General features: G+C 39.0%; 3 protein-coding genes and 1 long non-coding RNA gene across 14 annotated transcripts; 3 read left to right on the top strand and 1 right to left on the bottom strand.

Annotated features, from left to right (window-relative positions):
• The first annotated feature begins 32,856 nt into the window (after positions 1-32,856).
• Positions 32,857-41,860, top strand: LOC141372877 (uncharacterized). The gene is made up of 3 exons (XR_012378401.1): positions 32,857-32,926; positions 40,830-40,907; positions 41,738-41,860. It is a non-coding gene; the product is annotated as an uncharacterized lncRNA (long non-coding RNA).
• A 13,011-nt stretch (positions 41,861-54,871) lies between these two features.
• On the top strand, positions 54,872-68,771 carry RMP64 (ribonuclease MRP subunit p64). Of its 7 annotated transcripts, none has more exons than XM_073893421.1 (10): positions 54,872-55,014; positions 55,618-55,766; positions 57,406-57,545; positions 60,569-60,648; positions 61,037-61,168; positions 61,580-61,657; positions 62,552-62,913; positions 63,060-63,121; positions 65,857-66,110; positions 68,131-68,771. In XM_073893421.1, the coding sequence occupies exons 1-10, from the start codon at positions 55,010-55,012 to the stop codon at positions 68,591-68,593; spliced, it is 1,725 nt and encodes a 574-aa protein (XP_073749522.1). In that variant the 5' UTR covers positions 54,872-55,009; the 3' UTR covers positions 68,594-68,771. The 7 variants fall into 7 exon arrangements, with proteins under 7 accessions (XP_073749522.1, XP_025730050.1, XP_073749545.1 ...); XM_025874265.2 differs by having other exon boundaries at positions 57,391-57,545; XM_073893444.1 differs by lacking the exon at positions 54,872-55,014 and having other exon boundaries at positions 55,577-55,766; positions 57,391-57,545.
• Positions 63,116-84,052, bottom strand: GTPBP8 (GTP binding protein 8). 3 transcript variants are annotated; one of them, XM_025874308.2, is made up of 6 exons: positions 83,670-84,052; positions 81,966-82,064; positions 80,093-80,223; positions 78,803-78,902; positions 76,739-76,857; positions 63,116-63,947 (listed from the first exon to the last, which is right to left on the bottom strand). In XM_025874308.2, the coding sequence occupies exons 1-6, from the start codon at positions 84,003-84,005 to the stop codon at positions 63,923-63,925; spliced, it is 810 nt and encodes a 269-aa protein (XP_025730093.1). In that variant the 5' UTR covers positions 84,006-84,052; the 3' UTR covers positions 63,116-63,922. The 3 variants fall into 3 exon arrangements, with proteins under 3 accessions (XP_025730093.1, XP_025730077.1, XP_025730084.1); XM_025874292.2 differs by lacking the exon at positions 63,116-63,947 and adding an exon at positions 66,700-72,025 and having other exon boundaries at positions 83,670-84,050; XM_025874299.2 differs by lacking the exon at positions 63,116-63,947 and adding an exon at positions 72,043-76,553 and having other exon boundaries at positions 83,670-84,051.
• LOC112819350 (cell surface glycoprotein CD200 receptor 1-like) lies at positions 83,840-134,119 on the top strand. 3 transcript variants are annotated; one of them, XM_073893456.1, is made up of 10 exons: positions 83,840-83,976; positions 85,890-86,092; positions 103,656-103,969; positions 119,990-120,073; positions 124,790-124,849; positions 127,341-127,658; positions 127,776-128,024; positions 131,399-131,510; positions 132,028-132,073; positions 132,743-134,117. In XM_073893456.1, exons 3-10 carry the CDS (start codon positions 103,903-103,905, stop codon positions 132,809-132,811), a joined length of 1,005 nt encoding a protein of 334 aa, XP_073749557.1. In that variant the 5' UTR covers positions 83,840-83,976; positions 85,890-86,092; positions 103,656-103,902; the 3' UTR covers positions 132,812-134,117. The 3 variants fall into 3 exon arrangements, with proteins under 3 accessions (XP_073749557.1, XP_073749562.1, XP_073749560.1); XM_073893461.1 differs by lacking the exon at positions 119,990-120,073 and having other exon boundaries at positions 132,743-134,119; XM_073893459.1 differs by lacking the exons at positions 83,840-83,976; positions 85,890-86,092 and having other exon boundaries at positions 103,617-103,969.
• Positions 134,120-144,179: the final 10,060 nt, after the last annotated feature.

Here is a 144,179-nt window from a genome sequence, read left to right as displayed (position 1 = left end):
ATCTGCAGCCCAGCCCGGTGGGAGTCAATTAATTCTGAATAACCTAAACCGACAGAGGTATTTGCATTCACAACCTGACTGATGACCGTATAAAATTGATTTATGAATTAAAGTGCTTCCCCTCCCTTTATCCCAGTTCAGGCTGTAATTGATTATACGTGCTGCAGCGAAATTAAAGAAAAGAAAATTAAAAAGAAAAGAAAAAGGGAAGTGAAAAAAAGAGAGGCCCTTGCTTGGCGGTCCGGCCTTCTCAGGGCTCCTCGGGATTAGCCATTCTATTCATCACATATCAGTTTTTCTTTAAAAAGTTACTTCCCCCTTTGTCTCCACCCCGCCGTGGCTCCCCCCACCTCTGCTATCAGCAGCATTCTCTCCAGGCCTCCTCCTACCGGCTGATCCTCTGGGGGGTGAGGAGCCAGTTACCCTCCTGCTCCCTGGATGGGGAGAAGCAAAGAGGGCTTGTCCCAGGTAGCAATGTGCCCACAGACACTGAGTAGCAAACAAGGGTGTCTTCAAATCTTCTGCCTCCCTCTTCGGTGTGAGTCTCTCACCTTGTCCCTTTTCTAACTGCCCCCCCCACATGCACAAAATCAAAACTTCCTTGTTAGAAATGTCCTCATAAATGTTTTCAGTAAGGCATCCATTAATGATAACCTTTTTCATGGCTCAATCCTCTCAGTTACCAAAGAAAAAAGTGTTAGATAAAGGAATAAACCTCTAATTGAAACATTTCAAGCTCCTTTGCCTGGGGGAGGACCGTTTCTTGGTTCGAGGAGGGTCTGGAGTAGGGGACTAGGGGAGCTAGATTCAAACCTCCTAAACAGCATGAGAACAGGCTTTGGAAGTTGGAGGAAGACTGAAAATTATGAGTCGTGTGTCCTTGTGCAAGTCACTTGACCTTTCTTGCTTTCATTGACTCCGATTTAACTTAGGGATAATGGCCTCAACCAAGGTAATGTATGTAAATCCCCTTGAAGTGGGGCTCAGAAAATATGGCGGGTCCTGCGCAAATATTAGAGCCTACTTCCTTGCTCAGTCCACTTATGAAGCAGGGCTTGCTGACTCAAGAGCTTTCTGGTAGTAGGATAATCAATGGCTTTCTCCCAACTCCAACCCAGGGTTGCTATTTGAATGACAAATGGAGATTTTTTTTCATTGCCAAACCAGTCTTGAGAGCAGACGACTTCTTTATTTCTGTACCCTCAGAGATCCCGGTGCAAAAAACACATCATAATTAGACCCTCCCATTCAATTCACCCTCACTACTTCTTCACCTTTTCTCTCCCCCACCCTTCTCCCTTGGGACTGCCAATGCTGGATCCCCAGTTCCTGCTACTTCTTCTCCTGCCTTAATTGTTATCTCAAAAACCCACTTCCTACTGTCCTCCTTTCTTGTCTTTTTTTTTTTTTTAAGATTTTATTTATTCATTTGACAGAGAGAGAGAGAGAGCGCACACAGCAGGGGAAGTGGCAGGCAGAGGGAGAAGCAGGCTCCCCGCAGAGCAGGGGGCCCGATGTGCGACTCAATCCCAGGACCCCGGGATCATGACCTGAGCCCGAAAGCAGTCGCTTAACCAACTGAGCCACCCAGGCGCCCCCTTTCTTGTCTTTGACAGGTACAGTATTGGTCCCTCTCCTCTGAAGTGCTAATGTGCAGTTTTATGGGCCATCTCATGTGAAGTGCTGTTGGCCACATTTCACACACACTTAAACAAAGTAGAGAGAGGTTGCATGGGCCTGAGCAGAAGAAGCCCACTTTGCTGACAACCAGCATGGTTCTCCAACTAGGAGCTCTTTCAGAAACAGATCTCTGAAGGTGAGTGTGAACCCCCAAAGAGTCACCATAAGAAAACTGACAGTTGGGTCCTCTTTGGGGAATGTTCAAAAGGTGAGCTATGTGATGAGCAAGTTTCCGCTAAATGTCCAGGCAGCTCTAAGGTGCTAACCTGAGAGGGATTTGAAGTGGCCTGGAAGCCCCTTCTCATCTCAGGAGGGCCAAACAGCTGCACCGTGACAGGGGCTCAGGCATCTTGAAACTTCACGTGACTACTCTACTGCTGGCTGATCCGCCAATTCCTTTTTTGAAATGCAATGAGGGGAGGAAGGTGCTTCAGCTATTTTGGGCCCTTTACAGTTTGGTACGAAAAGAAGAGCATGCACCCTGAGGAGACAGACCACCTCTGCAACTTGCTAATGGAAGCTCTGCATCCACAGAAAACCCAAATGCATTTTAATATATGGGGAAGTCAGGAGGCCAGCAAATTAACACAGAGAAGAACCCAATGGAAGAAATCTAAAGTGGAGAGTTCTAAATAATAAGAACTTCCCTCTTCTTAAAAAGATTTATGTATTCATTTTTTAGAGAGAGAGTGTGTGCGAGCGAGGGGGAGGGGCAGAGGGAGAGAGAATCTCAAGCAGACTCTGTGCTGAGCACGGAGCCTGAGACCGGGCTTCAACCCACGACCCTGAGATCACAACCTGAGCAGAAATCAAGAACCAACTGAGCCACCCAGGTGCCCCCAAAACATCCCTTTTTAAGTGAACCAGGGAACTTGACTATTTCTCTGAGGCTGGAGCAGGGTTTAAACTCACACAGGTGGAAAGACAATAAGCGTGGGGTACCCAATAGTATCTAGCTAGCTGAGGACTGACTTCAGAAGATGAAAGCTTTCAGTCTATGGCACGTGCCTGGAAATGGCATCTTCAGGTGACTTCTAGGACAGAAGTCTAAGTTTATGGGTCAGAAGCCCTGGTGGTAATGGGCTCCCCCAGATCAGTGGAGATTGCCTCTTCTCTACAATGGTGGTATCTTAGGGCTCACTCACCCTGGTCTGGGACCAGACATTAGGCAATTTGGATATAACTATGACCTTAACCTCTGCCATGGTAAAGTTGGAGGAGTACCAAGAGCAGTTGTGAGGACTCGTAAGTCATGAGGGACCAGTCAGTCGACAAGCCAGGTAGGGAAAGGGTGGAGATACAGAATTCTGGGAGGCTTGCTCCTGTCACTCATCTTCAAAATCAGGCGAAGCTGCACATGGATGTTCATAGCAGCTTTATTCATAACTACTACAACTTGGAAGCAATCAAGATGTCCTTCAGGAGGTGAATGGAGAAACAAACTGTGGTACTTCCATACAATGGGATATTATTCAGAGATAAAAAGAAATGAGCTATCTAGCTACAAAAAGATACAGAGGCACCTTAAATGCTTATTACTAAGTGGAAGAAGTCGATTTGAATGATTCCAACTATCAGGCAATCTGTATGGTTCCAACTACATGAAATTTTGGAAAAGGCAAAAATACGGAGACACTAAAAATATCAGTGAATGCCAGGGGGCAGAGGGGAGAGAAGAAGGGATGAACAGGTGGAGCACAGGGGTTTTTAGGGCAGTGAAACCACTCTGTTTTCATTCCGTAATTGTGGATATGTTTCATGATAGCTTTTTCAAAACCCATAGAATGTACAACACAAACACTGAACCCTAATGTGAACTTTGGACTTCAGTTAATACCAATGCATCAGTATTGGCCCATAGATTGTAAGAAATGTACCAACACCAATACAGGATTAATTAATAGTTAGGGGCAACCATGGAGGAAGGAGGTAAAGGAATAGAATGGAAGAGACGATACATGGGAACTCTCTATACCTTCGGTTCAATTTCTCCAGAAACTTAAAAATGCTCTAAAAGTAAAGTCTATTATTTAAAAAAGACAGAGGGAGAGCCCTTCTTTTCAGTATTGACTTTTAGCAGTTTGTTGGAAAGAGCCTACGTAAATGCCAATTTATTTGATCATTCTTAATGAAAGGCAGAAATGACTCCTGGAGACATAAAAACAGCTTGCTAATATATAGAAAAAGATTCAGGCTGCAATAGTGACAATGTTAGTGTTGATCAGTAATGCTGAGGAGCCATCCCTGCACTGGTGCCTCGTCCCACGTCCCACACTCAGGACCGTCCACAGGGTGCGACGCGCTCTCACAAGCAGAATCTGATCCTCTTTAAGCACTGACTTCCTCTGACCTTCCAAAGACAAAGAGAATGAAAGGTCCAAATTCCCACTTATGGGAAGAAGGGCAGTCTGCAGAGAACGGATGACCAGCTGTTGAAACCAGAAGAATGAGATCCTGGAATCAGTGTTGCTGTAATGGGCCAGTCCAGGATTCCTGGCAAGTCATGAAGCCACATCGATGTTTTTCTTTGAACATCTTCACCTCTGGTGCCATGGGTTTGCTTGTCATTCTCAGTGCAGACGTTTCTTCTGAACTCTTGCCCACAAATGGTACAGAGAAGGTCCTTCCTTTTGTTTAGAGGAAACCCAATCTTACTTCTGTGACTCCTGAATCTTTGAAGATTCTGGACAGTCTGCCTGGGCTCTTATCCCGACCTAGGTTTACCTTCCTACGTGCCAGACTATGGCCCAGGCCAGACCAACTTTTCTCTTATTCTTGCTGAGATACTTTGTCTACTTGGCCTAGTTTCCCAATCAATTCACTGCTCTTACACTGAGCGATCGGACTTCAGGGATGTATGTCATTTATATATAGCACTCTCTCGAATTCAGCTCAACAAATTTGTCTGACCTACAAAACAAGACTCTGCAGAATCTGCAAAGAAAAAAAATAGCTCTTTTCCTTGGAACCTGGTCCTCTAGCTAAGATGTATGTAAATTAAATGAATAGAGAACAGTTCCAAGCCAAGATAATAAACAAGGGTTTGGTGCAGAGGTAGTGTCTGTATATGTAAGTGCCAAGAGGATTCAAAGAAAGGAATAGATACCTGTGGGAAAGCCTTGTCAGTGAAAACCTTTGGGAAAAACTGATATGTAAGATCTAAAAGGAGACGTGTTTGTTCTAATGTACACATTTTCCTTGGCCCAGCAAAATGATTAAAAACAATTGTAGTTTCGGTGTTCAGGAAAAGATAGGATAAAATAGTATCTGGGAAGAGAGAACACACAAGGAAAAAGTAAAAAATTTCACCAACCGTGTATTTTTTCAGTTGACTTATTCAGTATACTTTTCCCGCTTGAGTTGATTATGAAGCTTTAAACCAACTGATTTCAGAACACCTCCTGTATCATCCTTGTCTTCTCCTTTTGGCTTGCCTTCACTTCTAGTGTTGTTGGAATAGGAAATTAGTAGGATAAAGATGCAGACTTGACTCTACCAAAATTAAAGTTGCCAAATATAACTCAGGGAGTCTCAAATAAGACGCTGTAAATCATGGCGATTTCAGGGTGAACATGGAGGAGGTGGGGGAAGGAAGAAGAAGAGGAAGAGCCATATTGACTGTGTTTTAAAAGATAAGTTACTTTCAACTGCAAACGCACGGGCCATCAGAAAACCTGATGTGTGGCCATCACCTCTAAAGGATGGAAAACAACCATGTACTCAGAAGCCTGTTTATGTCATTAATATTCTCTCTTTGGAAAAGGAGGACAATGGTACTGGAGAGAGTATCGTGATAATTAAAAGAACGGATGCATTGGAAGCATTTAGAACAGTGCCTGGCACAGACGGAGCACTATAGCATTAACTTTTATTATTCATATGTGATAAATAAACACAAAGGGTAAAAAAAAAAAAGCAAACAAAAACCCGGTCACTCTTAACATTTGGTTGGTATATTATTTTTAAGTAACCACATATTTGCTCTTTCCAAAATAAATGATGTCTAGGATGGAAATGAGACAGTTTAAATGAATGCTGGTCTGGGTTTAATAACAAATTCATGTTTTTGTTCGGATGAGGAAATAAACCTTAATAATTACATTAAAATGAACTTTGATTGCCTGATATTAAGATGTCCAAGACAGGCGAATGTTTAGACCGTTTAAAAACACCCTACTTTTTTTTCTGATTAAAGGCTGTTTTAAGAGGATAAACCAGTATCACTAGAAATGGGGGTTTGTTCCATCAGAACCTTCTTTTGACCTTGGGGCCAATGTTCCAAACCTGCTGGAAGAGCAAGTTGTCCAGCTCCTTGAGTTTCCCCGGTGGCCCCTATGAGTCCTTGTGCCACACCAAAGCTCTGCTTGCTCTGCCTTGCCATATAATGGCCCCTGCTGCTTGAGCCACATGCTGGAAGATGCCTGCAGAAGGAAAGGGTCCCTGATGTGCTCCTCCAAAGCTGTGCATTCAGTGGAGGAAAAGAACAACTGGCTAGAGAACTCAGCCATCCTGGCTAGTTGGAGAGGAACATCCCTGAGACTGCCTCATTGAATTCTTCTTATTTCCTTCCGTGAAACTGAAAAGTGGGGATACACAGTATCTTGGCTGCTTGAATGATGTCTCTTCTATTTCTTCCAGCTGTCAACATCTGTGCATCTAATACATTGTTCCGGTCCTCAGTCCCTCACGGTTACTTTGGTGAGGGAGACCCTTCACATCTTTTGTCAACCTCCAGTCTTCTTTTAAAAAGACACATTTCAGCTCCCCCAAATTACTTTTTCCTCAAAGTACAGGGATTTTAGTTATCTGATTTCCTAGAGATATTCCACAGGAATATTCCAGAGGCAAATCTTCCATTAAAAGATGCTGGACAACAAGCAGCAACCTGAGGAGTAAAGAATCAGGACTACCTACCGCATGGGTATAACTCATCTCCGCAGAAGGTCATGAGCAGTTGGAGGAGAGGTGCAATTTTAGGGAAGAGTAGTGTGCTAGGAAAAATGCCCAGAAAACTTATTCTGAATATCAAAAGGCCAAAATTAATTTTAAAAGCTTTTTTTGTGTGTGAAAAGTTGAATGTTTACGCAAATATTATTTTTGAAATGAAGAACAGGGGCAGGAAGGTGAGGCCAGTAATGAAAGAAAAGAAAAGAACTAAAAGTCAAAAGTGTCAGTTTGTAGATGACCTGATAAACCATTCCGGCTTTGAAAACAACTTGGAATTCTTCAAAGTTATTTCAGCGTGTGTAACTTCATGTGATATTCACATCGGTGGTAACTGCTTTTATTTTTGTTGGGTCTCTTTACTATTGAAGACTATGTCCTACAAATGTATGAGTTTTGAAAATATAAAAGTCCTTGGAAGTTAATTCACCATGGGTCTGTGGTAAATCAGTCTTCAAGGCGTGATAATGGTGCATCTTTTCCAATTTTCTGTTTGGGCTAAACAATTTTAGCACGTAAACATCATCAATGATAGAAGGAAAAAAAATTAACATCCCCTCTTACAAAAAAAACCACACGAGACTGCTCAATAAGAAAGATCTGTTGTAAAATTAGAAATTTGGTTTCAACTCCGAGGATGAAGTTGTAAAGAGTTGGCCACTTTTGATTTTGAAGTGGGCCTTTGTAGCTGTCTTCGAACCCCTGGAATAAAGAGAGTTGATTTGCGATGAAATCTCCAGAGCCTGCAGTCGTATATTACAATATGTTGTAAATCCAGAGGGTACAATATAGATTTCACAGGGGGCCCTCGGGTTAATTGAAATTCCATCTGTTTCTTCTCTGTGGCAAACTCAGTCTCCCGGGATATTAGCTCAGGGTAAGATATGACATTTACAACTTTTTAAGTTTTAGGCTAAAGTAGAAGTTTGCCTAAATCGACTCCTCCCTACTTTCTACATCCTACCTTCAATTAAAAAAAAAAAAAAGTTTACAAGACAGCCTTTATTTCCCCCACAGCTGCCCCCGAGTCAGTCCCCCCCTCCTTTCCAGTGCATGCCGGGCAATGCCATGTATTCTTAGACTCCCAATGGCCCCCATTACTGTCAATTAGTTACGGAATGCTACAGGGATTCATGCCTGACAGCTCGGGTAAAGGCAGGAGAAATGGGCCCAGTAGGGAGCGAGGGGCCTGATTCTTTTTTGTGCACAAGAAATACCTTTCTCAGCAAAGCTTTTAATGGCCTTCCCTTCATTCTTTCCCTCTGCTCTAGCGCTGCGCCCCCCATGATCCCAACACATCATATACACATGCGCTCCTATATTCACACACTGACACGTTTGTGTGAATATCGCCCAGGACTGTGAGAACTCTCTGAGCAGGAGGCTCTGAAATGTCCTTATAACCTCTGAAAATCACAGAGCTTTAACATTCCAGTATATATCTTTGCTATAATCTGATTCCTAACTTCCTCTCTTCAGAAGGTTTCTTGTTACCAAGTGCCTCTTTGGCCTCTGGCTTTTTAGCATATTTTCCTTCTGCAGTTCTCCTCCTTCCAAAGAAGAAATGCGTTCTCTCTGGCCACAAACTCTGGGTCAGGAGCCCACTGCACCCGCCATGGGGTCACTGAGTTGGGCAGGCAATGGTGCTTGGCATCTCCTGCCACTCCCAGGTCTTTCTGACTTCTTTCTCTTCCTCTTGCCTTCCTCTCCTCTACTTTCCCACCATTTCTCCCTTTCCTCCTCCTATCTATGCCTAGATCATTCCATTTACTCTGGAGACTTCAGGCCAGACGTGTGGTTTTACTCATTTTTGTTCTCTCTCTCCCCTTCCTTACCCACTCCAAGTATTTACCATTACAGGACAAAAGACTTTGTTTTGTTCACCAACGTATCTGTACTCCAAAGAATAGCACCTGCCGCAAGCAGGAGCTCAGTAATACGTGTTGAGAATGAATGCATGCATAGAAAAGCATTTAATGCCGTTGGTGGTACTCAGGGTTAAGGAGAACCCAGCATCACATCAAAATGGTCTGCCTGTTCCTGGTGTGCTGTCTTTGCTCTTTCGTAGGAGTACCAGCCTTTTCTTAGCCTTTAGAACAAAGATGCACTTAGGAAAAGCCTACTAGGAAGATAACAGGTCCCAAGAGGAAGTAAATACAGTGCTTAAAGTGATTACACTTCTCTGATGGGTTTGAAAAAGATGGCAGAGTAAAGGGAGGAGATGATGACATACTAGAGAAAAACACTCTCTGGGGCAATTCATGCCTGGGTTATACATTGTTCCAGGCCCTTCCTCTCCTGGAGCCCAGCCTCATGCAGGGTGTTGAGGAGTCACCCAAGGGCAGTGGCAGGAAGACACTCTTAGCCCATCTAATCCAGACATCTATAGAAGGGCAGAGGAAAGATCCAGAAGAGGGCAATATAATGGAAACAGCAAGGAGGGATGTCTTGAGCCTAAGAGTAAGGCTGCAGGCATCCCTTCCCGGGCTCTTACGGTCTCAGGCAGTAGTGGGTAGACACTGCCCACGGCATGACTCCGGTCTGCAGAAGGCAGCTATTTTTTATGGTCAACCCATCACCACCCACATATAGCTTTAAGATTCCTACAGATTCATCAAGGTTCATATTTATGCCATCTGAGAGATATTTCCCATGCTGTCTGTTTATCAGATCTGCTTTACTTCAGTGCTTTTCAAATGTGACTGTGAATGTGAGTCACCTGGCAATCCCATGAAAGTGCCGATTCTGTGGTGTGTCCTGGGATTCTGCATTTCTAACAAGCTCCCAGGTGATCCATTATTGCTGGTCCACTGACACAATGAATAGCAAGACTTTACTTCATCATCTTGGCAAGAAGTAGAGAGGGCTTTGTAAAGATGGATTGACTCTAACCTGAATTAAAGAAACCAAAGTCTCATGAATAAAGATTTTGATTCCTCAGATAAGAAAAAAGATGTATGTATGATTCTCATATCTTTCCTTTTTGGTAAGTGAGTATAGGAGGTGCTTGGAAACAGTCAAGGAACTCATGAGGTAGATATGCTAATGCTGTTTGTCCAGTGTAAATTTCAATGCTTTTCTACCCACTTGAACAAGAATTCTATTACAAAGTTTCAATTTTGTGTTTGTTTTAAACAGTGGAGTTACTTCATCATGAAGAAAGAAGTAAGTCACTGTATGATCAATGAATGAGGTTACTTGGAAGAGAGTATGACCAGCTGTCTACCTTGCTTCTTTCCCACCTGCTAAAGAAGAGGCAAAAAGAAAAGAAGAGGTAAGGTACATAATACAGTTCCATTGGTAACCAATAAGTACAATTTTGATTGGAAAGAAGTACAATAGAATATTCACACTTGCATATGGTTAATCCTGCCCACGGTGTCTGCTCTTATAAACACACAAGCTTGGGACTCAATATACAGGGACAACTTGTATTTATAAATCCAAAGAAATTCAGTACACAGCTACTCATATTTACTACATCTGGTGCTAGGTGCCAGTTGGGGGGTCCAGATCCAAAAGGAGTGGACAGTCTAATTAGGAGTATAACACAATGTAAATGAAGCAATAATTTAAAATGTAAACTCTAACTTTTTATTATTCCACAAACTTCCAGGCATTTATGGGAGTTAAAGGGAGTTTATGGGAAGAAGAGATTCATTGAGACTGAGATGGTCAGGGAAGGTTTTCTAAAAGGTGAGATATGAATTGGAATTTTAAGGAAGGTTAGGCCAGGAGAGATGGCAACAGAGTGAAGAGTGTGTCGGGAAGGACGAACAATGGTGTGGGGACAAGAGAACATAAAGTGTGTGGGAGCATATGGGCACAGGCTGCTGGAGGGGCTTATTTAAAGGAAATACGGTAGAGAGAGAAATGTGGGAACAATAAAGTTGGGATCAGATTAAGAAAGGTCTTGAATTTTCGGCTACAAAGGTTGGACTTGATTCTGTTAATAATAAAAATAATAACAATAAGGAACCACTGGATATTTTGAGTAGAAGAATACATTTTAACCAAAGTATTTTATTTCAAAGATTTTATTTACTTATTTGACAGAGAGAGACACAGCGAGAGAAGGAACCCAAGCAGGGGGAGTGGGAGAGGGAGAAGCAGGCTTCCTGCGGAGCAGGGAGCCCGATGCGGGGCTCGATCCCAGGACCCTGGGATCATGACCTGAGCCGAAGGCAGACGCTTAATGACTGAGCCACCCAGGCGCCCCTAACCACAGTATTTTAATAAATTGATTTCAATAGCCCAAGTATAAGGCATAATTAGCAGGGTGGCAAAGGACACTGACTATGTGATATAGAAGGGTTGATCTGAAGGAACCATAGACTTTAATGACTGATTATACTTAACGGATGAGCAGTGACCCTGAGGCTTGAAGTTAGTAGAATAGAAAATAAACAGTGGGGGGGGGGATTCAATTTGAGATATTTTAAGTTTTAAGAACTAGTGAGACAGATAAGTGGACAAATCCAATAGTTAACTAGAAGTGGGACAGTGTGACCTTGCTGAGACATGGTGGGGCCTGACATCTTAGGAGTGAAAGACCTCTCCAAGGAAAAACATGCAGAGACTGAATCTGGGGAAATGCCTGTAAGTATGGCCTACATGGGAGAAGAAGCAGAGGCATACAGAGAATGAAAGAAGAGAGGGGAAGAAGGGGCGTCGGGCCAGAGGCAGGGGCCACAGCGTCGAATACCGCAGAGGAACCCAGCATGACTAGATCAAGGGAAGGTCCTTCAAGGCTACCGGTGCCTTTCCAGTGTGGACAACACAGTGGAAGGATGGAAACCAGATGACAGGAGATTAAGGGGTGAGCAGGTCATAACAAAGTTAGAATTTATGGACTTCCCTTTAGATAAAAGGAAAAATAGAATGGAAACTCAGGGGGAAATTAAGACAAGTGTTTGTGTTGCTTCTTCATTTATTCTCATGGTGACCCAGATTACTTTGTTTATTGATTAAGGGGAAGGAAAAAAAAGGAGAGAAAAAATGGCATCTTAAAAACGGCAGAGGGACGGGAATTTGAAGTGGTAAAATCCTGAAGGAGATAGGCCTCCTGGTAAAAGGCGAGCCCTATAAATGGCAGCAAGGCAAAACAAAACAAAACAAACCTAAACCCAAAAACTCTCCAAACAACCCTGCTTCCATATATTTGAAAGAAAAGGGGTACAGGCTCCTAGGGGTCCCATCCCCTCCATCATGTGAGACTGTTTTCAAGTTCCAGGTATGGAGGTCAAGTGGAAGAATGGAGACTGTTTGGACTGGCCATTGTATTAGGAAATCGGCAAAAGGTGAACACAAAGCATTGCCAAACAACAGTTGAGATGAACGTTACCTGGCAAAATAAGCACAAACACACACCCAAAGACGGTACCCAGTGGGCATGACTCAGGGGTGTGGAACCAACACAACAGACTGGGGACAATGAAGCACCAGAACAAGTGGTTAATAACCTCAACTGGCACGATCCAGAAACTATGGCATATCGACAAGAGGAAGGTGATTAAGAATGCTGAATAAGAGCTACTGTTTAAAAGAGACTATTTAAAAAGCACTCGTTGGGAGTCAAGCAAAGGACAATAACTCACTGAGCACCGTACAGCCCACACTCAGCTTGGACATGTGTGGGATACAGAAGAATCACCAGGCAGTGTTCCTGCCCTCAAGGAGCTTCAGTGTAGTTGGGGAGCGGAGATGAGCACGATCAAACCCTAAGAGCACATCCACATTGTGCAGTGGAGACAGGCTTTTAAGTGCCATGAGGAAGAGTTGGTTGGAGCAGAGCTGGTTAAGTAGCCAGGGTTCCGGAATGGGAGTGGTCCCCCACCCTACGTTCTTCATACCCTCACCAATGGTCACAGCCGAGCCTCACACAGTTGTAGCTGCAAGATCAGAAATGGAGCCGAGGAAAGGGTAACTGTTTTCCTATCATGTGAACCCGAAAGCTATACTCTCCCTGCTCAGTGACAGATCTGAAAGCAATGCTCATCTTCCTTCTGCGCCTGGTGTGGGGTGCTCTGCTCGGAACAGCAAGCTGTGTTACGAGGAAGAAATTAGATTTGGGAGTGGTGAGAAGTCTGGAGCCCTTTTTACAAATCTTTTTATTTATTCTTTCCCCAGTTGTATTGAGATATAATTGACACAAAACATTATACATGCTTAAGTGTACAACACAATGATTTGGTCTATGTATATACTGCAAAATGATTGCCACGACAAGATTAGTTAACATGCATTACCTCACATAGTGATGTCTTTTTCTCCTTGTGATGAGAAATTTCAAGATCTACTCTCAGCACCTTTCAAATATACGGGGCAGTATTGCTAAGTATAGTCGTCGTGAGGTCCTTGATGAGAAGGAAGGTGCCCGAAGCCACTCCACAGCGCACAGCCACTGAGTGCCTGAGCTGCCCTTAGGAGCATTCCCATGGGCTGTGGTGAAGACGCTTCCCCAGTGCTCTCCACTCCAGGACTCTCCCTCCACTTCAGAGCATGTTCAGGTCATTCAAGCCTGGGGGGCAGTTTTGGCTCTGCCACTTACCAGCTGGGTGGCCTTGGGCAAGTTACTTAAGACAACTGAGTTGAATATCCTCCTCCAACTGGGTAACAATTCTTGTAGGAAAAGTGTGTGGCAAGAGGCAATTGCTTGATGTTATTGTCATTTCCAATTACTCTCTCCTTCCCTTATCTTCATCGCTTGGTAAGGAAAATGGTAGTTTCCCCCTTCCTCTTTCTTTCATTCAGCCACACTGCTTGGCAGCAGAGAGTCTTCCCTTGATCCGATGGATCTGGTTCAAGCAACTGACGATTTGCCTGGCGCTGGACTAATGCCCCTTTGATCACACCCACACCCACACACACACGCACACGCGCACATGCACACACTCACACACACACACACACGTGAGGCCTGGAATTCATATTTTTAAAAGTTTCTACTCCTGATTAAGACTGTTATACCCATTCAGACTCAGGCACCCCATGAGAACACATAATGATATTGTATGAAAAACATGAATTATTTTCTATCAAGCCGAGTGAGTTCCGGGGCAGCAGCTGCCTCAATTATAGACTTAGGAATACATTGAAAGGCACTTGTCTAACTGGGGACTTAACATTTCAGAGAAGTGCACCATCAAAACCAACTTTTTTTTATTTGCTGCTTTCTAAAACAGTCTACTGTTCAAGCTTAGGTTTGCTCCAATCTTTTATTTTTGCTTTTCTGGGTTGAAAATTACCATCACTCTATCGTGGATGTTTCCTTTACCTGTGATCATGTGACTCATGTCCTTATAAGGAGTCAAGGACCAAGGCATCCACACAAGGCCGAAGGCAGAGAGGGGGAGTGCACCACAGAGGATGGAGGGAGCAGAGGCTGAGTGTAGGATGGAGGGAGAGGACAGGCAGAGTAGTTGGGGGCACTGGCTGTGAACTGAATGTCCCATATGTACAGTTCTGGCAGGTGGATGTTAAATTCAGCAAATCTGACCCAAGGAAAAAACTTTTCAAATGTTTCTAAAGTCTTGAGCAGTGTCCCACACTTTTAGGTGTGTGTGTGTGTGTGTGTGTGTGTGTGTGTGTGTGTGTGTGATGGGGGTAGGGTGGCTGTATACTCAGAGTTGAAAATAAAAAAGCTCCCTCTATTGACTCCTGAATGGCTGAGATAAAGAGAACCACATGGGACTCATTGTCAGAAATGAGAGCTCAGAAGCTGGCCTCCTTTTTCCCATTATTGTGCTATTCTCCTCCTTCCCCCTATCCCTCCCACCTCAAAATGTTTCCCCAGCCCCCACCCAACCCCCACTACCCCCCTCCCCAATAGCCCAAAGACCCTCTTTTAAAGCTCCCACTGTTGAGGCCCCCTCGATGGAGCCCAAGACCTCCATTCAGAGTCACTGGTTTGGGTAAAATCCCTTATTCACCCCCTATCCACCCCCCTGCCCCATCAGCTGAGCCTCAGTTCAGACCTCACAAAACAAAACAAAACCAGCCCATAGAATTGATGGTTGCTGCTGGAGGACCCCCCTCCGCTCTGTCCCCCAGGGGCTCCTGCGGAGGCAGCTTCTATTCTCCACCTTCCCTCCCTCCCTGCCCCCGATCCTGCTGGATTTTTGTAGTTAACAAGCGCACACTGTTATTATTGTGCCCCCTATCATATTTATTCCCTTTCAGAGCTGATCCGCACTTTTGTCAGAGGCAACCCAGGCATCTTTTGACATTTGAGCCTTTCTGTCTGCTGGGGAGTGATGGCATTGGTGGCAGCGGGGGTGACCCATGCTTCTAAGATGGAGCAAGCAACGCAGAAATGAGGAAGAAGAGAACAAAACCCCAAAACAACAGGGACTGGAGAGGAAAAAGAAACACATTGTAACTTGTGAGTGACCCAATGTGAAAGAGGTAAGGGGAGGAGGGTGCTAATGAGTTTGATGACAGTTGTATTTAAAAGAGTTTTATTTCCCAGCAAGGCTGCAAGTTGGCTAACTTGGTGATAACTCTCAACTAAGCTTTCCTTTACACGTTACCTAAATTTGAGAGAAACGAGAAAGGGAAACAGAGAGAGTGAGAAGCGGTGAAACCCAGAGAGATTCAGAGAGAAATACCAACACCACACACACACACACATACACACACACACATAAAAAAAGAAGAAAAAGAGAGAAAGAGATAAAAATTTCTTTTTGGTGCTCTTAATATAACACACAGTTGCAAGTGGCTAAGAGATTTGGCAAAGGCCCCTTGTGCTTTTTCTAAATAGAAAGCTTAGGAAATGTCACCAGAATCCCAAAACTTTTGCGATTAGTAAACTTCCCAGATTCTTTCATATTCATTTCCATTGAGAATTTTGTGGTCATGGGCTAGAAGTAACCTCTGAAAGTGTTGTTCCAATTAATGTCTGCAGAGTGCTGAAATGTCAATGGAGAGAAACTTCAAGAAAACACAGCTAACTAGTTTTCACTTGACCTCACAGAGAGGGGCATTTTTATTCCAATTGTACATCTGAGGAAAGGAAGTTGAACAGCACTGTGATTTGCAGAGGCCCAAGGTAGAGCGAGGGACAGAGAACATCTGACTGCCGGGCCCCCAGCCAGCTCCTCGAAAAACCACAGCCTTCATTTTTCACGATCATATTTCTAGGAAAGAATGCATCTGTACCGATGAGGAAATCTGAACAACAAAATTCCAACATACTCCTATAGGAGAAGTGTGCGTGTCGAGAGAAGGTTAAGGGAAGAGATTAGCCTGTGGGATTAGTCATCTCCTGACTTGATTTTCTTTCCTTATAAGACAAAAAGAGAGGAATTTCATGAGAAGGCTACACAGAGGGAGACGCTCAGAGTCTTCTCTGATTGTGTTCTTTCACTTTTCTAAATAATCCATTGTATTCTTAAAGACCTTGTCCTTCCAAATTGCTCAAAGCACTCACAAACATTAATCGAACCTCAGGACTGTTGTAGGTGACATATATCATTACTCTCCACTTTCAGATGGAGAAACAGGCTTAGAGAAATGAAGTTTCTAGTGTAAGATTACTCAGAAACTCCACAGTAGAACGAGGTCTAGAATTCCTCATTCCCAGGCTGAAATCCACCCATTTTGCTGTGAGATTAATGACATCCAACAGGTCCTCCAGCAAAGTCTCCAATGGCCAAATCTTATTTTTAGGCCCAAGCTTTCCCCCGTGTCCTCTTTCTGCAAACTTTAAATGGTGCCCATTACACTAACTATAATCTTTCCTGAGATATGAAATCTAAGATTCTCACAGGTTTTGCCTCAGAATAAACCCTTCAACTTTTACTTTATCCTCCCATCATACAATTTCTATTCACCCTAGGCTTGATACCTGCCCCAATTTCCCTTTCTTGGGAGTACAGATATCCCCACTGGTCTTAGTACAAAAATAATTGATCCATGATATTTGGATAGTGCTTCATGGTTCATAAAAAGGCTTCATTTAACCCTTCAGTTGAACTTCACTACAGTCCTAAGACTTTTATAGACAAGGGAAATGAGTCAGGCTCAAAGAGGTTATGAGTCTAAAGTCGCACGGCTAAAAAATTTGTGTGGGGGTTGAAGGGGTGCAGGGAGACAAGAACCAGGTCTTCTAGGACTCAGATACAGAATATTTTATGTTAATGTTGGAGACAGTGCCTGGAGAATGAATTTTCTGTATATACGGAAGAAGTCAACAAGGGCAATTATAGTGTCTGAAAATAATTCAACCTCAAAGACAATCTGTAGGTTTAACCTAGTAGAGTATTCCTTAAGTATTACTAAGGAACCTAGAACCACTACTTGAAAATCAAGAAGACCGCAACAAATGTAAGGTAAACTGTAATCTATTTGGATGCAGGGACCTGAGATTTGGTTGACACGAAACGTTCTGCTACATTGTGGGGAATAATTCATTCATGTAACCAAGACAAGTTTTGGGGTCAGAGTTATCACACATTTTAGAAAAGAATATATGTTCTGTAGATGTATGAAATGTTTTAAAGTATTAATTAGGTCAAAGTGGTCAATAGTGTTGTTCAAGTCATCTATGTCTTTACTAATTTTTTATCTAGTTCTGTCAGTTGCTGAGAAAAGGGTGTTCAAATCTCTGACCATGACTGTGGACTTGTCTATTTCTCCCTTTAATTCTGCTCATTTTCACTTTGTATATTTTGTAGCTCTGTTATAAGGTGCGTACTCACTTATTATTTTATACCTTCCTAATGAATAGACTCCTTATCATTATGTCATGTCCCTCTTTATCTCTGGAAATACTCTGCCATTAAGTCTACTTTATCTGATATTAATAGAGCTTTCTACCCTTATGCTTACTGCTTGCATGGTTTATCTTTTCTGCCCACTTACTTTCAACCTGTATCATCTACTCAAGATCAAATAATTCTAAATTCTTAATTACATAAGAGCTTTTGTGAATTTTATTAGTTTGAGTGAGATACTGAGAGTATGATCATCTCTGGGTGAATCAATAAGAGGGAATATCTGAACTTTCCCCCCTTCTCTGCAGAAGATAAATGCTAGTCCATGACCTTGTCACTTGGTCCATGATCATTAAGGTTTTCTTTTTAAAAATTTTTTTTAATTTAAATTCAATTAGCCAACGTATAGTACATCATCAGTTTCAGATGTAGCATTCAATAATTTATCAGTTGTGTATAACACCCAGTACTCCAACATCCCTGCCTCTCATCTCTTCAACTAAAAGACACAAGCAGGGAGTCTCATTGAATTTCTTTCTTTCCTGAGACTCTCTCCTCAATGCTCCTTTTGTTTCTTTTTTAACCCCTTGGTTTGGTAATAGCTCCCATTTTTGATGCTCCTTTATCCCTTTTCAAATCCCTCCACAAAACTTACTTCTTTTTCTCGGTCTCGGTTTTTTTTCCTCCTTTCCAGCCACATCCACTCAACTAGATGTCTCCCTGTTTGTTCAGTGTTTTGTTTAAGCCTAAATCAGACAGTCAACGCCTTGAGGCTGGGGTTTCATGCTCAGAATTCTGTGCTTTGCAAAATACCATCTGCACTTACCACACTCTACAAATAATAAATAATCAGACCAAAGAATCAGAAAACCGGTGCCAGATCACTGATTAGCATAAGTACTCAGCACATAAAAAGAGCTGTTGCTGCTGCCACAGAAACGTTTTCTCCAAGAAAAGGAGAGCAGGGAACAAGAACCTTGGAAAAGATCCTTGGTCACAATTCAATTTGGATGAGAAAGAGGACAAACTGACTGTGGAGGGGAAGGCCCCTGGGGCTCCTTCTCGCCCTCTGTGTCTTAAGAAACTGTGGCCTGAGAGCTCTCTCTAGGTCTTATTCTTCCTCTGTACCCAGCCCCTGGCACAGCACCTGGCATGAAGGAGCCACAGAATAAACATATTCTTGAACCGCTGACTTGAACCTAAAGTGTTAGGGGGACAGTGAGCTCATTCCAGTGCCTAGCTATGGAATTGTTCTTTCAGACAGAGCCTGACTCCTGACTCATTTATAGACATCCAATTGCTATAGGAACTGGATTACTACCATTTGATTAAACCCCATTTGATATTCATAATTCGATGTTCTGAACATAGAGAACTATGTGAAATAGGCTCTGGTTAAGAAGGCAGATCTCATATATATAACATTTTCATTTGTTATATCCAAATATATATTTATATTTACTTTTATACATAATAAATGAAAAATCTGTGAAAATGATTATATCTATACCTAGAATTTCAAAATAGTTCAGTGAAAATATCTGACCCTAAAGGGATGCATCCTCAGCTACATAGAAAACTCACATTACAGAGGACTTGTAATGAAGGCCCCAGTGGGTGGGGTCTGAAATTTCAGTTACAGTCATTATATATCCTAGCTGGACCAACCATGAGTATACCTTTCTTTGTCTCTGCTTCCTCTCCCCCACATCCCTCTGTTTGCTAGAGGAATGAGCATCAGGTATATGAAAGCATATACCTTTCTAGCTTGCTCTAGAAATACCTGTACTATATCTTCTCCTATGAGGTATGGAGTTGGGGTTCTCCAACCACTAAGTTATAGGATTCAGGTGCTCTGGATACTGGTAACCTCAACACTCACATGCAAAAAGTTTGAGAATGACCATTTATCCATTCATTCAGTACACATTTCCTGAGCTCCTTCAATGAACCAGCTCCTTCATAAGTAAGATGAGGTTCCAGCCCTTTAGGAAGACTACAGCAAAGCCTTCAAATCCTGCAAAAGTTGGAAGTTTCTTATGATGTAGCTTTATTTTGGGATGGGAAGTAAAGACAAGGCTGATAAAGACATGACATTGATGGTCTAGGTATCTTGCGTGCGTCTTCTCAACTCTGAATATAGAAGACTCCTCTTTCATCTGGGACAAACCTGCTACTGACTAGGCTAACAGACAAAACCTTAAGGGCAAAGAAAAGGCAGAAGCAAAAGAGAAGACTGAGAAAACAGAGAGATGCGGGGAGGAGGAAGCAGAGACAAAGAAAAGTATGCTCATGGTTGGCCCAATATGAATCTTGTGGACATTAGGTTCATGCTATGGGGTCTAGGGTTGTATAAATCTGTGCTCCCTTTCTTGGCCTGAGTGGGCTTTGCAGCACCAGGCAATGATTAACTAGAATAGAATGACTTAGATGGAAATATTCGGCTAATTAGGACAGTTTCAAGCCTCTGGAGAGCTGGGGTATATGCCTCTTGTAGGAAGGGAAGTCTAGGAAGATGATTTATAATATACATTTTTTGGCTGTGTACAGAAGATCTCCTCAAGAGGACTCAGCTGGATCTTCATTTAAGGGGCTCTGGATCTCAAGACTGGCTTAAGTTTAGAAATTGGTTGAGGGGCCTCAAGTCTCTATTGTGGTGATTCAACTCAGAGTTCTCTTGGGCAAACCTAGCTTTTCTGCTTTTACAAATCTAGTGTAAAACTTTAGTAGACTGTCCATCTATTCAGCTCTAGAAATAGCAAAATTAATTAGCCAATGCCAGTGACTTCTGAGGTTCAGACCATTCTGTTTATTATTTTGGCCCTGCTACCCATTCTATTAATCATACCCACCTTGCCTTTGTGACTGTCTGCCATTTAGCCCCTGCCATCCCTGAATCCACAGAAACCAGTTAGATGGCAACACAGAGCAGATCGGTGCTCTGGGTTCTGCAGCTCCCTTCGTGAACATATTTATTTCTTACAGACTTGATAAATGGAGAGTCTTCTGGACTCTCTTGTGGGACATAGTTGGAGGGGGCATGTCTTACAAGATCAATCCACTCTAGCATTCAGATGTCCTGAAGCCTTTGGATACCTTCCTTTGTGACAACCGATCTCAAACTTTTTGGTTTCAGACTACTTGGCATTTCTTAGAAATTATTGAGAACTCTAAAGAATTTTTGTTTATTTGGGTTATATCTATTGTTTTTTACTGTATTAGAAATTAAAACCGAGAAGTTTAAAATATATTCTTTTGATACTATACCAGAACTTGATAAGTGGTAGTTTCTTGAAGGTTAATTACCATATAAAATTTAAATGACATCAATATATTTTTTTAATTCTGTAAAAACCACTGGTCTATCTTGAACGTTGGATGATATGGAACGATATTGAACTTAGAATATATTACAGTGTTATGCATTGGTCATTTGCAAAATATTGGTCCACTGACTTACACAGATCATCCAAATGTTGACACATTTTATTCTACAATATTGAGAATCACATTTGTTAATATTAGAAATTAAAAGCTGTCAAGCATATAGTGGCAGGTGCACATTTTCAATATCTCTAATTTTCACTAGAAAGTTTGAATTTTTATCATCAACAAATGCTGCCAGTTGTTTTCACTGAAGTAACATGAAAATGTCAAGAAAAACCTATAGTTTGTCAGTCTTTTTTTTCAAGTAAAAGATGGTATTCCATGAAAAAAAAATTGCTAGTTCAGCTCCCAACTAAAACAGTCACACAAGTGCTTTTTCTCAAGACAACCATCATATCTCAGCATGCAGCAGAAGTGCTTTATAAATACTTCCCATCTGGGGGCACATGGGTGGCTCAGTTGGTTAAGCAGCCAACTCTTGATTTCGGCTCAGGTCATGATCTCAGGGTCACACGGTCGAGCCCCACGTTGGGCTCCCCACTCAGCACAAAGTCTGCTCCAGGACTCTCTCTCTTCCTCTCCCTCTGCCCTCCTCCCCTCCCCATCCCCCACCACTCACGCTCATGTGCACGCTCTCTCTCTCTCAAATAAATAAATAAATCTTTAAAAAAATACTTCCCATTTCATTACACAGAATATTAAAAAGATGTGCACTCAAGGATTAAAACCTAATACAATTAATATTATTACTGCTTCATCAAGGATAGCCTTAAGTGCAATTAACACTTTCTTTTTATCATCAGTGTGTGGCCATAAAGACTACAAGGGAGACTAGTATAGTTTGGAGATCCTGCTGGATTCTTGCTGACACACTCTACCCATAATTGCTTTTGCACCATCAGTGCAACATAGTGAAAAATGGAAATAACATCTTAGTATTATTATGAAAACAGTTTTGATCTTATGGACTCTGTGAAAGGGTACTGGGAGACCCCCAGGGCTCGGTGGACTACACTGTTAAGAATTGCTGCTCTACAGTGTATCAAAGAAGTTCTGGCATTTTATTTAGGATAGGCCACCTTTGCATCCAGAATTCAATCAACCAACCCATGGTAGAGCCACTTCCAGCTGCTCTTGGCTGCTTGAGCTAGTACTTAGAACACAGAATCCAGATTCTCTGTTTAGTGCAGCCATATCAATGAATTAGGCCTTGTCCAACATTATACTCCTTCCACCCTGACCTCTCACCTTTAGGATCTATGTAGGATTCCCATACATTTTCCCCATTTTCTGTGAAAATGGGCAAAATTGTGCAATTTTTTTTGTGTGCATTGCACCTTCTTGTGGATCATCAATTCCGTACATTACCCTTTGGGCCTGCCAGGAGTTGAGTCTGGTCGTAGGTCTAGAAGCAATGAGAATGCATGAGGGAAGGTCTAGAAAAGGATCAGCAGTCTCCTGCAAGGTCACCACCTCAGGATTGGCCATTTCAGGTTCCTTAGGTGAGGAGAGACTAACCTCCATAGATAGGAAGGAAGGAATGCTTCTTTCAGCAATGAAGACTCAGCAGAATTTAGGGGTTTAAGGTCAGGATGTGCCCATATGTCCTCATTACAATGTGAGCTGGGAATCTGAAGGCCTAAACTCACCATTTTCTTTCTTTCAAGTTCTCCAGCTTATTAAGAAGCATCTAACTATCTCCTTTATACTTCTTATCTTTACGTTCTATGACAACATCTGCTTTTTCACAAAAAGCTTTGACTTCTGTTGGCAGTTGATTACGTGTGCTTGCAGGTAATAGGTGATAATATAAGTTCTGTATTGGCATGACACAGATGACCAGTGTCCCCCTTTACCACTGGCAGTAGGGTAATTAATACATTTAAATCTAATCAGATCCAAGTAACAATTCCAGAAAACCCAAAGCTAATTCAGAGAACCCATCCTTAAGGCTCTGCTGCTCTAAAATCACTTCCAGTACTAATTTCTGTATCATAAGAGTTTGGAGAGAAGCAAACCCATGAGTGACATAGACTAAGGGACTTTTAATTTGGATTAGGCCTTGCACAATAATGGTTAAGGAGTCTACTTAAGGCCCTGCTTCCGTATCTCATGTGGGGCCCCAAGTCACCAGGGCTAATAGTCAGGAAAGAAAATTAGACATAAACTGGGGAGAGCAGATATGCATTAAGTGCTTACTATTATGTGCCCTCTGCTCTTCTGGGATCCATAGTAGTGTCCTTTGTTCACCTCATCCCTACTGACCTTGCTGGTATTCATGGCTAAAGCCAGTGGCTGGTGTAATGCTCACTTAGGTCCCTTTTGGCTCAGTTAGGGATAGTAATCAGGGCTGGCAGTCCTGCCTCATCTGCAGACCCCTCTGGAATTGAGCTAAGACCTATATTTGGCCTTGGTCCAGGTGGTCTTCTCTGCTGAGTATAATCCCATGTCAGATTGGCAGGCCCTCTGTGGCAAGTTCTCTAGATAGATCCTCAGCCTAATTTGAGTTCTGCATGTCCTGGGTAACTGAAAGTGGTTTGGACAAGCTAAATTTGTATGTCTTCTGCTGTCCACTACACCGTACCCCTGGGTTTGCATTAAAGTAACACATCCCATGTTGATCAAGGGCAGCACAGGAGGTAGTCTTCCAGAGCCCCAGATGAGGAATCAGAATAAAGATTCCTCCCCTCAGAATTCACTTGACTTCATTGGGTGCTTCTAAAGCATACCTGCCATTTCATGATCTGTGTACATATGTACATGATGGGTGGGGGGGGCAGGAGAGAGAGGGAGAGAGAGAGAATGAGTTCTATGGATCCAATAGTGTGCTGGTCCTCTGGATCTGTGAAGGAGAAAAGCCCTGGTGTGCAGTGTTTGCTAATTTCTGTGATGAAATTGCTGATTTCTAGCTACCATTGATTTAATGACCTGCTCAGAAAATTTTTGGAATTTTTACAAAGTAACCTTGCTAGCCAGTATAAGCTGACTTCAGTATTCAGGTGCCTGGAACCTTCCTTTATCTGTCTTTTTTCCTTTTTATTTATCTATTGTCTCTTCTTATAACTCCACAGCCAGAAAGAGTGGGCTTTGTTTTCTTTTTTCTTTAAAAATTTTTTTAAAGATCTTATTTATTTATTTGAGAAAGAGACAGAGAGAGAGAGAGAGAGAGCATGTGTGAGAGCACATGAGCAAGAGGGAGGGGGAAGAGGGGAGGGGAAGAAGACTCCTCGCTGAGTAGGGAGCCTGATGCGGGACTTGATCCCAGGACCCTGGGATCATGATGTGAGTCCAAGGCAGATGCTTAACGGACTGAGCCACCCAGGCACCCTGGGCTTTGTTTTCTTTCCATTATATCACATCTTTCTATTTTGGAGTGGTAAGCCTCTTGGCTAGAGAAGTCATATAATTTATTATCTGAATCAGGACTTTTTTGAGAGTGAAAGGGAGCACTCTTAATTATTCATCAGGATAATAGGAATAAACCAAGACTGTCCCAGAAAACTGGAATATATGGTCACCCTACTCATGACCTAGTCTTCATAATCAGTAATTGTAGCTTCCATAAAATATAGGAATACTCTATGATCTGAGTTCTCCATGCTTCCTTCCCAAAGAAATTTAAGAAACCTTTCACATCCAAAGCCTAGTTTTTTAGCCTGTTGTCTTGTTAAATAGGCCTCTAATGTGGAGGGCTACAAGAAAACATCCACTATTTTAATATTTTTATCCCTTTCTGTCAATAAATACAAATCTCCTTACAGACCATTGAAAGGGAAGCCCTGTCTTTGAAGTCAGATTGGAATACAAATTCAGGTTGTGCCATCATATAGTTTGTGATCTTGAGCAAGGCTTTCAATTTCTTAGAGCATTAGTTTTGTAGTCAGTGAGCTGGGTGATGGTGGAATTGGAGTTTAATTTTGTTACCAGCTCTTCCTGATTCACCTGAGACTACCCTGATTTTAAAACTAAAATTCTGTATCTCAGGAACCCTCCCAGTCCTAGGCAGACTGGGATGGCTGGTCACCATATGACCCAGAACAATTGTTATGAAGCTCACATATCATGTTATAGTGCATCTCATCTAGATGGACCTGCTTTCCAGGGGAGGGTGAGTGAATGGTCAGAGGACAACTACCTAGCAATGGTTTTCAGTTTTGCTTTATTCTGTGTCTCTATCGTTCTACTTTATTGCCAGCTCTGGTGAGAGAGTTACCATCTGTTTGGTGGACATACCTATGGATGATGAGTTTGTCCTTTAAGTCATCTCAATAATGCAATTAATCATGAGGCACAAAGTAAGAATTCTGAAAACGGATCTGATATAATTCTAGGCCCAAAATGATTCTTTAAAGAAAACCTCTGTATTCCTCTTGCCAAAGAAAGTCTACGTTGCCAGTGGTGGACATTATCCTCCTGTTACTTCTGTTGGAATGATCACCGCAATCTAAGAGGCAGAGGATCAATCAAGCGAGACATTCCATCCACCCTTCTGGGGACTAGTATGGCACTGTTTTCTCACAAAGGCTTTATTTAGATTGGCTTAATAAGAGCCTCTCTTTTAAAAATATAATGTGAGTTTAATACTGATGACAGGGGCTGGACAGCCAGTATAGAAGCGAGTCTTCTATTCCCTGAGAAGGTTCAGCTGGTGTAGCTACAATATGAGTTTCTCTCCCCAAGTCTGAGTGGTGCAACCCTGACAGGTAGAAATTAGCTCTCGAGGGGCCTGTTTGGTCTCAGGGACTCATTCCAACTGTGACACCTTAGCCTCAGCTGCCCCATTATGTGGGGCAGAATAAATGACTCTTGCAAAGGCAAGGCTTGGGATGACATCAACCTTTTTCCATCTGGAAAGAATTGAAATCATCAGCTCATTTTTGGTAGTCACCTAGGGAGTAAAAGTTGTGATTTAAGAAATTATGACTTGGAACTCAATTTGGGACAAAAAATATTTTTTTCTACTTCTACCAGATGGTACATACAACAGCACCTTCATTATCATCTCTTCAAGCACACATCCCTTTTCTAAGTTGGCAGACCCTTCATGGTTGGCGTTAATAAACTCAACTCTTCTTGAAACAACACATATTCCATGTGCTGGCTGGGGAAGGATTAACGAGCTTCCATTCTTCCTTTCATTCCAACCTGCCTCCCTCCCCTTCTGGCGAGTAAGTAATACTGGAGGCAGTGGTAGGAAGAGCAAGGATTAGGAACCATCAGAGTGCCTAGCACGTAGTAGGGATAATGAATGTGACCTAGTTGCTGGCGCTGGCCATGGAATTAACTAGTTGTATGACATATGAGTCATTCCACCACTTTGGTTCTATTTCACAACTCTAAGGGAGGGGTTGGGTGGGTACTGTCAAAGCCTATACTGTCAAAGCCTGTCCCATCTGTAAAAGCCAATGAGTTGCATGCTTCAGCAGCTTTTCCACTTTTTCCTTCTTTTTCTAGTTTGTGTTCCTCTCTGTCTCTGCTTAGAAACTGAGTAGGTTGATGAGATGGCCCTTGTCAGGGATGAGGAAGGAATGGTGATTAAGACTGGTTAGGAAAAAAAATGGATGTTTCTTTTATACTCCATAGTCAAGTCGTGCTTTCCGCAGGAGCCTCCCCAAGGCACCAGTTGGCTCTGCCCTCCTCTGCAGACACGGCTTCACAGAAGCCATCTTGTCCTTTCTCGTGTCAATCCTCATATTCCTTCTAGCTCTAAATCGATCATCTCCAACCTTGGGGAGTTTCCCTTTATGGTTACTGGCACTGTGTGCTGGTAAACCTGCCCTCGAAAAATGAAGTCATAATTTGTAGGGTTTGTCCATTTTCATGGTGTAAATATTACTTCTGTGGCTGATTTCAAGCTAACAATGGTTGAACAACCGGCTCGAGAATTTCCTGAATATTTAATGCTGTTCTCATGAGCTGGTGTGAGCCGATTCCAGCACACCACTTGGCCTGGCATAGATTGTAAATAGAAACCAGACCTTCTACTTCTCTCATTGGTCTATGGTATCAACACAATCGTGGTGCACATAGTAGGAAGACAAGTGAAACCGCTGGTTGACAGAGCCTCTTTGTGCCTTGATTAGTACAATCTTCCTTACTTCCTGCTATAGACTGAGGGCTCATATCTTCCCCAAATTCATATGTTGAAACCTAATCCCCAGTGTGATGGTATTAGGAGGTGGGGACTTCGGGAAGTTGTTAGGTCATAAGGGTGAAGTCCTCATGAATGGGATTAGTGCACTTTCAAAAGAGACCCCAGAGAGCTGTCTCCCCCCTGTCCACCACATGAAGACACAGTAAGAAGATGGCAGTCTGTGAACCAGGAAGGACACCCTCACCAGACACCAAGTTGGCTGGTGCCTTGATCTTGGACTTCCCAGCCTCCAAAATTGTAAGAAATGAATTCCTGTTGTTTATAAGCCACCCTGTCTTGTGTTCTGTTACAGCAGCCTGAACAGACTAAGGTATTTTCCTAATCTTTCTTAGGGTAAGTAACTGTATTAATTTCCCAGCTGGTCTTGGCCCCAACCCCTAATTCATTCTATTTATTGTGGTTTTCTTTTCAGCTTACAAATTAGTCTGGTTTGCTTTTTTTTTCTGTTCCTTTCCTCTTCTGGTACTTTGATATTTAATGCACACATACACACCCATGAAAACAAAATCACCTTTAAGCTTCCCTGTTCGTATCTTGGAAAAAAGAAGGTACTCCTAGAGCTCAACTTCATGCCATGTGAACTCCACCTCACACTGGAGTTTTCTCGTGGTCCATGTCAGTCTGTAAGGTACTCAAGGATTCCTTCTTGAAATGACATCCATGGTGATCGCTGGGAATTGCACACCAGGTCAGAGGACTATTTTAGAGACCAACCTATTATTAGCAAACCAGATACTGACTACACAAAAGCTTTCATAAATAAAAGAACTGCCTCTATTGGGCTCTTTCTCCTCTCAGTTCTTCCCTTGTTTAACTTTTGCCCTAACTTTGTTGTGCAAGCTTAGTTTGTAGGGCTGTGCCAGTTGTGGCTCTGGGACAAAATGTTCCTTTTTCAGGCAGAGATGTTTCATCTGGAGCCAGCCTTGACTTTTCTTTCAGCCATAATGTAAGCATGAAAATATGAAAATGAACAGCACAAATAAGGTTTTATGGCTTTCCCCGGCAACATCAGAAGCCGGGAAAGGCAATAACAGAATTCAATCCTTCATCTTCCTTTCCTATTAACTTGATTTCAATTTCTCTTCCAGAATAAATATTCGACAAATTTCCTCATTAGTGTGGAGCTGGAGGAAGTGTGGTCATTTTGGCTCGGGCGCGTCAATACTGTTCTTCCCTGGCAGTTCTGCCTTGTGGAGTTTAGTGTTGGGTGTGCAATTTCTACCAGGCTGTATGGCAAAGACTAAATAAAGAAGGTGATGAGGTTGCCAAGTAGGGGTCCAAGAACAGATATCATAGGTCAAGGCTGAGGTGTGCTGGCAGAGATGTACTCAAGACCAAACTGTGCATGCTCTGGCTATACTCATGCTCAGGAGCGCAATCCATTCTCCAAAGTGGAAAAACAGGAGACAGCTACCAGAAATAGAGTGAAGCCTTCAACAAATTAAAAGCAGTCATTTTCTTCCCAGACTTTAGGAGTTAAAGCATTAGGAGGTCAATTGCAAATTAGATCAGGGAGGAGTGAAACATATATACATTCCAGAAGGGGTACATGAGATAATTTTGAGATGGGATGGTGAGGGCCAGCCTGTAGCAAAATTATATGATTTCTTTTGCCATCCTCAACTTCTGCTGTCCTACCATCTTATCTTGCTTCAAAGTCTTCTGACTCCCCACCCTTTCCAGGGCCTTCCAACTCCACCCATTCAGTGAGACGGTGGATTCTTGCTAAAACAGATGCTTCCAGGAGAATGCCATATGGGGAATCTGCTAATCTGGAACTCAGGTTTACATGTAAATATCTGCCTTCCTTTAGCTCTCTATTCCGATGATGTGCAAACGTGCATGCATACTTAGAATAATTTGGGAAGCCTTTCAAAATACCAATCTATTCCCTTCCCTTCTCACCTTCATCCAAGGAAGCAGGGCAGTAAGGGGGCGGTGGTAATAGGAGGATGTGGTGGTGGGAGGCAGCCTGATGGCTGAGGAATAAAGTGTAAAGATGGAGAGGTGGCAGATGGAGCAGACAGCTGGAAGGCTGCGGATTGGTTACCTTTAGCAAATAAGCTAATTGAGCAAATAGGTAAATATATGGAGGATAGTCAATTCATACTTCTCACCATCTGAGACAAGATTTTCAAACGTGGAAATAGGGAAGGCTAGAAAGATGCTGAGGTGTTGGATTGAAGCTGTAAGTATTGGTATGAATTCTTAAATATATATACATAGATATAGAAATAGTTTGAGCATACCACGTTCCCAGATCTTGGTTTTTATATGCTTCCTCCACTCAAAGGAGCCAGGGCTCCTTAGAGGAATGGCTGACTATAAGGCTAGGGCAAGGAAAGAACCAGATGAACCTCAATCATCTTGTTGTGACAGAAAGTAATGCTCAAAGAATGATGGGGACATATCAATAGGACATATAAGTCAGCTTGAAGAGCTCCTACTGGCCAAATCTAGGACAACTAAAGCATCAAGATAAATAATGAGAACACTGGATTGAAATGCAATGAATAAAATAATACTCCATAAGTTCACACTGATATAAATAAATGTGTACATAAGCAAATGAAGGAAAAGAAGTTCTTCCTTACAGTAGAGTTCCAACTATTAAGTGTGCAAAGTTGATGTACAGCATATAGGTGTAATATTGGACTATCTCCCCACAAAACACTAATCAGATACAAAGAAAAGTGGTGACTTTGCTGGGGAGAACTTGGCAGACATAAACTTGGCCAGATTATCGAGGTTAACATCACTAGTAGTGGGACAGGCCATAGTGTAGCCTCGGAATGTGAGGTGCTGAGAAGAGCACAGCATCTTTTCTCCAATGTTTCTGCCAAGAATGCATGGCTTGTGTCTAAGGAAACATCTGACTGATCCAAGTGGAGGGTCATCCTAGTGAATGAAAAGTCTGTCTCTTTAAGACAGTCAAGTACACAGAGCCAGGGAAAGGAAAGACCGTTCCAGACTGAAGAACAATGAGACAATGGGTGTTTCTGGAGAGGAATGAAAAAAGAGACACTCAGACAGTTGGAGAAATCTGAATGGGGTCAGTGGATTGGAAGTTGGTGTTGTGTTGATGCTGATTTTCAGACTGGGGCAGTGGTCTGATGGTTTCATAAAAGAGTATTCTTGTTTTGTGAAAGTAGACATGGAGTATTTAGGAGTCGTGAGTCATGATGTTGGAAAAAAGACAGACTCTCTCTCTGTACACACATACACGCAAACATACATAGACATATATATATGCACACACACACACACATATATATATACCCACACAGATTAGCAAATAAAAATGCTTATATTTCTCTATTAATACATTTATAAATATACTTTACATATATATCTGTATGTGTGTTAGAGTTACTAAAATTAGCATAAATACATAGAGCCCTTGGACAATAATGGAGAAATGAAATGGCAACTTCTAAAATTTTCTCCATCTTTATTTGTCATCATTTGGATCAAATGCATACAAGATATCATGGACCCATTTAACCACCTCAGAGTTCATGAAATACCTACCCCTTTTTGGTCATCACGTTAGAATGAAAATCTGTGACACTACATTAGTCATTCATTTAAAGATTTTTTTCTAATTTGAGAGAGAGTGTGTGTGGGCATGATTGGGGGAGGGGCAGAGGGAGAGAATCTTCAAGCAGACTCCTCGCTGAACGCAGAGCCTGATGCGGGGCTCGATCTCACGATCCTGAGATCATGACCTGAACCAAAACCAAGAGTCGGATGCTTAACTGACCGAGCTACCCAGGTGCCCCTCATTTATACTGATATTTTAGCAATCCTTCAAAGCCACAAGTAGCATTCATTCACATAGTATTTAATGAGCACTTACTATGTGCCAGGTCCTGTATGACATAAGGACAATGGTCATCTGGTGGTACCATTAATGAAGTTGTGACCACACCATAGCAGTGTTAACACATACTGTGTTTATTCTGACTGAAAATGGAAACTGTTCATCCTGTGCCTACTGACAAAACCTTTTCACAACACCAGGAAACTGAGAGAAGCTCTTAGAGAACAGAACCATGTTCCCTTGGTGATCTGCATGGGCCACACCTCTTCGGGCCATGGTCCACAGGTGTGACTTCCAAAGTAGTCCAACACTTCCCAGTACCAGGTCTCCCCTGAGTAGAGCCACATGCTCTCGTGTGTCTGAGGCAAATACATGTTTTCTGGACTGGAAATCAGAGCCCTGTGTCTTCCTTCTTGTAAATTCCAAATACATGGGCATGAAAGAGGTGACTACAAACCCTTATATCGTCTTAAGTGACAGTGGCTCTGACAGGCTCTGACCAGTCTTAATGTGTAACCAACAGAGGAGAAGCAGAATATCTAGGCCTCGGACCCTGGAGGGAGTCTGGCCAGTCCAAAAAGCTCCCTCTTCTCTGGGTCAGCTTTGGTAGGAGCCCTGGCCTTGGCCTTGAGCCCGACTTCCCCCTGGCTGCCCTGGCAATGACCCCAGCCTGACCTGGCTGAGCTTGCCTCCCTCTGCTAAGAAATGCATGTTAGGGAGGCTGGGGCAAGGCAGAGGGGTGGTAGGTGAGAGACTCCCCTAAAAGTTTCTTTTACCGCAGCGTAGACATTGCAGTTTTGTTGGAATCACATTTAGGTTTATGTGCATTTGGTTTTATGGAATACCCAGGGCCATTTGCCCAGGAGTGAAATGAGCTGACCCAGCTCGGCCACAAATGACATTCTGGCTAGAGATAAGCTCCTGTAGGGAAGGGGACTCGAGGGGACAGTGTGGTGAGGGGCAAAGCACACGAAGACCTGGGCTCTGCCGCCGCTCTGCTGCCAGTCAGCTGTGTGACCAAAGGCAGGCCACTTGACCTCTCTGTGCCTGTTTTCTCATCTCTAAAATGCATGGGGGTAGAACCGGTGACCTCTCAAAGCCCCTCCAGCGCAAACACTCTATGATTCTGTGTAGGACTGCCTACATAATTTGCAGGGTCCAGGACAAAATGAAAACGCAGGGCCCCTTGTTAAAGTATTAAGAATTTCACGACAGCAACAGCAGAACATTAAGGAAAGCATAGGGTCGTTCCAGCACAGGACCCATGAAGCCTTGATTCTGTGGGTGTCCCAAACACTACCCTTTGTTGATTACATTTGAAGGAGCATCTGCTCAATAAAGTGGGAAGCATATGGGCCCTGCCGTCAGACAGACTTGGTCTGGGCACCTAGGTGGCTCAGTCGGTTAGGCGTCTGCCTTCAGCTCAGGTCATGATCCCAGGGTGCTGGGACCCAGCCCCGCATCACGTCTCCCTCTCCTCCCCTCTGTGCTCTCTCTTGCTCTCTCTCTCTCTCAAATAAATAAATAAAATCTTGAAAAAAGAAAGGAAGACTTGGTCTTCCCATGTTGGTCCTGTGTACTTGTGTGTGATCTTGGGTTTCTCGTGTAACCGCTGCTTGCCTCAGTCTCCCCGTGTGTGAAACAGGCAGAGCGCTCCCACCCAGCAGGCCGGCTGTTAGGGATAAAGACAGAGGCAGAGAGCGCATGGAGGGGCTTCAGGAAGCAGCAACCCCAGTGTTGCAAGTACCCTGTGTGAACATGAAATGGAGTTCGATCTGAAAGACGGTTTCGTGGAGCTACTGCTTTTCAAAGCAAGGCTATGTGCTGCTAGAAAAACAGATTCAAAACAGACTTTATTTCTGCAAAAAAAAAAAAAAGTCACGAGTGGCTTTTTACAGTAACTGTGTCTGCGGCACTGTGCTTTCTGGACCACACACTCGGATTTAGGAAGGCATTCCGTTCCCAATTGTAAATTATCTCCTGGGCCCGTTACTTTTTGCACTCAGTTCCCCATCCTCCCACTCTTTCCCCTGCTATTCAGGACTGCACATGGCTTCTGAGAAAACCATCTGAGTTTCACATTTACTTCGTGGCTATTATTCTTGTTTGCTTTCCTTCACGTGCTTGCACACATGCAGTCTTGCCCTGTTCCTGCGTAGTCAGAGACGACCAGACCAGCCTCTCCCTGGGTCTCGGCTCTGCTTAATCTACTGAGCACAGGTAGGTTTCTGCAGAGGAGGGAATTCCACTCATTCATTCAGTATGCTCATTCTTCCCACCCATCACTCACTCAACATTTTTCCAGCACTTATATGTGCTGGCCATGTTGCCAAGTGCTGGGAATATAAAGATGAATTATGACTTTTAAGAAGTTCCAGAGGTAATGGGAGAGGCAGATGAGTGAACATAAAACCCAAGATACAAGGTAAATGCCTTTGTAAGGATTTCAGGGGTGGGGTGGGGGAGAGAGGACTCCCATGAGTTCAGTTTCCACCTGGATGAGTCAGAGAAGGGAACATTTTGAGCTGGGTCTTGAAGTAGGAGTAGGAGTTTTCCAGGAAAAGATATGTCCATCTGAAAGGAACCCTGCAACCTCACTGCTGCTTTGCCACCCTTTAAGTCATCCCTTGTCATCTCCCTGAGACATCTGGTGGAGGGTTATCCTTGTGGAACTGCAGGTTCACACACTGGGCGGCCTTGGCGCATGCTCTACCGTCTTGCTCTAGTGGATGAGAATGTCTGGAGGTGAAGTCCCTCCACTCTCCTCTTTACCTTGGTGATGTGGTGCTACACTCCTTTCCCTTTTCTTTCCTTCTCTCTCAGGGGAAGAGATCCTTTATCCTTCCAAAGGCAGCTCTTCCTCAGGGACTCCAAGCGAATTTTGAGAGAGAGAAATGAGAATAGAACTTTCCAGGGGAAGAAAATAATTTCAGCAACTGGGTAAAGATGGGAAAGTACCATGCATGTTTGGAAAATAGTGAGCAATCCAGCTTTGCTGAAGCTATCTAGTCTAAGTTAATCTACTTGATGAGTATGAAAATCTACATATTCCTTTAGGAAATATATAGTAAATGGCATAACTTAGGACTTTGGCTTATGCTTCAACAAAAACATTTATTTGAATGCTTTATGTTTTTGTTAGTGTTAGTTTTGTTACACACATACACACGCACACATACACACATGATCATGCTGTGTAGTGTGGATACACAGACCTTGCTCTTGAGGACCTCACAGTCTCTTAGGGAGGAGGGAATAACAATTTCATATGGTAAATACTATCAGTACTAGCAAAGATATGTGCAGTGCCTCTGGCAGCCAGAGGAGGGAAAGGAAATTAAGTTGGGATGGATTCTAAGGGAAACAATATAGATAGATAGCATTTGATTTAGGCCTTCAACAATAAGTATAAGTTTGTCAATAAAAAAGAGAAAAGTAGGGTGTTTCAGGTAAAGGGAACAGGAAGAAAGGGGTGTGTGTGTGTGTGTGTGTGTGTGTGTGTGTGTGTGTGTGAGTGAGAGAGAGTGTATGTGTAGCAGAGTATGGCGTGTGAAACGTGTGAAAACGTGTTCATAGAAGGGCAAGTTGTCTCATGGGCTACAGTGGTTTTTAGTGGAGGTGAGGTAGTTATTCCTGGTGGTTCTCAATGGGGGTGATTTTATGTCCCAACTGTTTAGTTGGCAATGTCTTTGGACACTTTTGGTTGTCATGACCTTGGGGGTGGGCTGCTTCTAGCATCTAGTGGGTAGAAGCCAGGGTTGATGCTAAATGTTCTATAATGCACAAGACAGCCCTTGACAACTAAGAATTATCCCATTGAAATGTCAATAGTGTTGAGACTCAAACACCCTGGAGTAGAGTATGGCAGTCCTAGAAAGAAGTGGCAAGAGATGAGGTTGGGAAGATAGATTAGTGTTAATTTGTGTAAGGTCTTAAATGCCATATAACATAATGGAAGTTTCTAGAAAAGCAAGAGTTTCATTTTTATTCATTTGATTGGTGGCATTTTACTCAATGATACTCATTTATAATATGGTTCAATTAAAAGTGGTAATGTTTACAAGTGGTAACAGAGCACTTGAACAACGATTTTTTTATGGAAAAGTGTTCATTACTGTCCCCTCCCTCATCGCCACCTAGATTCCTCTGTCCCCTGCCACTGCCCCCCCACCTCCCCCTAAGGTGTCCAGGGTCATCTGGACCCATGTGGTGCAAGGGCTGAGTTCAGGGTAAAGGTGGACCCGGTCCCTTTGTGACGGTGAGTGAACTGCTCACTTGTTTAGAGTTACAGTGAGGTATGGGTTTTCAAGAAAGATGGGCTCTGATCCAGGACTAATACTGGATGTTCATGAACAGAAGTCTGAGAATCACTTTTTCTAGGTTTTATTTATATTAGAAAAGCTGAGTTCATAGTCTCCTCACTTAATTCAGTACTTTCCCCCACACTCTTGCATATGAATCCTTGCCGCATACCCAGAATTGGGTGGTAGATCTACTCCATTATTAGGAAGTTGATAATTAGCTGGAACTTAGGAAACACAGAACTTCCAAGGCCTAGTGTCAACTTTATAAAATAAGGTATCTGCCCAGAAAGTATTTCCCAAAATATGGGGGACCAGAAAGGTTACAGGGCAGGCTCTTCATTCAGATCAAAGACGACCGATTACTAAAGATTGTGTACTAGTGCTTCTCAAAACTTGGAGGCCAGAGAACATTTTCAAATATTGGGATTTTTGTTGGCACACTTCAGGGGATTAAATGTTATCTACTGTTATCATCCCGCTATCATGGCATTCATATGCTGAAGTTAAAAGGATACAACCTACACGCCCAGAAAGGAAGGAAGATCACAAATATAAAGTCAGACCATTCTCTTACCCTTCTGCTCCGAAAGTGTATGCTCCAAAGTAGGACTGCCAGGTAAAATACAGGATGCTCAGTTATTTTTGAATTTCAGATAAATAATGAATATTATTATAGTATAAATATGTCCCCTGAAAAGTTCATTTATCTGAAATTCAAATTTAACTGAGCACCCTGTATTTTTATTTGCCAAGTCTGGCAATCCTACCCCAGAGAGAAAACGAGAGGGCAGTCTTCTATTTATTCAATCAGTATCTGTGCCCACACACTTCTCAGGGCAGCTGGTCTCTCTGAATATTATTGCTAATACTACAGCTTTTCCACATGGGCCCTTGGCCCAAAACAACTACCTTACCTAGTGTTCCTACTGAAGAAATCATAATCTGCTTTAATGCTGGGGGTGGAGAAACGGCTGCCTGGAGAGGGTTTACTCAGAGATACTGGTCTCTGACGTGGCAGATTTCTGAAGTATTTTCTTCATTTGACAGATATTACTTGAGCACACTTAGGAAAGGTACTTAGTAAGAAAAAGGAACTAAGTCATTTCTTGTTAAAATAAGAAACTCATCATTCCTGTTTTCATGATGCTTACATGCTTATGGGGGAAGAGTTTTCATACCAGTTTTAACATCCTTAATTTTTATCCCAGAGTTGACCTGAGTTAGATGTGACCCTGCATATTGGCTTTATCACACTTTAACTTCTTGTCACTATTTGAATACATTTGCGTATTGCCCTGATCATATTTTCCTATATACTTCTAGGGCAAAATTCTTGCTAAGTGGCAGCTCTCACAGTAGATTTTATAAGAATACACAGTGATACATACTGGTGTGAAAAGGAAAGCTTTTAGGAGCATGACTGTCCTGAGAACTTTTTGTTTATTGGCTGTGTGCATGCGTGTATGTGTTTGTGAGAATATCTGGGTGCACAGATGGTGGGTCTCTTGAAAACGCTGGGTGTACAAAAACTACCTCCTTTCTGAGTGAACCTTAATTTCTAAAAAACCATTTTCTTGACTAGTTTAGTTGCAAAAGCAAACACTTGGAAGATTCCAGTAACAACTTCTTGCACCGCAAAGATGGCTGCTGCTCAGAGCCTGGGTAAGGAGCAGACACTGAAATGTGGCTGGGCTCCATTCCCTGGCAGAGCACGAGGGTGTTATGTTCCACTAGAAGCCCTGGTACCTTCTCAGAAACCTGCCAAATCAGGCACATACTTGCTAGCAGCCACAACCGAGGGATCCTACTGACCCATGCCCAGTTCTCAGGAGGTAACTGGCAAGAGAGAAGAAAGCAAACAAGCAACCAAATCCCTATGCACCTTATAAATTTGACTTGGAAATTTTGCCGCAAGGCTGTCAAAAAGTAGAAATAATATTCCAAGGCCAGTTCTTGGGCATTTAATCTTTAAGGTAGGAAAAATACATCCAATTATCTGACTTTCAACTTGTTTTTTAAGTCTAGCATTCCCAGGATCAGATGACTCCGGTCCTTGAAAATGAACTTAGGTTATGGACCCCTGGCCAAAGTGAGGCCTTTGGGTCACTCTTCAGGGGACATGTCTTGAAATCACACGCATCTCCTTTGCCTGTGAGATATTTCTTTGATTATCTGAATCTCAACTGCCAGACGTAAGTTGATTTGTCTCCATTCTGTCTGAGGTTGTGGAGCTAGGATTCACTTGGAGGAATGGAATGTGGATTAAGTTCCTTGGCTTGACGTCGGACTGAAGCCAAAACGAGCCAGTTAGAGAGAGTCATCTGGGTACAGCCTTTTTCTGCCCCCTGGTGGAAAAGCTGGGTATTGAACTAGCCATAAAGGCCCTTCCTGAGCAAGCACTATTAAGATGTCCATGCCCAGGTCTACGGGGAACGATTATACCTAAAGCTATCAAGTTAAACTAAAATGTGAATCTACATGTCACAATAGAAAGATATATTAAATAAGTGGAGTTTGAACGGTTTCTCCATGAGAGTCTGATTTCTCAGTAATGGGACTTTAATTCTACCCCCCTTTTTTTTTCTGTTTGCTAAGAACTTGTTTTTCATTTTTCTCTCTAAAGTCTTTTTTTTCCCCCTTCAACCATTATTTCCTGTATCTTGAGATAGTTACAAGAATCTTGTAAGGAGTAATCTTTAAACATTTTTAAAAAATGAAAACCAGCATTTGACTGAGAGAGACTGTAATTCTTACATACTCCAGATCATAAACTGGGATCATACCTATACATTCAGATCAAAATCCAAACCAAAATTCACTTTCAGAATTCAAATGAATCATGTTAGTCTTATACCTTCTGAGAGCCCCTCAATGCAAGTGAGAGGCTGTCTTTTTAAGACTTTGGCATGCAAACTGCACTTTGTTTTTAAGTGGGCTCCTTGCCCAGCACCCAGCATAGAGCTCAGCTCAGAGGCTTGAACTCAGGCCCTGAGATGCAGACCTGAGCTGAGATCAAGAGTTGGATGCTTAAACAGCTGAGCCACCCAGGCGCCCCTACAAATTACATTTTGAAAGAGACCAGGCTTTTTGTTTTCTATAAGTCCTGAAAATGCCAAAATTTTTCTCAAAAAGTATAGACAGGTAGAAGCATGCACTTTAAATTTGAATCTATGACAGAATACATTTTAGAATCAGGAAAATTTTTGGAGACTAGTGTGTGGGATATTAACACATTATGCATATAAGTGCATGGCTGACCTTTCAAGTGTGTTCCAGTGACTTCCAGAGCTATTATTATTTTTTTAATGAAGAATTTTTTTATGCCAGGCTAGTACTTGGCTCTTATGGGAAAGCTTATTTATTTATGAATTAACTCAGTATTTATTCAGCAAGCATTTCCTGAGCACCCAGGTGCCAGCAGGATAGAGGATATATATCTTCTGCTTGGCAGTGCTTACAGAACTGAGCACAAGTGTCTCAAGAACAAGACCAACTGTGGTCAGTATCATGAGGGAGGTCGAGATGAAGTGAGATGGAGGTTCAGAGTTGGAAGTGATTAATGCCAACCTCCGGGGCAGGGCAAACTAGGGGCATCTGAACTGGGAACTAAGGGATGATTAGGATTTGGACATAAAATTTTTCTACATGGCAGAAATTTGGAAATTTCTTCTAAAGGACTATTTTTCCTTAGGAAAATAAATTATGGGCAGCGGATGAATTCCATGGAAATAAACTTTCACCCATTCAGGTGACTTTTGAAATGTGAGAATTAGTTATAATTCAGATACTGTCAATTCTTGATCGACTTCTGTCCTTTACATATGAGATTTCTGCTTTCCTCCTCAAAATACTTCTCTCTCTCCTGACCAAAAGCAGTAAAACAAGAGAGGAGGAATAACCATTTTATCCCATCTCTCTGTCCCTATCTTTTCTGTAAGTCACCGGTGCTACTCATTTGATATTTAGTGTGCACTTGTTTTAAGCCAGTTACTCTGCCAGATAACAGACGGCAACAATTAACAAACATATATGATCTTTCTTCCGAAAAAGCTTTTACTGAATGGAAATAGCCACATAAGCAATAGAATAAAAACTCTTAATGTACAATAAGAAAAGCAATACACCACAGAGGTCAATAACCTGTCTTCTGGCATAAGGCAGTCTGGATTCAAATGTGAGTTCTGTTGAATAGACTCAATCATGCGACCTTGGGCTACTTACTCAACCTCTTTTCACTCCAGTTTTTTTTTAAAGATTTTGTTTATTTATTTATTTAGAGTGTGAGTGGGGTGGGGGAGGGGCAGAGGGAGACAGAGACTCTCAAGCAGACTCCATGCTGAGTGGGGAGCCTGACCCGGGGCTCAATCTCACAATCCTGAGATCATGCATGACTTGAGCCAAAATCAAGAGTCGGACGCTTAGCCGACTGAGCCACCCAAGAGCCCCTTCACTTCAATTTTTGATAGAAATATATTCCTAGCTTACCTAACAGTCCAAGCAAATGTTTCTGGTGTACAATGACTTCCTCCAGACAACAATTCCACGTTGTGACTCTGCCATCCTCTAGGGCTTCATTCTAACTACTGAACAGGAAAGAGAGAGTGTAGAAGAGGCATAGGTACTTCTTAAAGACACTAGTCCGGGGATGGCATCCATTGTACAAAACTCAGTGACGTGGTCACCCTGAATTCCAGAGCAGCTGGGAAGAGCAGCCCAGCTGTAAATTCAGCAGTAAGGGGAGAACATGGATCTTGTTGTACAGCTAGCCAGCTTTGATACATAGTTTTTATATCATGTGATGAGCTTCAGACTTTATCGTGGAATTAATATGCCATTGAGTTGGTCAAGCGACTGCCTTCGGCTCAGGTCATGATCCTGGAGTCCCGGGATCGAGTCCCGCATCGGGCTCCCTGCTCAGTGGGGAGTCTGCTTCTCCCTCTGACCCTCTTCACTCTCATGCTCTCTGTCTCTCATTCTCTCTCTCTCAAATAAGTAAATAAAATCTTTAAAAAAAAGGAGTAAAATGATCATATTTTGAATTTTGGAAAAGTCATTCTATCCACAGCAAAGAGAATGGCTTGGCTGATTGATTGGATAACTTGGTGGAGAGAAATGTTATTCAGTGAAACACAGGAAGAGGTACAAGTTTTCAGGGAGGAGGGTGGGAGGTGACTTCAGGTTGGGATGTGTTGAATATGAGATGCTTTGGCATCATCAGGGGAAAATACAGATGCATGCTCTAGTTACCTGCTCTGAAGTCTGAAGCTCAGGAAAGAAATCTGAGCGGCAGACAGGGATTTGTATTTTCATCTTCTGGATGTAGCCATGGGAGCATGTAGAGAACACCATATCTAAGGAATGGGCAGAGGGAGAGGGACTGGCAAAGGATACTGAGTGGGAGCATCCCAAGCAAGAAGGAAAAATGGTGGAATGTAATGTCACAGATGTCCCAGGAAGAAATTATTTCGAGGAAGAAGTAGTTGACAGTGTCCGAGCAAGACACTGGATATTTTGAAAAAGAAGCTGTGTGAATGTGCTGGTTATTCTGTTTATCCACCCTTCTCTCCCCTTCTCTGTGCCCCAGAGGCTGAGCCCTGTAGACTTGATCACTTGAGCTCCTTTGCCCTCTGGCTTCCAATGGGGTTTGGCCAATGGCATTCGGAAAGCAGAAGAGGGCAAGATATTCCTCCCATTCCCTCCCTGTTTCCGTGTCTGGTCTCAGGAAGTAGGTGCACCCCACCTTAACTTCAGGTCCCACCAGGTGCTTTGTTCTCCTGGTTCTAGTTCTCACTGTTCTACTTCCTTTTGTGTCTCTTCAGCTCCAGGAATGATAATGGCTTACCAGTGTCCCTACTCTCTGAGCACATCACCATTACATGGTTGTTGCCTACATTTCTGTAAGTAACCCCTTCTTTTGAACCATCTGGAGTGGATTCCACTTCCTTCTGGCATACTCACTGATAAAGTAATTAGTAGGAAGTCAGAAACCAAATTGTCATGGGTTGAAGACTGAGTACGTAGTGAAGAAGGAGTTAGACTGCCAAGGAGTTTGGCCCTGGAATTAATTTCTGCTTCCTTTCATTGTGAAAGGGAAGGAGAGAGAGAGGACAACCAGTATAAACACCCTGAAGAGGGAGGAGTTTGTTCTTTCCAAGATGGAAGAGACTCATGTTTAAATGCTGATGAGAAAGAGCCAATAGAGAAAAGTATATTGTTGATGTTCAAGAGTAGGGGGTTCATCTATTGCCTGAAGTGTATGAGAAGGCAGAAATATTTGAGACGTGGAACATAGATGGGGGACTTGCCTTAGGTGAGAGGAGGACTGCCTTATCCAATGTAACTGGAGGACTGGAAGAGGGGATGGGTAGGGAGGGCAAGTAGGTTCATAGGTTTGGCATTAGGAACTTGAGAGAGTTCTTGTCTAAGGACATGTTTTTTCCTGTGATCACAGAAAATTCAGAGGGCAGAATTAATATAGGGTTAGGCATTTGCCAGGCAAATGCAATAGAAGTATAGTGAGGTGAGGGGGTTGGGAACACTGGCCAGTGATGGACTGGGAGAATCTAAGCTGTATACAAATCAGGGCGAAGGTGAGAGAAAAAACAGTTAAGGACTGGTGCTTCAGGGACTTTTAAGATCAGATTTATAAGGAGTAACTTGAGTAAGACAAGTTGAAAAGATAGGAAGCTTTTGTGACAAACAGAAATGTCTGAATTTATGATTGCAGAGATGGAACAATTGTGGGTGACAAGATTTAGGACATGACTCGTGAGTGTATGACTGGAGTGAAGCAAATGTGAAGGTCACTGGAGAGGAAGATCATGCAGTAGCTGGGATGCTAGAGGACTTGGGATGGAGAGGAACTAGGGAATTCAAGATCACTACTTCAGTGAAGGAAAATGAATGGAAAAGCATTTCTTCCCCATTCCAGGAGTCCCTAGCATTTTCCTCATCATCCTAATCTGTGTCTCCCTCAGAATCCTAGGTCTTATATGATCAGGCCACGTAGGAACCCCTGCCCCAGGCCTAGAATCTAGCTTTGCAACACCTCCTCCCTCTCACTATGTCAGGGGCTCACTGGTGAGAGAGTGCCAGTGCCTGCTTTCCACACGGTGGGGAAGCTGATCCTGGGGATATGACAGGGTACAGGTTGCCACTCTGGCTGCTGGGGCTTGTAGGGGGTAAGGGGCAACACAAGTTGAGGAAAGATGTGCTCCTGCTACCATCTTGACTGTGGAAAGCACTTTTCTATAACAGTCCTGGGATCCATAGTTGGCCTCTATAGAACCAATGGCAGGGATAGCATGTATATTGGAGTCAAACATCTTTGTAGAGCTGGCTCTGGATTCTAATCATTACCCTTTATAATAATTTTATGGGAGAATTCATTCAGTTTCAAACAATGGACTTAGAAATGGCTCTTCTAAATCAGAGATTTCTGTATTAAAATTGTGTTGGCCTCTAAATACCTCAGGAAATAGAGTGGCAAAAATCATGCTATCAATGGGCATTTTTTTCTTTTTTCTTTACATGTCTATGAGGTTCTAGGAGTTGAGATAGAAGATTGACTTGTCAGCAATGATCCTTGCTAAGAGTGCTTTGTATTTGCAATTTAGACATTTGAACATTTAAAAATATCATTTATTGGGGCACCTGGGTGGCTCAGTTGGTTAAGTGACTGCCTTCAGCTCAGGTCACGATCCTGGAGTCCTGGGATGGAGTGCCACGTCGGGCTCCCGGCTCAGCGGGGAGCCTGCTTCTCCCTCTGATGCTGTTTCTCTCTCTCTCTCTCTCTCAAATAAATAAAATCTTTAAAAAAAATTAAAAAATATTATCTATCATGTTACAGAGGTAATTTGGGTTCATTGAACATAATTCTGAAAGTAAAAAGAAGAGAAAATAAAACTTCTGTATTCTCACCAATCAGAAATGACTAATATTATTATCCTGGCATCATTTTCACTCCAGATATACATCTTTTTTCTTTTTTTGCCTCTTCTCCAGTTTAGAGTCAAACTCTACTTATAAAGTTTTATAATCTTTTATTCACTTAATATAATGTGAGCATTTCCCTGTGCCATTACATATCTTTAAAAAAGAATCATGGCACAGTCTTTTAGCTGTTCACCAAAATCCATTTCCTTCTTCTTGGTCATGCACTAGTACATTTCCAGGGCTCTCTTGCAGTTAGGTGTAGCCAATGGAATATGAGTGAGTGTGATATGTGCCATTCCTGAGCCAACGCTTTCAAGATGAAGGTATCTTTCCTTTATGTTATCCATTCCCCCATCTTATAGCAAGATGCAGATGATAAGGCCCTAGGGGAATTCAAAGTCAAAGGGAGGAAGGAGCCTAAAATTCTGAATAATCACGTATTGAATACAATGTGGATGAGAATAAACATCTCTTGTGTTTGAATCATTATATTTTTGGATCTGTTTGTTTCAGCAGTTTTGCCTACCCTGTTTTTCATCCTACCATAATTTTTCATTATTTTAATTTAAAATTTTAATTTATTTTATTTTTGTTTATTTTTGAAATTTGAATACAGTTGACATACAATGTTATATCAGTTTCAGGTGTACAACACAGTGATTCAACATTTGTCTATGTTATGCTTACCACAAGTACAGCATTTTGACAGATGGTCACTATACAATGCTATTACAATATCATTGACTATATTCCCTATGTTCTTTTATTCCTGTGACTTATTCATTCCATAACTGGAAGCCTGCATCTCCCACTCCCCTTCACTCATTTTGCCCATTCCCCATCTCCTTCCCCTCTGGCAACCATCAATTTGTTCCCTGTATTAATAGGTCTGATTTGGCTTTTTGTTCACTCATTTGTTATTTTAGATTCCACACATGAGTGAAATCATATGGTATTTGTCTTTCTCAGTATGCCCTATTTCACTTAGCATAACTCCTCCTAGGTCCATCCATCCATGTTATTGCAAATGGCAGAATCTCATCCTTTTCAAAGGCTGTGTGATATTCCATTATGTATGTGTATATGTGTATTTATATAGATGATATAGATACAGAGATAGACCATTATCCTTTCATCTATCATAGACCCTTGGGTTGCTCCCATAAATTGGCTATTGTAAATAATCCTGCAATGAACAGGGGTGCATATCTTTTGAATTAGTGTTTTTTGTTTTCTTTGGGTAAATTCCCAGTAGTGGAATTATTGAATCATATGGTATTTCTATCTTTAATTTTTTGAGGAACTTCCATACTGTTTTCCATAGTGGCTACACCAATTTACATTCCCACCAACAGTGCACCTCCTTTCTCCATATCTTTGTCAACACTTATTGTTTCTCATCTTTTTGATTTTAGTCATTCTGACAAGTCTAAGGTGATATTCCATTGTGGCTTTGATTTGCATTTCCCTGATGAGTGATGTTGAGCATCTTTTCATGTCTGTTGGCCATCTGTATGTCTTTTTTGGAAAAATGTCTATTCAGGTCCTCCACCCATTTTTTAATTGGACGGTTTTTTGATGTTGAGTTGTATGTTTTTTATATTTTTTTAGATACAAACCCCTTATCAGATATATCATTTGCAAATATCTTCTCCTATTCAGTAGGTTGCCTTTTTGTTTTGTCGATGGTTCCCTTTGCTGTGCAAAAGCATTTATTTTGATGTCGTCCCAGTAGTTTATTTTTTGCTTTTGTTTCCCTTGTCTCAGAAGACACAACTAGAAAAATGTTGCTATGGCTGAAGAGAAATTATGGCCTGTGTTCTCTACTAGGATTTTTATGGTTTTAGGTCTCACATTTAGGTCTTTAATCCATTTTGAGTTCATTTTTGTGTATGGTATTGGAAAAATGGTCCAGATTTCATTCTTTTACATGTAGCTGTCCAATTTTCCCAGCACCATTTGTTGAAGAGACTGCCTTTTCCCCACTGTATATTCTTGAATTTTTTGTCATAGATTAATTGGTCATATAAGCATGTATTTATTTCTGGGCTCCCTATTCTGTTCCACTGATCTATGTGTCTATTTTTGAGCCAGTGTCACACTGTTTTGATTACTACAGCTTTGTAGTATATCTTGAAATCTGGAATTGTGATACCTACAGCTTTGTTTTTCTTTCTCAAGATTGTTTTGGCTCTTTGGGGCCTCGTGTGCATCCATATAAATATTAGTATTATTTGTTTTAGTTCTGTGAAAAATGCTGTTGCTATTTTGAATCTCTGGATTGCTTTGGGTAGTATGGGCGTTTTAACAATATTAGTTCTTCTAATCCATGAGGATGGAATATCTTCCCATTTGTTTGTGTTGTCTTCAAGTTCTTGAATCAATATTTTATAGTTTTCAGAGTATAGGTCTTTTACTTCCTTGGTTAAGTTGATTCCTAGGTATTTTATTCCTGTGGTGTGATTGCAAATGGGATTGCTTTCTTAATTTCTCTTTCTGCTGCTTTGTTATTAGTGATAGAAATGCTACCAATTTCGGGTATTAATTTTCTATCCTACAAATTTATTGAATTCATTTATTACTTATAGTAGTTTTTTTTTTTTGGTGAAGTCCTTAGGGTTTTCTATGTATAGTATCATGTCATCTGCAAATAGTGACAGTTTAACGTTTTCTTTACCAATATGGATGCCTCATTTTGTTTTCTTGTCTGATTGCTGTGGCTAGAACCATGCTGAATAAAAGTGGTAAGAGTGGACATCTTTGTCTTGTTCCTGATCTTAGAAGAAAACCTCAGTTTTTCACCATTGAGTCTGATGTTAGCTATGCATTTTTCATATATGGCCTTTATTATGTTGAGGTATGTTCCTCTAAACCCATTTTGTTGAGAGTTCTTAAAAATCATGAATGAGTATTGAATCTTGTCAAATGCTTTTTCTGCATCTTTTGAAATGATCACATGACTTTTATCCTTGTTTTGTTGATGTGTTAACACATTGATTGATTTGTGAATATTGAACCATCTTTGCATCCCTGGAATAAATCCCACTTGATCATGGTGAATGATCTTTTTGATGTATTGTTGATGTAGTTTGTTAATGTTTTGTTGAGGATCTTTGCATCTATGTTCATCAGGGATATTGGTCTGTAAATTTTTTATGTGGTATTTTTATCTGGCTTTGGTATCAGGGTAATGCTGGCCTTGTAGAATGTATTTGAAAAATTTCCCTTCTTTTCTATTTTTTGGAATAATTTGAGGACAGTAGGTATTAACTCTTGTTTAAATATTTCTTATAATTCACTTGTGAATTCATCTGGTCCTGCACTTTTATTTTTGGTAATTTTTTTTTTAATACCAATTAAATTTTGTTACTAGTAGTTGGTTTGTTTAGATTTTCTATTTCTTCCTCATTCATTTTTGGAAGGTTGTGTTTCTGGGAATTCATCCATTTCTTTTAGGTTGTACAATTTGTTGGTATATTCGCTTTTGTAGTATTCTCTTATAATAATCCTTTGTATTTCTTGCGGTGTCATGTCACTTGTTACTCCTCTTTCATTTCTAATTTCATTTCAAATAAGTCAAAGGACTTATTTGGGTCCTTTCTCTTTTTCTCTTGATGAGTCTGGGTAAAGGTTTATCAATTTTGTTGATCTTTTCAGAGAACCAGCTCTTGGTTTCACTGTTTTTTGTTTTGTTTTGTTTTTTAGTCTCTATGTCATTTATTTCTGCTCCGATCTTTATCTCCTTCCTTCCATCCACTCACCTTGAACTTTGTTTATTTTTCTTTTTTCTGGTTCCTTTAGGTGTAAGTTTAAATTGTTTATTTGAATTTTTTCTTTTTTTCTTTAAAGATTTTATTTATTTGACAGAGAGAGACACAGCGAGAGAGGGAACACAAGCAGGGGGAGTGGGAGAGGGAGAAGCAGGCTTCCCGCCAAGCAGGGAGCCTGATGCAGGGCTCAATTCTAGGACCCTGGGATCATGACCTGAGCTGAAGGCAAGACGCTTAACAGCTGAGCCACCCAGGCTGGCCTATAATGCTATATATTTCCCTGTTAGAACTGCTTTCACTATGTCCCAAAGATTTTTGGACTGTTGTGTTTTCATTATCATTTGTCTCCATGTATTTTTAAATTTCTTCTTTGATTATTTCATTGATTCATTGGTTGTTTAGTACCATGTTGTTGAGCCTCCACAAGTTTTTGTTTTTTCTAGTTTTTTTTTCTTGTGATTGATTTCTAGTTTCATACCACTGTGGTTGGAAAACATGCATGGTATGATTTCAATCTTAAATTTATTGAGGCTTGTTTTGTGGCCTAACATGGGATCTGTTCTGGAGAATGTTCCACGTGCACTTGAAAAAAATGTGTCTTCTGTTGTTTTGGATGGAATGTTCTGTATATCTGTTATGTCCATCTGGTCTAATGTGTTAATCAAAGACACTGTTTCCTTATTAATTTTCTGCCTAGCTGATCTATCCATTGATATAAGTGGGGTGTTAAAGTACCCTACTATTATTGTATTATCAGCTATTTCTCTCTTTATGTCCATTAATATGTGCTTTATGTATTAGGTGCTCCAGTGTTGGGTATTATATATATATATATATAATATAATAGTATTTATAACTGTTATATCCTCTTGGTGGACTGATCCCTTTATCATTATGTAATGCCTTTCTTTGTCTTTTGTTACAGTCCTTGTTTTAAAGTTTGTTTTGTCTGATCCAACTTTTTTTCTTTTGCTTCCATTACATGGTAAATGTTTTTCCATCCTTTCACATTCTTCCCATTAGCAAGGTGGAGGTGGAGTGCAGACTGTGTCCGCCAGCCCCTCCCACCCAGAAAGTGTTCCAGTAGCTCCCCTCCCACTGCAGTTGCCCACTGGTAGAGTTCTAAGCTTGGCTCTCTTTTATGATAGATGCTCTTTTAAACCACAGGTTTTTTTCTGTGCCCCAGCATGACTGCAGCTGGGTGGGTTAAAGAACCTGGGGCTTGCTGAAGCGGCAAGTTGGCTATAGTGTCTGGACACTGCTCCAGTCTGTGATTTCAAGGTGGAGAGGGGACATAAACCTTGTCGTTCTCCAGTTCCCCTTACTCTAAGAGTGCTCCTGCAGCTTCCCCTACAAGTTGGTGGAATTCTGGGGCTTGCTCTTTCATATGCTAGTTGCTCTTTTAAACCAAAGCTTTTTTTCTGTGCCCAAGGACAGATGAATCTGTTCCTAGTACCTTAGTACTATCCCTCTCCACTGCACTTTGTAATGTTTGGGGTGGGGTTCCCTTTGTTACCAGTGTCTGTCACTCTTGATGTTCTCTTCTGCCATTATCTCTATCTTTTGTTGTGCAGAAGCTGTTCAGTAGGCCCTCAGTTCTTCTTCAGCAGGAATTATTCCACGAATAGGTGGATTTGGTGTGTTCTGTAGAGGAGGTGAGTTCAGGGTCTTCCTACATTGCCATCTTGGACCAGAACATTACCATAATTTTTTAAAGAAATGTTTATTAGACTATAGTAGGTTGTTAAAAAGGGCCCCCAAAGAATGAATGACTCCTCCGTGTGTTCATGCATCTTCGCAATGTGTCTTTATTGCTTTTTCCAACAAGAGCTGGAGTCTGTTTTCCCATTCCTTGAATCTGGCTGCCCTTATGACTTGTTTTGGCCAATAAAATGTGATGGAAGTGACATTCAGGGACCTCTGAGCCCAGACAAAACAAAGCCTGGTAGCATCTGCTTTTGCTCATGGCGGATCCAGCTGCCATGTAAAGAAGTCCAGGTTATTCTACTGGAGAGAGTCTATATGGAGAGATAGGTCGTAGAGAATAAGATGCCACATGGAAAGAAAAGTCATATGGAAGAGAACCAAGGTCCCAGACAATATGTGGGAGCTCAGCTAATGCCATGAAAGGAGAGAGACCCAGACATCCCAGCTCACTCTCAGCCGTTTGAGTCATCCCAGGGAGAGTGCCGAAGTGGTAAGGCCATCTTGGGTCTTCTAGATCTAGTCCAATGACCTAAGTCACTGAGTTGTTGATTGTTAACCAGCAGTAGATAACTGAAAACAGATATTTAAATGTTTCCAAAGTTTTGTTACTGTAAATGACAGCAATGAGCATCTATTTTCTGGCTTCCTTGTCTACCAAGGGAATATATGTTGTTGAACTTGTTTAAGTCTATAAATTGAGTAAAAAGTCATGTCTCTCCATTTTGGTGTTCAAATGAGGTTTCTGGCCCCTCCTATACAGATGAAGTAATATTTCATTGTGCTGAATCTATTCAATTTCCAGACTCCATCATCAGTTAGCTACTACTAAAGATCCCTGCTAGTCAAAACAATTTGATTACCATTTTGTCCCTACTGCCCATTATAGTAAATGCATCAATCTTGTCTCCTGTAGTTAATTGGTATCACCTGGCCTTTGTCATTCTGGGAACAGATTTCAATGGTGGCATCTTCCTATCATCACCCTGGCCTACAGAAGACAGCCATTACAGAACATTGTGAGGATACTGGTAGTACCTCATTAATGTATTTCTCAGTGCCTCAGTGCAGGGAGTGACTTTTAAGAGGACATAGTTAGGGGTGAGTGGGTGGATGAGTGTGCATATCACAGATTATATATCCATTCCATTATCCCAATCTCCCTGAGAATATGGATTCCTCCTTCTACATCAAGCCAGGAAATTTGACATTTGCCTTCACTGACTATAAACTATAGCTGAGTTCAAGTTCCAATCAACAAAGAAAATTGTCATACATAGTTCTAACTGCAAGAATCTCTAGCAAATCATATGATGAGACATATCGACACATCTGGTCCAATCCAGTGTTTCATATTACATTCTCTTTAGTTTAATAACCTTAAAATCCACTATTACTTCAGTTTCTGTCACAAAAAATTAGCAACATTTTGTAATTATTTTGGAGTATAAACTATATTTTTCCATGTCAAACTTTGTATTTGTCTCCCTGGAGCAAACTGAGATCCTACTTGAGGTATAGCTTTAGGGGTGATGGGAAGTGGTTGGGGTGGGTCTTGAGGTTTTTATAGGGTCTTCACACAAGGATCCTCAGACACAAGGTAACAGGCTACTCTGATTCTCAGCTTTTCCCAAATCAAATTAGATAATTCCTATTCCAAGTCTGAAGAGTCCTTCTTACCAATCAATGCCCTAATTTGTATATACAAGACTTGAGAGTCAATAAATTCAATTTAGTTTGGAATTATTCAACCAACAAAATTAAATTTGGGGTCAAGTTCGGCCCTGCGGCTGTAAGAAATTAGTGATTCTGACAGGGCCACCACAGAAGCTCTCTGATTCTCTATACTTGAGCTAAGAGTTAAAGATCTGAGCTTGTCACTTTTTGTAGGCTCTCCAGGGCACTCAGAAGCATCACTGCTACCATAATAGTCATCTAGTCCCCTTGGGGCTTCAGAAGGCATTTCATCACAATCAACCTCAGGTGATTAAGCATGACAATACAGTATAGCATGGATTTATCATATCTCCTTTCCTCTTGATAAGGAGACTACTGAGTTCAAAGCTAAGGGACATAGCCAAACCAACCTCATCCCATTTTGAGGGGCTGTTTCCCAGGACTACTTCTTGTTCTACGTATCATAATAGTCAGAGTAAAAAAGATTCATATGACCTATTCCACCAGAGGGAATTTAACATAAGGAACTGGTTAAACAGATGTTTAATAACTAAAAAGCATACATGCAAAAGCAGTTACAAGTCCTGGAGCTGAAGAAACAAGGGTAAGAGTTTGGGGTTATCAAATGTAGACTTTTGGAGGAAGGGATCTGCAGAATTGGGACCAAGATCTTTGAGGAGAGAACGCCATCCAGGTGTTGCTACTACCTCTGAGGGGTCAACAAGTTCTGCTAGTGTGTCAAAAGAGTCAGGGACTAGAACCAATTGCCATTACCCAGGATAAAGAGCTGTTGCTGAGCAATACTGTCAGAAAGAAGGGAGTAAACAGGAAGGAACAAGTCCCTTTTCTCCTCTTCCTGCCTTCCAACCTCCTTCTAGTGGTCCATGTTGATGTAACTACCAGCTGGCAAAGACGATTTGGTTTTGCGTTGTCCCAGCCATAGCATCACAGAGCAAAGTATAGAAGGGTAGGATTGAAGCTGAGAGGCCATAGTAGGATGCATAGTAGAAAGCATATGTCTCTAAATATAAGCGTGTGTGTGTGCGCATGAGCGCGTACACACACACACACACACACACACACACATATCCTAAGACCTTGGCATACACTATTTTGGCATTAAAAATATTTTTTCTTATTATAATATTAACACATATTTCTTTCCTTATTTTCCTTTCCTTAAAGTAGAAAATACAAATAAGCTCATAGAAAAAGAAAAGATCTATCCCACTGCTGGAAAGATAAGTTAACACCATTTAGATCCTTTTAGACCTTTTTCTCAATGTGTGAGTGTGTATTTTTTTCATGAAATCGCATTATACATATCGTTTTCTAAGCTGCTTTAAAAAACACCTTACCGTATCATCAAAAATTGCTCACATCCATACATATTTATTTATTTACAACTGTGGGTTCAAAACTGTTCCTAGGAAGTGTCTTATAACACTTAATGGGAGGGCCCTGCATTCTACCATACACCTCTATCACTGCAATTCCACTTTTACTTGTTTTATATATTTGATTTCTGTGGGGAAAAAAAATTCAACTGCCAAAATATTAGAAACCAACTGATTCATCGTGTAAGTATTATATCATTTTCCATTTTTATGACAACAAAGGATAACTTTGTATCTAAATTTTTGTACAAAGCCCTAGTAACATGGGACATCATGCTTTTTACTCTTTTTACTCTATTTGACAGTACCTGAAAATTACTTTAATTAGCATTTCTTGGATTACTAATGAGATGACCAAGGTTTTGTTTAATTGATGGTCATTTGTATCTGTGGCAGTCTTTCTTTACAGAGTCTAAAATTTTCCAAGCATGGCCCTAAACCCTTACTTTCTGTTTAATGTACAGAGCCCCTGCCTATTCCACACCCCCCAGTTCAAGGAAGCTCTAATTTCAAATATCCAATGCTCACCTGCAACTCCATTTCCCTGCCCTCTGTTTTCGGTAATGATCGCAAATCCTCCTCCACAGACTACACAGATGCTTTTGCTCTGGGGTCCCTCATCCTCCTAGTACGCCACCCTAAACATCTCCATATCTAAAGCTATTTTTATTTTTCTTCCTGGCTTGGAGAAAAAAGGCTTGTTTGATCTTTAAGTCAACCTCTTTACCTGAATACTTGATCCCATCCTTGTTTGTCTCCTCTGGGACTTAGTATGGTGCCTGGCAAACAACTGATGCTCAAAAACTTTATTGAATAAATAATGGGTCTTGTTCTATTAATTTTCTCCCCTCTATCTCTGTGATATGGCTAGCTTCTCTAACTCTTTTGGCTCCTTTCCTTTAGCCTATATGTGAGCAAGTCATTTCTTGTCCATAATGGTCAATTTTGTGTATCAATTGGGCTAGGCTATAGTACCCAGTTACTCAGTCAAACACTAGTCTAGATGTGTGAAAGTATTCTGTAGATGGGATTGTCAGCTACAATCAGTTGACTTTAAGTAAAGGAGATAATCCTGGGAAATCTGGGTAATCCCAATCCAATCAGTTAGAAGGTCTTAAAAACACAACTGAGGTTTCTCTGAAAACAGGAAGGAGGAAGAAATCCTATCTATAGACTGTAGCTTAAGCTCCTGCCTCAGTTTCCAGCCCGCTCTTGTTGCCATATGGATTTCGAACTTGACTATCCAAACCCCGCAATTGTGCAAGCCCAATTTCTTTCAATAAATTCCTTAAAAAAATATCTATATATCTATATCCTATTGATTCTGTTTGAATGGTGGAACCCTGACTGATACACTACCTTAAAATGAGAAACAAAACAATACCCTATTACAAATTAAACTCTCCCTTTCTTATCTAAGCTTCTAAAAATATTATCCTATATTCACCATCTCTACATCCCTCCCTTTGCAATCACATTTTGAGCTATAGTCCCATTTATTCAACTGGTGAATTGGCCATATTCTTGTGGACAGCCTATGGGTGATCTCAAACTCCATATATCAAAAGTTATTTCATTATCTCTGCCACCTACCTAAATCTGTTCTACTTCTGAAACCTATATCGAAAACTCAAAGCAAAAATCTGGAAGTCATGCTAGACATCTAAGTATCTAAATACCAGACATTTAATAGGTTCTACCATCCATCTTCAGTGCCAGTGTTTGAATCCAGGCCATCATCATGTCTTGCCTCAGTGTTTGCAACAGATTCCTTTACCTCCTTATGTCCAGTCTCATCTCCTTTAAATCTGTTCTTCAGGGTGCTCTTTGAGGCAAAGTGACCAAAACTGTCCTGCCTAAGACTCAGAGACTCCTTTATCACCTACAGCAAGGGCTCCCCAATCAAAACTACCATCACAAGGAGCTTTTAAAAAAACAAAGATTAGAGCCCTACTCTTATCTAATGAATAAGAATTTCCAAAGTGGGGCCTGCTAATTTCTATTTTTTAAAAGCTATCCAGGTTAATTATGATCAGCCAGTGTGGAGAACCACCAGCCTTCAGGGTAAAATCCAAGTTCTGCCCAGGATCTGACACCACCATTCCCAGCTTCATCCCTCAGCACATATCATGCTCCAGCAATACTGACCCAGGACTAGTGATTCTTCCAACCCACGTTGTTTAACACCTTTCTGTCAAGGATGTCCTTCTTCCCTTATCTGCCTGAGAAATTCCTAATCATCTTAAAACTCTATTCAAGCATTATCTAGTCTCTTATTCAACCAGTAAATATTGACAAACTGTGAAATTTTACACATTAAATATGTGTGATTCTTTGTATAGCAATTATACCCCCAATAAAGTTATTAAAATGCATTGAGGTCCTACTATATGCCAGGCTCTGAGTTGAGCATTAAGATATAAAGATCAATAAACTATACTACTGGTTAGTACTGCCTTCAGTAAGCTCATATGCCACTGAAGACATACAAATTAATACAGTGAAGTAAATTCTATGAGAGAGTCTACGGTAACTGAATAATGGCTCCCCAAAGATGTCCACATCTTAATCCCCAGAATCTGACTATGTTCCCTTAAATTGCAAAACAATTTTTGCAGATGTAATAAAGTTAGAGATTCTGAGATGGGGAGATTATACCAGGTTATTTTGGAGGGCCCAATGTAATCACCAGGGTCCTTCTAAACAGGCAAAAGGATGAGAGAAAGAGAGGTGGAGGGAGAATGAAAGTGCTATGTTACTGATTTTGAAAATGGAGGATGGACACATGAACCAAAGAATGCAATGCAAGTGGCCTTTAGAAACTGGAAAAAGTAAATGTATTTTCCACTAGAGCCTCCAGAAGCCCTGCCAACATTAGTCCAGTGGGATCCATTTTGGACTTCTGACCTCCAGAAATACAGTAAGTCTTTTAAGCAACTAAGTTTGTAATGATTTATTATAGCAGCAATAGGAAGCTAATGCAGAGGCCAGTTCAAGACACTATGGTAGTATATAAAAGGATCTCTTTATCAAGTTATGGAGTGGGGATGGGATGTTTAGGAAGAACTACCCAGAGGTGATGACACCAGAGCTGAGCGACAGTGTTTCTGAGGGATGATCCCAGTGGAATTAGTATTTGCAAAGGCATGTAGGAAGAGCATGGCCAAGTGTTTCAATAGGGCAAGGTTACTTGTATTAAACAGTAGAAATAGTAACACTATTAATTCTGGTAAGCGTAAATATCTGCTTGTATGCCAGGCACTGTTCTAAAGCACTTTACAACCCTAAGGCAGAGACTGTAATTTTCATTTTACCCATAAGGATACTAAGGTTTGGAGGAGTTACGTAACTTTCCTGAGGTCATAGAGCTAGTAAACGGCAAAGCTAGAATTAGAACCTTGGTGGTCTGTCTCCAAAACCCACGGACTGCCTCTCTAATACATTACGGTGGATGACTTTCTCAAGTAAGGTCACGTCGGTGTGGCTGAAGATAAAGAATCAATTAGAAAGTTATTAATGAGGTGAGGATCAGCAGAGCTTGAGATACCGTCATGTCTTAAACACTGATAGAGAGGATGGGGTTGATGGAGAGTCAGAGGGCCTCCAAGTTTCTTTGATGTGATCGCGGTTTTGCTGTTGGTGTAGAGGAAACTTCCTTGACTGTCTTGGACAAAGTAAATCCCCTCTTCTGTGTTTCAAATGCCACACCTTTCATAAACCTCTATTTAATTTCTTCCGTTCCCCCTAATGTCTGACGCGGAGATGGGGGTGTATGGGTAGCCTCAGTTTTTACATCTGTAAAATGCCTTGGAAGTAATTCCAAACTTCCCTGTGTGGAAGCCTAAACACAATGCAGATTCCTCCCCCCTTTGTTGATTCTGATTGAGTAGTACTGGGATGGTTCTTCCCCAGCCCCCAACCCCAGACTCTCCCAAGTGATTCTGATACGCGGCCAGGTTTTGGTGACCAGGGACTGGACGACCATCCTCTCCAGTCCACTGTATTTGGTCCACGATTCAGGGAAGGTCCCGCCCCCACCTCCGGGCCCCGCCCCAGTCCCACCCCTTGCCCTCTTCCTCCCCTAGATTTCCTCTCTTCTCCTCTCCCTCGGTCGCTTCAATTAGGTCTCGCCCAGCTCCGCCCTTCCCAGCCCCTCCCCGGCCTCCTAAGATGGCTACGGTGCTGCCGGGCCTGGAGCCGTGGAACCGCGTGAGAATCCCGAAGGCGGGGAGCCGCAACGCAGTGACCGTGCAGGACCCCGACTCGGCTCTGGGTGAGTGAGGGGCCCGGTGAACGGCAGACGCTTCCGGAGGCGGTGTCCGGCTGGGCCGGCGCACGTGCGCGGTGGGGGCGGGACTTCCTGAGCCCGCGGGACTCTGGGAAGGGGCGCGGGGTAAGACCCGGCCAGAGCGCCTGGGCTCCCGCTTGCCGGGAATGTTGTGGGGACACTGGCTTGGTTTGGAATCCTCCATTAAACCCACTGTGCCTGCCGCACGGCCTGGCTGTAGCGACGAATGCCCAAGGCCCAGCCCCGCGCCCAGGGGGCGGAGAGAGGTAGACGCAGCTATCGTCGGGGAGAAGTGCTGCTTGGAAACCCTGTGCTCGCTCAGCCAGCCAGCAGCCCCGTTCCCCCTGCCGTCTGTTTCCTGATCTTTTAGGAAGGCGCTGGGGCACTCTGTATTTATACTGCAATCTTTCTGGCCTCCAGTGCCTCATCTGTAAAACGGGGTTAGTGCTGCCTACCTATCACAGTTGTTGAGAGCATCTAATGATGTCATGAGGGGAGAGTGCTCTTAAAGTGTTTTATCCGTGGTCCTGCTGTTGTTTTCAGGAGCCAGATTGGGTTGGAATCCTGGCACTTGGCTCTGCTGGAGCTGGGCAGGTTGGGGGGTGTCGTTATTTAACCTTTCTGTGCCTCAGCTTGTTTTCAAATGCGGATAAACCTAGTACCTGCCTCATAGGGCTGTTTTGAGGAAGCGGTACTGTTAGCATTTGGAACAGTGCCTGATACAGTAAATGGACACTCAAGTGATAGTTAATGTGAAATACAGTCTATCTAATCATCCCATCCTCCTCACCATCCACACAACCTATGCAATTTATAGATTAATCTTCCTCTTTCTCTATTAAAAAATTATTTAACAGGATTTCTGTCAGGCATGGAAATTCAGCAACTCCCCATTCTCCAAGCAGTCCATTCTGGCTTCATATAGTTGGGGACAAAATAAAGTTCTCCCTGTTCTGTAGGAATCTGCCTTTGTATTCTATCCATCTGGGATGCTAGTGCTATCCTCAGTACCACAGAGACACACATTAACTCCACCTTCTACTTCACAGCTTTTCAGACTAGGAAGGTGTTACTTCGTTCTGAGCGCCCTGTGTTCAGTCAGACATTCATCAAATAATGTAACTTCCAGTTGCCACAGTGGTTTCTCTTATCTGGTACTATCTGAAAGTAGTACCCACATATTGCACCTTTGCTTTTAAGAGTATGAGTTTATCCATTCTGCCTTGCTTATGTACATAACAAAATAGGGGATTTAGAGAAGTATAGAACATGTACCCTGCCATCAAAGTCCTTAGGCATAAGTGTACACCAAATGACTGCAAAGTAGTCATATGAAAGGTTATTAAAAATCATAGTAAAATGTGATACAAAGATACACGTTATTGTTTAACAGATGTTCTCTTAGTGATTTCTGAACTTTATATCCTTGGTCACCATTTTCCATCTTTTCACATACTTAGAATTGTTAATAATGTTCTTATAGTTAAAGCTGATTATATGAATTTGTTCTTAATCCCCTTAGTAAGGAAAGATGTTCCTTCGGGTATTTTTACATAATAAGTTTAATGTAGAAATACATATTAAGTTTTATTAAATATCTCTGGTTTAGACCTTTGTGTTGCAGCCATAATTAGAGAATGCTGTCTTGTTACACTGTCACTGAAGAGCCAAACCTTAGATGCAGAAACAGATGTGCTATGCGCAGTCCTTTACAGCAATCACAACAGAATGGGCCGCCACAAGCCCCACTTAGCCCTCAAACAGGTAAGGAGGAAGCCCTGTGTTTACTACTCAACATGTTTGCTTGATGAAAATGAAATCACACTGTCACTTAATATTTTGTTATGGGAAACTCAGTCAGTTACTTGTGACTTAATAGATCCTCAGTCCACAGTTGCATGTGGGCTTTCATTTTTTTTTTTCCCTGAAAGCATTTCAAAAAGCAATTTATTTAGAAAGGAACTGTGTTTAATTCTTTGCCAGTCTTGTTTCTAGTGGGTAATTTTTATGAAGTTTCCATTATATATAATCTATAATTATAGTACTTTTGCCTAGTTCACAGATACAGTGATTTGAGCAAGACGAAGTGTTGGATTAAGAAACAATTTCCTGAGCATAATCAAAATCCTAAAATCATAAAAAGAACAAAGTTGTGGTTTATATATTGTGGGGCATATAATCTAATCAGTAATATATTAGACTAAATGGCTGTATAACAAGTTATGGAAAGTGGTTTCCTGTAATGTTTAGAGTTTAAGACAAAATTGGGCCCTCTAGTTTAGCGATTATTAGGGTTCCTTATAAGCTCATAAATTCATTCACCTTATTAATTCTGCAGGTATTTTTTGTAACTTTCTTTGTGCTAGGCACTGTGCGTGGTGTTCAGTATACAGGGGTGAAACAGACAAATTCTCTAACTTTACAGATTTGTGCCCTCTGGTTAATTTTCTCCTCCCATTACTTAAGGCAAAAAGAATGGAGATTTCTTCATCAAAGAAAGATCTGGGAGCGTGGTCTTTCCCTAAGTTTTCTTTGCTGGGGCAGCTTTTTATCTCTTTAGGAGTCTTTTAATCTAAAACCAAACTTGAATGTATTTTAAGTTGAACATATCAGATTGAACCTATTTTTCTTCCTGGCTTCCAAGTTACGAATAATTATCTAATCAGAAAAATTTGGTGTTCTGTTTTCTCTGCTTCTTCCTTTTATGTAGCTCTCCCATTCAGTCAATTGATCGGTCAAAATTTTCTCTATATCTAGACCCTTTTAGTTCTGGCTCCATCTTCTTTCTTCAGAACTTGTCAACTTTTAGTTGTCTTGCTATCCTAATTGACCTTCCCTCAACTCCAGTCTTTCCTATACTCTTGCATATCCTATATGCCAAAGCCAGGTTAATCATCCTAAAACTTGGCTTTGATATTTTTAATGGTTCTCCATTGTCTCCTGAATAAAGATGAAACCTCTTAGCTTGGCTTACAATATCCTGCATGATCTGGCCTTTTCAGTTTTCCTTAGCTTGCTCTCACCTTCATGTATTTTATATTCCAAGCCACCTGAACTCTTCACAATTCCCCCTGCTCACCACGTTCGTTCTCTCACCTGACTTTTGCTTACCTGGTCCTGTACGGTTAGAATACCCAGCCCCTCCATCTCTGCCTGGTAAAAGTCTTCCCATCCTGCAAGTCCCATTTCAAGCCGTCTGGCAGTGATAAACTTCTTCCTAAGGTGTAGCATAAGTGCATATTGTGATAATCTCATTTTAAGTTGCATTTTTTGATTATTAGTGTAGTGGAACTCCTTTTTTTTATGACTGTGGGCTATTTGGGCTTCCCCTTTGTACTACTCTTATGGTATTGAGCGTGGTCCGCATGTGGCAGTTATTTGTGTAACGTTTTATGTCCCTGCCGTTCCTTCGAGTAGGGAACATGTTTCATGCTGCTGCAACTACCATCTCCATTCCTACTACTGCCTTCTAGCTGCTTAACATTTCACTATTCACACTACTGTCATCTACTTTTTTCTCCCTTCAAAGAAAGCTAAGTAGTAGAATTAGCCTCCCTCTCATGTTCCCATACATAAAGCACAGAAAATAGTCTTGATTCCTTTCTCTATATGAATACTTTGGGTTATGAAGACTGTTCTTATGTTCCTCCCAAGTGTTTTATCATCTTGGTTTGTCAGTGCTTCTCTCCTAGTGTCCAGAATTAAAAACTGAAAAGATAGGAGCTAACCCCAGAGAATTTGAAGATCATTGGTTCCATTGTTCTGAAAACTATGCTGTTATGATAGAATCGATACTTAAATTTTTAGTAGCATGTATGTAGCTTTAGCAAGATATTATCTTTGCCAGTATCAGTGCCCATCCAGATTATTACACCCTTCAAAGTCTAGATGCAGTCCCATGCGTGCCCTTCATGTGGTATCTCCTGAGGACTACAGAATTCTTACCACATTTTGTATAATGCATAGCTTTTACCTTTTTTTTTTTTTTTTTTAAATAAAAATGCTGTTGGGTGCCTACTTAACACTGCAAAGTGCCGAGTTAGAGTGGCGGATAAAATAGATGAAATATATTGCCCTCATGGAGCTTCCTTTGTAGCTGAGAGGAGAAGGACCATTAGTCAGTCAATACATGGAATGTCAGATCATGATAAGTGCCATGGAGAAAAATAAAGCAGGAAAAGGAGGGGTGCGGAGCAGATTGCAATTTTAAATAGGATATATCTTTTATTTTAGTATTTAAAAATTTATATGTCTTCTTATTTTTACTACTAGATTTTTAGCAACAAGAGAATGGGAAGTGTCTTATATACTATTTTATTTCCCAGCATGCCTTGCATATAGTAGGTGTTCAGTATACTTTTGTAAAGTGAATAAACCAATCACTTCCCTCATTTCTGTGGCCATTTACAAACTGCTGAAATTTAGCGCTTAATTAATTTACTCTCTTGTTTTAATAGTTTCATTATTAGAAAGTGTGTTGCTTCAGAAAAATCTTGAGAATAATCTCATACTTAGTTCGGTGCCGTTTATAGCATCAAGCACATCCTGACATATAGTAAATTCCTAGTTATAACCTGATTTGAGAAATTTGTTTGGCTGGGTTAATTTCAAATCTTTAAGGAGGGGCAATTGCCTTTGAGCTACAGATTACTTTACCCTAAAACAGAGGTATTCCCTTGTGTTGAGTGTATTTCCATACTTTGAACTTTTGCATTTCTTTGCTTTCCTGGTCCTATCAGTGGCCATGTCTGTATTATATGAATTTGAGCTGCTCTTCCCTCTCTCAGGTTGAACAATGTTTAAAACGTTTGAAAAACATGGATTTGGAGGGTTCAATTCAACATCTGTCTGAGTTGTTTTCTTCCAAGTAAGTGGTCCAGTTGCTTTGTGATGGGTTGTGTGGTGGGCTGGGAACTCATGCTCTTCAATGTGATCTCCCTTTGGACTTTTCTTTGCCTGGTGTTGGGATATAACCCAACTGAGGAGCTTTACAAATTTTGTTTTAATAAGGGGCACCTGGTATTTGTGATAGTCTTTCCTCTGTTGGCTTGGAGGGACTGGCATGACACTGAAATCTGGGTCAAGATAGATTATATTGAAACATTGTTGTCTATCAACTCCAGCGAATTATTATTGAACATAACTACTTCAGATTGGGCTTCCAGCTCATCTGGAGTGCTTGAAAACTGCTGTGTAAGTGCTTTATAAGTAATGAACTTTAAGAATGAAAATAACATTCTTTTCCATTTTTGAAGTGAAAACCAGCCTGTAACTACCAAAGCATGTGTCATTCCCAGCCAACCGGTGGTTGAGCTGGTGCTCATGAAGATTTTGGGAGCCTGCAAGTTGTTACTTCGCTTCTTGGACTGTTGCTGCAAGACATTTCTGTATCCTTGATCAACTGAAATGCTTTCCTCTGAATTGGAATTGTTTGGATATATTTAATAGTATTACTGTTTGAAAGCTAGGAGATTTGTAAAAGTTATAACGTATTCTTAAAATTTTGCTTCTTGGCCTCCTTTTCCTAGGAATTGCCTGATACAGCCATTGCCAGAGACTGCTGGTCTCCATCTAGCATGTATTATCCTAAGGGCACTGACAGAAATTCTTAATCATAGAAGCTAACTAATGAGAACTCTAGCAGAGTGTGTATTACTTTGTTTCCATGATTGAAATAGAATGTTTTAAAGCTTTAATTTCTTCAAGAAAATTGTTTCCCATCTGTTTCTTTCATAAATGTAACTTGTAAAATCCAAATTACTTTGGTTTTGTTTTCCAACTTTAATTTGATTCTCCAGCTTGACTGTGAAACACCTTGGCTTACAAGAATTCATTATTTTAAACCTTGTGATGGTTGGGCTGGTGAGCAGGTTATGGTATGTATGTATGTACCTTTGAAGTCCATCATTTCTTTTTCATCTAACTCAGCCTAGGTTTTCATATTTGTTTTCCCATGGGATGCTGATGGTGCAGGGGTTCCATTTCTTCAGTTGATTGGAGTTTACTTGGGGTGGATTGGGAACCTAAGTATTGATGGTTAGGTCTTTGATGTCTTATCCTGGGTCTCTCAAGTACTATTTCCAATCATCTTGTTTATTCTGTTTATTCTTAGAGATAACATTAGAATTACTAACTAACAGCTCACATATTATTCTTTTCTGGAATGAAAATAGCTTTATTTTTTGCTGATTATAACAATATTACATGCTTATTTTAAGACATTCCAAAAGAACAGAGAAGATGTGCAGAACCTGAAACCTGCCTAAAATCTCACCATGTAGCTAAAACCTTATACATAAGATATTGATGCATATCCTTGAGACATCTTCCTGTGGAGTACTTTATTTAGTTTTAGTAACATTTTGTACTTGGATTTTTCTGTTTGGGCTGGACTAATCTGGCTCTTCACAAATATGTGCTAGAGCATTTTTTTTTAATAAAGTTTTTTTTTTAAAGATTTTTATTTATTTATTTGAGAGAGAAAGAATGAGAGAGAGAGAGCAGGAGAGGGGGAGGGTCAGAGGGAGAAGCAGACTCCCCGCTGAGCGGGGAGCCCCATGCGAGACTCGATCCTAGGACTCCGGGATCATGACCTGAGCCGAAGGCAGTCGCTTAACCAACTGAGCCACCTGGGCGCCCGCGCTAGAGCCTTTTTTATCTATAGTGGCAGACAGATAGACATTTATTTTCAGCTTTGAATCTGTTGTGGTTATTAAATAATCTGCAAATTATAATTACTGGCTAATTCATGACCTCCTCTCTTTTTCTAGGGTTCTCTATAAAGGTGTTTTGAAAAGGCTGACTTCTTTATATGAGCCATTGTTCAGATTGCTTCAAGAGGTCTCTAGGATTCAACCACTGCCTTACTTCAAAGATTTTACTTTTCCCTCTGATATTGCTGAATTTTTAGGACAGCCCTATTTTGAAGTTTTTAAGAAAAAAGTGCCTACAGCTTTTGCAGCTAAAGGAGTAACTAAATTGTTAAATAAACTGTTTTTAACAAAAGAGCAATCACCAAGGTCTAGCAAAGAAACTGTACTCAGAATTTCCAAAAAAGCTAAACAAATGAGGATCAATACCCAGAATAATGTGGATCTTGGACAGCCCGTACAGAATAAGAGAATCTTCAAAGGTAATTTGCTTTTATATAGCAAACTCTTATAATTCCCTTTATTTCTTTTCTAGTAATTTGGCAAGAAATGTCATATACTTAAGAATTCATTGATTTGAAAATGGTATGCCTAAGTTTTTGTATCTGTGGTCTCTCCATCTCTACAGAAAAGTCATCAGAATTTGATGTGAGAGCTTTCTGCAAACAGCTGAAACACAAAGCTATTCAGGTTTGTCTGGCTTATATTACTATGGCTTATGATTTCTGCTAATTTGTAGAGTAGATGCCATTTGCCTAGGGCAAAGATTGAATCTCTGTTTTTATCCCCAGCTCTCAGCATAATGCCACCTTAGTTTTCAGCCTATGCTTCTGAATGAATAGAGGCACTCCCAAGGGACTGAGTGCATCCAATAAATTCGGGTTAGAGAATGCCTTCAAAAACATCTTACTCAGTTTCACTAGAATTTTAAAGCGTCCCTAGGATCCATTGTAGGTGCGGATTGTATTAACAGTATGAGCTTTGGGGGTGCCTGGGTTGCTCAGTCAGTTGAGCGTCTGACTCTTGATTTTGCCTCAGGTCATGATCTCGGGGTCCTGGGATTAAGCGCCGCATAAGCTCTGTGCTCAGTGTGGAATCTGCTTGTCCCTCTCCTTCCCTCTCTGCTTCAGCCCCCAGCTCATGCTCGCTTGCTCTCTCACTCTCTCAAATAAATGCATAAAATCTTAAAAAGTAAAGAGTATGAGCATGTAGTCAGAAATGGTTTGAGTCCTGGCTTTAGTTGGTACTAGCTGTGTGACCTTAAGTTTCTTGACCTGCCCACACCTCTTTTTTCTAATATAGTATGCCCCCCATAGGGTTATGCAGTTTTCATGCATGTAGTCTTTGGCACAGAGTCTGGAGTATGGTAAGCATTTAACTGTGGTCGGATGTTATTAGCTGTTATCATTGTTACTGTCATCCTCATCTTTTGTCATGAGGCTTCTCTTTCTTTCCCGGTTAGGCTTCAAGCTTTAACATGATTCCTTTTAGTCAGTGTCTAAATTCTGTTCTGGACCTAGCAACAGATAAGTAAAGTACATGAGTGTCACCCACTTTGATGTGGTAATTACTTGACTTCTGTTACCATCTGTCCTTCTCAGATTGTTTTCTCCTGGTTTCCTGCATGGATTACTTCTTCTTTTCTATTTAAGAATTCTTAATCATTTCTGTTAAGTCAAAGTTCTTTCTTGAATGTTTACAGGGATTCTAGCTTGGATTTATATTCTATCCAATTTATGAGTTCTGGAGGGAGGAATCATCATCATCGTCCTAATAATAGCTAATACAGATATTGCATTTACTTTTGAAATGCTTTATGTGTGTTAATTCCTACAATCCTTGCAAAAGCCCTGTGAGGTTGGTGCTATTATTACTGTTTCCATAGTTCAGATGAGAAAAATTGAGGCCTAGAAAGGACAAGGAACTTGCTCAGGACACACCACAAGTACAGGGCAGTGCTGGGATTTGAACACAGGCAGTCTGGTTTCACAGTCTGTGTTTTTTTTTTTTTTTTAGATTTTATTTATTTATTTTTTTAAGATTTTATTTATTTATTCATGAGAGACAGAGGGAGAGAGTGGGAGGGAGAGAGAGAGAGAGAAGCAGAGGGAGAAGCAGGCTACCAAGGAGCAGGGAGCCCGATGCGGGACTCGATCCCAGGACCCTGGGATCATGACCTGAGCCGAAGGCAGACGCTTAACCATCTGAGCCACCCAGGGGCCCCTCACAGTCTGTGTTCTTTACCATTATATCAATCCCCCAAATTGTTTTGTCAACTCTGTCTCAAGAACTATGGTTCTCTGACCCTTGAAAGTTCTGCAGTCCATCCAGCTGTTCCTGGGTGAGCTGGTTTTAAAGCTGGTTGATTGGTCAGCAGCCCTTGTTCATGACTAATCACTACCACAGTTTTAGCAATTAGCACTAACATGCTCAGCTTGCTTCTAAGGTCAAATTTCTTTTACTGATCACCAATGCAAAGTATTGATAGGTCTCTACTTTTATATTTTCTACTACTTTTTAATGTTTTTCTTGAAACAAGAAATTTGGAAGAAGTTTTGAATGAAGGATGAAAGCAGACCTAGTAAGTGGCATATTTTCGTAAACAATGAAAGCTGCTACAATTCAGACTCTACTTGACATAGAAGGATGGGGTTGAAGAGACAAAGGTGCCACATCAAAAGATGGTTGAATTAGAAGTGTTGCTCAGTTAAGCATTTTTAACATACATTCAGCATCATCCCTGTCTTCATGTGTTTTCAGTAACATTTATGACCTATCACTGAGGAGGGAAACTCAGGGTATGGAAATAAGTGAAAAACAAATTTGTGGTAGTCTAGTAGTATCAAGGAAAAGGGCTCGTCAGCCATTTTTTTTTCCTCTACCAGATAGACTTTGACCAGTATTTATTCATGTAGAGTTTCATTCTTATGTATAGATTAAATAGATCTTTGTTAGAATATTTATGTTTCCCATCTGAATTCAGTTATAGATGGGATCTGTTGTTGCATAGAGGGGGTAAAAAAAATCTTGTGTTAGGAGCGGTGGATAAAAAATTAGGTTTTGTTTTTTTTAAATTTAAATTCAATTAGCCAACATTAGTTTCAGATGTAGAGTTCAGTAATTCATCAGTTGCGTATAACACCCAGGGCTCATCACATCACATGCCCTTCTTAATGCCCACCCCTCTCCCCTCCAGCAACCCTGTTTGTTTCCTATAGTTAAGAGTCTCTCATGGTTTGTCCTCCTCTCTGATGGCTTCTTGTTAAGTTTTTTAATACAAAGGAAAGTACAGTGAGCTTTAAAAAACCTTTCTTTTAAAAAGACATTTTCTACTTTTCATAGTCAGTGAGTCAACTTTTCTGTTGTTATATATTTATACATCAGTACCAAATCCAATATATTTTTCTCACCTTTCCATGTTTCAGGAGACCAAATTTAAATGTTCTCAGTCCAAAGTAAAGGCAACCAAACGTTCTTCTCAGAAAGCAACAGGAACTCCCTGTGCCAAAAGTTTTGTGCAAAGATTTCGAGAGGCTGAGAGTTTCACTCAACTTTCTGAAGAAATTCAAACAGCAATTTTGTGGTGCAGGAGCAAAAAACTCAAGGCTCAGGCCTCCTTTCTGGGTAACAAACTTCTTAAAAGTAACCGGCTTAAACATGTGGAAGCTCAAGGCTATAGGTAGGTATATAATAAGAATTATATTCCTTTACTTTTTCTGTTGTATAGGGCAAAAGTATATACAAGTCAGCTTTTTAAAAAATGGGATGGCCAGTAGCCCTAGGGTGGCTAAAAGAAGGATCTATTCAAACTGCAATTTTGTTTGCCTTTGTTGGGCACAGCTGTATCACTGGGAAGAAGAAAGTTAACTTGGTTAATTGGATTTATTCATTTATGTTCTTCACCATTCCATTTGTTCCTTCAGAAAGCCTTAGGAGTGTTTGTGGTACGCTAAGCCTGGGGATACATTGTGTAAGACTTAATCCTCATGGAGCACTAACTCTTCACTCTTGCTCTAGTAGGAGAGACAGCCAGTCTGCCCACAGCTTCAGGGCAGCAGGATGAGGGTGTGAGAGCAGAAGGGTCTGCCTTTTACAAGGACACACACCAGACTCTGGGCTTAGGGTCAAGTAATGTTTGTTCATGGGTGCCAGACTCCCCATGTATTGATTTCTTCCTTTTCCTCTGATTCTTAGATTCACAGAACTGCTTAAGGATGGTTTTCTTTGTGAAGCAGTATTACTTGAAGCATTACAATGAAGTTAGACACTTCAGGGTTTTATATTTTTATTGAGAAACTAATAGATGCCCATGGTAACAATTTTAGACACAAATGGCTGTAAAGATCAACAAAAACAAGTTTTGATTAAGAGTTGTGGGAGAAGTTAAGTATTCCTAAGAAATGAATTGTTGGAAGGGTTTCTACATTAGGGTCCTTTAAAGACCTGTAGCCATCTAAAGAGGAACTATTCTAGGGTGGGAACTCAGCCCAAGATGGAAAAGGGGTAGATGAGACAAAGATGACAATAATTAAGAGTTAGTGAGAAGGGTAACAAAGTGGTATTTGGTTAAACCATTATTCCCTTCCCCACAAAAATAACTGTTCTTTCGTACTGCCCTGTTTTGCTGTTTCAATATGTTATACTTACAGTACATTTTAAATTTGCTTAATGTCCATGATAACTCTCTGAGGTAGGCAGTATTATTCCCATTTTGTAGCTGAGGACATAGGGAATTTTGCTCAGATTGTTACAGCTGGAGATCCAGAATTCAATTCAGATCCTCTGATTCTTCTGTTTTCATTTTTTTCTATTTCCATTTCAGTTAGGAGGTACACTTACCCTCTCCCCACTTAAAAATCACCACTTAGAGTAAACAAGAAAAGGGTATGAAACTGATCTTGAATTACTACATTATAAAGGAGTTTCCTCAAAGTTATGTATTTATTTAAAAAGGAAAAGGGGAGAGTGAGGGGGTAGAAGTTACAGGCCCATGCAAATCTTTTGAAATCTATCACAAACAGTGAGGCAGTTAGCAAGGTACTGATGTACCTTGTCGCAGTATACCTTATTCAGAAGCAAAACACCTAAAATGATCAGCTGTTTGAGTTCTGAATTCCCACACTTGAGGAAGATATATGAATCACGATTAGGGCAGCCCAAGGTGTCAGGTGGTCTATGCCAGAAGCTCTGTCTTCTCATTCTTAGATAAACTCCCTCCCTCACCTTGATTCCTTTTCCTTTGTTCCCTCCCTGATAAACATGAAGTTGTTTATCCAGATATGGATTAATGCATCCAGGCAGATGGTTCTCTTTGTGATATATCCTTTCCCCAGTCCACTCCTATTACACTACGGACAGTTTAGCGGTTATCAGGGAGAGACTCTGACACTAAAGTGTGCAGGTATCTCACCATTCAGCTACCTTGCCAGGCAGTTGTAGGAGGTACTTTACTTTGGGAACATAATGGGGACATACTTGGCTAGTCTGAATCAAAGGGAAGCTCTGCTCTGAAAACACAGATTTGGGTTGAAGCTCCTATTTTCGTATTTCTTGTGATAATTCTGGGGTTGTACACAGGCATAGGACTTGTAAATAAATTGTGTACTTTTCTTTTGGGAGTTGGTAAAAAGGAGACAAAAGTTTTTGAAAATGTCTTTGTGTCTTAATCCCAGATTTTTCCTTTCTCTTGTCCTTTAAAGTTTGCCGAAGAAACTAGAATGCATAAAAACATCTATTTGCAACTGCCTCCTTCGTGGCTCAGGAATCAAAACTTCAAAGCATCATGTGAGCCGAAGAAGATCTCAGAATAGATTTTTACTGGAACAGAGGAAACTACAGAGAAAGTTGCAGTTGACTCTTTCAGAGGCAATTCAGCCATCCCCTCAAGGGACTCAGAATGCTACAGATAGTAGTAAATGGAGACTCTCGCACTGTACAGTTCATAGAACTGATCTCTACCCTAACAGTAATCACTTCTTGAGTAGCAGAGTTTCAAATCCTGTCATACAAACTAAAGAGAAACAAATTCATGAAAACCTTACAGGAAGCAATGAAAATGAAACTGATTCATGGACAGTGATGCAAATGAACAAACATAATACATCAGGAACCATTAAGGAGACAGATGACATTGATGATATTTTTGCTCAAATGGGAGTTTAGATGCTCATTTGTGAGACATTTAAGTGCTTAACAAACTGGTCCAGTGTCCTGTTGTTTTACATGGAACTGCTGAAAAAAAATCTGGAAAGACTTGGAAGTACCACTTGGACTCAGAGATGAGCTACCTTAGTGTGACATTGTACGGCAGTTCATTTCAGTTCAATAAACATTTATAGTAGCTCTGTGTCATTTAACTGACAAGTATTTGAATATTAAATAGTCAGATTTTGAGTTTGACTTTGTACCAGGTGTTAAGATGAAAAAAATCTACCATATCCTGTCCTTGAAAAGCAGATATAATTCCTTGATTAAAGCTGTAAAACAGCTGTCCCTGAAAAACAGAATAATTTTATGATTTACCAGGGAATTAAGAACTGAGTAATTAGGTTTATAAAAACCTACTGTGTCTTAGGGTATATGGGGAGTCAGGTGGGGTTGGAAGTATCAAGGAGTGCTTAAAAGGTCACTTTGGTCTTAACTGGCTCCATTGTAGATAAACTCATCTCCAAAAACCAAGATTTGTAGCTTCTCCTGGTTGTGCTGTCTTGATTATAAATTAGAATTGATCATCACAAGGATCTAAAAAGTTTTGCCACTAACTGTATTCTCAGGGACTGGTCACTACCATATTTCACTTCATTTGTTTACCTTATCTCACAGGAGGGCATATTAAAATGCTTTTGGAGTTCTCCAAAAGCTTTTGGGTTTTTTTCTGGTTTACTTATTTGGGTGCTAGTGACTGATTCCAAATAAACTTTTTTTCCAGAAAGGATGTAAGGTGACATGTGGTTATACATGATACACAAACAGGATAACAAAGTAGAAGCAGATAAAGTTAAATAAAAAAATATAGCTTAGTTGATACAAAACAGACCCAGGAGTGAGGCCACACATTAAATCTATAATTTAATGCTGATGCTGTCATCTGGTATTTTTATATTGTTTGTACCATTGCTCAGAGGGTAAATCTTACATATTTTCAAATATTCTAGTTTACTAGAATTAGGTCAGTAAGCTTCTATTTGTTAAGAAGGTTGTAGCCTTAAGTTTTATGTTATATGTAGATATATAGAAAAATAAAACAGTGCCCCAGTATATACTGCACCCTTGTTTCCCTTGGCCATCCTTAATCTGTTTCCGTTCCATTCTTTATCTGGCCTTGTTCTTTCTGAGATAATGACCTGAGCTGAAATCAAGAGTTGCATGATTTTCCCACTTATCTATACTGGTGGTTCTGATACCTTAGGCTGTTTTGAGAATCACTTGGTGGGTTGTTTAAAATGCAGATTACCTTCTGAAGAGACTGATAAACACAGCCAGGGCATGGCTTCCTTCTTTCTGAAACCTTGCTAAACATCCTGATTTACTTCAAAGTCCTTAATAAATAGCCTGGGTGGCTCAGTTGGTTAAGCATGCAATTCTTGATTTCAGCTCAGGTCATTATCTCAGGGTTGTGAGATTGAGCCCCACAGTGGGTTCCGAGCTGAATGTGGAAACTGCTTAAGGTTCTCTTTTTTTTCCCTCTCCCTCTGCGCCCCCTCCCCCCCACCAAAAAAGAAAAAAAAACTGTTAGTGTCATCATCGTGAATACCAATTTTACTGCTCTGGTAGCATTAAAACACTCAGGTCATTCATAAGAGCACTGTGGTGAGACCTCCCATGCCAAATCCTCTTGGCCTTAGTTCAGCCACACCTGTAGCAACCAGTTTCCAATAGGAGTGGACAACTGCACTTTGCCTCCTGTTCCAAAGACCTCTCTCTTCCTGCTCCTTCTGACAAGTTGCAGGAACTGCTTGGCACTTAGGCATGCACAAGCTGGAAGAAGTGTGGAGCCACCTTCTCCCTACTTCAAAGACAACTCAGAGGCACATTTCCTAAGGCTCCCCAGAAAGTCCCTCAAGATCAAGACTAGTACCTATGTGATGTCCAACTCCTGCATCCTTGATTGACTTTCCTTTCTTCTGTTTCCTTTCTCCATCACTCCTGTACCCTGGGATCACTTCCCAAATAAACGACTGCATGCAAACTTCTGTTTTGGGCTCTGCTCTGAGAAGAACCACGGCTAAGACAAGCAGTAAAGTACCACTGGCAAGCAAAATGATGACTTCTAAGATTAGTCTATTGTAACCATATATTTTACTTTGTGAATACCTACATAAAGTTTTTTGTTTCTTTTTTAAAACACTGCTGGTTAGAATAGACCAAGGCTATCAACTATAAAGCTGGAAACATAATCGAATTCCCTAAAAAAGCCACAAACTTGTTTTACAGCCTTAAGTTTTTATCCAGGGCTACTGCTATAATTTTTTAGTATTCAGCCTCACTTTGAAAAGCTAAGCCACTTACATGAATAGGTCAGTAGCATCTTCATAAAAATCTTTTCTGTTAACTTTAGGTCAAAGTAAGGCTTTATCTTTCCATTCTGAATCTTATTGTACAATTCTAAACTGGTCCATCAACTTTTTCTGCTTTTTGCAAATATCAGTGTTCTCACTTAAAACTAGTTCTTGGTTTTTGTCTTTCACTAGAGAAAATGTTACCACCTCTATGACAAGAGGTTTTCTGTGATAAATCTGAATTTTGCTGTATTCTTGGTTGGTTTCACTTTACAAATATATAGAGTATACAGATATCTTTTACACATACAATACTATTTTAACTTCTATAAGCTTTGTGAGTTATAAATGAAGGGCAGAGAAATCAAGTAATTTGCCCAAGACCCAATATAATAAATATTAGAACTGGAACTTAAATTCTGGTCTTCTGATTCTAAATCCTGTGTTCACTTGAAGGTGAATGATCCCAGTCTGAAATGACTGATGTTTCCAGCATGGACTGACTGAACTTTTATCAAGAATATTTTTTTTTATATTCAAATAAGGACTCAGAAAAAAAGATAAATTATAGGCATAGAGAGAAGCATTTATCTTCCATCTACCTATAAATGCTTAACAGAAAAGTAGCCCCTTTTTTTACCTAGTCCATTTTAATCCTTAAATATACATAATAGACATTGTCTTTAAAAGACAAAAGCCCAATAAAAACAGGGCAAATCCTTCTCTACATAGTAATAGGTTTTCACATAATGGACTTCTATATGCTCTTGTTTGTCAATATGTTAAAATAGAAACACTGTTAAAATAGGAACAGTATCTGTTCTAATGAACTGGATAATTTATTTATAAACTTTTTTTTTCCCCAGCACAAATTCATTCTTGCTTTGGGAAGATGCAGGTTTTAAAGATGAAATTATCCTTCTGGAAATTATAGATACACAATATTTAAAACAAAGTTGAAATTCTATATGTTCAACTCCAGTTGGCAAAAAGAATTTTGAATCTTCAGCTAAACTAGAGGCCATTAGTCTTAAGATTTCCTGTTATATTCGCTATAAAGCATCTCAACAGATGGATTCCAGAATAGGTCACAGAACTGTGAAAAGAAAAGAAAAATTTTCTTCTTTACTTCAGATATAGTAACATATCTGAATTCATCTAACTTAAAAACTGCTTAAAAACTCTTGAGTTCCACGTATGAAACTGAATGTCTTAATTTGTTCTACCTTTCCTCTTCCGTCAGCCTCTTGTATTCGAAATCTGATGATCCACATTATCTGATCAATTTCCTTCAGGATCCCAAAAATTTCACCAAATCTACTACTTTGCCTTTTATTAACCAGACTAAGTTTTTTTTTTTTTAAATTGAGGTATAATTGACACATAACATTAGCTTCAGTTGTACAACATAATGATTAGATACTTGTATACATTGTAAAATGATAGCAGTAAAGTCTAGTTAACATCTGTCATCAGGCATAATTATAATTTTTCCTTTTCTTGTGATGAGGACTTTTAAGATCTGCTCTCAGCAACTTTCAAATATGCAATACAGTATAATTGTCACCATGCTGTATATCTCAATGACTTGATTATTTTATAACTGGAAGTTTGTACCTTTTGATCCCCATCACCCATATCTCCTATCCCCCAACCTCCACCTCTAACCACCACCAATCTCTGTATCTATGATTTTGCTTTTTTGTTGTTTTTCAAATTCCACATATAAGTGAGATCATATGGTATTTGTCTTTTCTGCTTATTTCATTCAGTATAATCCCCTCAAAATCCACCCATGTTGTCACAAATGGCAATATTTCATTCTTTCTTATGGCTGAATTGTATTCCATTGTGTATACATATATCCACATTTTCTTCGTCCATTCATCTATCAATGGACAGTTAGGCTGTTTCCATATCTTGGCTATTGTAAATAATGCTGCAGTGAATGTGGGGGTGCAGGTATCTTTTTAAATCAGTTTTTGTTTTCTTCAGATAAATACTTGTAAGTGGTATTTTGGGATCATATGGTAGTTCTATTTTCAATTTTTTGAAGAACCTCATACTTTTCCATAGAGTCTGCACTAATTTCATTCCCAACCGTGTACAAGGGTTCCCTTTTCTCCACATTCTCACCAATGCTAGTTATTTCTTGCTTTTTTTTTTTTTTTGCCTTTTTGATAATAGCCATTCCAATAGGTGTGAGGTGGTAATCTCATTGTGGTGGTTTTGATTTGCATTTCCCTGATGGTTAGTGATGCTAAGCATCTTTTCATGTTTTCATCTTTTTCTGTTGGCCATGTGTGTGCATTCTTCAGAAAAATGTCTATTCAGATCCTCTGCCCATTTTTTAATCATTTTTTTTTTTTGCTATTGAGTTGTAGGAGTTATGTATTTCAGATATTAGCCCCTATCAGATACATGATTTGCAAATACTTTCATTCAGGAAGTTGCCTATTCATTTTGTGTGGTTTCCTTTGCTGTGCAGAAGCTTTTTTACAATTCACTGTAGTCCCTTGTGTTTATTTTTGCTATTGTTGCCTTCGCTTTTGGTGTCAACTCCAAAAAATCATTGCCAAGTCTGATGTTAAGGGCCTATGTTTTCTTCTAGGAGTTTTATAGCTTCAGGCCTTACATTCCAGTCCTTAATCCATTTTGAGTTAATTTTTATGTATAATGTAAGACAGTAATCTAAGTTTCATTCTTTTGCATGTAGCTTTCCTGTTTTGCCAACACCAGATATTGAAGACACTGCCCTCTTCCGAATGTGTATTCTTGGCTTCTTTGTCATAGTGACCATATATGTGTGGGATTATTTCTGCCCTCTCTATTCTGTTCCATTGATCTATGTGTCTTTTTTTAATGCCAGTACCATACCTTTTTGATTACTGTTAACTTTATAATATATTGTTTGAAATCAGGGACCATGATACCTTCAGCTTTGTTCTTTCTCAAGATTGCTTTGGTTATTTGTGGTCTTTGGTAGTTCCATACAAATTTTAAGACTGTTCTGTTTCTGTGAAAAATGCTATTGGAATATCTTCTATTTTGCATTTTATTTCCTAGACTAAAAGTTTTGATTTCTTTAGTTTATTCTTCTTGCGACAAAGATTCAACAACCTTGATAATTTAGACCTTTTTTCATCATTTAAAAAAATCATCATCACCATTATTGTGTCTATTATTGTCTACTCATCTTACTATATCCATCCATATGCATCCATCCATTTGTCAGCTGGAAGTGACCACATGGTTTCTCAGGCTACATGGACTTTTATGAATACACTATGATTTTTATGGATACAAGAATCATATATACCTGCATATAAAACAGGTAAAATATTTTCTGCTGTACTCCTAATTCCCTTCTTGATAAAATACAGCATTTTAGACTTTTTGACCAAAGCTGCTTGCTTGAGAACAGCCCATAATGATTTCTGGGTTATAAGTGAAGTTACATAGTTTAAAGGAGAAATACAAGTTGGATTGTCCACACATTAATTATGGCATCTTGAACTCATTTGCAACATTTCTGTCAATGTTGTAATGTGATTTTGTCCTTATTGTCCATTGTCCATTGTCCAATAGAGTCCTTATTGTCCAACAGAGTCCATTGTCTTTGCTTGGAATTCCACTATATAAAAAGCAATTATACTGTACCTACTTACATATTTCTCCCATGACAGTTATAAAGACAGACTGATCCCAGCATCAATTTTTAGGGGCTTTTCACCATTTACACATCTCTACTCAGCTGGGGCAGAGTTCTGACATGAAGTTCAGCATTTAACTTTTGCCAAGCCTTAAAGGCCAAAGCTTGCTGGACTATACTTCCACCTTTCTCCTATAAGGATCATAGGAAGAGAAGGAAATAAAACCTTATTTTATCATAATTATTTCATGAATAGGCCAAACTTCTTTCTGGAGGGACAGACTAGTACTTGGTCATGCACATAAAGCCAAGGAATGTATATAACTCTACTTTCTGAATTGGGTTTTGAGAGCTACAAAGTCCAGTCTGCCAAATTCCTGTATGTGGTCACTATATACAATGAATGCTGAAGTTCTTGAAAGTCACCAGGCTCCTGCATCTCAAGTGCCTTGGTCACTTATGGCAAGTACAATGGCAGCAGTGATTCCAGGGTCATACAGCAGAGAACGCTGACATATCTAAAGAAGGGAATATCTTTAAAAAGTACTGAAAATCTGATACTCTGGGTTGTTGGCCTACCCCTGCTACTTACTGACTTGGCAAGAAAGGAAGCTAACATTTATGATGTGTCTGTGTGTACATCCATTTTATTTGATCCTTCTAACAATCATATTTTTACTAGTGAGAAAACAGACACAGAAAATGAAAAAAGTTGCTTTAAAATCTATAGCCAAGAAGTAGAAGAACCATGCAAAATCAAGGCCATCTGACCCCAAAGCCCATGCTCTTTCTATTTAAACAAATACCTCTCTGCAACTTATTTCATTTCCTTGACCTATAACCGTAGCTGGAAATAGGGATGTTTACTGTGAGGACCAGGTAAGTATTATGAATGATGTAACCTTTCCCAAGACCATCTGTTTTCAGATAGCTCTAGTTGTTCTTAATGTCGAGCCACCGTCTAACCTGATTGATCTGATGGCATGTGGCTCAAAGCTGTGTGGAACTACTGCTAGATCATTCCCTTTTTTGGAACACTATAATTCTATTAATGTAGGTCAAGAAAACATTGTCAGTTTTTCCCCAGCCCCATTAAACTGTTAATTCAAATTCAGCTTATAGTCAACTAAAGATTAATTTTTCCCCAATAAATGCTGCTGTTAAGCCACAGTCCTCTGTCCATCTTATGTTTGTGCTGCATTTTTAGTGATGGTCTCACTTCCTTCTTATTAAACAGTTAAAAGAAACAGCTATTCTTCCATGACAATGCTCAGGGCTCTAAGAAGTAGGATTTCATTCCTGCCCCTAGGAGTCTCCAATATATAAATGGAACACAGACAAATGAACAGGATAAATACTTGAATGAAAGTCAAGGGAGAAGAGCATTTTGTAGGAATGACTGAAAGAAGGATTCTGACAGGCATGTTCATAATTACAAACAATTTAAATGTGATCTGGATTGGTAGGACCTTGAATGACTGATTAGGGGATAGTTTCATATACAACTGTTACTTGGTTTAATTATTTCTCATAGCAAATACCATATTGCTTTCCTCAAAGAAGTTAGAGTAAGAAAATCCTATGGGAATGGCACTATATTTCTGCTCTAGTACAAGGTACTTACCATATCCAAGGTATAAGCTAAAAGTATAGACTCATGTTTCATCACTAAACTCTATCAAATATCTCAAAATTGCCAGCTCTAGAAATAACCATTCTATCTCTACCAATGTTTAATTCTAACTTATAAGAAGCATTTCTTTATATTTGGTCCTTTTAAGGAAAAATTTTTATCCCTCACATCCTGAATGAGCTTTCTACTATAAAGATAATTTGTTTTTCTTGGAAATTGAGAAAAGCATGGTAGTATCTTTATTGTGGCTGTTATTTAGCTGATTTTAAAAAGTAAAAAGTTTTCACTTCTGCTGAGATCTAGGATTGAGCTAGGCTGCAGGGAAGATCCAGCAAGAGCCTGCAGAAGGAAGACAAAATAGAAGGAAGAAAAAAATAAAAGTGCTGATGGGTTGTACCAATAAATCATGGTTAATGCATAGTCTTCCAAACTCCTCTTATTTTAAGTGATACCTCAATTTAAGAAACACTATATAATACTAAAGGATGTTAGTACATAAAGTTATAAAATAATTCAACTCTTACCTTACAGGAAACAACTGAGGAAAACATCCTTGTGTTTCAGTGTCAACAAATTTCTGGATCTGAAGCACTTGTTTTAAAAGATGTCCCCTGGAAGATTTGTCAATTTTTGTTAATACCATCTGTAAGAAAACAAATACTTAAGCATTAGAAATTAAGTCTTTTTTAATATACAGTTTTATACATTTTAACTACAATTTGTTTTTAAAGATTTATTTATTCTAGAGAGAGAATGAGTGCACGGCGGGGGGTGGGGTGGGGAGGGAGAGGGAGAGAGAAACCTTAGCAGACTCTGGCTGAGCAGGGAGCCCCATGTAGGGCTCAATCCCGCAACCCCAAGATCATGACCTGAGCTGAAACCAAGAGTCGGACGCTTAACCAACTACATCACCCAGGCGCCCCTAGCTATACATGTTTAATAACAACTAGATGATCCTTCTAAGTTTCTTAATCTCTCTATACTTATTTTTTCATCTATAAAATAAAAGCAACATTCCCAAAAGGAGTTACCATGAAGATTAAATGAATGAATGTATGCAATGTATAAAGCATATACTACGTGTTTGCTGTTTAAATGGTGCTTTAACTACACAGGGCCAACATATCTTAGATTCAAGACTAGTGAAAAGGACCCTTGAGCCATATTTGCAATTGACATAAAACAAATTTCATGTCACTATATATCTTATGTTAACTAAGACACATAATTTTATTAGGTTGATCCATATAAAATTGCCAACTTATAATCATTTTTGACCTACAAAATGGTTCTGCCTTATATGCAATAATATAAAGGACAAACTAGAAATCAGGCTATTTGTATCTTATATCCACTACAATTATAGGAATGATTACAAAATCAATTAAAAAGTAAAACTTTGACCTTCAGTTTTCCTGGGGAATTTCTATAAAATTAAATTTCCTGACTAATCATTTAGGCTTTTCAGTTATAAAAAATGTTAATGGTAAAAGGAGCGAGAAGCAGAAAGTGTGTGGTTTCTAATGACTTGTGAGTCCCTCCAATTGGGAGTCTTTCCTCATAAGAGCAAATATGCTGATATTTAAAAGGAGAGACATAATTCCTCTATCACAACCTCTTTCCAAAGAAGAAAGTAGTATTTCCTTTGAAACTGAGGAAAATATACAATTTTACAAATTGGTACCTATGATGCCAAATCAGGAATACTATATCACTTAAAATCAGTTTGGCACTCTTGGGTATTTTCTACTATGTGGACTATAATCAAACCTTTGGCTTCTCATACTAACTGTAGTTATAGCTTATGCTTCACAGGGCTTTTGCAAACCCCCAAAATTCCATAATCCGAAGAATACAAAAACTTAGCTGATTAGTAACATGGTTTGATTTGCATTAAACTTCACTGTTACATTTTAGTGGTTTCCTTTTTTTTGAAACCAAATTATAGTCAATGGATTCTTTTCCTTAGAAAGGAACTTTGGAGTGCTATTTTATCTGGAAAACTCACAAAGCAAAGTAAATGTGGATACCAACCTACTAATTTGTATTCTATTCTAGGACAAACAACAGAAAAAAATACTGGTAAGATACTCCCAGAAGAAATATTGTTTTCTTAAAGAATGTAAAAATCTTACCTGTGTGTGCTGGAGCCCGCTATTTTCTTGCAAGGGTTCTTAAACTACAAATTACTTTAGCAAATTTTTCAGTTGCAATTTCATTTACACTTTGATATAAGTAGTATATGCCAAACTGCTGTTAAAGAGCCACTAATATGTTTTAGACAAATTTTATATTGCCATTAAAAAAAATGAAAGGGAAAAGCACTTAGGAACACTAAATGAACAGCTTAAAAATACTTTACTTTGACTATAATTTTGAAAATTTAAGCTGAGAGAAAGAAAAAGAATATAAATACCACAGAACTTATCTACTAATGGCTGATAATCAAAAAAGATTATTTGAGAACTACTCTTGCAGAGACAAGACCTGCTCTCTCATTAAAAAGACACACCCACACAAGCATGTACACATGCATACACACAAACTGGTATTTCCAACAGCAACCATGATTCAAAAGAAATACTTACCACATAAGGTAATGCAAATTCTTCACACATTCCTATGGCAATACTGTCGGTTTTTTGAATTCCGACAACACTATCCACTAACAAAAATGTTCTCATCAAACTATAAGAATGCAGAAATAAAAATTAATGGCAATATCAAATATACTCATTCATTTCTCCCCCTGACCCTCACTATCCTGAGAAATTTTCTTTTGAATAATTTTCACTCCAAAATTTAAAAATTTTTTAGGCAAAAGGAATTCTCAGTTTACTAGAAGTTCATCCTACAATCCAATAAATCTCAATTTCAGTATTTTCAATAACTAAATTTACTAAATATTAATTTATTTCAACAGTTAAGTATTGGACCTAAGATCTTCTGCCTAGGGCTGGACACAAAGATGAGTGAGTCCCTTCCTTTAAAAGCTTGAACTCTAGGGACACCTGGGCGGCTCAGCCCGTTAAACGTCTGCCTTTGGCTCAGGGCATGATCCCAGGGTCCTGGGATTGAGTTCCGCATTGGGCTCCTTGCTCGGCGGGGAGCCTGCTTCTCCCTCTGCCTGCTCTGCCTGCAGTTCCCCCTGCTTGTGCTCTCTCTCTCTCTCTGACAAATAAATGAAAAAAAAAAAAAAAAAAAAAAAGCTTGAACTCTAGTGGGGAAAGAGACATGAACCCAATTAACTATAAGTTATCACAAAAATGTCTAAATTCTCAAATATTAAGAGTAACAGATAAGAGAAACCAGAGACATTATGTTTTGTATTTTTTGTGTGTAAATATTTCATCTTAGTTTCTGTGTAAAGCTACAACAAGCAAGATACTTGTAGATACTTTTTTATATTTCAAAAATTTAATTTTTCTGTATGTTGTGCAATGCTTGAAACATAGAACTGCCATTTGACTACCTATGGAGACAATAAAGATACCATTTACAGAGGGTGTGATATCAGAGGTATTTTTAAAATGTACTGAGGTTTATTTAAATTTAGTAAATACCACATTAACCAATAATTTTTATTTTCAAAATTAGCCACTCACAAGTTTGACATAAGAAAATTAATGAACTCTGCTGAAATACATTTATACTCTTAATTTAGAAAAACTGTTGAATTTAAGATTAAGCTAATCTACAAGAAAAAATTAAGCAAGCAGTACATACCTTGGCCCTAAATATTGTATTGTAGAATATCATGAGAATAAAATGGACTTTCTAAAAGAAGTCACTTGATAATATGGAGTCATAATGTGAAGAATGTTCCATTAATGAAAACATGCTTTTGGATTAAATTTATAAAAAAACATTTTCCTTACTTCCTTCGTTCTTTTAGATAGGTCTCTACCATGTCAACAAAATCTTCGGGAGCTCTATAGCCATAACCTGGCATGTCCACCAATGTAAAATATTTTCCAACTTTGAAAAAATTCATTTTCTTTGTGTGCCCCTGATAAAATAAATGGAAAAATAAAAACTTTCTTAAAATACATCCTTTATATATTTAATGACTCAAAATATTTTTATTCAATCAGCAAATATTTATTAAAAGCCTAAGTGTTCTGAATATAATCCTAGCTGTGCTGATGATGATACAGGAAAAGAATATAGAAGGGAAGTGGCTGGAGATAAGCTTAGAAGATACTACTTCTTCCCTCCAATTCATTTTTAAGAGCATACATATGACCTAAGAAGAACTTTTGATTAGGAATATGTATCCAAAATATGTCAGAGTCTTTTCATTAGCTCTTTCTCAGTGAAAAGTTACCCTATAATGGTGTTACTACATTAGTTAATATTCTCTGATGAATAAAATATCTCCACTTTAAAGAGAAATAAATTATGGCACAGATTGGTTAAACTAAAAATACTTACTGTCAGTCATATAGGTTTTCATAAAACCTAGATGCAAAACCTGATAGTTTATGACACCTAGACTACTGCTTCCCTATTATCAAGATGTTTTGCGTGTTTCATTAGATGGCTTAGTGCTTTCATTAAACCATTTTTTAAAAGCGTGTACAACACCATAAAATATGTGTTAAACTAAAATGATGTAAAGATGACAAAAAGTCATGATTTTGTGTCCAATGACACTATTAATCAGAAAACAAAAGATTAAGATAAACAGCTTAAAGAGTCAATTTTTGGAACTCAGAATGAATATTTTCAGAAGAAAGATTTTATAAAACAGTGCTTAGGTTCCCAATCAGTTGAGATGTCTATCCATAGGAAAATGACAGATTCGGAATGTCAAGAATACATTTCTTCCTCACAGCAGGAAGGGAACCCACCCCACCTAGAAATCAGAGTTTAGCTGTTATTTGGTGAGACAGAGTAGGCCTAAGGATAGGAGATTTAATGAATTACAGTCATCAGCATCAGTGATGGAGCCAGGGAATCAACTATATGAAGAAATGGGGAGGAAGAGAAGACTAGGGAGCTTCATGGAAGGGTTCCAATGCAAAGAAAGTGGGGCAGTGAGCCGTAGGTTGGTGGGAACGTTTTGCCATGGATAGATAATAAGGTGAGGGGAACTGGGGGTGAGTTTTAAGGACACTGTATCTTAGATATTGGTAGTCTGCATCACTGAGAAAGAGTAGAGGAAATTTAAAAAATGACAGAAAAGCTACTACAGCAGACTGGCTGGGATAATCACATAATTTGGCCCTGGGTAAACTGGGGTCTGCCTAATATATATACACTGTCTCTATACCTGCATTTAAGAGACAAGGGGCAGTAAGGGAAGGGAGGGAGAAAGGAGTTAGCAAGATATACAAAATTATAGGAGGGAAAAGCCTCTTCAAAGCAGTTGCCTCTAAAATCAGGGTAGGACTAGATGATCATTCTTAAAGAAGCAAATATAGAATGGCAATAGAACACTTTACTTGGCAACTCTTTGGAAAAGATTTGGACAAAAGATTTCCTCAAGAAACTGGCAAGACAGCTAAAATAAATCCAGACATACTTCCTTCTTCTTCAGGGATATATATACAGGCATCATTAAAATATCTTACTTTACTACTAGTTTCAAAGAAATCACTGTTCTAGGAACTTAGCAAGTATGATTTCTTATACCTCTCAACATTGATTAGTCACTTTAGTCAATTCAGAGATAGTTCAGACATATTTTACATTTCAATATACTGTTTCTTTTATATCCCACCTCCTCAACCCTTTCCTTCAACATACCGGTTTCTTGGAGACTCTGACTTCAACCTCTGGGGCCAGTGAAAATAAGGCTTTTATTAGAGAGGATTTTCCAACATTGCTTCTGCCTATAAAACACACCTATACAAGGAAAAAGAAGATAACTGAGTACTAGGTTTATATATACATTTTTATTATATGTTGTATTAGCTGAAAAAATCTGTCAAACTATTGTCTTGCCTAGCCATGTAAAAAGGTGGCTTATGTTTAGTCGAACCTCAAATTCTAACATATAGCTACTATCTCCTGAATGATTCCCAGTGCCAGGTACTTTTCCAAGCACTTAATATAAATTTTCTTATCTACTTTTTACAACATCCCTATAAGGTAGGTAATATTATTATCCCCATTTTACAAATGATAAAACTAGAGGTAGAGAAATGCTAAGTAACTGGCCCCAAATTATATAGCTGGAAATGGAAGAAGTTGGAATTTAAACTCAGGACATCTATAACCAGAACCTGTGCCTTTAACTACATCATGCTACTCAAGAATATTTGGGACATTTGTTAAGCATTCCATATTTACAAACTTTTTGAAGTTAAGAACTAGATGCATTTCAACAAAACTTATTCTAAAGTACAACTACATGTCTGAAACTGCATTTCCCTATGAACTCCCAGAGTAGACCGTAACACCGTTGTATTTATGAGGTTATTCCTTCCCCTTAACCTCTTGTTCCCATTAAGCTTTTCTCCTTTAGACCTCTACAGTGTAGAAAGGAACATAACGTTCCTGATAATAACCATTAATATACATGACTCCGCTTTTTAACATGGTATTGAAGGGGGTACAATACCAATCAGTGGTTTTAGGTGAAGGTGGTATCACCCTCTGGCCGGGAGGTGTTTTGGAAATCTGGAAGGGCATTAAATTAAATGGCTTTTTATTGAGGTTATTTGAATAACCTCAGGTTATATGAATAGGACTGGGTGGCAGTGGGTGGGGCCAGGGATGCTATATATTTTGCAAGACTGCGGTTAGTCCTTCAACATGAATTGATCTGAGTCCTGCATAAATTTCAAATGCTCTGCCAGATTAAATACAATGATAATATATAAATAAAACTAAATTTTAAGAAACGAATTACACAAAAAGTCCAGTAATTCAGAAATTTCAGTCAAAACACGACGCTATCTCAAAATTATTAAATGACTTACCTACCCCTTAGTTCTATTTAAACTATCATAGCAGTTCTGATTAGAAGGAAAATTTCCACTGCAGTGGTGCAGTGGCAAATGAGCTCTCTAATAAGACATGCATAAAATGCACACTCATGAAATTTCACTAAAGTTGTTTTAAAAAAAACCTACATTGCTGCCATGTATATATAATTATTACTTTTGCACGACAGAAGACTTTGGGTGAAAATTATGTACTGATAAGGATCACCACATTTGTGTAACTATTATACTTTTCATAGTCTTCACTTTGTCTCATTTATGTCGGCATGTTTTCCCCTACATTAATTAAAAAGAAAAAAGATAAAAAGCCATTTAATTTTTTGAACTGGTTTGGGTTTTACAATCCTATAGTCTTGTACATTCATTACCAAAATAAACTATATATGCTTATTTAGTTAAAATAATTACATGCGTCCCCACAAAGCTAGAAAATCTCTCTCGTTCGGTGACGGCAAAATGCCTGCCCGAGGGGTCACGACCTGAGGGCAGCCGTGGCTCTCACCTCAGGGTGGGGGAGGTCCGGGGCGTGGTCGAGACGCACCGCGGAGCTAAGGTACTCGATGCAGTTGCGGCCCGTGGCCGTGAAGACGCTCTCCGCCTTGGAGATGTCCTCCAGACTCGGGTCGAAGGTCTTCACGTGAAGGTCCAACCTCGAGTCTGGTGTGAGCTGCCGCTGGAGTTCCTGTAGTGGGAACGCGAGCTTCGTCATTTGTCTCGTGGGCAACCTGAGAACTTCCGCGAAGGTTTGGAACGTGCTGCAAGCTCGGTTCACGCGCCCCAACGCCGCCAGCGGCTCCAATAGCTTGCCGGTGGGTAGTCGCAAGCCCAGTGCTGTCATTTTCCTCTCCCAGAAGTCCCGCGCTGGGTCTCGCGCCGAGGTCTGGTTTGCGCCTGGGTGATCCCGCTATGCCTGATGGGAATTGTAGTCTCAACTGGCCTCACACGCTTGCGCCTCAGAACTGCCAATCCACAGAGGCCGAGGCAGCGGTTTCCTCGCGACGGGGAGGTAGGGGTGGGGACTCGGGGGCTGATGGTTGACTCACGCTCAGCCCCAGACTGAAGACTGTGCCTTTGACTTGTGTATCACTGTGGGAAGGTTGTTTGACAGCTTGCAGAGGTGCAAAGACATACCTGGGCTGTGTGGCCCTCAAGTGTCAAACGAGAAATAGCAAACGTATGAGGCTCTGGTGGATTCCAGGCCTGTTTACTCCTCACAGTATCCGGTTGTCTCACGGATCATTGACTAGGCAAAGCTAATTCCGTTGTAGAGCTGCAATAAATACAGAGTCCAAGAGGGAACTGTCAAAGTCCAGGAAAATCAGGCCAAATCAGTATTAAAGGGGATTCAGTCTGGTGGATGGGATGTTGCAACACTATTCTCTGTGTTCTTGTGATATTCTGACTGATGGTTGGCAGTATATTGGGTCCAGGTGGTCTGTCTGGGTGAAGTAGCACCCTCTCCAAAAGATCTAGCCTCCTGGCTAGGCAGGGTGTCAGGGTTTAGATTCAGAATAGGATTTGAATCCTAGTGGGAAAAAGGAATGTGGATTAGGAAACCAAGCAGCTACTTAAGTCGTACGGATTGCGCAAACATAACAAGGACGTGAGATAAGGCTTGAATTGATCCAAGGGGATCGCTCCTCCCAGAGAACTGTGGAAATCCCACCCTGGGTCTAGTTCCACAGCACTGAGGTTAGGATGTGTTTTGCTAAATTGTAGAAGCCTGGGGAGGCCGATAAATGAGGACTGTATTCATGTACTGTGCTATTATGTACTCCCCTGTATAATACTGTATGTACATGATCTAACAGAGTGATAAGGCACCCCTGCTAGATTCCATCATTTGTTAATTCATCAAATATGTAATGAGCACCGACTATATGCCAGGCACTATACTAGGTGCTAGAGATATATCAGTGAGTAAATGAAACAGATAAGAGTTTCTGTCCTTGTGTTATTGCCTTGAGACAATAATTAAGTAAAACACAGAATATATTGGACAATAAATGCTTAGGAAAAAGCCAAAGCTGAGTCACTAGGGTGTGTGTGTGTGTGTGTGTGTGTGTGTGTGTAGAGCTGTAGGAGTGTTGTATTTTAGTGTGATCCTCACTGAGCAGGTGATATTTGAGTGCAAACTTGAAGGAGGTGAGAGAAGCATTCCAGATATATGTGCAAAGGCTCAGAGACGGGAGTGTGTATGGCTTTCTGAAGAACAGCAAGGAGGCCAATGTGGCCAGAGTGGAGTAAACAAGGATGGATGCTGGCAGTGACTCTAACTATTCCTATCAAATTAGTTTGGATATAGACATTTGAACTGAATGTGTATTGTTTTTTGCTGTTTGGCATCCCTTGCATAGAAAGGAACCATCTATTCCCACTCTATGTGGTTCTTTTGGGGCTATTGATAATAGAACTCTACTGATTACAAGAGGTAGCATTGTATATATTATGAGAATAATGACTATGCGAGTAATGTGCAGGTGACCCCAACCAAGCCACTCATTATGTTGAAGTTGGATGGGCACCTGGCTCTGCCATTAAGTCACAATGCTAGAATGTGAGTCTAGCAGTCATGATGGCCATTCTTCCCAGCTACGTGGAGACACCTACAGCGCTTTAAGAGACAATGACGCTAACACACAAAAACAATATTGAGAGGTGGGGGTCCAGGCAGTGTGACTCCTGATGAACTATGTTGAATATAATGTTCTCTGTCCCTCAGCTCTTCAATCACACAAGTCAATGTGTTCCTCATCTTGCTTTTACTGGACCTGATTTGACATGGATTTGACTGCAATCAAGAGTCCTGATTAATACAGCATTGTAAGATGTTGTGTGGTTCCTCATGTAAATCCAGAGCCATCAGACTAGTGGGATAGTTGGAGTGGCCTATGTAAATTTCAAACCTATTACAGAGGAGTCACGGTAAATCTTCGGTATATGTGCTGCGGAAGTGAGCATGTCACGGTAAATCTTCGGGACTTAAAGTACCTGTGGCTGCAAGTTAGGCAGGCCAAAATGTTATCCTTCCTTAATGTAAAGGCTCGAATTCAGGGAGTTCAAGTTTCCCTTCCACTCAGGATATTTCCTCATCCAGTGGGTATTTATGATGTTTGGTAAAGGTCAGCAATCTAGTTACATTGTGAAAATTAGCAGAGTTCAGGATGTGTTTATGGTTCATCCTCCTGAGAAAAAGTACTTTCTGTTTGACAGCTTAGGAGGTAGTTCACCACAAAGTTAACAAGACTGTACTATTTAGTATGACTTGGGGAGGTATTACCTACTTTGCATACACTTCTTAGCATCAGTTTTTATTGCTACAATCTATCTGGCCTAAATGCTATAGTTTTACTCAGTCATGTTCATCTAATGAGAATGGGAAAAACACAGGTAGAACAGTGGCAGGATCTTGCCATTAGGACAGGGTTATCTCAGTTGTTCTATCAGTGAAGTCTGTCTCTATAATGATTGGCCATTAGTTCCAGAGTGATCTCAAATTATGTTCAAATTCTGTAAGGTGTCGAGTTTAGGGAATCCATCTAAGACACTGAGAAGGCAAACACTATAGGCCAAAATAGGTAGAATCAATACTATCAGAGAGTCAGCAAGCATAGCATACATGTAGAACAACTCTCATCTTAGGCCAAAAATGGTTTGCATGCTCTGATAGAAGCAAAGGCAGAGATTCTAGGAAAACTCACTTCTAGATGCAGAGAAAGGTAATGGACTAGGTCTCCATGTCCAATTTACACACATTTTCCTACCATACTCTCCCCTTGTTTTAGCAATAGCAATTAACATGCATTAAGTGCCTGCTATGCCTGGAATTGATCTCGGTGCCAGGAATAAAAATATAAGAAAACATGGTCACAACCTAATTGGGACCTCCAACTCTTGTTTTAGGAAGAAAATATTGGGGGAAAGGAAGAAGGAAGAGGCATTATATGAATGAGAGCAATGTGGGAGAACCTACCACATGTAACTTAAATTGCTTAAATTGTAATAATTACTATCTGAATGGATGCTGTAAATTTAAAATGCATTTAATTATGTTTTTCTCAAGTTTTCTGCACAACAGCTCATTTCATTTAAAAAAATGTGCATTAGGGGTGCCTGGGTGGTTCAGTCGGTTAAGCATCTAACTCTTGGTTTCAGCTCAGGTGGTGATCTCAGGATCGTGAGATGGAGCCCCAAGCCAGGCTCTGTGCTCATTGCGGAGTCTGCTAAAGTTTCTCTCTCCCTCTTTCTCTGCCCCCCCTCCCCACCCACGCTCTCTCTCACACTCGTTCTTTCTCTCTCAAATAAATAAGTTAAAAAAATTAAATTTAAAAAATGTGCATTAGATATCTCCTAACATGTTGACACAAGTTTATGGCGCACACATGCAACATGATGTATGACTTGTTTCTCTAATTTTCTAATTGGATTATAAAGTATTCTTGAGATTTATTATTTTGCCATCATTCAAGAAACAGCAGAGATGTATTTCCTATGATCCTCTTCTTTGGGAACTCATCAAATAATTTAGTTTCACTTTATATTTCATTAATGTACCTTTAGAGAATATCTCTGACTTCAGAGAGGGTTTTTCCTTCACAGAAGTCTTTTGAGCTTTCTTTTAAGGTTGTACCTGCTGTACTAACAGATTTCTTTAAAGAGATCTGGAGATTAAATATCAGACGGTGCTCATGTGTAGGAGGTAAGTTCTTAGAATGATTTGGGTTTGGAGGAAGGGTAGTGTAGAACTTCACTTCCTTCAAGGTTGTTTTTCTCAATAGAAAAAAATTGTTTTATGTAGTCAATTTTTCTCATTTGTAATTGTGTGTTTGATTTCTCTGCCACATTAGTGTTATTAAAATATTTTAGAACACTCTTCAAGTTGTGCTTTTATATTATTCAGGTTTGTTTGTTTGCCAGAAAAAAATATGGATTTGCTGTTCTCATTGATAACTTCATTAACATTTTAATTCTTATTGCTTAGTAGACAAGGTTATTTTAATGGGTAAATTTGCCTTGTAGTATATCTCTAATCTCTATCTTCATTGCATTATTGTGAATGAATGGTGTGTTCTCTGGCACCCTGAGTAGATGAGATGGCATTCCAGAGGCAGAGATGCTGAGATAGATTCAGATTGTTTAATTCATTTATAGGTAGATTTTGTCAGGCGTCCCCAAGATTACTCCCCAGATTTGGTGGATCCTTAGGAGGACTCATGGGAGTTAGCATGTGACTGTACTTTTGGCTATGATTTATCACAGTGAAAGTATACAAAGCAAAACCGGTAAATGGAAAGGCACTCAAGATAAAGTCTGGAGGTAAATCAGCCACAAGCTTCTATGAGTCCTTTCCCAGCAGAGTTGCATAGGATGCACCCTATTCTGCCTTTAATGTGTGAAATGTCTCCCAGGAATACCTGCTTGAGCCTAGACTCCAGCATTTGTATCACTGGCTGGTCATGTAGGTCCATAGGGCCTGTGTAACTGACTACAGTCACTGAAATTCCAGACTCTCAGAAGGAAAGCAGGTGCTTAGCATAAACCTCATTGTATTGTTCGTACAAACAGTAGAGGCACACTGAGCCACCGTTATCATTTAGGGAACGTTTTCTAATCAAGTTCCCAGACACCAGCCAAGGGCCAATCTGTAAACAAGCTTTTCTGGGGACTGCAGTCACAAGCCTGCTATGTTAACTCTTTTCTGTACATAGATTAAAAGGTAAAAAATTTACTTGAGAGAGAGAGAGAGAGAGAGAGAGAGAGAGAGCTTGAGTAGGGGGAGGAGCAGAGCAGAGGGGAGAGGTTGGGGGAAAGAATCCCAAGCAGACTCCATGCTGAGCACACAGTCTGATCCGGTGCTCAGTCCCACAACCCTGAGGTCACCATGTGAGCTGAACCCAAGAGTCAGAGGCCCAGCAGACTGAGCTACCCAGGTTGCTCCTTTAGGTAAAAAAATTTAAAAATAAGAAGTTTCTCATCTGCACTTATTATGAGATTGTTTAATTGTAGGGAAGTTATATGGCAGGTTCTGTTCTAAATACAAATGACTTCTCTGGAGATTTTTGAGAAAAGTGGGATAAACCTTTTCTAGTCTTTCTAGTAGAACATGGCAAAACTAGAACTTTGTGGGAGGTAGCTACATCAGCTACCTGTAATGAAGTATGGGGCCTCTAGAGAACAGTTTGCACCGAACAATAGTGGTTGAATTGGTATGAACAGCAGATCCTAGGTTGACTAGGTGCACCCTGGGGTATTTAGCTGCTGTTGAGTGCAGCTAGGTCCTTGACCATTCATTCCTTCCAACCTGCTTACTCACCTCCCTCATGGGCCGGATAATATATTATAGAAGATTTTTTAATGATTGCTTTTACAAAGGAGTAATGCCTAGGGTAGAGGTACCAGGCAATTACCGGATAGGCAGGATCTCATGGGTGGAGGGCACAGGAGTGGTTAAGTGTAGAATGTAATGTTAGATTGTTTTTATGCTGTGAGGTACCCCTCTACTGCCTAAATCAGTACAAACCAGGGCCTAGACTTTCACTCTTCTCCCTGATGTTCATTATTTGCCAAGGTAGCTAACTGATTTTACCATGATAAGATGAGCTCACAGACTCACATTTTGAACCCAGAAGGAAAAAAAAATCATTCTAGAAGTAGTAGAGTGAACAGACCTGATGCACAAAGAATTTAAAATAAAAACAGTAAATATCCTCAGAGAGATACAGGAGAATATAGGAAATATGAAACAGGAAGCTTCAAAGAAGAACGAATTAGAGATACTGGGTATCAGTATATTATTGTTGAAGTAAAGATCTCCATGGATGGGTTTCATAATTGAATAGCAGAATGAATACAACTGAAGAAGAAAATAGTGACGTGGACAATCAGGTTGGAAAATATTCTAAGAAAGGGGTAAAATTCTAAGAATTAGTAGACAGTAATAAGATAAAAAATAAAAAAGATGGAGCACCTAGATGGCTCAGTTGGTGAAGCATGCGACTCTTGGTCTTGGGGTTGTGAGTTCAAGTCCCTGTTGGGTATAGAGATTACTTAAAAATAAAATCTTTAAAAATAAGTAAATAAATAAAAAAATAAAAAAGTTAAGAGCTGTAGGGGATAAGAGAGGAAATGTTAATATCAGTATGAAGTCACTGTAAAATAAATGGTGGGATGTTAGTATTTGAAAAATAATTATTGGGGCGCCTGGGTGGCACAGTCAGTTGAGTGCCTGACTCATAGTTTTGGCTCAGATCATGATCTCAGGGTCATGGAATTGAGCCCTGCATTGGGCTCTGAGCTCAGCGGGAGTCTGCGGAGACTCTTTGCCCCTCATTCTCCCCCTCCCTACTCCTTCCTCTTCTTCTCCCCCCAGGTTCCCTTGCACTCTCTCTCAAATAAGTAAATAAATAAAATCTTAAAAAAAAGGGGGGGGGCACCTGGGTGGCTCAGTCATTAGGCATCTGCCTTTGGCTCAGGTCGTGATCCCAGGGTCCTGGGATCGCGCCCCACATCGGGCTCCCTGCTCAGTGGGAAGCCTGCTTCTCCCTCTCCCACTCCCCTTGCTTGTATTCCCTCTCTTGATGTCTCTCTCTATCAAATTAAAAAAAAAATCTTAAAAAAAAAGAAAAAGAAAAGAAAAACTACTGAAAGTTTCTGGAATGGAAGATGTAAGACTTTAGTTTGAAAGGGTTCGTATAACAGAATAGATGAGAAAACTCTATACCTAGATATATTAAATTCACATTTTAGACCACCAAATTCAAAAAAAGCAAGTGCTGAAAGTTTCCAGAGGAAAAATGCAGGTCAACTACTAAGCAATAAAAGTCAGACTGAATTTTCTGAGTAGCAGCACTGGATGCAAGAAGAGACTAAAGTAGCATTTTTAAAGCATTGAAGAAAATAAAAATCAAGCTAAGAAGTGACACATGGAAACATATTCTAAAATCTAGAACTAAAACTCTAGTCTAGATCAATGCTACTCAAAGGGCCAATCCAAAAACAGTTTGTTGTCCTTATCTTGATAAGATAAGGAGCTTGTGTGGGAATGTACATCAAATCAATACACTGCTTTTTTATTGAGAAAATCATGCTAAGAAAAAAAAGTCAGCTGGACTAAATTGTGTGCTTAGTAATAGAGTGATTTACACCGGCAGAAAGCTTTTTTTTTTTTCAATTGCAAACTGATACCCATTTGTAGACCAGTGCTGCTTTGTGGACCATCTTTTCAGGAGCACTGCTCTGGAAGCTATCAGCACGTGGTGAGTGTGGGTGAAGGGGTGCAAGACCCTAGGGACAAAAGAGTGAGCTGAGACATTTGTCTTGGTTTTGCGGTGGAGAGAAGATGTGGGTATTGATAAACCTTAACAATTTATAGGGAAAAATAAGCATATATATGAACTTATTAAGTTGGACTATCCACCATAAGACTAAAACCAGGGTGTAGATCTTTTAAAATAGAACAAGGAAATTGCATTTTTCTAATGGAAGAATTAGAAAAAGATAAGTAAATAACCTTAAAGAGAATGGTAAATAGATAATTAGAAATAAGATGGCTGAAATAAGACCATAAGACCTAATATCACAGCAACATAATAAATATAAATAGTCTAAACCAATAAAATGATAAGATTCTTATACCGGTAAAAAAATAAGACAACAAAATACAAGTTTCAAATCTATCAGATAATTCTATATGTTGTCTTTGAGTCAAAGTTTAAAATAAAATTATGTAGCCTTTCATCTTCTTCTAAACTACTTATTGGAAGCAAGAGGCAGCTGAGGGGATTAATATCTAGAATAAAAGGAACTTTAATATATTGCTATGTATATATATATATATATATATATATATAATTAACCCAAATAGAGAAAAAGCTAGGCAAAGCATATGAGTGGTCAATTCACTAAAAGGGAAACTAAATTGTGTAGAAACAAGAAAAAGATTTATGACACAGTTACATAATAGCTTATGACTCTTCCAAACATAGAGGGACCATTAAGAGAACACCCAGGCTTAATAATAGTAATTAAATTTGGCCATCTTTGATATCTTGCCAGCATTTGTTCTTATACAAACCATAGGTTTATGTTAAAAAAATTTTGTTCTAAATGTATATTTGTTAAGGTAGGAGGATAGAACATATTTTATTTAACAATTTGTTACCTTGATTCATAACTTTAAAAATATTTGGATATACTAGACATGGGCCTGTACCTACACTCTCACCTGGCTCCGCAAGCATCAGGGGCGGGCCTGATAAAGGAAGCAGAATTACAAAAAAGCGTCATAGCAGGCCTTTACACGTACTGTGGAAGGTTATACAAGTGCCACAGTGGTTAAATGATACAGTAATTTCCTATTGCTGCTGTAACAAAGGAACTTAGTGACTTATAACAACACAAATTTCTTGTCTTACAGTTCTGGAGGTCAGATGTCTGAAATGGCTTTAACTGGGCTAAAATCAAGGTGTCGGCAAAAGCTGTGATCCTCTGGAAGCTCTAGAGGAGAATCTGCTTCCTTGCCTTTGCCAGTTTCCAGAGGCAGCCTGAAATCCTTGCCTTGGGACTCCATCCTCCATCTTCAAAGCCAGCAGATAGCAACTTCTATCTCTCTCTCACTCTGACTCCTCTCCCTTCTTCCCTTATGAGGACCTTTATGCTCCTATTGGACTCACCCAAATAAGACAAAATAATCTCCCTATTTCAAGCTCCTTAATTTAATCACATTTGCAAAATCCCTTTTGCTATGTAGGGTACCATATTCACATATTCTAGGGCATAGGAGATGCATGTCTTTTGTGAAGACATTCCTCTCTTTACCACAGTTGGAGCACGGAATTGGAAGGCAGGTGGAAATTGGAGATCTTGGAGGAATAATTTTACTTTTTACCTTATATCATTTTGTACTACTGTTTAAATTGTTTTTGCCAAAAGATATTACTTTTATAATAATAACTATTAAAAATATTTTGATCCCTCAGTCATTTTTGTTGTTGTTTTTTTTTTTTTGTAGAAGGTAAATTTTGTATCATGCATCTCTTTGCCTTGTAGAAACATTATTTCTATGGTCTCTTAAAGTCATTAGGTTGAAATAATCCCATTTAAAAAACTTTTTATTTATTTATTTGAGAGAGAGAGAGCTTATGCACACAAGTGGGGTGGAACAGAGGGGGGAGGGTGAGGAAGAGAGAATCCGAAGCTGACTCTGAGCTTCAGCACAGAGCCTGAGGGAAATAATCCCATTTAACAGAGATCCAAATTGGTGTATATAGAGCATAATTGAATTACCTGATATTTGTACTTTAAGGGAGTATCTTTTGGAAGAAGAAAAACAGTGGAATAAAAGACTTTAAAAAAAAAAGATGTTTAGGAAATATTTCAGCATGTCACTTCCCCCAAACTAGTTCCAATCTGTGTGTTGAGTCTTATTCATCAATACTGATACCCCAGGGGACAAAGAGTTATTTGTTTCCAAATGGGCCTAAGACAAATTTTAAGTTAAATACTCAGTGGTATATTTCTTTTTTTTTTTTTTTAAGATTTTATTTATTTATTTGACAGAGAGAGACACAGCGAGAGAGGGAACACAAGCAGGAGGAGTGGGAGAGGGAGAAGCAGGCTTCGCGCCGAGCAGGGAGCCTGATGCGGGACTTGATCCCAGGACTCTGGGATCATGACCTGAGCCAAAGGCAGACACTTAACGACTGAGCCACCCAGGTGCCCCTCAGTGACATATTTCAAATGCCATCTTGGACGATTCCGCCCTGAGTACTGCTCTAGGGCCTGAAGCCTTCCTGGGTACAGGTCTCCCCCTACATTCTTTCTTTGTTCAGCCACACCCTTAAGTACATCCTCTAGGCATAATGTCTTTGATCTGCTGTGGAGATATGACCATGACACACCAATTCTTAAACCTTCTCCTGGGTGGTCCCCTAGCAGGTGCCCAGCCTCTAGGACTATCAAAGCAGGTCTCTAGGGAGGTGGGGTTGCTGAGCTGTCCTTGTCCTGTGGCACCGGAGATGCACGTCTGTCTGTAGTCCTCTTAATAAAACACTTCTTGTCAGGGCTGGACTTGTCAGCCTTTTTCTTTAGAAGTGTGGCTGTGTGGCTCCTTCGGCCTTTGGAGGCCATTTTGCATACACCTCCCTATCATGGAACACTGGGAAAACATAAATTTCTGCAGTCATAATTATTTATCTCCCTCTTTTCCTGATCATTTCACATCGGCAAACCAGATTTAAGTGGTCATAAAACATATGATCTTAAAACAGAAATTATTTAATACATGTACAATGGACAAAGATAAAAGCAGCTTACTCTTCACATCACTGCCTACATCCTTTTTCCCCAAAGTAGCTCCCAAAAGTCAGGGTGCCGTCCCTCTGGATGGAGGTGTCTCAAGATAGATATTGTGATATCGATTGACTTTTGAAGATGGAAGGATGACTGCTGGTGTTTCCACGGCTGATGTTTCTGGGGTTCTCATTTTGGAGAATTAGGGTTTATAGATCAACTTGTGGTGCAAGCTCATCCCTGGTTCATTCTCTCCAGGCTTCTTATAACCAGTAGGGGTTCAGTCCTAACTGGTTTACTCACACTTAGGACAAATTAGTTAGAAGATTTTCATAGTTCTGATTGCTTTATCATGCTCAGCCAAGTAAAATATAGAAACACTAAATCAAAAAAAGAAAGATCTTATCTACCTTTTCTCAGCACAGAGCATTTAACATCTGAACATTTTCAAGTCTCGTAACTTTTTCTTTCCCCCAAAGGTGAGATAATCCTAACAGTATTCTTTAGAAAATTCTCCTAGACACACTTTCAAATCATATTAAACCACTCCAAAACTATTGGTAGCATATTAAATAACAAGAATTTAACAAGAAGAAATGGGGCATAAGAAAGAAAGGTCACTAGTAAGAAAGCAGTCAATGGAAAAATAATTTAGATAGATGTTAATGTAGCATAAAGTACTCAAGGAAAAATATCTTAATGTAGGACTTCTGACTTAAAATTTTTTTGGTTTGTTATATGGAATATCTGAGCTTTTACATTCATTAACATAATCAATGCGACAGGTGACTAAAATAAAGAAAGATTTGAATAGAACAGACTGAAGGAAGTTGTATGAAATGGAGCAGCTATCAACACAAGGGTTCTTCAGCCTCTGTTGTCTATGTTTTTGCTGCTATCCAAAAGTTAAGTGACATAATGATTTATTTTTAAAAACCATGCTTTTGAATTCATAATTTTATCCTCTTTTTTTTTTCTAATCCAGTACAATGGAGATGGGGAAAATGGTCAAGTTCAGGAAATATTTAAAGGAAGAATCAGAAAATCTTGCTGAGGGATTGTGAGAGATGAGTGATAGTAAAGAATCAAAGGATGAGACTTCTATATCCAGTAATGGCAGACAGAAATTTACACCAACCTTCCCAATGAAGGAAAGTAGAAAAGTTAGAAATAATAATAATTATTAGAATAATTCTGCTGGAATTTACCAGGGAACTTGCAAGGTAATAAAGAATTACCTGACCAAGATTGAGAAAAAAATATATGGATTGGTGAAACTGGCATTTGGAACTACTTTTATTTCAGGATATTCATTAATCTAGAGGAGCTGACTGAAAGATTAAGGGGTGTTTAGACAGTCTCTTGGGGTCAGGGAGAGGAGGGAAGAAGGGGGAGAAAATAAAACCATTCCTCACATAGATTGCAATCTAGCTTTGAGGCATCTGGTGGTTTACAAAATCTGTCCTTAAAATTGGATTAAGATGATCCCAGATAGCTAAATCCACAGATTCCTGGCAGAACTCAATGAACATTGTCTCTGGAGAAAGATAAAATCATTACAGGGCCTGAAATTATTTCTATGATTTGAAAAGCAACACATAATACCTGGCACAGGAGGAAGCGAACTTCACAGAAAGAACCAAAAGAAACAATAGATAATATTTACCCACAGCCACTCTAAATATTGGAATTATCAGACAGAGACTTTAAAATACCCTTTTAATGTTCAAAGAGACAAAAAAAAGCAAAATTAAAAGTTTTGATAGAGAATTAGAAATTATAAAAATGACACCAGTTTCAAAAAAAGAATAAATAAACATTTTAGAATAGAAAAAAAAATTCAGTAACCAAAAAGTAAGTAGCAAAACTGAAGTGTGAATTGGGGAAGTTCAACTTCAGGGACCATAGTCTTAACAGCTATTTCAAAACTAGGAACAAAATTCTAACATTTTTAAACTTCCAAATTTAACTCTTTGAAGTTAAACCAACATAGACTATTTTCTAGTTATTCATTGAAAATGTAGCATCATCTTATAAAAGATGGCATGGTCAAATATGTAATCTGGAAACAAAAATTTTAAGTTGCTTAAATATTAAAACCATGATAGTTCAAAAGAACATTTGTCATTCTCCTGAGAAAGGTCCGTTGTAAATTAAAGTACAGACAGATATCAACTTTTAATGTTTCATATTCTTTTACTAGAAAGTAACACAGAAATAACTTATTATTAATTTAATACTGTCTGAAACATTTAAGGTGATCGCATTTAGGTCATTTTGGAATATTTCTTTTTAAAATTTCCTGTCCCTTCTTGACTCTCTTTTTAGAATAACTTTCCTAAATGTTAGGTTTTAGCCATGGTATATGACTTGGCTTTTCATTCTTTTCAATTCATTTCTGTATTTTTCTGGACTTCCCCTTCCCAGTTGTCATTCATAGATAAAAATAACATAACTGCCTCTAAAGTCCACCCCCCATTCCTCACTGTGAGAATTGCCATCTAGTCCTGAAGTGGCCAGAAATCATCTCAGAAGATTCACCAAGGGGTGCACAAGGGGAATGAAGCAGATCAAACACTTGATTGAGGGCCTGATCAGGAGTTTACAGAAAGGGGTAATTGTGGGCGGGGGGACCTCCAGCTATCCCTCCCTTTTCTAAAGCATCGGGGTGGGGATCACTTTTTCCTTTTAGGTCTGCACCTTAATGCAGAGCTCCTCCTAGGTTCTTTTTCTTTTTGAGAGAGAAAGCCTTGGGGGGTGGGGGGGGGAAGCAGCAGCAGAAGGAGAAAGAGAGAGAATCTTAAGCAGGCTCTATGCTCATTGCCTGAGCTCATGACCCTGAGCTCATGACCCAAGCCAAAATCAAGAGTCCCGTGCTTAACCCACTGAGCCATCCAGGCGCCCTGGTTACATTTTCAACAAGATTTCTATTCAGGAATTTGTTTTCTTGGGGATGAAAGACAATTGGTTGACTGGCATACCACTGTACTTGAGACCAGAATTAGATCAGATTATTTTCCAACATTTATCCACATGGCACGCTTTGTGAGGTACCACCTGATTCCTTCAGTGAAGGATTTTTTGCTCCAATGTTGATAGTATTGTCAGTTAAAGTCAGACCCTTCATGGATTGCCTCACCCAATGACATGCTCCTTCTTAGAGCTATATCTAATGACTGATAGATGCAGGAATAGAGAATATGGCCATTTTAGCATAACAGAGGACAACTCTAAAGGGTGTTTAAGCTCCAGAGGTCCCCATGGGGATAGCTGAACTTGTGGGCCTACCTTATCGTTTTATTTCTGGCTCTGCCCACCCCAGTTCCTGTTCCTTCATTTTCACAAATGATGAGTTCAAGGTTTTTCCTTAATAAACATCTTTCACACTAAACTCCATTTTAGAGTGTGCTTTCCAGGATACTCAACCTATAACAATTTTATCTCAAATTTCCCTGGAATGAGGCATGGAATCTATTTTCCATACATCTATCTATCCATCCATCCATCCATTCATTCACCAATCCATCCATCTCTTTACACTACTATTTTTATTGAGCCATCTGTGTCTCAGAAGATTATTATTCTTTTCAATAATATTTTATTAGGCCATAATATCTATATTACCCATCAAGTAGTCATTTGTTATGTTTCACTAGCTTCCAAAAGATGTAAATAAATGTGTAATGTGAGTTATGCAATCAAAATCACATCAAAACATTACCAAAATCTCAAAGTACTGCTATTACTGAATTTATGAAATAAATTTAAGAAAACATTAGCTTTAGTTTCACCAAATTATCTCCAGGGGGCAGCAGAGAGTAATATTAAATTAGTAAATCTGCAAATAGATGATTGGAGACAAAGCAGTTTTTTTCCCCTTTCTTTTCTCCCTTCCTTGCTTCTTTTCCTCCCTCCCTCTTCCCCTCACTCCCCACTCCTCTCTCTCTCTCCCTCTCTCTAAAACAGATGACTACAAAGCTGTAGGAATGCCCAACTGTGCAAAAGAGTGAGTGAATAGATGAACAAACAGATTTTGGAGAGATGAGGAGTGTAGGAGATGTACTGGAGATAAGGCAGAGAGTTAAAACATAGGTAGTAAGTTAATTAGTCACATAACTAAGGGATAGACATTGGGGTGAGATTTCCTGGGGTCAAATCCTGTTTTTATCACTCATTAGCTGGGTGACTGGACAATTTACTTAATCTCTTTGGCTTCAGTTTCCTCAACTGTAAAATGGGGCTAATAATATGCATTTCATAGGGTTATTAAGAAGATTAAGTGAGGCCATATTTATAAAGTGCTTAGAACGAGGGCCTGGATGTTAAGCTAAGGGTTTGACATATGCTATTTACTATGCATATGATGAGTGAGGCTTAGAATTAATGTTTAGAAAAATATAAAATGTGGTTACTAATTTCTCTGCTCTGGATTTACTTGCTGATATTGCATAAATTTTATTTGCAAATTTTTCTTTTTGCATAATCTATGAATTTATATAAAAATAATGATTAATTCTCATGTGATAGATGTTATGTCTAACTTTTTAAGAATTATGGGGGGGGCATCTGGGTGGCTTAGTCAATTAAGCAGCTGCCTTCAGCTCAGGTCATGATCCCCGGGTCCTGGGATCGAGCCCCATGTGGGGCTCCCTGCTCAGCAGGGAGTCTCTTTCTCCCTTTCCCCTTGCCTGCCGCTCTGCCTACTGTGCTCTCTATCTGTCAAATAAATAAATAAAATCTTTAAAAAAAAGAATTATAAGGATGACATAGCATCAACTGTATATTGGAAGAGAAAAATTTCAAGGTAAATATCAGTGTAATAGTAGAATGTAAAAAATACAAATAACAATTTGTGAGGCTCTTTTAAGTTATTTATCAGTACATTTAATGATTATGCATGGAAGAAGATCCGGGATTTCAGAAGAGCTTGAAATATCAGAGCTTGAATCAGTAAAGATTGCAGAGAAGTGAATTAGAGAATGGGGAAATAGGGAATGGCCAAGAGAGCAGCCATTTTATGCAATCGTACATTGAATTATCATGCTTCAATTATAGTGGTAATTCATTAGCCTTAAATCTCTCACCATTGTGCCATGAGGGCAGGGAGGAAGTAAAATAAAGACTGGAATGTTGTGGAGTTTGAGGTCTTTGAAATTCTTCACATTGCTAGGCATTGGTCTTTCACCTCTGTGAAATTGTTACATTAGTACTTCCATAGTAGGAGGACAGGGTCGATTGAGGGATTTGGGACTAAGTGTTTAGTAGTGTGATTGTGTGTGAAAGTGTGTGTGTGTAGGGTAAATCAAGCCATATGTCTAAGCCAGAGAGCTCACAGAAAGTAAAAATGATAAGGCAAGTAGATATTGGCTTATTTTTGCAAGAACACACATCCTGGAAAATTCATCTAAGAAAGGAGAGGCAAGCAGGTACTTTTGTTCTAAGCTGTCAGCACTCAAATCCAGGAGGTGAAAGGATAGGCAATGGAGAACAAAGAGTCAGTGGCAAAAGGCCATTCTTTAATGTGCAGTAAGTATTCAAGATCCGTGCAAAGCTTCTACATAATGGGTAAGAGAGCAACATCTTCTTACCTGGTTTCAATTGTGGCTAAGGATGAATCTGACATTGGGGACATCTGACTGGAAAAAGTTTACTTCAAAAGCATTTATAGGTAGATAAATCAGTTTTTGAGCAAATTGACAGTACAAATTTGGGGGCATTATATCTTAAAGCAGCTCTAACTTATTAAAGCTTACTAGGCCTTTTGTTTTGGCTACCACAGCATTAACCAGCATAAGGTAGTTCTTTTTGTCTGTCGTGTGCACTGATTCTTTTTTTTAAAAAATTTTGATTCCAATATAGTTGACATACAGTGTTATATTAGTTTCAGGTATACAGTATAGTGACTCAACAATTCTATACACTACTCAGTCCTTGCCATGATAAGTATACTCTTTAATTCCCGTCACCTATTTCACCCGTCATCCTCACCCACCTCCCCTTTGGTAACCATCAGTTTGTTCTTTATAGTTAAAAGTCTCTTTCTTGGTTTGTCTCTCTTTCTCTCTCTCTTTTTTCCCCTTTTGTTCATTTGTTTTGTTTCTTAAATTTCACATATGAGTGAGATCATATGGCATTTGTCTTTCTCTAACTGACTTATTTTGCTTAGCATTATACTATCTAGCTCTGTCCATGTTGTTGCAAATGGCAAGATTTCATTCTTTTTTATGGTGGAATAATATTCCACTGCTTATATATGGACACTTGGACTGCTTTATAATGTCTTGGCTATTGTAAATAATGCTGCACAAAACATAGGGGTGCATGTATCCCTTTGAATTAGTGTTTTCGTATTCTTTGAGTAAACACCCACTAGTGCGATTACTGGATCGTAGGGTAGTTCTATTTTTAACTTCTTGAGGAACCTCCATACTGTTTCCCACAGTGGCTGCACCAGTTTGGTTACCACCAACAGTGCATGAGGGTTCCTATTTCTCCACAGCCTCACCAACACTTGTTTCTTGTGTTGTTGATTTTAGCCATTCTGACAGGTGTGAGGTGATGTCTCATAGTAGGGTTTTTTTTCAAATGTAGTGTTGATTTGCATTTCCCTGATGATGAGTGATGTTGAGCATCTTTCATGTGTCTGTCGGCAATGTGTCTTCTTTGGAGAAGTATATGTTCATGTCTTCTGCCCATTTTTAAATTGGATCACTTGTTTTTTTGGTGTTGAGTTGTATCAATTCTTTATATATTTTGGGTACTAACCCTTTATTGGATATGTAATTTGCAAATATCTTCTCCCATTCAGTAGGTTGCTTTTTAGCTTTGTGGACTGTTTCTTCAACTATGCAAAGCTTTTTATTTTGATAGTCCTCATGTGCACTGATTCTTAAGTGGCAGTATTGAAGAGGAGTTGGAAGACTGAGGGGGTAAAAGGTTTGGGTTTCTGGTTAAGCTACACCTTTCTCTTGATCCTGTCTTACTCTTCTGCTCTGCTTTTGGGTTCCTGCGCCAAGGGGCACAGCTCAGAAGAATCTGGGGCCTTTAGATTTTTCAAGGAGGTGCATTTACTAGAGGAGCACATTTTTCTCTTATTATATTGACTTTCATGGCATATCGTTGACTTGCAAACTCCTGGTCCCTTTAATGTTTTTCCAAGCACTGGCTCTCCATAAGAGGTAAGGGTGAGAGTTGAGAGGTCAGGGGTCTACTCCCCTAACCTTTGGATGGAGGGGGTAAAGGAATGGGGAAGAAAGGCTCATCCTCCCAAAGCTACTTTGAGAATTCTATGTGTTTCGACACCATTCTGTTGACTCTTAAACCACTAATTGTAGATGTTATTTTATTTTTTTAAAGATTTTATTTATTTATTTAAGAGAGAGAATGAGAGAGAGAGAGAGAGAGAGAGAGCATGAGCAGGGAGAGAAGCAGACTCCCCATTGAGCAGGAAGCCCGATGTGGGGTTTGATCCCAGGACCCTGGGATCTGACCTGAGCCGAAGGCAGATGCTTAACAACTGAGCCATCCAGTTACCCCTAGACTGCTTTATTTTCTTTTTTTTTCTTTTTTTTTTTTTAAAGATTTTATTTATTTATTCATGAAAGACAGAGAGAGAGAGAGAGAGAGAGAGGCAGGCAGAGGGAGAAGCAGGCTCCCAAGGAGCAGGACGCGGGACTCGATCCCAGGACCCCGGGATCATGACCTGAGCCGAAGGCAGACGCTTAACCATCTGAGCCACCCAGGCGCCCCGGAGACTGCTTTATTTTAAATGACATTTCATCACTGATTTTCTGACACCTGGTGAAATACTAAGCAATGGGGAAGTTGTCTTTACTATAGTCCAGTATTGTTACATAGCATATATCTTCAAGTACTCATGCCCTCAAGTGCCTGATTTCACTGTCTCAATCAAATTGGTTCACAGGAAGGAAAGCTTGAGAAGGGGAAGGGAGGGGGGGAAATATATATATAGTTTAATGTTTGGCAAGAGGGAAGATGAAACTGCTAACCTAAAAGAAAAAAATGCATGTTGTTTAATCTTTATCCCGTTTGCAGTGTTTTCTTCCCTTTCCTGGAGAGTTTTGCCTTGGGGTAGAAAATTCGTAGCATTTAAAGGATTTCTTTCTTCCCAGACATAATCTAAATGCATATGAGCTAGCCACATTAAGGCAGAGTTGTTTTGGGGAAGTCTGAATACCAGATGTGTGACAGCAAAATATTGGTGTTTTTTTGTAATTTGGCTCAAATGATCATTCTGGCTCTTTAAAGGTGAAAGTAACTGACAATAACTACTAAATCATGGTAGAATAATGTACCCGCAAAATGTCTGTGCCCTTTTCTGAAACTTATAAATAGGTAACCTTACATGGAAAAATGGACTTTGCAGATGTGATTAAGGATTTTGAGATGTGGAGATTATCTTGGAGTACCCAAGCAGTCCAATGTACTCACAAGGGTCTTTAAAAAAAAATTTTTTTTTTTTTAAGTAGGCTCCATGCCAACATGGGCCTTGAACTCACAACCCTGAGATCAAGACTTGAGTTGAGATCAAAAGTCGATGCTTAACTGACTGACTGAGCCACCCAGGCATCCCTCACAAGCGTCTTTATAAGAAGGAGGCAGGAGGGTTTACAATCCAAAGAGATGTGACAACGTAACAGAGGTGGGAATGATGCAGCCACAAGCCAAGGAATGCTCGTGGTCCCTAGAAGCTGGAAAAGGCAAAGAATGGGTTCTCTGCATGTGTCCAGAAAGAACACAGCCCTCTGACACCTGGCTTTTAACCCTGTCAGGTCCATTTTGGACTTCTGACCTCTAGAACTGTAAGATAAATTTGTGTTGTTTTAAGCCCCTGGGTTTGTGGTAATCAGTTATAGTAAATTAATCCCATGATGATTCTTCTAGAATTGTAGACCTTATAAGGGAGGATATTTTATTCCAAACTTTATTACTGAGGCTGTGTACCTCTTCAACTCAGAGAAGCTTCTAAAAATTACTGTGACTGGGAAATATAAAGGGATGGGCCAAGGACAGATAAATATCCTGTTTTACTTTGTAATCCAACGTTTAGACAAATCTGTTTATCTTGGGCACATTCAGTGCTTTACTGTAAAGTTGATCTGTGTGCAGCAGAAGTGAGAGGGGGACCAATGAGCTGAAAGAGAACTCAATCAATCTGCTTCCTCCGTTTTTGCTTCAGTGCTTCATACAGGAAATCTATTGCTGTGTCAAGTTCCAGAGAAGAGGTTCTTCTGTTCCAACTTACTAATCAGCCTAAAACACATAGTGGAAGGAAGAGGCTGGTAGAAAGGGAGTGTCCTGGTGCTGATGGCCTAAGAGGATCCAGCCGGGAGCTGCTAACCAGAGAGAGCCCCACCATGTCCAGAGCTCCTTTCACACCTGTGGGGAGGCAAAGTACCAAGTAGGCAGAATACAAGAAATCAGAAATGCCCCGCACTTGGAGAACTTCTAAGCTATGGCTTCTACTGATGTTGACTGTCTTCTTAGTGCCCGGTAAGTCTTAATTCTCTGTGAGGGAGCGACAGGAGAATGGCCAGAAACGTGGCTCAGCTTTTGCTGAGTTTTCTTTGCCTTTCTTGTGGAGCGAGGCAAGATAATGCAATCATAGAGCTGGGGGGAGGGGGTTACTCTCAGATTTATTTCACTTTATTCTCTTCATTTTGCTCTTTGTCTTACTTATTTTACTTTGTATCCTACAGTACTATAGGTATCTCTATAATTCGCCTCACTGCCCACTTCCTTATTTCCCTGTTCCCCCCCACCCCATGCTTTTCTGAACGAGGCAGAATAAATCAAGTATTTTCTAGTAGGGATCCAAGTCATCTGGGTTTTCTTTGCCCTTCAAAAAAATTAAATAATAATCCCACCGCATTCAGGTCCAAAATGTTCACAGTATAAATTAGGAAAGTTTATTGCTTTTAATCGCCTTCTGTGGCCAGGTGCTTTTTAAAATAGAACGCACTCACAGTTTAGTGGTGCATGTGTGAGGTATGTCTATTTATCTTTAAGACGTGTAGGCTGTAAAAGACACTTTCTGGATGAGAGGACACTGCAACATCTAGGTTCTCGTAGGAGTTGTAGGGCACTGGGGGCTCTAGGGGGTTGTCCTGGTTTCACTACAGAGGTTGGTAGGAGTTGATGTGGGAGGGAGTTTTCAGGTTTCACTTTTAGTAAATGGGAGCAGCTGCAAGGGAACAGTGTAGTTGGCATTACATTTTATAATTTGATCATTGAAAAAAGAAAAGACTTATAAAATACTGCCCACCTTCCAGCAAAAAATCTGTTTTCCACATGACAGTCTTCCTGGTGAGCGCAAGTAAAATAACCATACTGTATTCCTGTGCCTTTCTACGCAGAATTTTCACATACTTTTTGTCCTTTGATCTGCAAAGCCAAGCAGTGAAGTAGGCATGGAAGACAGTTTTCCATTTTATGAAGGTAGAAGCTGAGGCCTTGAGAGGTGAATTGACTTGTCCAACACCACTTGTCAATGGCAGAGTCACACCCAGTCAGGTCTGTAAGCATCACTAGGCATTTGAATAGGCTTATGCCTTTACTAAAAAGCACCACTATTTATAACACCACTGAAAAAAATTATGTCCAGTCTTAGTTATAAGCTTAGTGGACTACTTACTCACTTAAGAAAAATCAAGTGATCTAAATATTTCAGTAGTTGAGATCTGATTGTGGAAAGCAAGGATCCAACTTGGCAGGGAAGCCAGCCGGGGGGCAAGAGGCTATTATTCATGTCAAGTTACACTATGACTTTTGGGTAAAGGAAAAAAAAAATCAAGATGAAAATGATAATCTTGAATTGTAATGGTTTAAAGGTTTGAATTTTAAAACGATTTCTGAACACAACTAGAAGATACTACATAAATCAAATCTCTGAAAGCTGTGCTTGTATAATTATAAAATTATTGAAATGTTTAGGGTCGAGATACAAAAAAAACCAAATTATATTACATGCAGAGATTTTCATGATAAATTCACCATGAAATAATTTAGAATAATGAGAAACAAACTACTTGGGGCATGACTTTATGTCTTTATTACTAATACTGCTTTGTTACTAATACTGCCAAACAGAAATAACTCACTTTATTATACAAGATAAATTTACAAAGGTGCCTAAGAACTAATAACTTCAGGGTGCCTGGGTGGCTCACTCGGCCTTCGGCTCAGGTCATGATCCCAGGGTCCTGGGTTGGAGCCCTGTGTTGGGCTCCCTGCTCATGGGGAGTCTGCTTGTCTCTCTCCCTCTGCACCTCCTCCTGCTTGTGTTCTCTCTCTCACTCTCTCAAATTAATAAATAAAAATCTTTTTAAAAAAGAACTAATGACTTCAATGTAAAACATAGCATTTAAAAAATCTATTTACTTTTCTGTTGACTTATTTGCCTATGAATTCAAGCAGTGTGGTAGCTGGTAGACAAGGTTTATAAAAAATACCTAAGGGGAAAAATTAAAACAATGTAAGTGGTACGCTGTCCAGCAAGGCTCTCCAACTCTATGTCTGGTTTTCTTCCCTCACATTCTCCTTACTCTAGCCTATTAGTATTATAGATTTTTTCTTGTGTTCAAATTATATTTTGCTATCCTAATCAATTTGATTCTACCTTTTACAAAAGTCACTGATATTAAGATCCTGATTACTAAAAAGGACTCCTCCACTTTCTTTCTCCTTTGGCTAATTTTGTTCATTTGTCATTATCTTCCGCTAGAGGGCAGGCAGTAACAAGAAGAGGAAATAAAAATGAAAACAGGGCTGTTGGTAGCTTGGGCAGGTCTGCAAAAGATGGAAAAAAAAAAGATGAAAAACAATTACAAAAGAGAAGGGGTTTGTTTTCATTAATTTCAGTCCTGTCTTACTTTTCTAGTTTGAGAGTTATGAATTCACATAACGTTTTCCTCTAAACATCTATACTTAAGTAATTAATAAAGTAATAAAAAGTATTAAGAACACTGAATTATTTATGGTGTGTATGTTTGTGTGTGTGTGTGTGTGTGTGTGTGTGTGTGTGTGTGTGTGTGTGTATAGTGCCTAAAAGTTATTAGCAATATAAATTAGGGAGATCAAGGTAAGATGAAAGAATTGGAGAACATTTTAAATTAGTCAGTCTTGAAATTATCTATGAATCTAGTAAAATCCAAAGATGGGAGATACAGGGGGTTGGAGTTGTTGAAGTCTTAATGGAGGAAATGGGTCTTGAATCCATTTCCAAATCCATCCAAACTTATGGATAGGTGGATAGGTGGGGAAAGGCAAATGTTCAAATTGAAATTGAATGTGTTGTATTATTAAATGCCCTTTTGCTTTTTCATCCATGCATTGAATATTTTGGTGCTTTTCATTTTCTCAGTGAAATCTCAATCTCTGGGCACCAGGGTGGCTCAGATGGTTGAGCGGCTGCCTTTGGCTCAGGTCATGATCCCAGAGTCCTGGGATAGAGTTCCACATCGGGCTCCCTGCTCAGCGGGGAGCCTGCTTCTCCCTCTCCCTCTGCTGCTCCCCCTGCTTGTGCTCTTTTGCTCTCTCTCTCTCAAATAAATAAATAAAATCTTCAAAGAAAAATGTCAATCTCCTTTCCCTGAATTTCTAGATTCTTATATATCTCTGTGTTAGGTTTAAAAGTTTGTCATGAGATATACTTTTTTTAATTTAATTTTATTATGTTATGTTAATCACCATACATTACATCATTAGGTTTTGATGTAGTGTTCCATGATTCATTGTTTGCGCAGAACACCCAGTGCTCCCATTCAATATGTACCCTCTTTAATACCCAACACCATGCTAACCCATCCCCCGACCCCCTCCCTCTAGAACCGTCCATTTGTTTCTCAGAGTCCGTAGTGTCTCATGCTTAGTCTCCCCCTCCGATTTCCGCCCCTTCATTTTTCCCTTCTTGCTATCTTCTTCTTCTTCTTCTTTTTAACATATAATGTATTATTTGTTTCAGAGGTACAGGTCTGTGATTCAACAGTCTTACACAATTCACAGCGCTCACCATAGCATATACCTTCCCCAATGTCTATCACCCAGCCACCCCATCCCTCCCACCCCCCACCACTCCAGCAACCCTCTGTTTGTTTCCTGAGATTAAGAATTCCTCATATCAGTGAAATCATATGATAATGTCTTTCTCTGATTGTTTTATTTCGCTTGGCATAATACATGAGGTATACTTTTAACCACTAGCTGTGTCATCTTTTTAAGAAATTGTTTACCCTCTTTAAATGATAATTTCCTCATTTGTGAAATGGAGGAGAAGTATGACACTTTTGAGAAATACAGAGTTTTCAGACAGGAAGGGCTTTCGAAACCTTCAAATTAAATCCTTTCATTTTATACGTGGGCAAATAAAGCCTAGCATTGTTCAAGGAATTACTAAAGATATCACCCAACTTTTTAGTAAGTGAACTGAGCGTGAAACTCACCCATAGTGTCAAACATATAGGGTAAAAGAGATGTGGCAACTATGTGTGGGAAAATAGGAGATTCCTGTCTAGGAAAAATAAGTCAAAGCTAAAATGTGAGTTAGTTATTCTGTCAGTTAATAAGTAAGGGTATGTCGGTCATGTGTCAGAAACTGTGCTTCACGCTGGAGATACTTGAACAAGACAGACAAATCACGCTCTCACAAAGCTTAGAATCTCAGAAGAGAGGTAAGCATTAAATAAATCATTTACACATAATATATTGTGTAAGAAGAAATAGAGAGTGACATAGAAATGTGTAATTGGCAAGTCTAGTCTGGTATACTATGAGGGTCAGGGAAGGTCACTTTGGAAGTGATGTTTGAGATGAAGATGAGCAGAAAAGAGCTAGGCCTGGAAGAGTTGAGGGACTCACATTCCAGGCAGGTCAAACAGCTTGTATGAAGGGCAGAGGGAGCTAAACTATGACTGCAGTGGTAAAAAAAAAACAACAAGGAGAAATCAGCTGTTTAGAGGTCCAGTTGGGGTTCTGGGAGTGGGGGAGAATGATGAGAAAAAGTGCAGAGAGAAAGATGGGCAGATGAAACTTGGGGGAATGTCTGCATTAATGTGCCTCTGGACAAGGACAGGCTTGCAGAGAGAGTGGAGGAGACAGAGCAAACAAAGCACAAGGGTAGTGGTAGAGGCTAAGAAAAGATTTTTACAAGGAAAGGGAAGTGGTAAATAGCATCAAAATCTTCCAAACAACCTAGGGCACCAGCCCTGAAGAAAGGCTGAAAGTTTGACTTTCAAGGAGCTGGTGACCTTCAGAATTGTGTTTTGAATGGAAGCGTGTAGGAACCACAAGATTGCTGGTGTTGAGGAGAGGGTGGGTGTGGAGGAAATTGAGGCTGTATTCACAGACCACTCATTCTAGACGTTTGGCATTAGCAAAAGGAGAAAGGATCATAGCTAGAAGGAGAAAGCAGCATCTAATTTCTTTTCTTTCAGTCAGCATTGGGAGAAACCTGAGTGTGTTCAAAGGGTGTGATTTGAGAACATTCAGTGACTCAGTAAAGGTGCTTTTCCAAACTGGGCATGTGTATATGTAGCTGTTAGTTGTTTAGTGATTTATTTTCTCTTTTATTGCCATTTTGTTAGTTTGCCATGAAATGCTACCTTTCTCCAAAGGTTGAACTATTACATAATACGAGAATATCTGGTTATGTGATCTTATTTTGTGCTATTGATGATTTTTCAGAAAAAATGTCCAAGTCAAAATAATAAAATCAAGTTATTTTTGTTTTCCAAATAATCATTCCATCTATTGTTCATTGGCTCCCTCCTAGATGTTCCTCAAGGGTTATTCTAAACCAGTAAATAAGCTAGCTGAGAGTCACCTATAGAACCTAAATCATTAAACATACTGTGATGCCATCTCAAACCTACTTAATCAGACTTAATCAGGGTACAGAGTCTGAGATCTGGGCTTTCGTAAATTTTTGCAGGTGGTTCTGACAGGAGCTTGGATTTAAACACTGTCCTAGGTCTTTATCACCCAAACTATCCCTCTTGTCCCTCATACTCAGCAGATGGCTGCTCACTTTTGATTTACCTATCATCCAATGTGGATTTCTTTAACTTTCCCAAATGATGACCTTTCTGAGGGTAGAGACCTTACCTCATGCATCCTATCACCCCCAGAGCTCTGCACAGCTACCTAATGCTAATTAGGTAGACACTCTGAAAATATTCGTCAACCTGAGCTTCCTCAAAATGTCTCTTGTGTCTGTAACCTCCTTTGCCCTTTCTGCTTCTCTCTTAGAGACTAAGTATTTTCTTCTTCTTTTTTAAGATTTATTTATTTACTTTATAGAGAGAGAAAGCGCAAGCTGGGGTAAGGACAGAGGGAAAGGGAGGGAGAGAGAGAGAGTCCTCAAGCAGGCTCCCCACTGAGCAGGGAGCCTGACATGGGGCTTTATCCCAGGATCCCAAGATCATGACCTGAGCTGAAATCAAGAGCTGGTCACTTAACCAACTGAGCAACCCAAGCGTCCTAGTATCGGTCTTTTCAAAAGCAAACTTCCACTTTGCTTTGGCCTCATTTCCTGCCAGTACCTCTAAGAAGATCCCGCTTTACCATCACTGTTGTAAATTCTAGCTCTCCCTCTTTCTATCTACAAATATGCTGTACTCTCCTCTACTGGATACCTTCTCCCTCCTCATAGTTCCAAGTGTCACCCCATCTCTCTCCCTCAGGTTTGACGTGAAAGGATAAAGCCCCTTGTCATTCTCCCGTACTTTCAGCGTTGAAAATCTTGAAAGGATAAGTCTCCATGTATTGAGAGTTGCTTATGCTTATCTCCTCCTGTCTTGTGCTCGTCCCTCTGTCCTAACACTACTATCTTACAGCCACTACAGGTCTCTGACCACCTTCTTGTTAGTAAATCATAAAGTCTCTTAGTCCTTACTTTAAGACTTTTCCCACGTGATTTGTTTTCGATGATTCATGTCTTGAAATCTCCTCCCTGGTTTAAGGCATTGCATTTACTTTCTTCTCTTCTTCATTTTTGCTAACTCTGCTTCTTTCAACAGATTCCTAATTATAAATGTTTTTGAGACTCTGATTTTGGCCTCTTCTCTAATTTCCACATCAGAGATGGCAATTTGGCAGCCCGTGGACTAGATCTGGCTTGCAGACACTTTTAGTTGGCTCATGTAATATTTTTAAAAATCTGAATTAGTTGCCATTACCTTAAAATTGGGAGATTTTTAACCCAAAACCCCTGACCTAGTGTGTAGGGTTGCTGTGAGGATTAAGTTAAATTATGTATATAAAGCACTTAACACTGTGTCTGAATTTTACATTCAAAAGATGGTATCTTAATTATTATTTTGTGGTTTTCAAATATCTTTCATAGATATTATTTCAAAACTTATTTTAATTAGCCCTTAGAGATCAACTTTCTTGCTGTTCAGTTTTCTGGAATGAAAAACTGCTGAAATTAATATTCTAGTACACATATCTTTGCATATTGATATGTATGGATATTCACTATCCATTCAACACGTTGTCCTTTGTGATCACTGATACACATTTCTACATCTGTCCTGGGCTAGGGAACAAATCACTCCCTATTAACTAGTTTTAGACTATGTGATGGTAACTGCCTGAAAAAAAACTTAACCCAACAATATGGGTTTTATTAGCACTGTGTCCTGACCAACTGATACAGTCTTTGTGATGATATCATTTTGGAAACTAGGGTCAAATTTGTTATTTACCATAACTCGTTTTGCTTTCCATATTTTATTCATCCATGGAATTCATTATTGGATTCTTATGCTTTGGAGCTTGTTACTTAAACTTTTCTCACTCTTCCTTTTTATAAATGATCTGGGTGTTTTATTTTTCTCTCTGTGTTGTATCTGAAGAGTATATAGTTACCATCTAAGTCACCTTTCAGCATATTACTTAACCTTATCTTTTGTTGGCCTGTTCATATCATTGCCCATTTTTTCCATTGTGTTGTCCATTTCTCTCTTTTTTTTATTGGTTTATGTGTTTTCTGTGTATTTTTTGGAGGGAATTAGCCTTTTGTTTATCATAGATGTTCAAAATATTCCACAGGTTTTTGCTCGTCAACATTAGCTTACACATTTTTTTTTCTTTTTTGCCATACAGAAATTTAAAATTCTATAGTCATCTTTCTCAATGTTTTCTTTTGTGGTTTCTGTTTTGTACCAGGGTTAGAAAAGTTTCTTTACTCATAGTGACAATTGTCCCAGTTTGCCTTGGACTTTCCTGGTTTTATTTTTATTTATTTTTATTTTTTTAAAGATTTTATTTATTTATTTTAGAGAAAAAGAGAGCACAAGCAGGGTGAACAAAAGAGGGAGAGGGAGAAGCTGGGTCCCCACTGAGCACAGAGTCAGATGGGGGAGGAGGGATGCTCAATCCCAGGACTCTGGGATCATGACCTGAGCTGATGGCAGACACTTAACTGAGTGAGCCACCCAGGCGCCCCGACTTTCCTGGTTTTAGCACTAAACATCCTATGTCCTAGGAAACCCCTCATTCCCTAGTGAACTGAGATGTTACTCCATGTCCCATTTAAGATAAAAAAAAAAATTACCTACGTTTTCTTCCAGTATATTTATCTTCTATCTATCTATCTATCTATCTATCTATCTATCTATCTATCTATCATCTATCTATCTATCCATCTATCTATCATCTATCTATCTATGATTTCAGTCTTTGGTTCATTTTATTTTATTTTTGTGTGAGAAGTGAGGTAGGAGTCTGTTTTGTTTTGTTTTTTTCTAAATGACTAGGTAGTTTTCCTAATACCATTTATCAATGATATAAATAATTATCCTCCCCCATATGAATTTGAATGACCGCTGTTATCAGATACTAAATTCCTCTATGTATAGATTAAGTAACTGAGGTTCAGAGAGCAATCTGTGCCGGATTGCAGAGGTAATAAATGGAAGAGCCAAAATATTGGTCAATTTTCTTTACTTTAATTTTGGTGTTTTTCTGAATTTGTTCTGCTAGAACTTTGGGGTTTCCATCCAATATTTAGTTTATTGAACACCTAATTAGGTGTTGTCTGCTACTAAATTAATACCTTTGAAAATGTAAATCACTTCTATAAATTAAAGCATAATAACAGCATCATTGATGCTATGATACAAGGATCAATTGCTCACATTGTCATGTTAAAAATGTAAGTACTAATCGTACTTTTTGTGTTTCTTTGAACTTATTATTTTAATTTTCTTTTACATTAACATATATATTGCAGAGTATATGACATATGTGCATTTCAAAGAACAATTACACAGTGAATGTTTATGAAAGTTTATGTAAGTTCTACCTCCCAAACTTTGCTGTAAGCTGTTATCTTTTGGGATAATCATTCCCTGCCTTTTTTTTACATTTTACCATGTACGTATCCAGCCCCAAACAATAACAGTTATTTTGCCCTTTTGTTTTTTTTTTTTTGGATTGCATATAGATGAAATCATACTGTGTATATCATTTTATCACTGCCTTCACTTGCTGAATAGTATGTGTGAGATTTACTCATATTTAAGTTTGTAGTTGTAGTATATTAATATAAATAATTTTTATCCTAAAATTTCAAGTGCTTGCAAAATAGTTTTTTTTCCTTGAAAAAGTTCTGGTGCAGAAATAACAAATATGATTTAAGATAAGAAATCTCCTATTTCGTATTTCAGTTTCTCTCTTTTTCGGAAGCAAAGATTCATGATAATGGAAATATTAAGCTATAATATATATGAAGGAGAAAGTTTTCATTTTAAAAACATGTTATATTTTATATGCCTAAAATAGCAAATATTTATTTTTCTTTCCTGTTCTACTTCCGTAGGAAGATACATTTGTCTCAGGGAAAAAAATTCTGAAATTATTTTGTGAGACTAGCATAATAGCAAAAGATGAGATTCTCTTATTTTGGCCTTGGTCTCTTTCTTTCTTTCTTTCTTTCTTTCTTTCTTTCTTTCTTTCTTTCTTTCTTTCTTTCTTTCTCCTTCCTTCCTTCCTTCCTTCCTTCTTTCTTTTTCTTTTCTTTTCAATATTTATTTGTTTATTTGAGAGAAAGCATGGAGGGGTGGTCAGAAGAGCAGAGGGAGAGGGAGAGAGAAACCTAAGGGGACTCCTCACTGAATGCAGAGCCCAATGATCCCACGACCCTGAGATCATGACCCTGAGATCATGACCTAAGCTGAAACCAAGAGTCCAGGGCTTAACCAACTACATCACCCAGGTGCCCAGCCCTGGGTCTCCAGATTCTCGTTTTCTATAGTCCCTTCAGGCCCGTGTTGTCTGCACATAATAGTACTTTTATTTAGAATATCCTTCCCTCTCTCTTTTATTATTGGTTTCTTGTCTATTGGATCTTGTATTAATTACCTATTGTTACATAATAAATTACCCCCAAACAAATATTTATTTTCTTGCAGTGACCCAACGGGGGGAGAGAGAGAGAGAGAGTGAGAGGGAGGGCGCATACTGGGATAGAAACCACAGTCTTTTTATAACCCACTCGCGACACTGACATCCATCACTTTTGCTATATTCTATGCATTAAGTGAATGAGTGAGTCCAACCCACCGTCAAGAGGAGGGAATTTTACAGACATGAATATCAGGAAGAGAGAACACTGGGAACCACCTTAGGGGCTGTCCACCACCTCAAGACTAGGATAAGTTGCTCAGGGTACATTTTTCACTTTTCATTTATTGCTATTGCAATTTCACATAATTATTTAATTATTTGGTTAATGTTTATTGTTCCCAGTAGACTGAAACTCCATGATAAATAGACATTTATTAAGTGCCTAGCTACTATAATTGAATAAATGACTATTAATATAGCTTCTAGTTGCCTTCCACCCGTCCAAAAGTTCTAATATCCTGATAGGGGGTCACTCAGGTGCCATTTGGATGAAAACTGCTAGTGATCATAATCTGAGCATAATCTTAGAAGGCAGAAAACATTTCCTTTATTTCCAAAATTTATCATAAAATTAATGCACTAAGCTTCAGGCAGCTTTAGTAGAGAAAAGATTCACATGAGTCTTTTGTTTCAAGCATTCCCATTTGCTATTTATAAATAACAAAATTTTGGAGAGAATTGGTGATGCTTTCAATTATTCCTACAGGGTAATACTGCTTTTAAATTATATATCAGAAATAAAATTATAATTCAGGCTCCCTCTTCAAAAGTACAAAGTTCATGGATTTTTTTTTTTTTGGAAGGCTACCATGGACTTTCATAATTCTTAGATCTCAGTGTGAAAACCGCTGCCTTAGAGGAAGAAATATAGCCTATTTGGGTGACAATTCCTTTTCAGGATCTGTGAAAAAGGACACAATTTAATTCCACAACTTCTTGCTTAAATTCATTCGTAACTGTCGGGAAATAATACTTTTATGTCTAACCTACATCAGCAAGATGCAGTTTTATAAAATGCAATATGAACATTCACTAACTAAAATGTTAAGTTTGGTATTTAAAGCTTTCTGGAGGCAGAAGTAAAGGTTGAAAGTAAAGGTTTCTGTACTGTATTGACTTTACCATACTGTTGATTAGAAAAAGTTATGTGCTTAGTGTAGCTAAATAAAGGTTGTTCTAGCAGTGTAATTTGAGTTTCCAGGTCTTTGTGTGATTAAGATCTCAGCCTCAAAGTTGCATTTATTTTAAATGAAACCTTGAATCTTTAAGTGAGGTGTACTGCTTCTTTATAACTGGGTTTAATACCTCAGTCTGTAATGTGCTTCGAATACCTTTCATGAGTTATTCCTCATTAATTAATTTAAGCACGAGAGTCTATGTTTTGCAGAGGGGAAACCTAGAGCGTATGGATTCATTTAATTATCTAAAATGATTCAGAAAAGAAGCAGAGTGAGAAGTAAAACCCGTATCTCTCATATTTTGCAGCCATTGCTAATCCACAATTGTCCAGCACTATATTTGTTATAATAACTTGTGGAGTTTTGAAGCTTGAAAGCTTGAAACCTCAAATGTAGAATGAAATAATTCTATTACTTGGTTTTCCTTATGAAAAACATTAGGATATTTCCATAGATCTCAATGTACTGAAATGTTATTTCAATGTATTCTGTATTCTGTTTTTTTCAAAGTGGTAAATTCATTCAATGTTAAGTAACAATAAAGATGACAAGTGAAGATGGAAAGACCATAATAAGCAATAAGAATGACTTCTAGTTAGTTATTAGCTTAGAGGCCCCAAGTTCTGTAAAGAAATGTCAAAAGAAATGTACTATAAATGGAACTATACCACATGATTCTCTTTTGCAGATATATGGGCATCTTATTAGAGCATAGCAAATACTTTAGGCTCCAGTTTTGCCCCCAGTTAAGCATTATTTTAGCTTAAAAGTCATTGTATTAGCGTCCTTACTGCTTTGTTTGCATTCTCCTCAAAGAAACTGCAAAGGAATGAAAGGGCAAGAAATCTTTAACTTTTTCGTTTCCCATCGCCACACACTGGAAATAATACATGAATCTTAGCAACCCCAGTAACTATTGGAGGATGGCATAATCCACATTCTAATTAGGTTACTAGCAGTTACTTGACCCGGGGTTTTTATTGGGAGTGGTGAAATATCAACAATGCCTATCTCTCACTTTTTTAGTCAGGACAGCACAGCAGACCACAGGATTTTAGAATAGATAAAAACTGTTTAACCTCACAAAAAAACCATGTGCTCTTTCTGAGAGCCTCCCCCCCACTGGAGGAAGCCTTTGGAGTATGGCTTTGCACAGTCATGCCCATACAATGTCTGTTGTGTGGGTGGTGTATGCTGGCTCAGGCTTATGACAATGACAATTTGGGAAAGGAAACTTCTGGTGCTCAAAGTGAGTAAGAGGTTTCATTTGTACTAAAATCACAAAGCAATCTTACTTCTGCTGATGCTTTTGACTTAGATGGAAAAGTTTTTTTTTTAAACATTATTTTCAGGGTCAAGCGTTTTTCCATTTGTGTTTTGTTTTGTGTTTATTTGTGTGGATGCGTGTTCTAATGTTACGTGTGTTAAAATCTGATGTTTCTGATACTGTATTTAATTTAATTGAGGGGCAATTTAGGTACCATTGACTGCATCCATTTAAAGGGTACAGTTTGATGAGTTTTGGCATATTCCTGTGAATCATCACAAACAAGATACAGAACATTTCCATTATTCCCCAAGTATTCCTCCAGGTATATTTGCAGTTCATCCTTGCCTTTGTCCCTATCTGTAGGCAACCACTGATCTGCTGTTTGGCACCACAGACAGATGAGCTAACATTTGATCTTATAGCATTCTTTTTGTGTAGTGTATAGTGTATGCTCTTTGTGTTTGCTTGTTTCACGCAACAGAATGAGTTTGAGAATCATCAAGGTTGTTGTGCGTTCCTTTTGTTGCTGAGTAGTAATCCATTATACGCGTGATACAGATCCATGTATCTGTTAATTGATATTCAGGTTGTGTCCAGCTTTTGGCTGTTGTGAATGAAGCTGCTGTGAGCATTCATGCACAAGTCTTTGCATGGACATATGTTTTCATTTCTCTTGAGTAAATACCGAGGATTGGGAGGGTCAGGTTGTATGGTGGGCACATGTTTGACTTAAAAAAAAAAAAAAGGCCAGGAGTTTTCCAGTGTAGTTTCCACTACCACTGACAATATAATTATTGAAAATAGGTAAAGAATTTTTTACAATTATTTTTGTCATTAAGTTATATTCCACTAGAGCCATACAGTCAAATTGCTGCGTTTTGAAAGTCAGTTGGAATAACTGCTCTATACGTGGTTATGCAACAAATTCTACGTGCAGTTAGGTTCATTTGTTTCACTTTGCTTCGTAATTTTAGTGTTTACAAGTAATTTGGTTATGCTTTATAATTATGGAAAGTGGTTACATAGTTCCAAAGTCAAATCTATAAAATCGGAGACATATCATTTCTATACCGGTTCCTATTTCATCGATTTAGTTTTGAAATTATAAGCTAGGAAAGAAAGAACACACACACACACACACACACACACACACACACACACACACACACCCTTCCCATCATAGCTTAGATGAACAGTAGTGTACTATATACAATTTTGTATATCCTGCTTTTTCTACTTAACAATATATCTTGGAGATCCCTTCATAATAGTTTATAGAACTATCCCTCATTCCTTTTAAGAGTTTCATTATATTTCATTTGGTGGATGTACCATAGTTTAGAAAACTAATTCCCTATGAGTGGCCATTGGGTTATTTCTAAAATTCTTTCTATTACAATGTTGTGGTGAATAGTCCTGTTCATGTATTCTTTTCGTACTCTTGCGTGTATCTTTAGGATAGATTCTGAGAATTGGTATTGCTGGGTCAGAAGAGGAATGCATATGTAATTTTGCTATATATTGCCAAACATTCTACATTCCCAACAGCATTATATCGGCATGCCTATCAGGGAGCTGTGCAAACCACTCTTCTAAACACTGAGGATGTGGAATGAGAAACATAGATGAAAATCCCTGCCTTCATGGAGCTTACAATATAGCGAGGGAGTGATGAGTTTGGCCCACGAATTTCGGCAATTGTCTCCAACCCTCCTCCTTAGCTTAACTATTCCTATTCCTATTCAGATCCAGAATTCATAATGCATGTGTCCATATGCCATTATAATCCTGATTCTATTTTCTTGCCATTTGATGTACTCTTTCAGACCTTGGTCTCTCAGTGTTTCCCCAAAAACATGGCTTGGACTTGCTTCTTTGACTCTCTTAATTTAGATTAATTTGGGTAGTGTATTTCTTACGATCCAACCCTTGGTTTCTATTCAGTGTAGTAGGACCTACTTGCACAAGAATAATTGGGCAATTAGAGCAGCTTACAAGCTGGGCAGCCTTGGACAAATTGCTTCATCACCATGAGTCTACATTTCTTTATCAGTAAAATGACGTTAAAATACTTGTCACTATGGGGAGGCTGAAATAAATAACATATGCTAGTTACCCAAAATTTGTCCTTTGTGCAAATGCCCCAAAATTGTTATTTTAAAAACAATGTTTTATTAAAGAAAATGGTAGCTCAGAGGAGCAGTGGGTTCAAAATTTCTCCGGAAAAATACTGTGCACTAAATCTTACCCTAAAATGTTTCTCTTTGCCAGTCAGGTACACCCACACCAGAAGTGTATCATTTCCTTGTGAACACTTTCTAGGAGTTTTGTGCCTTCCACAGTGAGAACCTGCCAATATCCAGCCTCAATTCTAATCACACATCTGTCGTTTCACACTTAATGGCAGCACTGAACTATTTGTAATTCTTTGAAAGTCCCATGTAGCTTTCTATCTTCTAAATGACTTTCTTTCTGTGTGCAAAAAGATTTCCTTCTGTCTCCCTGCAGAACTCATCTACTGAAATCCAGCCCAAATATCACCTGTTGTAGAGAATCTTCCCTAATCTTTTACCCTTGCTCTCTTAGAATTAAACATTTTTTCTTTTTAACTTCTGGACATTATGTTTACTTCTATCATCACTCTGAAAACTTTACCTTCTAATCGTATAAATAGCTGCTTCCTTGCCTGGACCTTAAGCTCTTGGAGAGAAGAGGGCATTGTTTATTACGATGTTTCTATGCTTCGTGAGTACTTTGCCAGGAGTTGCTGCTCAAAAAAAAAAATGTTTATTAGCAATTCCTACTTAGAGTTTGCCTTACAAAATTTGAGCTTAATAGACCATTGTCTATATGATATGATTTCAACAATGTTTAGGAAAATTCTTTTTTGTTCCATACCAACACTCAATGAACACATCACTACTAAACTTTATTTTTTTAATTAAATTAAAATTTTTTATGTTATCTTAGTCCCCATACAGTACATTACTAATTTTTGTAGTGATCCATGATTCATTGTTTGCATATAACACCCAGTGCTCATTGCAATACGTGCCCTCCTTAATACCCGTCACTGGGCTAACCCATTCCCCCACCCCCTCCCCTCTAGAATCCTCAGTTTGTTTCTCAGAGTCCATCGTCTCTCATGGTTCATCTCTCCCTCCGATCTCCCCCCTTCATTTTTCCCTTCCTTCTCCGAATGTGCTCCATGCTATTTCTGATGTTCCACAAGTAAGTGAAACCATATGGTAATCGTCTTTCTCTGCTTGACTTACTTCACTTAGCGTTTCTTGACCTACTCACTGGTGCCCGAAAAGCCTGTAATGGATGGTAAAAACCATTTCTTTCACAATTTGAGGTAAAGTAAATGGACATAAGCCAGGAATAAGAAATACTGTGACTAGAATATAAAGACAGGAGGGTGGTGACAGACACTCTGGATCTAAAGCAGGGGTATGCCAAACAGGTAGGAAGTTCAAGTCAAAAGTTCATCCTGGGGCAAACTGTCCTGAGACTTATTGCCTGTCATAACTTATGTTTTTATTGGCAACCGCAATCCAAAAAATGGCCTGAAGAATGTGAAAAAAGTGTGACTTTACCTAGGAGTCAGAAGAATACTAATATGTATTCTTCTGATCATCACCTATCTCTTTTCAGGGTATGTACCTGCAGGAGTGCAAAGTTCTGGGACACCAAGAAACTTAACACAGCAGCAAATGGATAAGGCCAATTACAGTTTGGGTAACAGTCATCTTTTAATGATAATTCTATTAGAAGCGTGCTTGATGCTGGTATAGTTTTTATGTTACGAACTTGAATTGTCTTATATGTAGTTATAGACTCTTGTTTAAAAGTGTCTAAATATAATCTTGTTTGTTTTATGAAGAGTTCTTAAGTTTTTCACTCTAAAATTATTTCTGTGCTTATTTAGTATCTTTTTCAAGAATGGTGATCGCTAAGCCAACCAATGGCTTGTCAAAAATCTTTCACTGGGGGTGTTATATGCAAACAATGAATCATGGACACTACATCAAAAATTAATGGTGTAATGTATGGTGATTAACATAACACAATAAAAAAACTAATGATGTAATGTATGATGACTAACATAACATAATAAAATAAAATTAAAACAAAACAAAACAAAAAACTAATGAAGTACTGTATGGTGACTAACATAACATAATAAAATAAAAGAAAGAAAAATTTTTTTTCATACAATTTAGGAAATATTACAATTTTCATTCAATATTTGAAACGGGTTAAAAAAATAGGTCTTAGCTGATATTAGTAATTTATTGTCTGTGTTCCCCACTCAGCCCTACTGTCTCCCAAAGTTGCCATTATAGTTAACTTTTTCTTTATATTTTAAATTTTTTTTTTAAAGATTTTATTTTATTTATTTATTTGAGAGACAGAGAGAATGAGAGAGAAAGCACATGAGATGGGGGGAGGGTCAGAGGGAGAAGCAGACTCCCTGCTGAGCAGGGAGCCCGATGCGGGACTCGATCCAGGGACTCCAGGATCATGACCTGAGCCGAAGGCAGTCGCTTAACCAACTGAGCCACCCAGGCGCCCTATATTTTAAATTTTTATTTTTGTTATATACCTCACTTCATTGAAAAATAATTCCAGTGACTCCAAAATGCATTCCTGGACTTAAAAATATGCTTTCTAATTTCACTCAATTATTCACCATCTAGAAAAATTAGATTCCTGGTCAACTACAGAATAAAATAAGTAAAATAATTATATAAACTATAAATCTAAAGGTTGGAAACAATGCATCAATGTGCCCCCCAAGAATGGTGGGTTGAATGGTGTCCCCACAAAGAAATAGCCAGCTGAAAGCTGTGAATGTGGCTGCATTTAGAAAAAGGGTCTTTGAAGATGTAATTAAGTTAGAGCGCTTGAGATGAGATCATCCTGGATGAGAGTGGGCCCTAAATCCAATGACAAGAGTCCTTAGAAGTGAAGAGAAAAGGAGAGGACACAGGGAGAGGAAATATGAAGATAGATGCAGAGATTGAAATGACACATCTACAAGCCAAGGAATACCAAGGATTGCTAGTTGCCACCAAAAGCTGGAAGAAGCAAGGAGGATTCTTCCTAGAGCTGTTGGAAGGAACACAGCCCTGCTGCCATCTTAGTCTCAGACTCCTGGCTTCCAGAAATAGAAGCGAATACATTTCTGTTGTTTTATGTGATCACGTTGACTGTCTTATATTAAGGCGGCCCTAGGTGACTTATGTAATCAGTCATTAAGTTACTTTCCTACTATAAATATATTTTAAAAAACACAATTCACATTTGTTTGTCTGTATATATGTACCTTGTGAAAGTGTTAAATTAGACCTCTGATGTTAACAATGTAACAGTATAATCTTTCTGAACTTTAAAGAAAATTTGGTTTCAGATAAATAAAGAAATCACAGCACCGTTGGTCAGAAGGTTGACACAAATTTTTTTACTACTTTGGTGTATATGAAGCTTCAAGCGAGACTGGATAAGAATGCTTTCTATTTTCAATGAAGATACTTGATAGGAAATCAGCATTCCATGGCAACTAGCTGCGGTGGAGATAATAAAATGAAAGGACTCATATATCAACAATTAAAAAAGTTTAAAAAGCATTTCCAGTATCATAAAAGTAATTAGAGGGATATTTATGAAAATAAGCATTTTCTTCTCTTCTGAAAACAATCCTTTTGCACACTTAAGAGCACATTCCGATTTGTGGGATTCATCTCTGACATGAGAGGCCACAGGCATCTTGTCTGGGAATATCTGCAACTTCATTCTTATCAGATATAACTAAAGCCGTGTCTGGATAGTATAGGATTCTATTAGAAGAACCTGGTCTGGCATTGAGTGATGTCTTCATAACTGATTTGAATGAAGTTTTCAAACACTATACTTTAAATCAAGAGTCAGTAAACTATCACTCATGGGCAAAATCCAGCCAGCTCATTTTTGTAATTAAAATTTTATTGGAAAAAAGCCATGCTCATTTACTTATGTATTATATATGGCTGCTTTCTCACTGCAATCGTAGGATTGAATACTTTCAATGGAGACCATATGGACTGCAAAACTTCAAATGTTTACTCTTTGGCCCTTTATGGAAAAAGTTTGCAGTTTTTGATTTTTCTCTTCCAGTACCCCCAGCCCACCTTACTTCTATCCCTTATTCCTAATACAACTTAGAAATTTCCTTGTGACACTTCCAAATGGAAACTACAATACCATCATCAAGACTACCCACATCCTAAATTTTCTCTCATTATAAACCCTCATTCTTGGCTGTTGGTGAATTTGACAAAGGAAGAAACTGTTAGACCTTAGACCTCTAAGAAGCCGGGTGTGATAGGATGGGAGAGGTCTGGAAAGGCTAAGTTAGACTGTGTTATAATAGAACTTTTAAAATCTAGAATGTCTAAGTTATAGCTCGATTTCAGTAAGCCCTCTGAGGTCAGCTCTGACTTATCTGTTTCTGGAATAGATTCTTGAGCCCAATATGAGCTAAATTTAATCGTTACAACTTTATTTTTCAAAAAAGATTTTATTCATTTATTTGAGAGACAGAGAGCGCATGAGCAGAGTGAGAGGTCAGAGGGAGGAGCAGGCTCTCCACTGAGCAGGGAGCCCAATGCAGGACTCGATCCCGGGACTCCAGGATCATGACCTGAGCTGAAGGCAGACGCTTACCTGACTGAGTCCCCCAGGTGCCCCACAACTTCATCCTTTGCCTTCTTTCCATTCCAAGCCAATACAACTTCGTTGCCTAAAAAAGCCTAATTATTTTAGAGGCCTGACTATGCTTACTTCTTAGGCCTTTAGTGAATTTCTTTGTTTATTTTTTAATGTGGTAGAATTGGGTACATAATTAGAATGGGAAGCAAGAAGTACATTTTCATAAACAGAGGACTCATAAAATGCTTATTAAATGGTGGTCTTATAAACCCAGAGGAAGAACTTTATTAGGCTCTTAAATCATAGAAGTATTATTTTTTCATTTTTTTTTTTTTAAAAACAATACTTAAATGGGAATTCTCAGAAACCAAGTTTGAAGTAGACTAGAACTATTTGATTGTCAGCAACTCTACAGATTGCAAGGAAAGGAATACATGCTGATCTCAGGAATTACACACAGAAACTTGAGTTAGGTGAAGAATGTCATTTCTCTCTCTGTTTCGGCTTCATTCTTCAGAAGGTAGATGTATTAGTCAGGGTTCCTAAGAGAAACGGAACAATGAGAGATCTATCTAATCTATCTATCATCTATCTATCGATCTATCATCTATCTATCTATCATCTATCTATCTACCTATCTATCAACGTATCTAGAGAAATATTTATTTTAAAGAAGTGGTTCACATGATTGTGGAGGCTTGGCGAATCCGAAATCTGCAGAGTGGGCCAGCAGCCTGAAGACCCAAGGAACAGTTGTAGTTTGAATCTGCAGGCAGTGTGCTGGCAGAATTCCTTTTTCAAGAAGGTCAGTGTTTTTCTACCAAGGTCTTCAACTGATTGGATGAGGCCCACCCACATTTTGGAGGGTTTTGTTTTACTCTAAGTCTACTGATTTAAGTGCAAATCTCATCTAAAAAATACTTTCACAGACACATCTAGGATACTGTTTAACTAAATAGTGAGGAGCCACGGCCTAACCAAGGTGACACATAAAATTAGCCATCGCAGTAGGAAAAATGAGGGAAAAAGAGGGATGAACCCTTCTTCTCAATCTGGTTCCAAAATTCTTGAGAAAGTAATCTGATTGGCATCTGGGTGAGGTGCTCACAACTGGATCAAGCAACTTTAACCAACTGAGCCACCCAGGCACCCATGGATCAAGTGACTTTAATCTGGGGGTGTCATGTGGAGAAAGCACTATACACAGCCTAGCTCATGTGAGGTACCCATGATGGACCAATCCACTGTGACTAAGAGAGTGATGGAGTCAGGCTACCTTGTACAAAACTGTTGTCAAGTATACAGCATGGTGTCCCATAAATGGAATCATTGATTAAGGGTTTCTAACATAATTTTCAAGTGTTAACGTGTTTTTCCACTTGATGGAGTAACTTCTTTTTTTTTTTAATTTTTTTTATTGTTATGTTAATCACCATATATTACATCATTAGTTTTTGGTGCAGTGTTCCATGATTCATTGTTTGTTCATAACACCCAGTGCTCCATGCAGAACGTGCCCTCCTCAATACCCATCACCAGGATAACCCATCCCCCTCCCCCCCTCCCCTCTAGAACCCTCAGTTTGTTTTTCAGAGTTGATGGAGTAACTTCTAATTTCTGTTTTGCAAAGCTTTTTGTGGAATTTATTTAGAGTTAACTGATTTTCTGTCATGGTTTCTGTAAGATTTGTGGATACACAGTGGCTTGCACTCCATTTAGGCACCTAAAATTGCTTTCTTTTACTTTTCTTTGAATATTTTCTAGCTACAACAAATAAGTCATCTGTGGAAGGAAAGCAGAGCAAGCTCACACCTCCTGTGGAAGGTAATATGGTTTTTAATTTTTTCTAGAGGCCAGTATTAAAGGGAGGAAGTGTGGAACTTCCTTAGAAGCATAGTTGACAGTCTGGTCAGGGGGCCAGGCTTGAGCCCAGTTGAAGAGTATGGTGATCTGAATGCTGTGGTGTGAGGGACCCTGAATGACCCCGGTCCTCCTCCCACAAAGCAGTTCAATTCCATGGGAAGATTATGGAGCTCTCTCTATCAGGCACTGTGCCGGGCTTTGTGGGGAGCACAGAGATGAGCAAGGTGAGCCAGACTGCCAAAGCGCCCTAAAGGGGTTCAGTTTTGTGGGGGAACCCAGAAATAAGCACAGATACCCTATAAAACAGAGGAGATAAGCCCTCACATCAGGTGTGCCGGGAATGTAGAAGAGGGAGAGAGAGCACCAAAGCCTGAGAAGGCCTCAAGGAGGATGCAGCATGTGAATTGGCTCTTGAAGGAAGAGGAGGGTTTTCATAGACAGAGGGTACTGTGTAGGCATCCCAGACTGCAAGAACCATTGAGGGAAGACCTAGATAGGCACTTGGGCTTGCTGTTTCCTTTTTGAAGTGTGGGGGCGACACAGGGATGATAAGCTTGCCAAGGTGAGTCAGTGTGAAAAAGAGGGCTTTCAAAGCCAGTACAAAGACATGTAAGTGTTGTCTTCAGGCAGTGAGAGATCTCTGAAGGGTGTCGGAGTGGAGAGGCTCACCCCTGTGTTACAGAATCATGTACCTGGCTGCAAGGTAAGGTATGAGGTGAGGAGAGGAGAATTTTGACAGAGAGACAGATGGGAGGAGGCTTCTGTAGTGGTCCAGGTGTGTCGTGATAGGGTCTTAAACTAGGGTAAGGCAGTGAGAACAGAAAGGAAAAGGGATTTGTGTGCAGAAGGCTGCAGAGGCTCGGGGGGAGTCATAGACACTGCAGGTGAAGGGGGATTGCTGGAGGGTCATAGAGCAGAGCAAGCTGAAAGAACAGAGACTACCCATGGTGCTTGGGATCCTCACTGATGGAGCTACTTCACTGGAGACTGTGCCCTTGTTAAAATGCATATGTTTAATTGATCAGCTCGTAGGTTCCTTTAAAATAATAGAGTCAGATCTTGAGAATAAGTATCAGGCAAAATATTAAAGCCTTAGACTGTTCACAAGCTGAAGTACAAACAGAACACTCACAACATGTTCCTCACCAGCCTCTTCTCTTTCTGCGGTCATCTTCAGCATCCTGGCCTTGGGCACATGTGTGCTCACCCACACCCACCCCTAGCTGTTCTCCAAGCAGCTGTGTTGCTGCTGGCCTCTGAGCCTTGGCCAAGTTGCCTAGGGTGGGGAGCCACCTGCAGTGGTAGGAGGAGCATGGATTTAACTGCCCCTCAGATCTGCTCTAAAATCCACCCCCACTTGCTTCCTGCAGTTATGGGATCTTGATTTGGCTGTGAAATGCAAGATCTTGAGTCCATCACAGAGGAGGCAAGTGACACCAAAAGAGGAGAGGAGAGATCTCACATACAGAGTTTCGCACAACGAGGTTCACCCACATAACAGCTTAGCCCGTCACAGCTGGTTCTGCTCACGTTAAAGTGATGAGCTCCCTGCCACACGTCTGCGTTACAGTACGTGGTACCTGATGCCCCTAATCCTCTCTCAGCAAAGCCCTCCCAGTCATGGATGCATTATGTGTATTTATGGGAGAGCTGAAGCTTCTAGATTGGAGAAAAATCATAGGTTGCAGGGCGTAATTTTTACACTAAATGGGCAAAAGCAGTGAACTTCTTCATTTAATCCTCATAATTAGGTAGAATGTCTAGAACCAACATCTGTGAGCAAATTCATAGTGGGACTGTTTGGCAGTATATGTGTGACTCAATAGGAAGGAAGGAAAATCTGTTGCTTTTACTGACTTTGTGATTCTCCAAATAAAAAGTAGCTTAAAAAAGTCCAGTTTGTTCAACCTGAATGCCATCTTATGCTTTTTATTTATGTTTGTCCGAAGTGGCACCCTTCGGGATAGGCATTTCATTCTGATAGTACTGATTTAGTCTCTCTGACCAAAACTTAGGAGGAGAAAACCACATCATCAATTTTTCCACTTTCTGTCCTGAGGAGAACCAGTTATAAGATAAATCTAATAATTTCTGCTACCAAAAGATTAGATTTAGATGACGTTGTCCTTTAATTTAAATTGTGTTTTCTTGTTTGTTTTATACAGAACTTCTGAAGTGATTTTAGACCCTTAAAATATTTCTCATATATATATAATAAATATAGTTTATCTAATAACACAGAACATGAGAAAATGCTTTCATCTTTGGATTAGGTTTAATGTGTTATATATTTTGGTTCATATTTAATTTTTTATGTAGGCCTAATATTTTGGGATAGGATCACCAGCAAAGTCATGTTCTAGTACTACTTTATGTGATATGTTGTGGAAAATTGAACACCTGAAGTTTTTTATCAAGCTTTTCTTTTCTTCCTCCTTGTGTGTGTGTCCAGCTAACACTTCTCGGTCTGCACCTGTGGCGACAAAGGCTGTGCTCACTTGCCCTTCTGTCAGCTTAACAAATGTGCTGATAATAAGGTGGGAAATAAACCTCCGAGACAAGCCTTCCTGCATCAGAGCCTACAGGAGAGATAACAATGAGACCAGTGAAAGAAACTGTACCGACGAGAGAATATCCTGGGAGTCCAGACCCGATCAGAATCCTGCCCTTCAGATTGATCCCGTGGCCACCACTCATGATGGATATTACAGGTGTGAAGTGGCCGCACCTGATGGGAATTTCGGTCTTGGATATCACCTCCAAGTGTTAGGTAAGGTGCATGACATATTGGGGTACGTCAGAGAAGCAGATCTGGGACTGAACCAAATCTCTCTCTATTCCATACCCCACGTGTTAAGCCTGAAGCACTTCCCCTGCATCTTTGCAGTGCCCCCCGAGGTGACCCTGTTTCGAGGCAGCAATGGAACCCTCGTGTGCAGGGCAGCTGCAGGGAAGCCAGCTGCACAGATCTCCTGGACCCCAGGGGGAGACTGTCACACTGCGGAACAACAGTTGGGCAATGGCACAGTGACCGTCCTGAGTACATGCCGCTGGGAGGACCGCCAGGTGTCTAACGTGTCCTGCTCTGTCTCCCACGTGACCGGCAACAAGACTCTGTCCTTAGAGCTGAATCCAGGTTAGTAATTCCGGTTTTTGCTTGATATGTTCATTCTTTCAGAGAAGTTACAGAAGAATGAAACAGGAGTGTGCAGAGAATTTCTCTCAAGCATAATCTCCCCACCCTCTTTTTTATGTCCTTCTCCTCCTTAAAGCCATATATTAGAGCGAAGTTTATTATTTAATAAAATAAAATGAAAAATAATTTAATAATTTAATGTCCACTCTATACAAGTAGTAAGTTGGCGTGAGTAGTGTACTTTTAAATTAATACATCTGGTTTTAGGAGAAGACTAAATTGTATTTTTAAAGAAATCTTTGTGCTTTTAGAAGAAGGATCAAGTCACTTATAAATTTTCTTCACAGATTTTTAGTTTGGTGGGATTTTCTTCCTATAATTTCTTAGATATAGTAGCCTCTATGATTGATTTAAACTTTACTCTTTAGTTTCCTTAAAAATATATGTACTTATGGGGTGTTGGTGGCTCATTTGGTTAAGGGACTGCCTCAGATCAGGTCATGATCCTGGAGTCCCGGGATCGAGTCCCCCATCGGGCTCCCTGCTCAGCGGGGAGTCTGCTCTCCCTCTGACCCTCTTCCCTCTCGTGCTCTCTCTCACTCTCTCTTTCAAATAAATAAATAAAATCTTAAAAATATATATGTACTTGTTGTTAATTATCATTAAGCTCAGTGACAAAATTAGAAAACCCCTATTAATCCTACTTTCTACATGGTCAAATTTATTGGGTAATCCATCAGTTCTATTTTTTTTTTTTCTTGAAGACATCCCTTCTTGACTTTTAAATACTCTGTCCTAATCTGGCCTGGGTAGGCACGAGACCTGCTGTATAACGACTGTCCTGGGCATTCTTTCCCACAGTGCTCTGCTTGATTCCATGTCTGTTTAATCTGAGTTCCTTCTGCCTTCCAGACATTTACTAGTTTTAATCTCTTTGTTTTATGCATGAAGCTTTCCTTTACTCTCTGGTAATCCTTGGTTATCCATTCATTTCAAAGTGAGGTTTCAAAAATGAACTGATTGGAAGCTATGTTATCTGTGGGTGGTCCTGTCAACTAGTTAGCTTCAATAGGCTGAAAGGAAGTAAATGAAAAAACAATTTTTTAGATACAGATTCTTTAGTTATCTGAAATTCTTTTCTCTGAGGCTTTTCAGGTTCTGCAGAAAATAACTCTCCGGTCTATTGTCTTAGAGGGATAACCTTGACTATTAGTGTTATGAGAGCAGGGAAGAAGAGGAGTGTGTGTGTGTGTGTGTGTGTGTGTGAGAGAGAGAGAGAGAGAGAGAGAGAGAGAGGGAGGGAGAGAGAGAGGGAGACTGTTCAGAACACAGACTTTTCTTTAATACCTCTCTTCAGTCTGGTACTTCCTCTCCACCCTCCATTATTCTGGATCCTTGACTCTGGAATCTTTCCAGTTCACCATTTCTGGTCAAACTTCCTGTTTCCTACTGTTTGAGGAAGGTGAAGTGACCTGGCTGCACAGGGTGGGAGTGGACTTGGCAGCCTACCTCTTCTTAATACAGACCTTTAAAAAGGCTTCCAACTTTTAAATTACACCTCACCCCCCCCGACTTGCCCCTTTTTATATATTTGGCCTTTCCTACTCTAGAGTCTTCTTGGTGTTCTATGGACACTAAGATTCTTACTTATTCTACTGTAAATTATTTGCCTTCTTCTGTACATTTTTCACCTAAGAACAAGTTGAAATTTTTCATCTGCTTATCTTCATCCATGTTCGTTGTCTATATTTAAAAAGTCAATACTTAGAAAATTTTCCTACTGATAATTTAGTGAAGTTTAAGAAGAGGGAGGAGAAAAATCCATGTCTTTAAACCAACATTTTCCAATTTCCATTGTTAAGCTGATTAAAAAAAAAAAAAGATTTTAGTATTATACACTGAGGAGAGTAATTGTGCTCCGCTCGTGTATGCAATCTGACTACCCAGTATTACAATATGATGTCATGTTTATGGATGCTCAGACTTGAAGGGACTGTCTCATTCACTCTCAGCCAGTGCTGGGGTCTCCTTTCTGTCTCCTTGCAGGGCAGATCCTCAGCCTCTGTGGCTACACTTCCAATGAAAGAAAGTGCATTAGTTTGAAAGAGGGGATTTCAAGACAATGTTGTTGATTTTAACTGTAAAACAATTTTTTCTTTTTCAAATAAAAGACACAGAAATGCAATGTTTAAAAACAAACTGTTGAAGGAATGTGGAAGGAGAAGACACCAGAGTGCTTAGCTTCCACTTGCCTCCATCTGTTGCCCTCAGCCCAATTCAGGGTACAGCAGGAGCAAAGTCTTAGAACCATTGATTCCCAGAGCTGGCAATTCCTTTGTTGACTTCTCTTGTCAGACTGAGCTTAATACTGCTGCCAGAGTTAATAAATAATTGAAAGTTGCTGCCATGCATTCATGTCAGTTTCAAGGACCTGGAAGAAAGGTGACTTCAGGATTCGGTTGTTTTTCCAATTACCTCCTTTGCAACTCCCCATTTATTTCTGAATATTGGAGATGAGAAACACCCTGATATTACTGTAACTGAGAAATTTAGTCTGTACATATCTCTTATAGGAATTCACCATTCATGAATTCTTAAAGCCACAAAACCTTGACTTAGGATGATGTCTTGCTAAACACCCTAGAATCAGAATTAATAAAGCAATTTTATTGTAACAATGATTTGAACTATTAATGAGTAAAAACTGTTTAAAATAAAATCACAGAAGTGAACTTCATGAACTCTGAGACATCCTTGAACATATATTTTATTTTACAGTTATATATGTATTTAATAGACTTTAGTTTTTAGAGCAGTTTTAGGTTCACAGCAAAATTGAGTGGAAAGTGCAGAGAGTTCCCATATTACCCCTGCCCCAACACATGCACGGTCTCCTCCTCTCTCTACATCACCCATGCCATACTGCTATATTTGTGAGAACTGATGAACCTATATTAACACAACATTATCACTCGAAGTTTGTAGTTTACATTATGGTTCACTCTAGGTGTACATTCTATGAGTTTTAGCAAATGTAGAAGTAGCATATATCCACCATTGTAGTTTCCCATGGAGTAGTTTCACTATCTAAAGGTGAAAATCTATGCTCCAGTTACTCATTCTTCCCTCTACCCTAACCTCTAGCAACCCCTGATCTTTACACTGTCTCCATAGTTTTGCCTTTTCCAGAATGTCTATATAATTGGAATCATACAGAATGTAGCAGTGTCAGATTGGCTTCTTTCACTGAGTAATATGCATTTAAATTTCCTCCATGTCTTTTCATGAAGCTCACTTCTTTTTAGTGCTAAATAATATTCCATTATCTGGATGCACCACAGTTAAACCATATATTTTTGTGTCTATATTTACAGGTGACCAATCACCACTGAAATTAACTATTTTATCTATCACCTCCTCTATTTTGATTACCTTGGTCATTGTGGGATTCATTGTGGGATCCATTTTGAAAATCGATTGCTGCAGGTATTGAGTGATGCTTTTTCTTAGTTTAATTGGGCTAGAAGGGGTCAGATATATGGAATTGATGGGCTAAAATTAATATGTTAACATCAACTCTCCCATAATCAAGAAGTGTGTCCTAAAGGTGTTAGATTTGGACTAAATGACAAGAGGGATTTTTGCTTGGTTACTTAGGCATGCGAGCATAGTGACATAGGCCATTTAGGGCAAGATCCTGGTAGAGACATTGTATGCTAATCTGTATTTGAGAAAAGAATTACAATAATTCATTTTATGTACCAATAAGGATGTGTCACATTTATTCCATATATCATGCTTCTGTTGCATAATTTCACTCCTCTCCCCATATCCAGAATTATGTCATTTAGGTGTATTAACTACAAGTAACATTCTTATTTCTGGTAATTCCTTTCTATTTTATTATGGCTTCTATCAAAAATGAACCACACTTTTGTTTTCCCATTTTTCATTAAATAATGATGTTTTCTACATTCACTCCAGCTTATTTTTATTTTTGCAGAAAATGCAAATTAAAAAAAATGGAAGCTCCTTCAGTTGTTGAGGAGGTAAGAGATAACATTAAAAAGAATATTTGCAAACTTTCAAGTCTCAAAGTGATGATATAGCAGTGCAATTTGTAATTTGCCTCAGTATTAGTATTTTAATTAAAAAGCAAAGATTCTAATTTCATAAATGCTAGTACTCAGGTGTACTTGTTTTGTTAATTATCTGCTTATACTATTTATACACATTCCAAGCAATATTTTCATTTCAAGAACTGTATCTTACAAAACACATGTTTGCCAAATTTGGACTATAATATTTGGAGAAACTGAATTGGTCTTTCCTCCCCCATGAAACCATCTCCGGTTCTTGACTTCCCTTTCTCCACATCATTTCCCTCTTACTTGCTCTTAAATCCTCTTCTGCTCCATAATCTCATAACCAGTAGCTTACCAAGACTTTGACCCTGTCCTTTGAAATACCTCTCATGTTACTTCATTCTTCTCCATTCCTACTGTCACGCAACATTATCATCTCACACTGAAAAATAATCAATAATTTTTTTGACAAAATAATAGAAAACAGTCTTTCTCTTATGCCCATGTAAGCCCAGAGACACAAATATAAGCACTCTTGTAGATACTAAATCTGGGGGCACCTGTGAGAAAAACATAGGTGGTTGATGACTTCCGGATTTTTTGAATTGATTTTGACTTTGAGTTCTTTCTTAGGAGGAAATGCAGCCTTACGCCAGCTACACAGAGAAGAACAATCCACTCTATGACACTGTGAGCAAGTGAAGAGGTTTCAGGTTTTACAAAGTGAAGTTGATGGGTTGTGTCTCCATGCTTCATAAGTTATTGGAATCTAGCAACAGAACAAATGAATAAAGATACAGCAGGGCTACTCTTTTGATTTTCTTAGAGTCCTAGTATGGAAAACCTATTTTGGAATTAACTTTTCAAGGATTCTGAGAAGATAGAGATTTTTAAAAGGTTTTCATACATATCCTTATATATGAAAATTTTAGAATGTTAGCTGCTATTAGCTAGTTCTCTGAAGAACTGATATTGTTACAAAGAAAGCAAATGCTATGATAAAATATTCAAATTGTTTAGTATAGTAGATAATGAAAACTGAATTTCTTCAAGAAAGAACTCTGCAGAAGGAACAATCAACATATTTTATGTATTCTTCCAGAAAATTTTATGTATATATATCTGTACACCAAGGTATGGATATACATTCATAAGACTATTTACATATATATACACATATCCTTGTCAATACACAAATGGGAACATATCATGATGCTCTTCTGCACTTATAGAAAGCTAATAATATGATAGGTCTTGGAGATCTTTTATATCAATACAAGCAGAGCTACCTCATTCTTTTTAATGGTTATAAAATTCCATTGTATGGTTATGTCCTAATTTAATTAACTACAGTCCTAGTGGTAGACATTTAGATTGCTTTAAGTTTTATTTGTTTGTTTTGGTATTATAAACAATACCACATAAAATGTTTCTTGTGGATAGATCTCTTTATATTTGTTTAAGTATATTTATAGAATAATTTCCCTGAGTGGAATTTCAGGTCAAAAGGGTTTGTGCATTTTTTTTATTGATTATCAAATTGTATCAATTTACATTCCCTTCAACCATGTTTGAATGTGCCTTTCCATATACTGTTATTTTAATATCTGCAAGATTCCTACTTCTTGTTTTTAATCAACCAGTTAACTAATGTGATGTAAGATTATAATAAAAATTACACTATTTGGCAAAACTGGATTTATGTTTTCCTGTCATGTTGATGAGAAAGCAGGAATAAGAGAGAGGGAACACATGTGAGGAATTACTTTCTGAACTCATATCTCAATAGAGATTGATAGCTAGTGCCTAATAGTTTTGCAGATATGATAAACTGAAATTGTGTATTTTTATGATGTACATTTTATTGTGAGGTATTTAGCAAATAACAGATGTTCATCGAGTATATAAGCAGCTAAATAAGCATTATGAAGAACTTGGTTATCCATAAAATATGGTCTCTGTGCTGAGAGAATGGCCGAAGGATGACATGACCCTTGCCCTCAATTTTTCTGTGGAATATAGTATTAAGAATGTATACATTAATTGCTTTTAATCTTATGAAAAATATATTTTATTTATAAAAATTTATGAAAAAGTAAGTCTGTTTCTCCATAGCAGGAAAAATATTAAAAATTTTCATCATGGTAGAAATTAAAACAAAATCCATTCATTCATCCATTTTGCCATGTGAAACAATTAAGACAGTTCTTTTGTCACTGTTTTCCCCTCTCCAGACATTTTTGCCTACACTAGGGTTTATCATTAAAAAGATTCTTAGTTTCTTTTGGAGGTAAACTAATCTAATCACATTTAGCACATGATTTTGACCAAACCAATTTGACACCACTTGGCTAAGCCCCCAAAACATTAAACTTCCCCATATAAATATTACCAAGCAGTGCACAACAATAGATATCAAACCCTGTCCTCGACCTTTTCTTAATTCTTCATCCATCCCTGGGTGGGATGAGGCTCACAGTTAACTGGGTTCAAAACTATCTGTTTAACTATTACTGAAAAACAAAAAAAGCAAAATTGTGTTTACATCTTAACTTGATAATATATCTCAAACAGCCATATAAATGACACTTTAAAGACTTCAAAATGGTTTTTAAATGTTAAATTATGTTGCATAGGAAACAAATGCATTAAAATTTTCCCCTACAGGGGTGCTAAATGTGGTGAAAAATGAGAATCATGTTGGGAAATAAAAAATTATATAGATTACTCAAATCCACTTTAGATCTGCTGAATCAGAAAAATCTAGGAACTGAAACAGGTGTGTAAGTTAGGTCCTCCAGGAAGCAGAGGTTGAGATGGAGTTAGGAGCAGTAAAGATTATTTGGGAGAGAGGGGTTATATGTGTGAAAGATTAAAGGGGCAGGAAGTAGGGGAGGGGAGGGAAAGCCTTCAGACCATGACACTGATCTGAATGAAACCTGTGAAAGGAAAGGGGAGGAAGCAGGATACAAGAGCCTCAGATCCAGATATAGAACTGTCAAAGTCTTGGCCAAACCAGTGAGAAACCCAGGAGCAAAGATTGTTTCTAAGAAGAATCTTTCATGAGCAGAGGTGGCAAAACCCTAAAACCCCTTCATGCTTAGTCATTGGCTGGAAAGAGTATGGCCTCAACTCAAAAGCTGAAATGGATCCTGAAAGCCTTAGCAACTGGAGGCCATCAGCTGACTGCACTCCTTGCATGTGAATGATAAGTTCTCTACTGATGGGAAATCTGAACCCTTTACCTCCTTGGCTGCCCAGTCCATCCTTCCACTGATTAGTATTTGCCTGATATGTCATCATCTGTCTTCAATTCTCTGTGACATTTTATTTTAGGTATACCTTTTACAGAGAAGCTACAGCTTTTTAATAGACAAGATTTAGCTGATTTTTATTAACTCTTTGAGAAATTTAACTTTTAATAGGAGAATTTAAACCATCCACATTTGTTATGGTTATTTACATATTTGGTCATATTTTTATAATATTAATTTTTATGTCATGTTTACTGTGTTTACTCTCCATGCCCTGTGTTTACTTTTTTCTTTACTCTGCTTTGCTAGATTGGCTAATATTTTTACTCTTTTCTTTCATTTTCTTAGTAGTAGTTTAAAAGATATCCCTTGTAATATACGTGTATTAGTGTTTATGCTTTATTTCAGAACACCTAAAAAGGGTTATTGTAGTATAACTGATATAACAATTTGTTAAATTTTGCACATATTTCAAGGGAATAATTTACTAAATTTTGACATAGTTTTATATTTGTGAACCATGAACACAATCAAGATAATGAACTTACCCATCACCCCCACATTTTCTTATTCTTCTTTATAATCCTAGCCTAAAACTCTTGCTCTCCCTCCACCCCCAGGCAACCACTGACCTGCTTTCTGTAACTATACCTCAGTTTGCATTTTCTAGATTTTTATATAAATGTGACTACACAATATGTACTCCCTTTTTTTTGTGGTGGGGAGTCCCAGTTTCTTTCACTGAGTGTAATTACTTGAGATAAGTTCACACATTAATAGCTCATTATTTTTATTGCTTAATAGTATTTCATTGTATAATATACCACAGTTTGTTGATCCATTTACCTGTTGATAGACATTTGGGTTGTTTCCAGTTTTATGCCATTACAGATAAAGCTGCAAACATTCTTGTGCAAGTATTTTTGTGGACATGTGCTTCTATTTTTCTGGGTAGAAACCTGTGAAGGCTGTATCTGTATCATACGTATGTAGTTGTTTGACTTTTAAAGAAATTGCTAAAGTGTTTTTTCTAAGTGGTCATTCTATTTTATATTCCCCCCACCAATGTTTGAGATTTCCTATGCTTCTGCATTTTTATCAATACATAGTACGGTCAGTCTTTTTAATTTTAGACATTATAGTATATGTGTATTTTCTCTTATGGTTTTTAAAAAATTTATTATTATTTTTTGGCAGAATCCACAATTTTATTTTTACTTTTTTATTATTACATTATGTTAATCACCATACATTACATCATTAGTTTTTGATGTGGTGTTCCATGATTCATTGTTTGCGTATAACACCCAGTGCTCCATGCAGAATGTGCCCTCTTTAATACCCATCACCGGGCTAACCCATCCCCCACCCCCCTCCCCTCTAGAACCCTCAGTTTGTTTTTCAGAGTCCATAGTCTCTCATGGTTCGTCTCCCCCTCCGACTTACTCCCCTTCATTCTTCCCCTCCTGCTATCTTCTTCTTCTTTTTTTTTTTTTTAACATATAATGTACTATTTGTTTCAGAGGCACAGATCTGTGATTCAACAGTCTTACACAATTCACAGTGAAATATAGTTGACATACAGTGTTACGTGTTAATTATCTCTCATTGTGGTTTTAATGTATATCTCCCTAATGACTAATGATGACTGCCTGATCATATACTTACTTATCACTCATATATTTTCTTTGGTAAGTGCTAAAATGTTTTATCATTTAGAAAAACTGGGTAATTTGTTTCTTTATTGAGAATTCTTTGTATATTCTGAATACAAGTTCTTTCATTCTCTTTACAGTGTTCGCTGTCTTTTGAAGAGATGTTTTTGTTTTTGGTTGTTCTGTTTTAAAGGGAGGACATTTTTTTATTTTGATGAATAATTTATTGACATTTTTCTTTTATGGACTATAGTTTTGGTGTTGCATCTAAGAAATTTTTTTTATATCCCAAAGTCTTATAGTGTTTTATTCTAGAAGTTTTATAGTTTAGGTTATACATTTAGGTCTATAATCCATTTTGATGGAATTTTTGTATATGGTGTGAGATATAGACTGAAGTTCTTTTCTATTTTTTACATACAGATATTCATGTTCATATTCCAGCACCACTAAATTACCTTTTGTCTTTCTGGAATATCATTTTGTATGGGCCTATTTGTGAACTCTCTGTACTGTTCTATTGAGCTATTTGTCTATTGTTATGCCAATATCACACTGTCTTTTGGCTTTCTAAGTCTTGAAATCAGGTAGTTTTAGCTCTCTGACTTCGTTCTTTTTCAAAGTTGTTTTGGCTATACCAGGTACTTTTCATTTCCATATGAATTTTACACTTAGTTTATCAATTTCTGCAAAAAAGCCTTTTTGGATTGTGACTAGATTATGTTGAAGTATGTATCAGTTTGAGGAGAACTGACATCTTAGCAACAACGATTTTTCTAGTCCATGAGCATAGTAGATCTCCTATTTATTCCGGCCTTTTTCCATTTCTCTCTGCAATGTTTTGTACTTTTTTGTGTATAGCTTTTACACATCTTGGTCAGGCTTATCCCTAAATACTATATTTTGTACTCTTTGATGCTATTGCAAATGGTATTACTTTTTAAATTTCAATTTCTAATTGTTCCTTGGTATTATATAAAAATTCAGTTGGGTCTTACATGTTGAACTTATATATTTGGCAAACTAGATAAATGTAGTTAGTGGTTCTAATAGTTTTTTGAAGATTCTGTCAGATTTACTACATAGATGATCATGACATATGTGAATGAAGACAGTTTCATTTCTTCCTTTCCAAGCTGGACTATTTTTATTTGTATTACTCACTAAATGATATCTGATTCTCTACTCATAACATTTTTTTCTACTCATAACATTTTTTTTAAAGATTTCATTCATTCATCTGAGAGAGAGAATGAGAGAGAGAGATTGAGAGAACGAGTGGGCGGAGGGGCAGAAGGAGAAGCAGACTCCCTGTGGAGCTGGGAGCCCGATGCAAGACTCAATCCCAGGATCCTGGGATCATGACTCAAGCCGAAGGCAGATGCGCAACCGTCTGAGCCACCCAGGGACCCAACTCACAACATTTCTGACACCGAATGTGTGGCTTTTCCACACCAAGCAATTCTCCAATTCTCTGTAGACACCGACTGGATGAACTACAATTTAATTCAAATTTGACACTAATTATCCAGAATTAGCTCAGACCCCACAGATTAAGGGATGAGTATCAAAAGACAGCCTGTACTTCAAATGCCAATTACAATTCTAAGTTACTCACACTTCCCTTCAAGTTGGCTACAAATTGAGGGTTCCCATGAGACCCCTTTCCCCAGGTTTGATAATTTGCTATAATGTCTCACAGTACCCACGGAAACACTTTATTATTATTTCTGGTTTATTATACTGAATATTATAAAGGATACCAATGAACAGCCAGATGAAGAGGTATATAGGCCAGGTCTGAAAAGTTCCCAAGCATAGGAGCTCTGTCCCCATGGAATATGGGGTGTGCCACCCTCCTGGCACATGGATGCATTCATCAAAGCAGAAGCCTTCTGAACCTCCTTTTTAGCACTTTTATATAGTCTGCATTATATAGGCATGATGATTAGATCTTTGGCCCTGGGTCATGGGGGAAGGCTTGAAGTTTCCAACCCTGTAATCATGTTTGATTCCCCTGGCAAGCAGCCCCCAACCTGAAGCTATTTAGAGGCTGATCAAAGTCACCTTATTAGCATAAACTCAGGTATGTTTGAAAGGGGCTTGTTATGCATAATAAAGTACACTCCTCTCACCTCAATCACTCAGGAAATTACAAAGGTCTTAGGAACTCTGTGTGAGAAACCAAATATCTATTTCTTATTAAAACCCAAGATCATGCTCACCTATTATACTGGCTAAACCCTTTAGGGAAAGGTTGATTAGAAGTAGTTAAAGTGGATGTTCTTGTCTTATTCCTGGTCTTGGAGGAGAGCATGCAGATTTTCACCATTAAATACAATGTTAGCTGCTGGATTCTGTTTGTTTTTTCTTGTTTTGTTTGTAGATGCTACAAACAAAACAAACGTTCATTGGATAGACGAGTGTTTCTTCTATTCCTCCTTTCTCAGAGATTTAAACAGGAACAGATGTTTGATGTCGCAAAAAGGTTTTGTGCCAACTGAGATGATCAAAATTTTTTCTTTTTTAGCATTTAATATGGTAATATTGATTTTTGCAAAATATTAAATCAGCTGTCATTCTTGGGTTAAACCCCACTTGGACATATGTATCATCCTTAATTTAAATATTGATAGATTCCATTTACTAAAATTTTCCTTTGAATTTTTGCATCTATGGTCACACTTATCTGTTGTTTTCTGGTAATATTTTCCCTTGTTTTATCTGGTATCAGGGTATCGCTGCTGTTATAGAAAGAGTTGGCACAGAGTTATGGACTATGTTCGTGTCCCTTTGAAATTCAATTCAATCCCCAATGTGATGCAGCAGGAGGCCACGGTTTTGGGCAATTAATTCAGTTTAGATGAGATTTTGAGGGATCCATAATGGGGCTAGTGTCCTTATTAAAAGAGGATGAGAGACAAGAGCTCTCTCTCTACCACTAAGGATACAATGGAAAGATTGCTCTCTGAATGCCAGGAAGGGAGATCTTATCAGGAACCAATTTGGCCTTGATCTTGGACTGCTCAGCCTCTCCAACTGTGAGAAATAAATGTCTTTTGCTTAAGCCATCCAGTCTATGGTATTTTGTTATAGTAGCCTGTGCTGAGATAGGAAGTAATCCCTCCTTTTAATTACTTCAGAAGAATTTGTGTATAACTGGGAATATCTTTTAAAATGCTTAGCTTACAGGAGTCATATGTGCTTGTTATCTTCTTTTGTGAAGGTTTTAATTTCCATTTAGTTCAAAATACATCATAAATTTTTTTAGATTGCTTCTTGACCTGTGGGTTATTTAGAAATGTGCTATTCAATTTCCAAATATTTGAGGATTTTCCAGATATCTTTCTATAATTGAATTCTAATTTCACTCTTTTGTGGTCAGAGAACATATTTTGTGTGGGTTAAGACCTTTCAAATTTATTGAGACATGGTATGTTATTCTGATAGAGGACTAACTTGGTAAATATTCCATGTGTACTTGAAAATAGTGTGTATTCTGTTCTTTGGAGTGTTCAACAAATGTCAACTAGGTTGAGTTGGTTGATAGTGTTGTTCAGATCTTTACTTGTTGATTGTGTACTTCTATTGTTGACGAGGTGTAGTAAAATCTCTGACCATGATTGTAAATTTGTTTCTTTTTCCTTGTAGTTCTATCAGTTTTTGCTTCACATATTTTGAAGCTCAGGTATAAAGGGCACAAACCTGTAGGAATGCTACATCCTCTTTATGAATTCACTCCTTTATCATTACGAAATAAAGTTCTTTATCTCTGGTAATAATTTTTCTCTCAGATTTACCATGTCGGCTATTCATACAGTCTCTCCAGATTTCTTTCAATTAGTATTAGTACCATGTATCTTTTCCCATTACGTTCCTGTTAAATTATTCATCTTTATATTTAAAGTATGTTTCTTATAGGTAGCATATATTTATATTGCTTTTTTTCTCCAGTTTGACCATCTTTGTTTTTAATTGTCAGATTGAGACATTTTACATTTGATTATTGACTTGCTTAGGTTGAAATCTATCAATTTGCTATTTGTTTTCTACTTTTCTTCATATTTTATTTCTTGTATTCCTTCCCTTTCTCCCCTTTTACCACTTGGAGAAATTACTAATTTTTATGATGTCATGTTACATCCTTATTAGCTACAACTCTTTTTGTTATTGTTTTTGTGGTTGTTATAGGAGATATAGCATATGCCTTTAACTGATGACATTCTACCTTCAAGTGATATTATAGCGCTTCACATATAGTATAAATGTCTTGCAATAGTAAACTTCCATTTCTTCCTCCCAGCATTTGTGTTATTGTGTCATGCTATAATTTTACCTGTGGTATTAATGTTATGTTACATAGTAAACATACCTAACTGAATTTAACTAATCTAATTTTGTGATTAAAGCAGTTTTAGAATATTTCTTTATTTTAATTCTGTATTTTATTTTTAAATATTAAATATTGAAAAGATATAAATATCTTATCAGTCAGTTATCTTTTAAAGATGTTTAAATACTGAAGAAAATCTTACATATTTGCCATGTAGTGACAGCATCCTGTATCTTCATTCCTTTGTGTAGATCCACATTTCTGTCTGGTATCATCTTCCTTCTGCCTGAAAGATTCTCTTGAAAATTTCTTGCAGTGTGGGTCGTCAGGTAATAAATTAGTTCAGCTTTTCTCTGTTCCCCCAAAGTGTATTTTGACTCCTTTTTTAAAAGTTATATTTGCTGCATATAGCATTCTAGATGACAGGATTTTTACTTTTAGTACTCTAAAATGTTGCTGCATTTTCTCCTCACTTGCATTGCTTCCTATGAAAAATTTATGATCATTCTTAACATTCTTCCTGTGTGTCTTTTTTCTCTGGCTGCTTTTGAGATTTTTTTCTTTACCACTGATTTTGAGCAATTTGATTACTGTGTGCTTTGGTGTAGTTTTCTTCATATTTTTTGTGCCTGGGATTCTTTAAGCTTCTTGGATCTGTAGATTTGTACTATTTATCAAACTAGGAAAAGTTGTTTTGTTATTATTTCCTCGAAAGTTTTTTTTCTGTTCCTTTTCTCTCTTCTGTCCCTTGGTGACTCCAAATTTATATATGTAATCAGGCCTCTTGAAATTGGCCTATAGTTCACTGATATTCCATTCATTTTTCTCTGTCTCTCTTTAACATGATTTCTATTTTCAAGGTCAATAATTTGTTTCTTTTGCAAGGAGTAATCTGCTGTAATTCTATTCAGTGTATTTTTCACTTCACATATTGTAGCATTCATCTTTAGAAATCTGATTTGTGTCTTAGTTAACGCCTTCCATATGTTGAATTAACCTTTGGAACATATGGACAATAGTAATATTGTATTGACTTTTAGTGTCCTTGTCCACTATAACTTTCATCTGTGTCAGTTTTGAGTTCGTTTTAATTGAATTTTTTTTCCTCATTGTGGATTGCATTTTCCTGTTTCTTTGAGTGCCTTATAATTAAAAAATTTTTTGTAAATATACATAAAATGACCATTTTTAACTACTTTTAAGTGTACAGTTTGGTGGTATTAAGTACATTCTCACTGTTGTGTGTATTTTAGGTAGGTCTTTTATTATATATCATTTTGTCTGGGTTCAAAACATGAAAATTTTAATATTTAATGTTATGTTTATATATTTGATATAATATTTAAATATTAATATATTATACTTTATTTTTTCCTGATTTTTCTGTGCTTATCCTTTTTTCCCCCTTCCCTTTAGACTTTACACAGCATTAAAAGTTCTATTTTTATTGTACTGGAAATTACATACTCCATTTCTATTCTTCTGTGATTCCCCTTCAATATATATGCTTAAAATCTAGAGTTAATCAATATTTTCTTACCTACAGAATTAAAATACCTTAGGACATTTTTACTCCAATTACTTAATCTTCCATCTAGGAGTTAAATTATCTAATTTTGAAATTTTACATTTTTAAAAAATGTAGATATCCAAACTAGATATTACTATAATGGTTTATAAAAGTTTATTCATTTATTTAACAATTTTGTTTGTTCAGCATGTCTTCCTAAAACTTAGACCTTCCTTTTGATATCACTTTCCTTCTTCCCTTCCTTAATTTGAAGTTTTTTCCAGAGTCTATGTAGTGAGGGTCTGTATTTGTTGGTAATAAGCTCTCAGTTCTTGTTTGTCTAGGGAAGAGGTCTTTATTTTCTCCTCATTTGTAAAAAATATGTTTTTCTGGACAAGTAAATCTAAACAGTTATTTTCCTTCAGCACTTTGAAGGTATTCCATGTATTTTGGCCTTCTTCATTGTTGTTAAGAATTCTGTCAGTACAAGTGTTATTCCCTGGTAAATAATCTATCTTTTCTTCCTGATTCCTTTTAAGATCATCTCTTTGTCATTAGCGTTTTGTAGTTTCACTACTGTGCATCTAAATATGGATTCCATTTTATGTAGTATTTCATTTTATTTTTATTTCATGGCTTAGGATTTGCTGTGTATCCCAAATTTGAGGATTCTCTTTTAATTTAATCCTGGAAACCTTTTAGTTATTATTTCTTTTAGCAGTAGTTTTCATCATTTTATCTATTCTCTTCTTGTGGAACTATAATATTTAAGTAATATTAAGTACTCATATTTAAGTAATCTGTCTCTATGGGTATCATGTGGAATCTGGATTCTTGAGGGAAGGGTTTCTTCCAAAGAAGATTTGCTTTTTCTAAGATTGCTACTAAGATGGGGACACTATATTTTAATTTCTGAGATTAGAGTTTCTTAGATAACACAAGCAATATAAATTCAACCCCAAGACCCATGTGGGGGCAGTGTGGTAACATATTCATGGTGGAAAACTTTCCATTGTTCCTATAAAAATAAGAAATAAGGGTATGACAAGTAATTTCCTCTTCTTTGTTTTCAAATAATAACTTATTTAAATTTTATCCTGGCTTTATTCAGGGGAGGGGAATCTCAGTTTCTTCTTCTTGCTCTGCCAGTGTCCAATGTTCTTTTGTTCCCTAAATGGCTCTTAAAACCCCAGAGTCTAGGTTCCTAACACCATTCCTGATAGTTTTTGGGTTATCCCAATCTTTCCATTCCATATTTGCAGACTTTCACTTTTGATTCCAGCAGTTCACCTTGATTCTTGTGAGCTCAGTTAAACAT

The sequence above is a fragment of the Callorhinus ursinus genome, unplaced genomic scaffold, assembly GCF_003265705.2.
Source record: "Callorhinus ursinus isolate GAN/ISIS: 27379988/994484 unplaced genomic scaffold, GSC_fseal_2.0 scaffold1, whole genome shotgun sequence".
NCBI lineage: Eukaryota > Metazoa > Chordata > Mammalia > Carnivora > Otariidae > Callorhinus > Callorhinus ursinus.
This window is presented reverse-complemented; position numbering and strand designations above follow the sequence as displayed.

Excerpts from the sequence above, each read along its gene's own strand:
- RMP64 (XM_025874265.2), top strand. Across the intron at positions 55,767-57,390 it reads GGACCCCGACTCGGCTCTGG|ACCTTTGTGTTGCAGCCATA; the intron begins GTGAGTGAGGGG and ends TCTCTGGTTTAG. Across the intron at positions 60,649-61,036 it reads TCTGAGTTGTTTTCTTCCAA|TGAAAACCAGCCTGTAACTA; the intron begins GTAAGTGGTCCA and ends CCATTTTTGAAG.
- GTPBP8 (XM_025874292.2), bottom strand. The coding sequence starts at position 84,005 with ATGACAGCACTGGGCTTGCGACTACCCACCGGCAAGCTATTGGAGCCG. Across the intron at positions 82,065-83,669 it reads CGGACCTCCCCCACCCTGAG|GTGTGTTTTATAGGCAGAAG; the intron begins GTGAGAGCCACG and ends TTCCTTGTATAG. Across the intron at positions 72,026-76,738 it reads CCTCAGTTGTTTCCTGTAAG|TTCTGTGACCTATTCTGGAA; the intron begins GTAAGAGTTGAA and ends TTCTTTTCACAG.
- LOC112819350 (XM_073893456.1), top strand. The coding sequence starts at position 103,903 with ATGCCCCGCACTTGGAGAACTTCTAAGCTATGGCTTCTACTGATGTTG. Across the intron at positions 103,970-119,989 it reads GACTGTCTTCTTAGTGCCCG|GGTATGTACCTGCAGGAGTG; the intron begins GTAAGTCTTAAT and ends ATCTCTTTTCAG. Across the intron at positions 120,074-124,789 it reads TAAGGCCAATTACAGTTTGG|CTACAACAAATAAGTCATCT; the intron begins GTAACAGTCATC and ends AATATTTTCTAG.